This window comes from Oncorhynchus nerka, linkage group LG13 (genome assembly GCF_034236695.1).
Source record: "Oncorhynchus nerka isolate Pitt River linkage group LG13, Oner_Uvic_2.0, whole genome shotgun sequence".
NCBI lineage: Eukaryota > Metazoa > Chordata > Actinopteri > Salmoniformes > Salmonidae > Oncorhynchus > Oncorhynchus nerka.
In genome coordinates, this window is record NC_088408.1 from 53,763,415 (window position 1) to 53,907,593 (window position 144,179).

At 42.1% G+C, this 144,179-nt stretch overlaps 1 protein-coding gene and 1 long non-coding RNA gene across 7 annotated transcripts; one reads left to right on the top strand and one right to left on the bottom strand.

Annotated features, from left to right (window-relative positions):
* The first annotated feature begins 8,272 nt into the window (after positions 1–8,272).
* Positions 8,273–102,646, top strand: LOC115139696 (semaphorin-6A-like). 5 transcript variants are annotated; one of them, XM_029677366.2, is made up of 20 exons: positions 8,273–8,680; positions 42,663–42,806; positions 43,241–43,358; positions 53,939–53,999; positions 54,603–54,665; positions 55,130–55,231; positions 60,855–60,945; positions 74,619–74,738; positions 75,168–75,256; positions 76,740–76,957; positions 77,666–77,797; positions 78,578–78,733; positions 79,813–79,986; positions 80,862–81,002; positions 81,169–81,246; positions 83,004–83,062; positions 83,667–83,687; positions 83,861–83,902; positions 85,954–86,109; positions 99,152–102,646. In XM_029677366.2, exons 2-20 carry the CDS (start codon positions 42,707–42,709, stop codon positions 100,267–100,269), a joined length of 3,039 nt encoding a protein of 1,012 aa, XP_029533226.1. In that variant the 5' UTR covers positions 8,273–8,680; positions 42,663–42,706; the 3' UTR covers positions 100,270–102,646. The 5 variants fall into 5 exon arrangements, with proteins under 5 accessions (XP_029533226.1, XP_029533227.1, XP_029533229.1 ...); XM_029677367.2 differs by having other exon boundaries at positions 8,273–8,407; XM_029677369.2 differs by lacking the exon at positions 85,954–86,109.
* Positions 65,472–67,110, bottom strand: LOC135574715 (uncharacterized). Of its 2 annotated transcripts, XR_010465592.1 has the most exons (3): positions 66,802–67,110; positions 66,556–66,670; positions 65,472–65,864 (listed from the first exon to the last, which is right to left on the bottom strand). It is a non-coding gene; the product is annotated as an uncharacterized LOC135574715 (long non-coding RNA). The 2 variants fall into 2 exon arrangements; XR_010465591.1 differs by having other exon boundaries at positions 66,556–67,110.
* Positions 102,647–144,179: the final 41,533 nt, after the last annotated feature.

A 144,179-nucleotide genomic window follows, 5' to 3' on the forward strand; every position in this document is an offset into this window, starting at 1 on the left:
GACCTACCTTGCTGTCATCTGACACATCAATCATTAATCAGTTCAAAGTCAGGTCTGTCAAAAGCCTAATCGTGATGTTTAATCATGGGTGGATATCAGTTTCTGCAGACCTCTACTCTTGATTCCTTTAGTTAATTTAAAACATTGTTGCAGTTAATATACAGTAGAGGTCTGCAGATACAACATGGTGAATGTGCACTGATTTCAGAGCAGAAACCCATGCTTTCCACACGTAGCACCTTCACCTTAGTTTCAACCATGGGCAAAAAGCACAAAGCTGCAGATCATGGAACAAAAACAACAAGCTCCCTAGACCACTGAGAAATAATAAATTACTCCATAGACAGTTCCTATGATGATAAAATATGCAGTGGCTCTGTTGAATGGGTGGAACACACTAGCCTTACATGCACATTCACATCCACGTTCAGAGAGTGACTGAAATGAATTGGCTGAAAAATGTATGAGCACAATCGTGTGTTTGCACTGGCAGGATTATTTATTCAGCAAGGACTGAGCACTGTTGTCATTTAATCAGCTGGTTTACCCACAGCTAGCCTCCCATGTGGGGCTGAGACTGGAGATGAGGCTACTGGAGACTCCCTAACCCAGGGAGTCAAAGATGCACGTGACACACAGAACCAAGGCAGGGCGGGTCCTGGTCCAGTTACCCAGTAACCTGAAGCATATGCTTCTTTTCTGCACAAGGTCCATTTTGAGAGTCATGATGGCAGGCAGGTGCCACTGTAGTCCAAAACACTGGCCTCTTTAACTGTCACTCCTCATTATAGGGACTCGGAGCAGAAACACTGACTTATTCATGCTTCTGCCAGCCTTGGTGCATGCTCTAGCTCAGGCTCAAGGTGCAAGTTTCTGAGTGAATGTCTAACTCAGCTTTAAATCGTTTCACCATTATAGTTCACCAGCATTTAATTCATTTAATATGCTGAGGTAGATGTCTGCAGCTTTGAGTCAGAACTCAGAGTTCATCTCCGAAAGGGCTGTTTTGCAAACTGCAACATTCGTCTAAAATGATGATAGGTCAAAATATAGTGACCGGAATAGCTGTACATACAGTAAAACCATCGACAGTAGGCATAATTGGAAAAACTAATCCTGGATCATCATCGGCAAGATCCATATTGGCAGATGTGTAAAGTACTTAAGTAAAAATACTTTCAAATACTACTTAAGTCATTTTTGGGGGGTATCTGTACTTTACTTCACTATTTCTATTTTTTACAACTTTTACTATACTCTGCTACATTCCCAATGAACATAATGCACCTTTTACTCCCCACACATCCCTGACACCCAGAGGTACTCGTTACATTTGGACTGCTTAGCAGGACAGGAAAATGGTCCAATACACGTACTTATCAAGAGAACATCCCTGGTCATCCCTACTGCCTCTGATCTGTTGGACTCACTAAACGCAAATACTTAATTTGTAAAATATGTCTGAATGTTGGAGTGTGCCCATGGCTATCAGTTAATTACAAAAACAAGAAAATTGTTCTGCCTGGTTTGCTTAAGATAAGGAATTTGAAATTATCTATACTTTTACTTTTGATACTTAGGTATATTTTAGTAATTACATTTACTGTTGATACTTAAGTATATTTAAAACCAAATACTTTTAGACTTCTACTCAAGTAGTATTTTACTGGCTTTCACTTTTACTTGAATCATTTTAACTTTTACTCAAGTATGACAATTGGGTACTTTTTCCCACTGCATATTGGTAACATACTATTTATCACTTTCAACACATCACTTGCACACACAGCGGGTAGATGTTATGGCTTAGAGGAGAAAATTATCCTATTGGGATTTAGTAGAATATATAAAGATGGTAAATTATTATTACCTGTGCAGAATATAAATTGATTGATATCTTGATATCCTGTTACTGAGAGTATGGTGTCCTATGTGTTGATGAGAAAACGTTTTCACTGCAATTTTCTCCGAGACCAATTAAATGTTGTGAAGCTGAGAGGGTGTTAAATAATGCCATCGAATGAATATTTTTCCTGTCACAATGAGATGACTGCTCTGATCATCGTCAAGTGCCATTTATACGTGTCTGTCTGTCTGTCTGTCTGTCTGTCTGTCTGTCTGTCTGTCTGTCTGTCTGTCTGTCTGTCTGTCTGTCTGTCTGTCTGTCTGTCTGTCTGTCTGTCTGTCTGTCTGTCTGTCTGTCTGTCTGTCTGTCTATCTGTCTTTTCAGAAGATCCTCCACCTGTAATTCATAACTCCATTTCAACTTGTCATGCATGCTGTGCTCCAATGTTTGTTATACGCGTAAACTGGAAGCTGACACATCCCCTTGTGAAGTAACACAAGACTATTATTCTAACTATTCCACAGTAGGCAAAAATAAAATATCTAAAAGTCGTAATTGATGATCACACATCATTGTCTAGTTTGTTGAACCAATATGTGCTTACTCAGACAACAGTAAGATAATAATAACTGGCTCTTGGAGCATGGGTGAATGTTTTTCTTTTGTCTCTAATACTGCATCTGACAGGGCCCCATACAGTTCCTACATAAACTCAGCAAAAAAAGAAACGTCCCTGTCTTTCAAACATTATTCGTAAAAATCCAAATACTTCACAGATCTTCATTGTGAAGGGTATAAACACTGTTTCCCATGCTTGTTCAATGAACCATAAACAATTAATGAACATGCACCTGTGAAACGGTCGTTAAGACACTAACAGCTTACAGACGGTATGCAATTAAGGTCACAGTTATGAAAACTTAGGACACCAAAGAGGCCTTTCTACTGACTCTGAAAAACACCAAAAGAAAGATACCCAGGATCCCTGCTCATCTGCGTTAATGTGCCTTAGGCATGCTGCAAGGAGGCATGAAGACTGCAGATGTAGCCAGGGCAATAAATTGCAATGTCCGTACTGTGAGATGCCTAAGACAGTGCTACAAGGAGACAGAATGGACTGCTGAACGTCCTCGCAGTGGCAGACCACGTGTAACAACACCTGCACAGGATCAGTACATACGAACATCACACCTGCGGGATAGGTATAGGATGGCAACAACATCTACCCGAGTTACACCAGGAAAGCACAATCCCTCCATCAGTGTTCAGACTGTCCGCAATAGGCTGAGAGAGGCTGGACTGAGGGCTTGTAGGCCTGTTGTAAGGCAGGTCCTCACAAAACATCACCAGCAACAACGTCACCTATGGGCACAAATCCACCGTCGCTGGACCAGACAGGACTGCCAAAAAGTGCTCTTCACTGACGAGTTACGGTTTTGTTTCACCAGGGGTGATGGTCGAATTCGCGTTTATCGTCGAAGGATGAGCGTTACAACCAAGGCCTGTACTCTGGAGCGGGATCGATTTGGAGGTGGAGGGTCCGTCATGTTCTGGGGCGGTGTGTCACAGCATTGCAGGCAATCTCAACACTGTGCATTACAGGAAATAAATCCTCCTCCCTCATGTGGTACCCTTCCTGTAGGCTCATCCTAACATGACCCCTTAGCATGACAATGCCACCAGCTATACTGCTCGTTCTGTGAGTGATTTCCTGCAAGACAGGAATGTCAGTGTTCTGCCATGGCCAGCAAAGTGCCCGGATCTCAATTCCATTGAGCACACCTGGGACCTGTTGGATCGGAGGGTGAGGGCTAGGGCCATTCCCCCCAGAAATGTCTGGTAATTTGCAGGTGCCTGAGTGGGGTAACATCTCACAGCAAAAACTGGCAAATCTGGTGCAGTCCATGAGGAGGAGATGCACTGCAGTACTTAATGCAGCTGGTGGCCACACCAGATACTGACTGTTACATTTGAGTTTGACACCTCTTTGTTCAGGGACACATTATTCCATTTCTGTTAATCACATGTCTGTGGAACTTGTTCAGTTTATGTCTCAGTTGTTGAATCTTGTTATGTTCACACAAATATTTACACATGTTAAGTTTGCTGAACATAAACACAGTTGACAGTGAGAGGACATTTCTTTTTTTGCTGAGTTTAGCTGTCTCATTGCCACAGCAGCTAACAAAAAGGAAGTCCAGACTTAAATCTAACCAAAGCCTGAGCAACCTATTACCAGCCTCATGATTTAGATTAACAATGGCCAACTCCTGGGATCTAGCCTCTGTCAAGAAGCTGATGCATCAGTGGCTGTGTCTTCCCAGAGCGGCACTATATCTTCCATGCGTAAAACTCAGGATTACTGTAACTAGGATGGCTGTATCTTCACAGCAAGATAAGCTTTGATACTGTACTGTACATGGACATATTTTAAGAGTTCAAGCTAGCCCAAGTGTATAGCCTACTGTAAGTGTATTCATACCCACGCAAAACATGTGGACTGGGAAATGTTCCATGCAGCCTCAGAGAATAACATCGATTTATACGCTGATTTGGTGAGTGAGTTTAGAAGATGCATTGGAGATGTTGCACCAACTGTGACTATTAAAACCTACCCTAACCAGAAACCATGGATAGATAAAACTGAAAGCACCAACCACCGCATTTAACCATGTAAAGATGACTGGGAACATGGCTGAATATAAACAGTGTAGTTGTTCCCTCCCCAAGGCAATCAAACAAGAAAAGTGTCGGTATAGATACAAAGTGTAGTCACAATTCAACGGCTCTGACACGAGATGTATGTGGCACGGTCTACAGGCAATTACGGACTACAAAAAGAAAACCAGCCCCGTCACAGACACTGACATCTTGCTTCGAGACAAACTAAACACCTTCTTTGCCCGCTTTGAGGATAATACAGTGCCACCGACATGGCCCGCTACCAAGGACTGCGGCCCCCCCTCTTCTTCTCCGGGGCCAACATAAGTAAGATATTTAAACGCGTTTACCCTCGCAAGGCCGCTGGCCCAGACGGCATCCTTAGCCGCATCCTCAGAGTATGCGCAGACCAGCTGACTGGTGTGTTTATGGACATATTCAATCGCTCCCTAGCTTCAAGATGGTGACCATTGTTCCTGTACCCAAGAAGGGAAAGATAACTGAACAAAATTACTATTGCCCGGTAGCACTCACTTCTGTCATCATGAAGTGCTTTGAGAGACTAGTCAAGGATCATATCATCTTAACCTTACCTGCCACCCTAGACCCACTTCAGTTTGCATACCGCCCCAATAGGTCCACAGACGATGCAATCGCCACCCCACTGCACACCGGTGCCCTATCCCATATGGACAAGAAGAATGTAAGAATGCTGTTCATTGACTTAAGCTCAGCATTCAACCCCATAGTACCCTCCAAGCTCATCATTAAGCTTGAGACCCTGGGTCTCAACCCCAGGGGTGTCAGGAAAACAACCTCTCACTCAACGTCAACAAAACAAATCAGATGATCGTGGAATTCAGGAAACAGCAGAGGGTGCACCCCCATATCAACATCGATGGGACAGCAGTGGAGTAAGGTGGAAAGTTTTGGGTTCCTCGGGGTACACATTACGGACAAACTCAGGAGGCTGAAGAAATTTGGTTTGTCCCCTAAAACCCTGTGACAAACATTTACAGATGCACAATTGAGAGCATCCTGCCTGGTAGGGCAACTGCACCGCCATCAACCACAAGGCCCTCCACAGGGTGGTGAGGTCTGCACAACACATCACCGGGGGCAAACTACCTGCTCTCCAGGATACCTACAGCTCCCAATGTCACAAGAAGGCCAAAAATATAATCAAGGACAACAACCACCCGAGCCACTGCCTGTTCACCCCGTAGCATTGGATAGAAAACACTCTGAAGTTTCTAAAACGGATAAAATAATGTCTGTGAGTATAACAGAACTGATATGGCAGGCGAAGACCTGAGGTCACAGGCTATTTCAATGCTAGCCTATGGGAAAAAACAAATAGACAGGAACCATATTGCAGTTCCTATGGCTTCCACTAGTTGTCAACAGTCTCTAGAAAGGGTTTCAGGCTTGTTTTTTGAAAAATGAACAAGTAGTTGTAGTTTTTCCAAGGTGTCCCTCATTAGAAAAGGAGTCTTGTTGCGCGTGTGAATGAGGTGTGCGCTCTTCGTTATTTATCTTCCCTATTGAACATACTATTTTCCGTCTTAAATTATATTGTTTATTTAGATATTAGAGTACCTGAGGATTAATTTGAAACATTGTTTGACTTGTTTGGACAAACTTTACCTGTAACTTTTTTGATTCATTTGTATGCATGTTGAACGAATTGATTACTGAAATCAATAGCGCCAACTAAACAGACTTTTTGGGATATAAAGAGGGACTTTATCGAACACAATGACCTTTCATTGTGTAGCTGGGACCCCTACGATTGCAAACAGAGGAAGATCTTCAAAGGTAAGTGATTTATTTTATCGCTATTTGGGATTTTGTGATGCCTGTGCTGGTTTGAAAAGTATTTTGATGTGGGGTGCTGTCCTCAGATAGTCACATGCTATTCTTTTGCCGTAAAGCCTTTTTGAAATCTGACAATGCGGTTGGATTAACAAGAAGTGAAGCTTTTAAACGACGTAAGCCACTTATATTTTCATGAATGTTTAATATCACGATGTTTGTATTTTGAATTTCACGCTCTGCAATTTCACCAGATGTTGTTGTAGTGGCACGCTAGCGAAACTCCGATCCCAAAGAGGTTATAACAGCTGCACCAACGTATAGGTACTCACACGACCAACGGACATGGGAACAATAACTGACAAAGACAGAGGGAACAGAGGGCACATATGTAACATACTAATTAGGGGAAATGGGAACCAGGTGTGTGTAATCAGACAAGACAGTCCGGGGTTGGTAATAATGAATCCCGTTCAGTGAAGCCTAGAAAGCCAGTGACGTAGACCTCCGGATCTGGTGAACAGAATGAGCAGCAGTACCGGGCGGTTCCGTGACAGGTAGTTGTTGGGGAATTGTTAGATTACTTGTTAGATATTACTGCACTGTCGGAACTAGAGACACAAGCATTTCACTACACTCACATTAACATCTGCTAACCATGTGTATGTGACCAATACAATTTCATTTTATTTTATTTAGATTTGATTGGATATCTAAGGGTTTCAAGCTAGTATAAGCACATGTTTTGTTTTGTTTTATTTGTCCTGTTATTTCCATTTAGTGATGTCATCCGTATGGTTATGTCATGTTTGATTCTGTAATGGTGGCAGCCATGGTATAAATAATATTACCACACATAATTATAGGTGTGACATCATTCAGAATCTCGTTAATTTATGTCAAATGCACTTGACCTTTGCAGCATTATACCATTTCATCATTAAAATCATTTTTTATGTCGTCCACACTATCAAATAAATGTAGGCAGGGAACAATGGCACAACAACTTGAAAGAGACAACAGTCTGTAGGCCTACTCATTTATCTGGGATAATAGTTTATCATCTTTTGGCCATTGCCTCACACACAAGGATCCACCTGCACTGTAATTATGTAATAGTGAGTTACTCAAATTTCAGACTTGAATTTGCCATAATTCAAGAAGATAAAGGCGAAATGCTGTCATAAATCAGTTTACATTACTGGACTGGAACCATGAGGAAGGTGTACATTGTAAATTATATCAGCATGTCTAAATACAATTTGTTGCAGCAAGCATCTGGGCCAAGTGGCTATAGTTTAAGGGACATAACTAATGCAGCCACCCCCATTGGGCTGTTATTTCATAAAGCAAACACTCCCGATCTGAGCATGAGCCATTATGAATCCTTGGCCTTCTAGCGTGTAAGCACCTTGTAACAGATGATAAGCCTGCTTTCAGTGTGTCTTGCCTCAATCTAGAGTATGACATGTTTTTGTTTTTCGTGTAGTAGACATAAAAACAAAAGTAGCTGCAACTTCAGAGGGATTTTCTGTTATTCTGATAATTGTTTTTAGGTATTTGTATTTCACCTTTATTACGGGACTCTCAAAGAAATGGGGGTACAATGCGTAACTGTGGGCATCATCATTGTCACAACAATATTGTTTCTGACAGTTTCCGTGCAAGCCAGATAGGCTTGTGCTTCACGTTTCCATTGCCTATATAAATGTAATAGACCGTTTGTTGTTATTTCTCTTAAACGAACATCATTCTCTGTACATAATTATTCTATTTGGTCATTTAGGCTATAATGATTCGATTTTTGCATTTATGTCAATGTCTTTTCATGGAATACCAGTGTACATCTAAAAAATACAGTCGTCATAAGAGGCACCCATGAAACAAAAGATCCTATTCCACCAGCACGCTCCAGTCTAGGGTTTATAGCTCCTCCCTGTGTGTAGCGGGTGACAGCTGGGATCGCTGTGCACTAGTAAGAAGGCTTCATCTCCAAATAGGATGACCAGCAGCTTTTGTTAGGGGACTGAGTTCGGTTGCCACGAATGGTTCGGGAACGCTCCATTGTTAATTCTTGAACGCCAGGTTGGTCCTGCTCAGCTTTCTCAAATGAGTTTTTAAAACCGCTGGGTTTCAAGTGAATTTCCGATGGATATTCCGATTTGAAGAGGTGCGTAGTAAGCCTACAAGAGCGGCATGTAACAAAAAAGCCCAAGAGGTTTAGAAAAGTAGCGTTCGCATAGTTTTTTTTATCTCTCGAAATGAGCACTGTCTGAACTGCTTTTTGAGCATTCGTTTTAATGGATTAAAGGACGAGCAATACATTTACCCCAAGGCATATCCATTCATGAGCTGAAGGTAATTGTATTATGATTTTTAACCTTGGATGTGCATAATAGTAGCCTATTTCCATAGAGCCTATAAACTATAGCCTGTTTTCCAAATCACTGTAGGCTATTACAAGTGCACAACGCGTGTATAACAAGGTAGTCTAGGTCACTTCAGTAACTTTATGAAATATCTGTCTGTTGCAGTTAATCAATAACCATTCATTGGGAAAGTGTAGGATTATCTAGTAAAGATAATAGGTATTTTGGCAATTTAAATATAGAATGTTTGTGCGTAAATAAGCATTTACACGTAGCCTATTATCCAAGCTGTCACGGGTCCATTCAATATCATTTGGAAGAATTTCGACGTGCCTGTAAAGCTTCAGAAATTATAGATTATTATTGACAACTCTCTGACAATTTTCCCCAGGTGGTGAAATCGTCTATAATTACAACGCCTGTCAATTATGGAGACAAACTCTCCCTTGCTTTTACTGTGCTGTGAACTTAGGCTAGCAGGACTCAACATTATAGTCTACTTAAATCATCTGAGCTCTCCTTCGTTGTTGGGCTCTCCATGGCTGCGCAATGAGATACAATTGTCATGTGTGAGAAGACAGACGGGCATTTAGATTGTCAGTGTTGGCTAAACGAATATCACCTGTGTCTTTTCAAGTGGAAAATAAGGTATTTTATCGCAGCAGGTTATTTCAATGTATTGGCCTTTATCATTCTGCAACACATCATACATTATTTATTGATGTGGATTTAAATATACAGTAGCTATTTCATAAATGTATTTTCACTTTTATTTTACCACAATTGGGTCCAACTGATTTCTGACTGACATTTCTTTAACTGATGTACTGTAGATGGTTGTAGTTACACCACTTGTCTCTCTGTCTCTCTCTGTCTCTCTCTGTCTCTCTCTGCCTTTCTCTGCCTTTCTACTCTCTCTCTCTCTCTCTCTCTCTCTCTCTCTCACACACACACACACACACACACACACACACACACACACACACACACACACACACACACACACACACAGATAGAGATTAGGAGTGAAGCGTTGTCCACACAGGGTGTGTTTAGTGACTACAGGATTTAAGGGCCATTTCAGGGATGGTCATTGTTGTAATTCCTCCATTCGGCATCAAATATGTGTTACATGTATGTAATGTATTTCCTTTAGAAAGAGATAAAACTGGTGTGAGCAGCCATATATACTGAATGCTGAGTTTACCCATTATTTTTTACTGGGTGGGCAGGGAGGCCCCATGCAACATGCTAACACCTCAGCTCTCTCAGCCAGTGTTAATATGTCTGGGGTTGCTGTATTTACAATTGGAATCTAGTCAAGGATAAGGGATGTTTCTCAATATGTTGAAACCTCCCATTTCCTGTGTGTTTATAACAACACAATTAGGAATAGTGCTAAATGGCTGTGATATTTTGGGGGAATTATTTGTAAGATGGGATGGTCTTGTAAAAACATTGATAGGAAAAAGAATAGTCTATGATCCATTATTTCATGAAATCACTGGAAAAAATAATTGATGCATTCCCATTCTCGGCACTACCGCATGGATATATGGTGTAGCAGTAAAGTTGAGATGAGATACTGTAGAGGATATGTACTATGGGTATCTCTGTGAGATATACACTACAGTATTCTTACAGTGATGGGCAATAGTCCTGGAGCCATTTTGAAACACCTGCCATGATACATTGTTTACAAGACATACTCTGAAAGCAGATCATCCTGCCATTGATGTATGTGCCACTGTGTGACTGACTACATTTGGAGAAAGCATTGTTTTTTCTTCAAAGCAGACAAGAGGAGAAACCAAAACACCAGCATGCATTGTGGCGCCTATATTTGGAGCAATGCTCTGTGGGACATTTGATCTGCACTTCCCAACAATAGCAATGAGGTTGGCATTGTCTGTGACTGATGTGGATTTGTCACACTTGTGTGCTTGGATCCGCTGTGCAGGGGTGTAGGTTGGTATTTACATTTGTCAGTCAAGGATAGATAGACGTGCTTGGTCTTGAATAATTGATCAATGGCATGCCTATGTGTAATGAATTGAACTCAATTACTCAAAGCGAGGCCTTGTTAATCATTGTGTTCTAATTTAGTGACAATACTATAGGTCCAACAGAGTTGTCTATTTCTGCATCTTTTATGATTGTATGTTTTATTAATGTGCAGCCAGTGTATTTTTTGTTGTTTAAACAATTTGTATATGAGAGTATCATTAAAATCCTCACACTCGTCAACATGTGATTTATTTATGATTAACCCTTTATTTATTTATTATTTTTATTGCAGTTCTCTTTATACTTTAATCATTTTAAATGAGTCTTTCATCGCATTTTAGACGGGCTACCATAGTAGTCCACAGATAGCAAAATAATATACATTTTAATACCATAATCCTTTGGGGAAATTATATCCCATGTAGCCCATATTTAACTAGGCAAGTCAGTTAAGAACAAAATCTTATTTACAATGACGGCCTATCCCGGAAGACGCTGTGCAATAGGACAGCGCACAATGACAGCCGGAAGTGATTCAGTCTGGATTCAAACCAGGGACTGTAGTGACACCTCTTGCACTGAGATGCAGTGCCTTAGATCACTGTGCCACTCAGGGGTCCAGTGGCAGGATATAAGTTTCAATGTGACATGAACTGTCTTTCACTGTAGCAACTTTCACCTTCTTGCCAAATGGAAAATTATTATTTTTTGTGTGTCTGTGGGGATATTTTCCAATAACTCTATTTCCATGAGCAGCTCTTTGTGTGCCTCCTACTGATAGAAAATGTTAAACACCTTGCATCCTCCATCCACCCCCACAATAGAATGGTGTCAAGCTCAGATGAAATAAAGAGCATGCTGGTGTTCAGAAGCTGCATGACATTCAGAGAAAGTTTTTTTTCTCTCACACATTATTCCCCATATTGCAAATAACATTAACATGACATTGGCATCATATTTAGTGGTAAACCTCCACTCAAAGGTGAAATAGCAAAACCCATCCCATAGTATCAAACACTTGACCATTGCTCTGACAATAATATATTCAGTGCAATCCAACCCCCCTAGCATTAACCCCCCCCCCCCCCTAGAATATCTATGCACTATTTATTTTTCTTGAATTAATAGGCCTTGTAAAATTCCCTTCCCGTAGGCTTGTTAAATTAACATAATGGAGGTCCTTATTAGTGTCAGAATAGCCAAGGATGTACAGTATGGAGCTGATTTTTGACAGAACCTCTTAAGCCAATGGCTGAATTGGCAGAGTGCCTTTTGACATGCTCACTGTTGCTCTTAAGCAATACTTGGAAATGAACACAATTCAATTGTGATTGGCAATCCTAGGAGGAGAGTTGATGTAGCCGACCTGCCTGTGTTTCATAGAAGTTATCAGAGATGATCCACCTCTCTGGGATATGTGTTTGCAAACACAGTATAAACTGGCTGAGATAGACAAGTGTTGATAAGGCACCTAATCTGATGCCAGACAACACAGTTTATAGTATGTACAGTTGAAGTCGGAAGTTTACATACACCTTAACATTTAAACTCATTTTTTCATAATTCAAAAAAAGTACAATACCTTGACTTCAATATATCCACACATACTTTTCCTATATTTAAACTCATTTTTTCATAATTCCTGACATTTAATCCTTTTAAATATTCCCTGTCTTTGGTCAGTTAGGATCAACACTTTATTGTAGGAATGTGAAATGTCAGAATTATAGTAGAGAGAAAGATTTATTTCAGCTTGTATTTCTTTCATCACATTCCCAGTGGGTCAGAAGTTTACATACACTCAATTAGTATTTGGTAGCATTGCCTTTAAATTGTTTAACTTGGGTCAAACGTTTCGGGTAGCCTTCTACAATCTTCCCACAATAAGTTGGGTGAATTTTGGCCCATTCCTCTTCACAGAGCTGGTGTAACTGAGGCAGGTTTGTAGGCCTCCTTGCTCACACACGCTTTTTCAGTTCTGCTCACAAATGTTCAATGGGATTGAGGTCAGGGCTTTGTGATGGCCTCTCCAATACCTTGACTTTGTTGTTCTTAAGCCATTTTGACACAACTTTGGAAGTATGCTTGGGGTCATTGTCCATTTGGAAGACCCATTTGTGACCAAGCTTTAACTTCCTGACTGATGTCTTGAGATATTGCTTCAATATATCCACACATACTTTTCCTATATCATGATCCATCTATTTTGTGAAATGCACCAGTCCCTCCTGCAGCAAAGCACCCCCACAACATGATGCTACCACCCATGTGCTTCATGGTTGGGATGGTGTTCTTCGGCTTGCAAGCATCCCCCTTCTTCCTCCAAACATAATGATGGTCATTGTGGCCAAACAGTTATATTTTTGTTTCATCAGACCAGAGGACATTTCTCCAAAAAGTACGATCTTTGTCCCCATGTGCAGTTGCAAACTGTAGTCTGGCTTTTTTGTGGAGGTTTTGGAGCAGTGACTTCTTCCTTGCTGATCAGCCTTCGAGGTTATGTCGATATAGGACTCGTTTTACTGTGGATATAGATACTTTTGTACCTGTTTCCTCCAGCATCTTCATAACGTCCTTTGCTGTTGTTCTGGGATTGATTTGCACTTTTCCCACCCAAAGTACGTTCATCTCTAGGAGACAGAAAGCGTCTCCTTCCTGAGCGGTATGATGGCTGCGTGGTCCCATGGTGTTTACACTTGCGTACTATTGTTTGTACAGAATAACGTGGTACCTTCAGACGTTTGGAAACTGCTCCCAAGGATGAACCAGACTTGTGGCTGTCTACAATTTGTTTTCTGAGGTCTTGGCTGAGTTATTTTGATTTTCCCATGATGTCAAGCAAAGAGGCACTGAGTTTGAACGTAGGCCTTGAAATACATTCACAGGTACACCTCCAATTGACTCAGATGATGTCAATTAGCCTATCAGAAGCTTCTAAAGCCATTACATAATTTTCTGGAATTTTACAAGCTATTTAAAGGCACAGTCAACTTAGTGTATGTAAACTTCTGACCCACTGGAATTGTGATAGAGTGAATTATAAGTGAAATAATCTGTCTGTAAACAATTGTTGGAAAAATTACTCTTGTCATTGCACAAAGTAGATGTCCTAACTGACTTGCCAAAACTATAGATTGTTAACAAGACATTTGTGGAGTGGTTGAAAAACTACTTTTAATGACTCCAACCTAAGTGTATGTAAACTTCCGACTTCAACTGTACATAGTTAAATGTGTACTGTACTTATACAGGTGAGTGACCATGAGTCACAAACGGCACTCGCTGTGAACACTCATTATGAACAACGGTGGCTTCCGGTTGTGTTTAGCTCATTGGGTGCTCATGAGGTGTGCATCGATGCTTGCATAGGACTACATGGATGCTCTACAGCAGCTTGTCCTGGGAGAGTTCCATGACACTGTGTTGACGGGGCGCTTGTTGCGTGCTTTGCAGGCCCTACTTCCACCTTCTGTGCCTCGGTGTGTGGCAGTGTATCACAGAGAGGAGCGTGCATCTATCCCCCTCCCTAGGCCCATCTCGATTGGCACTGCATTTCTCATCTATTAATCATTGAGGCTGCTCTCTTATTCGGTTGCCATAGTTTCAGGGCCTGATACGGTGTTGGGGTGCCCAGAGAAGGCCAGGAGAGATTGCAGGGCAGCACTCGGATCAGCACTCTCCATGGGTGTCTGCTTGAAAAGGCTAAATGGTTTCCACTTTCATCTCACAGCGGTGCGCTCCCTCTATAGAAGGAGGAAGAAAATGTAAGGAGGCTTTCACAGTAGGCCTTATCCCTGGAATCATGTGTCTTTCACTGAAGAGGCTGATGCTACTGTATGTTTACTGGCGACAATATGGGTCTTATTGTCCTCCTGGGTTTGCAATGGGTGATCTCAGAGATAGAATTGGCCTCCATTATTACACAGAATGTGTTTGGAGAGATTCATTTTTTTGTCTAGTTTAAGAAAACAAACCGTAGAGAATTTGTACAAGATGGCATCACTCTCCACCAAGAAAGATATCAGTATGTTGAGGCTACCAGTGTGTTGAGCATTTGTTTTTCATTCCTCTAAGATGGTCTTTCTTGGCCGTGTTGTACCTCCCAAATGAGTCTGTAATCTCTGTTTACTCTTGTAATGGTTTAATGTGGCCATATTGTTGCTGTATCATATTAAACTTTGCCTATGGTATTTTCAGGGGAGCTAGTGGGCAAAGCCCTCTAATCATAGGACTTTCTTCTTGGCCTTTCATGTGGGCCACATTAAGAAGAAAGAACCTTGTCATTGTTAGTGCCATTGGGATGTAATCCAAGCCTGGGTGATTTAGACACTGCAATTCTCTCATCTGGGTGACCTTTCTGGAGGGAATCCTACCATGGGTTTATAATGGAGAATTGGCCTGTTTGCTCAATTTACCCATGCATACGTTTTATGGCTTTAAAGTGATATGATTGTAGACTCAGTGACATAATTATTTTAGGTGCAGGTGACTGGCGAGGGGGCAGGGCTTGTGGACTATTGTCAGTCTGTTATTTATGTGGAGAAATGCACTGTGTAAAGTGCTATGTGAGGGATGCTGCTCTGAGGCAAGGTCTATCTCGAAAGCTTTTATCAAAGTACACCCGTGGTTAGTAAGTGTTATTTAATAGAGCAAATGTCATTTGTAATGCCCTCCCAAGTCATGTAACCTTTCAGACGATGACAGATTATTTGCAATTTATTTGATTATTTGCAATTTCCACATTCCTTATTTTACCTATATGAAAGCAATCTCATCAATTGATGGCTTTTACACGTTAGTTTATTTAAAGATAAATCAAATTGACATATATTTTTCATTAGCTCTAAGTAAGGGATGTTACTACAGACATACAAGAAAGAAGGATCAGTCACAGTTGCTGGCTACAAATTTTAAAAAGCGAGAGTCTTTTTCCATTTCTGAATCCAATCAGGACAAGAAAGTGAACAATAATACCTCTGTGTGTACATTTATGACATACCTAATGAACAAATTGCAGTCAATGTTGCGTGGTCGTGTGGCTGGTAGACGCACACGACCACAGGGCCCCCAGTGTTTCAGCACTCCTGCCTATCCATCAGCTCAGGTGGACCGGTGGGCTGGGAACACTTATCATCACAATGTCCCCCTTGCTCACAATTCCCTCAACCCTGATTAAATGTATGGCAGCGGATGCTGCATTGTTCCATGCATAGTGATGTGTTCATTATCTAAATTCTCATCTTATTAGGCAAGCAGCACAAGGTTAGTGTGTGCAGGCGGAGGAATACGCTGTTATTATGAGGCATGTTGCTGTGATTGAGCTGTACATTTTATTGAGAAATGCACAAACAGTATTCACAACACTGTTGACGACTACCATACTTTTACTATGCATTTCAGATGAATGTGAATGCTCTGGCTGCACAAGCCATTTGATGTGTTTAAATGGTAGTATTTCGATCAACGTCACTTGTTTACATCCTGTGTACAACCATCAACTTGGCTCTTTATTGATTATGCTGCTAAGGTAATTGAACACTTGATTATTTAATTGCGTTTGGAGACCGTATTAAGATGCATGGCCCTGTTCTCAGGCGCAGCAGTCGCTGAGAATATGGTTTGACTTCACAAATGCAGGTTTTTCATGAATCTTGTTCTGGAGGCAGCTCTGCAGAACGGTCACTAGCTGGCACAGTCACAAAGTCATAAAATCTGATTTAAACCTAACCTTAACCCTAACCTTAACCGCACTGCTAACCCTGATGCCTAACCCTAACTTTAAATTAAGACCTAAAAGCACATTTTTATTGCCATGAATTTTTACAATTTAGGCAATTTTGACATTGCAGTTGGCCTAAGGATAAATCACTCAGTTCTGCCTCCAGGACAAGACTCGTGACAATAAATTGGCTAGAATTGGCTTCCTATTTCGCAACAAAGCATCCTTCACTCATGCTGCCAAACATACCCTTGTAAAATTGACCATCCTACCAATCCTCGACTTTGGCGATGTCATTTACAAAATAGCCTCCAATACCCTACTCAACAAATTGGATGCAGTCTATCACAGTGCAATCCGTTTTGTCACCAAAGCCCCATATACTACCCACCATTGCGACCTGTACGCTCTCGTTGGCTGGCCCTCGCTTCATACTCGTCGCCAAACCCACTGGCTCCATGTCATCTACAAGACCCTGCTAGGTAAAGTCCCCCCTTATCTCAGCTCGCTGGTCACCATAGCATCTCCCACCTGTAGCACACGCTCCAGCAGGTATATCTCTAGTCACCCCCAAAACCAATTCTTTCTTTGGCCGCCTCTCCTTCCAGTTCTCTGCTGCCAATGACTGGAACGAACTACAAAAATCTCTTAAATTGGAAACACTTATCTCCCTCACTAGCTTTAAGCACCAACTGTCAGAGCATCTTACAGATTACTGCACCTGTACATAGCCCACCTATAATTTAGCCCAAACAACTACCTCTTTCCCAACTGTATTTAATTAATTTATTTATTTTGCTCCTTTGCACCCCATTATTTTTATTTCTACTTTGCACATTCTTCCATTGCAAAACTACCATTCCAGTGTTTTACTTGCTATATTGTATTTACTTTGCCACCATGGCCTTTTTTGCCTTTACCTCCCTTCTCACCTAATTTGCTCACATTGTATATAGACTTGTTTTTTTTACTGTATTATTGACTGTATGTTTGTTTTACTCCATGTGTAACTCTGTGTCGTTGTATGTGTCGAACTGCTTTGCTTTATCTTGGCCAGGTCGCAATTGTAAATGAGAACTTGTTCTCAACTTGCTTACCTGGTTAAATAAAGGTGAAATAAAAAAATAAAATAAAAATAAGCATCAGCACGCTTCACAAACAGTCTGAGAATCTGTTAGAGCATCCTCCCATTTGTTTTCTTCCGCATGCCATTTTTTTTATGAGTTCAAACAGGTTCCTCAACGACTGTCCATTTTAAGTAGGTAGTTAATTATGAAAAATTACCATCAGCAATTCATTAGTCACCCCCTCTTAGGTTTCGGTTGGCTCCCCTGTCAGTCGGTTAGTGCACGTGAGCTAATGCAAGGTAACCAGAGAGGAAGGGAGGAGACAATCTACAGGCAGCGCAGCACAGCTCCTGTTCATCATCTGACCTACATAAGAGAAGGATCCTCTGGTACTGTTGTTTCTGGAACAGTATTTCTTTCTACCTGACTTTGATCTCCACTCCTCTCAGGGTGATGCTGTGTGGATTTATTTCCCTCTGTAGGCCCATTGAGGTGCAGCCTTACTGCCTGCGTCCATACTGGGCCTTATGTCCCAGTGCCAGCTAGCCAGCTAACTAAATTCCCCTGCATGGTGTATGTAGACACTATCTAAAGCAAACACTATTTAATGTGGCCTCGGTAGATAAGATGGGTCATTGCTGTTAAATGGTGGCGCCGTTGTGTAATCACTCAATTCTCACACTAACAGGTGAATGGCTTAATGTGGCCTTGTGTTATACAGGCTGGCTGCTCCTGACTGTGGTTGAGTCAGGAGCTGTAGAAAAGGTTATGTTGTTGAATCAGGGTTTCAGTTTCAATATATTGTTTGTGCAAGAATGACTATAGAAGTAATTAGCCAATGATTGGTGTAAGAGTCACTTCATGACATTCGATGAAAGCGGAGATCAATTGAGTTAGTGATTTCAACAATATTTTCAAAAAATCATCTGCTTAACAACTACCTCAAGAACTACCTCAGGAAAATCAGAACTCATGGTAGTGCCAACTACAGTATATCTTAAGGATGGCAGTGATTGTTCCAGAGTAACAGACAACCAGATTAAATACCCAAGGACCCCATATTTCTCAGCTCCACCATGAGTATAGTAATAAGGCGTGATTTTTCTATCCAAAGTGCTCATTGCTTTCCCTTAAGGCAATGTCGACAGTTATTACTGCATCACGGTAATTTCCATGGCTATAATGTTGGACTAATTGATAGAGTAAATACTACAGCTGCATCGCTCTAAAATATTTCCTGAATGGAAGTATGAATGGAGCGTGGCTCTATTCTTTCCCCACTGTACAATTCCCCACACAATTCTTCACGCCACCATATTGAAATTGAAGAGAGGTTGCGGTTGGAGGAATATTGATTTTAGCCAATCGAATGTTAGCAGAATCTTGGGTGCTTTTTATAGCCATTAGTAATGATTATTTATTCACGTGGACGCATTGTATTACATCTTGGAGGTTATTGAGCGGACACAGAGATACTAATCAATGAAAGCATTAATACTCCTGTTTGTCCTGTACTCTCAAACAACTGCCTCCTCCCTCCCCCAGAGTCAAAAGCTTTGACAAAGAACTCATGTTGTTCAAATGGGCCAATGTGTTTTGTCATCGTCATGTGGGTTGGTCATAAGAACGGCCTTGCCCTAGTTGCCAATAAGATTGGCAAGAAGAATTCGGCCCAAGAGGAGGTTATTATTCAGAAGGCATGAGTCGAGAAAAAAGGGCCTAACATAGAATAATTAAGGTGGAGTCACATTTTACTTGAAAATAATCGCAAACTATCCGGGGAATAGATATACTGTACGTGTGTCTTCGTATTGGATAACATGGATATAGAACTGAATCCTCAGTCTCTAGAGTTGGGCCCTGATGTTTGACTAGATACCAGAGAATACTAGTGATAACATAAGCCTTTTATGGCATTGTGACGGTTGAAACTCAAGATGGCAAACCCAGTTATAAAACAGTTGTTGTTGCTGTTTTGCTTAAGTGCCCTTTGGGTGGGTTATGGCATGGTCTGGGTATGTGAGCCACTCTGGTGTCTAATGGGCAGGGCATGGCGTATAAAGTATCGGTTGGACATGTACTGTAGGTCAGATATCCTAGTGGTCAGATGAGTGGCTGATCCTGTGGAAGACAGAGTGATTAGGTTTCCTTCGTGTTGTTGGGGTCCGATGTCTGCTAGAACTCCTCAATCGGTGCCATGTTTGACTATCACATGTATGCAGTATATGAAATGGTGTATCCTACATGTGATATGATGAACAATGGAACTACAACTTGATTAAAGTTCTCCATTTCAGGTTATGTTTCCACCCACCCCATAGGTGAGAATGTAAACTAGAAGTTGATCATAATTCACCAAACCCCCCCCCCCCCCAAAAAAAAACCCAGATCAAATGAATAGATAAGACAAATAGGCCCATGTTGTGTATAGGGTCAACAACATGATATTTCCTGTGTTCAGGATATGGATCCTGTTGGATGTGGTGGATTATTGTGTCAGAGGATTGATATGATAGAGAATCAGAACAAGGTGGTGGTATTGCATTCACCTTTACATTCTCAAGTGTGGATAAGGAATGGCATCGTTACGTAAAGAGATCTCCATGATTATGCCTGGCCTCTCAGTGCACAGTATGGTAGGTAGTTATTTGTGTGTGTGTGTGTGTGTGTGTGTGTGTGTGTGTGTGTGTGTGTGTGTGTGTGTGTGTGTGTGTGTGTGTGTGTGTGTGTGTGTCTGTGTGTGTCTGTGTGTGTGTGCCCCCTGTGAACCAACAGTGCTTGCATCCTGTGCATACAGCAGCAGGGCACACAAGCGCTCATTGTACACTTCAAATAGCAGTGCTTGAGTACAGACAGTTTTGTCCCAGTGGAGATCTGTCAAGGTTATACGTTATTCCACAGTTTTCATATGGTAATCATTTCTGGACTTTTCAAATGGAGTTGTTTTCATGAAAGTAGTCGTTCATTGTATGCTCCTTAATGGAATGTGACAACCTGTACTGTTTAGGTGGCTTAATTGGCCCTCCATAGAGATTGAAGGGTAGAAAGGTGAAAAGAAGAGGAGCCTTCCTTATAACACAGCCAACACGCTTCACTGGCATTTCTAGTTAGTATAAAACCCATTGTTTTATTGGCAAACACAGAACAATAGACGGATGCACTGAACTTCCCTCTTTTAATGAGGACATTGCCAAGAACTATCATCATTATAATGACATTTCTGTTGATTTCCTATTTACTGTATACAGTAGCCATTACAATGACGGGGTTGAGGAATATTTCTGAATTCGTTTTTTTTTGTTTCCAGTTACAAATGGTTGTCTGTGTGCTTCATCCAGTGAGACATCAGCTGTTTATGTGAGGTTTTCGAATCATTGTTATTAAGTCCTATTTTCCTGGAACCGAGAACACTGATTGACCTCGGTAGGTTTTTGTTTATGACACCAAGTCCTAAGTGGATGTGGTTATTGTCGTTGCATGTCTATGCCAGATTAAAGCTATCTTGGCTGCAGAGACCAAGTTAAAAGGCGAGGTGTAAGGCCACAGGAAGTGAGACCTTTCCAGACCTTGCTGAATAGAAAGGTTTTCCTTTATTTGACTTAGTGGCACCAAATCTCTGTAGCTATTTTAAAGTGATGCTCTGGAACTACATCATTCAATTGTGAACTATGTCATCCATTTCGTATGTTACCTCCTGCAAATGTACATTTTCTGGGCAATTTGATTAATATTATATGAATCCAATTCGTACAATACTGTATGTTACAAATTTGTTGTGCTTATGATCTCGGACTTCGTTTTTAAGGCACCCTGAACTTCCCATGCTGTGGGAACATTGAGTCATTGATCTATTGCAGCCTGCTCTGACTGTGGCGATCGACAAAGTGGTGGTTTCACCTTCATATTACAGGTCAATATGAAAGTACATCATGGGAAAAACTTTTAAATTACACCCTTAACCAGGAGTGAAAGTAGATTTAATTTCTTACCGGTACGGGATACCCAAGTTTGAGCACACATTTGTTTTTAATACTACATAACGTACACGGTAGCCTACTCTGCTGACACTGACAAACAGATCAATAAAAACGATGTTGTGCATATAATTGGTCTTCGAAAAGGGCACACCAAAAATAAAATACGACGTCTATCTAACCTGGAGGAGGAAATTATTATCCAAAAACAAACAAAAGTGACACTGACCCAATAATAAAGTCTGCATATTTTTTAATTTTACCTTTATTTAACTAGGCAAGTCAGTTAAAGAACAAACTCTTATTTTCAATGACGGCCTAGGAACAGTGGGTTAACTGCCTGTTCAGGGGCAGAACGACATATTTGTACCTTGTCAGCTCGGGGGTTTGAACTTGCAACCTTGCAGTTACTAGTCCAACGCTCTAACCACTAGGCTACGCCACTAGGTGCTGCCCCAAACGGCACTCATCGGAATATGGCCAATGTTCTCCGCTGGAAATCAAATCATGCTTTCTGATGTAGTGGCCTATTTTGAATAATTGTATTTATTTATGTATATACAGGAGTAAGCTAATTAGGATATCTCATTTTGGCAATTTAGTTCAAATTACTTTAGGGAAAGCTTAGCTTCCCCTAGCCTTATGGACACGCCACCTCCCCCTTTTAATGTGGCATAAACACAACCAGTCATGATGTTTTCATCTGATTGTCAAACAATCACTTAACAAAGGCGCTCCTGTAGGCTACCCGTCCACTCACAAAATCATTTCAGCATCCAAACCACAACAGTGCACTGTGCACCCGCATTTTGATTAAAGGAAAGAGACATCTGTTAACAAACACCAACGTGTATTGTAATTACATTATGTGATTGTCATTAGGCTTAGACTTGTAGCCTGAGTTGATGCATGCACTGTTGTCCACTCTTCTTGTCATCTCCGCCTTGTCCGTGAGCATCTCGGCAACTCATCTCTGCCTTGACAAAATGTAAGTGTTTTTCTCAAACCACAATGCAATTTTGAGAGTATACCACTCGGTTTCCAGTCAATTCGCAAATGTTTCATATGGCTGACATAGAAAAATATTAAATAATGGTCTAATAGCCTATAGTTTATTGGGCGTGTTGTATTAAATATGATAGGCTCACGTTTACTTGCGTACCCCCACTATTTATTTTGCCGGGACCGTACCACCTTACTTTCACCCCTGCCCTTAACTTCACACAGCCCTGTCAACCTTTTCACTCAAGAACTCGCTAATCTCCACATGAGAAGATCATGTTGAATTAGGCACTCTGAATCTGCATAACTCCTCTGGCTTATATTGTTGCAAAATTCAGGTCGGTATTTCTCTTGCGTGTTGACTAAAAGAAGGATAAAATTCTCACTGACTGACCAGTGGTGCATTAAATAGCCTGCCTGAGCACGGTTGAGTATGAATAACAAAACTGTATGTGTGTCACTCACCATGAAGATAATTGTTTTTCACCAAGTGTTTTTGCATCTCTGAGATTTAAAAGGGAGAGGAGAACGTTTTTGTAATGACTTTTGCCGATGTTTATTTTCCTCAGAGTGGTGCACACAGGTCTAGAGTGTGGTATAGTTTGGGATGATGTTACTGGTGTGAGTTAGTACCAGCGACAGTTCCACAGTGGGAAGCCAGCTCTGGTGGGGAGACCTCATGTCCAGATTTGGCCTACATTCCAGACACTCAGTGGTCCGTCTGAATTCTATGGCCTGAGGTGAAAGAACCGGGGGAAGGAATCGAGGTTAGTCCTGGGGTCAGTTTGTATGTGGCTGTGGGTGTGTGTGCATATGCCTGTGTAGAAGTAATTTATTCAAGATAGATGTACCAAAAATGAAAGGATAAGCCTCTGGTGCTGTCGGTATTGCTGTAGTGGATATCCAGGTGTATTGAAGCAATTCTCTGAAGTATGATGGAGAGCAGATTAGCTATTTTGGATGTTGTAGGAGGACTGTTTGGAAAATCTACAAATGAAGTTGCTGCATTGTAATTAAAGGATGTCTCAAATGTACAATACTATTAGGATGGATGTGGCACCACAGCAAATATGGTTGTAGGTTGAATTCAGAGTAATGACTACTAAGACCTTCTCTTTCTCTGAAAAGGTTTGAAGTCAAATGGCCATAAAAGCTGTCAACACATTTGATTCTATGGTTTGTCCATCTTGTCCATCTGCAGGTTACGTCACCAGCATGCTGCCTTGTTTATTTAGATAATGGATGTTAAGCACTGTTAGCATCACTTGGTGATTGATGGGGGGAAAATCCACCTCAACTGACCTGGAAAGCCAGCATGCACTGCTGTTTACCTTGTGAGACATACCGAGACAAACAAGGTATTGAATTTCATAACAACGTGTAATTGTGGTATCCAGACGTACAGTATACTGATTTCAAAAACTAGAAGCATTACACTGCACTGTTAAACGTTAAGGCTTCATAGGCATAACTGAGGTTATATGCATGGACTGTTTGGAGGTACCTCTATTCATTGGTCATGTCCCCCTCCATAGTGGTTGGCTAATTGGTCGTCCCGGCTAGCTACTTTTTGTCCTGGGCTCTCAAAAAGGTGTGTGGATGGAATGGGGGAAGAGGGAAGCAGAGTTCCTATACAAAGCTGTGCTGGGAAGAGCTGAGCCGAAGGGGGTCTCACCGGTTTGGGGGAACAGATCCTGCCAGTTGTTGGCCTCCACAAGTTAGCCTTGACCCACATAGCCACCCATGTGTGAGACGTTTCTTTATAGAGCTCCTCTCACTTGAAACATTGAAATATGGGTGTTCCTGAATCTCCCTGCTTGTTTTCTCCACTGGGACCGAGAGGAGGCCCCATGTGGGCTGACATTGTTCCCCCCGACCCAAGGACAATAAGCCAGTTGGCTCTGCCAAGCAGAAGAGTGCTTCATTCTGGGAGAGAGTATTGATTGTTCTATAGGCTGAATGTCTTCAGCTGCGCTAGGATACAGGGAGAGGTCGTTATTGCTCCTGAATCATGGAATCATAGACGTTAGTGGGTCTTTAACATACTCCATGTTGTTTACACTGGTAGAAGAATTATATGTTTTTTGAGGATAATGTATTCTGTGTAATTAGCACCTGGCCTCTAAAAGCACATTCAGAGACATTACACTGGCTGTGTAAGGGCTGCAAAGCTATGTGATTCAAGAAGGGATATGCTGAATGAGAAAATGGCTAATTTCTCTACTGTTGATTTTATTGTCTCTTAGGCTTTTTACCCATTTAGGAGTCAGTGCTTTATTTGTGTGAAGAAGCCAATGACCTAATCTTGATACTTTATCTTAAAGGCATAAAGACTATGAATCAGTGAATTGTGAGCGATGAGTAGGTCATGGATCATTATAACTTACCCCCTTTCCATTTGGCCATGATTATAATTGAAGTAAGTCAAGTGATTGTGATGATAACTTAGGCAACATATAACCCCTCACCCGTTTTACCACCAACAAAACACACACACACACACACACACACACACACACACACACACACACACACACACACACACACACACACACACACACACACACACATACAGAGGGTTGGGTAGGTTACTTTCTAAATGTAATCAGTTACAGTTAGTAGTTATCTTTTTGGATTACTCTGATTACTTTCAGTTACTTTGAAATTACTTTCCCCTTAAGATGCATTAGGAGAAGACAAAAAATGTATATTACCAATTGAACAACATCTATTGAAGGATAAATCAATGTTAGAGTTTACATAGCTGGCCATAAATGGATGTTGTATTTGACTTTATGGGTTATGTGGGATTCTTCTGACCCATTGCTTTCTACCTCAATACAGAATATAATAATAATAGTCTATATCTTTACATTAAAAACCAAAGTCTGTCAGATTTCCAGTGATATGGAAATATAAATTAGCCAAATAGTTTTACCTGAGCATAACCCAAAAACGAAGGATTTATTAGCCTACTCTGTTGTTTATGATTTTGTTTTCATGGAGGACTGATTGCTTCGTGTTGAAAAATAAATTCTGCTCTCATGGAATGGCATACTTTGAGCACTATGGGGAAAGTGCTATTTAGATGTGAAAAATGAATGCCATATGATCCATTTGCTATAGGCCTATTGTTTATGTATTTATTGGTGACACTTTGAAATCTCAACCATTTGCAGCCGTTTAAGTCTATCAAAAGTGTGTGAGTTTGCGCATGTGTCCATTGGATAATTTTAAAAAAAATCATCACAAATTAGAATGAGCAATAAAAGCCCCACTCAGGGGTCTTCTTAAATGAAACTTGTTTTTGACAGTATGGAGCACAATACCACAGAGTTTAGGAGGGAGGAACTGTTGCAAGAGCGAATTTTTCGCTTACTGCCCACCGGTCGCAAAAACAGTGATTGAAAGGCAGCTTTAACTTCCCCAATTCAACCATTATTGAGTTAAAATACACCTATACATTCATGAACAGCCATCCACAACAACCACAAATAGCTAAATGAGAGAGCAGTAGTGTGATTCACATCATTGGGCTCAATAATAAGTGATATCCGTATGGCCAGTAGGCCACACCACTGGTGTCATCCTAACCTCCAAGCGTTTATTCAAATTGGATGTATAATCTTTGTATGTCGACAGCAGTCGCACCATTGGAAGACATAGCTTGCTTGGACTGTAGCCTACAAAAGCCTATTCTTGCTCTTTTCCCGTGATCCATCAAAACACATTTGGTGTGTCATCATAGTAATCTCTGATTGTGGTCAGACTGCAGATTCTTGTCAGCTGCCATGTTTTTGGGGTGACTGTGAAGATCCAACCATTTTCAACGGAGAGTAAAGACAGTGGTAGGGTACTACTCTTACAGCATAGAAGCTTAGAAGGTCCTTCAAAAGCTTTTTGCTTTGAAGAATATGTTCCTCACATTGGTTTTCAGTTTTTTTTAAATAGGGGGGTATAAAAACAGGCTTGCAGCTAACACTTTTTTTTTTTTATCTAGCCCTAACCCTCTAGTTTTCTTTTCCCAAAACACACTCATATATAGCACACATATTCAAACACACGCGAGTTTGTACACACGCGAGCTTGCACACACACACACGCACACATGCACACGAACACGCACACACACACACACACACACACACACACACACACACACACACACACACACACACACACACACACACACACACACTAGCATGGAATCAAAAGCTTAGAATTAAGCTGTGTGTATGCTGCTTCCCCTTCACTGAAGCCCATTTTGGGGGAGGAAACCACATGAAACAGCCTGAGCCCTCCCACTCCCACTCAGCAGCCATTAAAAGATTAGACAACTTTACTGGATCTTATAATCAGTGATGAAATGCCCAACAAAATGCATTTTGATATCTCAACAAGAAGCCAGAGCCATATGCAGGTCATTACAGACTCTCAAAGCCAGCTGTTGTTTCTAGACCTGACTGAAACTCAAGCATAAATTTAAAGTAATTACCATGTCAGAGATCAAAACTGGTCTGACACCACTTTTTCAATTACTCAGAAAGGTTGTTAAAATGCAAATTCAACTAAATGGCTAAACCCCCTGAGAGGGATATAGTTTCTAACATTTCCTTATCTCGTCTTTAAGGGTGAGGGCTGCAGACTAGAGAAATTGACTGTGCTATTCCTCTTTACCTTGTATGAAAGCTGGCTGAGCTTCAGAATCTTGTAATTACAAGGCTGGTACTGGAAATGTCCTTCCCCACACAATTTAGTGAAGATTCCGGAGTCTGCCCTTTTTGTGGAGAAGGAGTCATCTGAGATGTATTGTATAAAATTATATAATGTTATTCTTAAAGATGAATGCTGTATTCTTATAATTTACCTCTTTATGGATAACCAGCACAGCTCTCTCTGTTTATTTAAAAGTTTGTTTTGAATGTTCTAGTATTTGATTTATATTGATTATGTCTTGTAATGTCTATGAATTATGCACCTTTCTCTATGTCTCTTGGCAAATTGATATTACGTAATGATGTTATTTTGCCTTGAGCACTTACTCAGACATGCTATACAAGTTAGTCAGTGCTATTTCTCCAGCCTTAACACCCAGGTGTTTGACTCCACAACAAGATGCCCTCAGATATTGCCACCACAGTGGCACCGCAGTGACAGTGACATCATCACTAGTGGACAGATCCTGGAAAGGTTCACTGGCAGGGCTAATCAGGGCTACTGTATATCCTGGCAGGAGAAAGCCAACTTGGAATCAAGCAGGGAGACGGGGGAGGTGGGAGAGGGAGGAACGCAACGCTGACTGGAGGTCTTGCCATAGGGGCCAATCCCGTGGGGCCCACCCTGAATCCAATGGCAGCTATCCTCACCACTCTGGGGGGAATGCCAGATAGCTGGGTCCTGGAGACTCCACAAGCCTTGCACAATGAATGGCTGTATATTAGCTCTTCCCTCTCTCCCTCTGTCTCACCAGTCACCACAGCCTCGAAGGGCATGACGGGGGTAGTATAACTCTCAGGGAGTTCTTGTGTCGTGTGGAAGAGTGTAGCAGGATGTAAGGAATCTGTCCCCTCAATAGGGAGTTTAGAAGGGTTTTATTTACAGTTTAGAAAGTAAAGGTTTGGTTAACACTTTCTATGAGCCTCCTGTGTATAATGCATTATGAATACGTTTATATTGTCTTCTATCACAGACACTATCCTCCTTTAATCTGAGTGAATGACAGCATATGCACAACGCTGCATGTCCTTGTGTTAATTGAACTCAGACTTTGCTGGCATTTATTTGCACTTCCAAGCTTCAATGTTTCAGTGTCTCTCCTTTGTGTTACGTTAAGTAAACATGAGTGTATATCCCATGTGTCCTGTCCCCCTTCTTCTCTCGTTCATTCATGCCATTGGAGCAGTATAATGAGTTGTAATCAGCAGCAGCCCTGCTGGCCGTATTTCATTACACTTTTGGCATGGTTGTGCGGGCGTTTTTATTGCAGCGCCGAGCTGCTCTCAATGAGCTTATGGCAGACCTTGATTAGATGGAGAGCTTGCCGAGCAGCGATGGACGTCACCTTTTTTTAAATAGTTAATCTGTTCCTAAAAGGACAATGACTCCTTTAACCCCCCTCCTCACCGCCCCCATCTTCCCCTGGCCTGGAGTAGCTCATGGCTGAGGCACGCCGTGGATTAAACTCTGTTATCCACTCCCCTTCTGCCTCATATCACACATAGGGAATACTGTTGCCATTTCTTTTGATAGAGCCATCTTATAGGGCCAAAAGCAATAACCATATGTTTCAAAGCAGTCCAAGACAGAAGTACTTCTCCCCCATAGTTACTTTCTCTGAGCCACCACACGATGCAATTAGAATGCACAATGTTCCACGGGACGATATTACAGCGGCATCATTTCAGAAGCCTGTAGGAATTAAATGTTTAAGATCACTGCCCTGAATGAATTCGTATATAAAACAGACAAATATCAACTAGAGAGTAGCAGAGTGTTAGTTCTAAATGGAAAATGTTAATTCATTCAGGCATTATGGAGGTGGCTTAATCTTGTACAGTTGAATAGAGAGGAGCTACTTTGATTTGTAGTGCTGGGGGGAGGGGGGTCTGTTCCCACCAGATAGAGCCGTATCTTGCAGCCTCTAGAGTAAAGCTTTCACTAATCCCCTCAATGAGCCACTCTAAGGAGGATTCACCTGAAATTCTCGATACTGAAATGTGGCCCTGCATTGTTTAACAATTTCATGCAGTAATATTGATTTTTTCCCCCCCAATTTCTCAATTTTTCCCTTATTTTTATTTGTCAGGCCCACTTTCTTTCAACAGTACTTTCTTGAATAGGAAAGTAATCCCTAGATTCTTTGTACTTACTCACAGAAAGAGAAGTGACTTATTGTTGTATACTGTCCTACAGTGAATAAAATGGCCTTAACGCAGTCATAATATTTGCATAGTACAGGAATAATGTGTTTCTAAAACTGACACCTTTTAATAAAATAAGTCATGTTGACGTATGTACCACTATGCAAATACCACACTATTATTGCTGTGTATTCAAAGCCCCAGGAAATAATATGTAGCCTGGTAACTTCAGAAGAGTACTCTAAGCCAGCGTGAGTAAAGGACTTGGACAAGGTATTAGGCACAAGAAATGTCTGGCAGGGTGGCTGCTTGTCCATTGTTTCCCCCCAAATTCGCATGTCTCCAGTATTAAATGCACAAACAGTTAAATGTTTTAAGGCAGAGGATGAGCAGGCTTATCTTCTTAAGTCTTAGGGCCTGACACTGCCAGTAAAGCAGACACAGATTTCATTGTTACTGCTAGCAGACAGTAATTGCTATCTGCCCTCCTGGATGCAAGGCTTGTCTTTGGATTAAGCATGTTGGTGGTATGGTGGGGGCGGTTGTTGCATAGGCCGGTTATTACCTCATTGTGGGGAAGAAAGAATGCCGTCTCTCCAAGGACCGTATGGCAGGAGATAGCAACGGATAGCAGAGGATAGCAGGGTAGAGCAGCAGAGGCACAGTTGCTGTTGCCATTAGTTGAGTGGATATTTTGAAACTAATCTGTCTCAAAGAGATAGTCGCTGTGTGTCTTCAATTCCATTAAGTTCATTTACATTATTTACCTTAGGCTTAGGCGGTACACTCTTGGAAAATTAGGTGATATCTAGAACCTTAAATAGTACTTCGGCTGACACTATAGAGGAACCCTTTGCAGAACCCTTTTTGTTTGCAGGTAGAACTGTTTTAGGGTTTCACAGAGGGTTCTACATGGAACTGAAAAGGGTTCTATCTGTAACCAAAAAGGGTTCTCCTATGGGGACAGCCAAAGAACCCTTTCGGAACCCTTTTTTCAAAGAGTTGATATTGTATATTGGGGTATTTTGAAGTACAGACGGTATGATTTCCAATACCGTCCCAACAAATAAAATAAATACATGATACTTTTTTAAAAATTGTATTGAACCAGTCACAGGGCATGTTTGTTTACGAAGAGCAAATGGCGAAATGATGATCCACTGTTGAGAACCACAAGATTGGTGATGAAGTTACACTTCAAATTCACTACTAATGTTTGCCAGCTAAATATTTTATAACTATAAATGAGCTATCTAAGATGTGCCAAATACATTTTCTCCAGCTCAGGGCTCCAGCTACAGTATGCATTTGGTTTGCTAACTTGCTAGCTATAACGTTAGGTGGCTAGTTTGCAATATCAAGCTTCTTGATTACAGCAGAGACAAGTGTGAGTAGCCTTTTGAGATATAACTTAATGCGCTGGGTTGTCTGTTCTTGCATTCAGTTTATGTTCACTTGCGCTTGTTAGCATTTAGCTAGCGAGACAGACAGACAGACAGACAGACAGACAGACAGACAGACAGACAGACAGACAGACAGACAGACAGACAGACAGACAGACAGATGGAAACTATTCTGTCAGAGTGCCTTAGACAAAATAGCCTTAGTTGGTGCAGTTCACTGAGATTGTGCTCATCCTTGTGGATATTGTGTCTGCATGAACAAACCCAGGCCAGTGTGTTTATCTCAAGGCCCAGACAGGGAAGCCAGCATCCAGCCAGCGATGATGAATCACATTGACAGAGGGAATCAGGATTAAATGTTAATGGAAGTCTACTTGTGAACGTAGCTCCCTATGGAATAAGATGAGGATGTATTCCACGGGGAAAACAATTTATGCAGAAATTGGAATTAATATTGTATTTGTTGGCTGTCGGTTCATGGCGAGGATTTATATTGGTTCATTATATGCAAGCTGTGAAGTTTATTTTGTATATATGTTGTCAAGGAAACAGCTATATGTTAACCCTTACACAAAAATATGTGATATTTACAGCATTATTGACATGATACTATACACAGCATTTCCGCATCTTTCTTACAAATGAGCTGAATGCTGGTGTGATGACCAACACATGCCTCATCTCATTCATGCACCGTTATGAACTGATACTGTGTTCCTGACATCTATTGAGGTAGTTTAACCACTGAGCTTTCCCCTATGTAGTGTACCTAAATGATTGATCAAACTCTTGAGAAAAGCGCTCGGCCACAGTGTCTATCTTCTAAATAAATACTTTTTACGTATTCGTCTGGTATACATAAGGGGATACTTTTTAAAGTTTCTCTCCCTCTTTTTCTCTCTGCGATATCAAAGTACAGTTTACAGAAGTTGGTTTAAGCTGCTCCTTGCCTGGTGTTTATTTGCTGGCAGGCTGGGTTTCTGGCTGAAAGGAGCGGTAATCCTGGCATTAGGCAAACATCACAGAGTGAGGCTGACAGGTTCAGTCTCCTCCGCGTCTCCAGACTTAGGGCTGGGAGCTGCAGGTAGAACGCTGACACTGATACTCCCCACATGCAGGAACGGTCTCTTTATCCAAGAAGGATCTCCGTCCTTCATCTTCACTCACTTAGACTGGTGTGAACCCACAGCACAGAACTTCTCTCTCTCGCTCTTTCTCTCTCTCTCTTTCTCGCTTCACTTTTATCTTCCATACAGTCTGGTCAGACAGGAACTCGTAAACGGGATGTCTTTAGATCTAACGCGAGAAGGAGGTAATGGAGAAGGTTAAAAGGTCAACATGAAAGCAACAGGAAGTTGTTGAATTCGGAGGTGGAGCTTGTAGGTTTACAAGGAGGATACCAACAGCTAAAATACGTTTTTTTGGGGGGGGAATAATAGTTTTTTTCAGTGAAAGTATCTGTGAATAGTGACGTTGTTCCTGTTAAATGATACCACGATCATTTTTGTTATGGTGTCATGAGGATGTCATTGCCAATTATGCATAGTGATTGTAAACTACAATCAATTGTTTTTCTGTCAGTTTACCGATCTTCCCCCCTGCATATTATTTCTTTACTGTTCCAGTTATGTACATGTTACTGCCTGCCTTGGGTGTTCCTTGAAAGCAAGGCTAAGGCAACACACCCTCCTCAGGCCCTCTAGGGAAATGTATGGCCATGATCTATTGCCCCGGTGACTGAATTAATGAAAGATTTCCATTAGAAAAATTTAATGACACGGCCGATATAAGAAGTTATCTATCAAAAATGTCCTGTGACACAGCAAGGAAAATTACTTATTGAAGAACCGTCAATCGTGCTTAGGTAACACCTGTGATGGGAGGGAGATAAAGTGTATCAGTTCATCCCACCGGGCCATCCGTGTGATTGAGATGCTGCAAGGGAAGCTTGTATACCCTGCAGTATTCACTGGTTCCAACTAGTAGGGGGCTCTTACTCTGGTGGGTTGCTGCTGTTTATTTTATGTGATAAAACTGTTCACATCACAAGATTTAAATTCTGGCCAGGGTCCATGGTCCGAGATGGGTTGCTGTAGTGTAACTTCAGTCAACAGCATGCATTATTAGTGTCACACACTGTTACATTTAGAATTAGCTGGTGCCGTTAGTAGTGGGATAAGCAGCCAAGCATGCAATTAGGCCATGTGCCCGTGGACTTGCACTTGCATTACATCAGTTTGTCTACAATCCTGTAGAATTTCTGAAGGATGTTCTTGTTTTTGAAAATGTCACTTTATCTGCTTTTCTCCTCTGACTTTTGTAGTGTAACACACAGTACATGTACGTTGGTGAAACTTCACAATCGGTTGCTCTTTGTGGACTTTTCACTCATTTAGAGGAAGCATACACCAGCATCAGTAATCTGCTTATTTCCCAAGAAAATACATGCCAAGCTGCTCCCAGTTCTTGTATTTTCCTCAACAACATGATGCAGGGTATATTATCGTATTGGGAATGACTGAAATCATACAGCTTAAACAAGTGTTGACTGTAACAATGAAATGGTCTTAACCAATATGAACCAATAATTTTAGCCCCATATACGTAAGCTTAAATGGTTTCACTGTATTGCTAATGGCTAATGGTACAGTACAATTGCATCTGCACATTTTGACATTCAGTGAGCTCTGTGCCCTGATTGGCTTGGCTTGGGCCTAATCAGTCAAGGTTTAGTTCAGTAGTAGAGACACTGGTCTCTAAAGCACAATATCCAATTAGGTGGAGCAAGGCTAAGTCACAGAGCAGGTGAGGGGGTTTGTCTCGTCAGTGCTCTCTCCCCTCCCACCTTAGCAGTCTCTTCACGTCCAGACGTACTACTACAATAGGCTAGGCTGCACCATTCCCACGGTACACTCTTAGAAAATAAGGTGCTATGTAGAACCTATCCCAATCCTTATTGGTAGAACCCTTTTGGGTTCCATGTAGACCCCGTTCTACATGGAGCCCAAAAGGGTTCTACCTGAAACAAAAAATAGTTCTATCTTGAACCAAAATGGCTTCTCCTATGGGGACAGTCAAAGAAACCTTTTGTAAACTTTTTTTTTTTTTTCTCAAATTCCATTAGGTTCTGTTGTCTTCATTGCAAAGATTGGATGTCCAGTTGTCCAGAGTGACTTCTAGCTGCCACGCTATCTCATTTCCCCTGGCCTGCCTATTAGCTTGAAGAGATTAGCATCGTACTTGTTCAGATCAGATTGCTCTGCTAGAGCAGCCAGCCATTTGCCAAGTCTGTGGGAGTGCTCATGTAGAAAGGGAATAATCCAGGGTTGAGAATCCTACACAAAAGTCAATATCACACCCATTATAACCACGAGGGAGTGGGCAAAATGTGTGGTCCCCGGTCTTCACACACACAGATGGATGCAACAACTGCTCGTTCGCACATCCCTCTTGAATACTGTGACAACCTGTTTGTTAGCAAGACAAGTGAATGGAACCATGTGAGAAACATGGCATTGAGCTTGTGGAAGTGTAGTTGTGCAGATGTGTTTGTAAACATGGACACATGGTTGCTTGAATCACTCGATGAGGTTTCTCTCCCCTTGCAGGAGTGTTGTAAATGTTGATGGAGCTGTTTTCAGGTTGGAAACGTTGCACACCACACCAGTATATTTCCTCTCTAACTCTATTACTTCGTGGTCAAGGGCTGAGAATGGGTGGCATAACATCACACCTTTCCACTCCACAAATCCCTCATGCATTTATACCAGTCAAATTGATAAATGTGATCTCGGAACTGTATTGATGTGAAGACTTTTCTCATTTAGGCTTTTGCCTCTGAGGGGAAAAGGCCTGTGAATATATCATTCCCACTGAAAATGAATGTCATTGTTTTATTGTTTTCTCATTTATCTACTGTGAGAGCTCCCTCCAGAACTGACCCATCCCTCAGACTCTTCTCCGTACTCAAACTCATTTTGGGATTCATACCTCGTAGAGTCAACACTTTCAATGAGACCCACAGCAGTGCTTATTTATTTTGCACTAAACCACACAGCATGTCTCAGTTACTCGATTGATTCCTTGTGCATGTTTACTCGCATAAAGCAGCCGTTCATGTGTTGTGGGGTTTTATTCATTACACAAATTCTGTTGCAAAACGTTTTGGAACAGAAACCGTACTCCAAACGGAAAATGTTTCGCAACGAAAACAAGAGTTTCTATTGGACATATTCAAGTAGGTCCGTCCCCGTTATTTTTTTATCTGTTTTCTTCTGAATGATTCTTAAACGGTAAACGATTTATGTTGCATTACGTAATGAATACACCCCTGCTTGATATTGTGAGGTGATGTCGTAGCCCTAGTTTGTTTCCGGCCCCTTTGTATTTTTTGGGGACATAGATTTGAGTGTGATGTGAAAAAATCTACTCTCAGTGCTCATGTTTAGTCACAGGCACACACAACAGTTAGCATCAAATGGTTTGCCAGCAAATTGGAATTATTCAACGTGACAATTCAGATCCCTATCACATTTACACAGTGCTAGGCTGTCATGGTGTCATCTTTTTAGGTAATTTGACATTTAGCTTTTGTGAATATTTTTGCCATTGTGCCGCGGCTCAGTAAGAGGCTATATTTTCACCCTGCCCTTCTGAGTGGTGCAAACAGAATATCAGAGAGGGCTGATGATCTTGGTTGTGCCGCCACATTTAGCTCACTCTCCAGATCCAGTTCCTTAAAAAGGAATGGAATGGAAATACATGGGTTAACAGCACGATTACAAGAATGGCATACATCAGAGAAGAAGACGGAGCTCTATCAGAGGAGGTAGATAATTGGATCAAAAGGGAAAAGTCGTCTGGTACCAAGCCACCTTATCTGTAATCATTTTCCCTTCTGCCCGCCGTCTCAGTATCAACCCGCTCCAGATTGATTAAGTTGTGTGGCCTGTATCATCTTGCGTGATTGGCAGCACTGGGAAAGGTTCTGATATTTAAATGTGTAACCTCATTCTTTTTGGGGCCAATCTTTAAAGCACCAGCCTTCATAAATGATTTTCCAGGCAGAGTGAAGAAGCATCTTGCACCGCGGACCGCTTTTTGCCGCTCCGCATCGGGAGATGAAGAGAGCAGGAGACATGAGAGTGGGTTATATGACACATGGTATTTAATACTGTTTGCTGTGCAGTGCAGTGCTGAAGCTCCCTGGACTGTAGCTGACCCTGTGTTGTCAGTGACCGTCTTGGTTATGTTTACTTTGGCGACGCTCCTGTGGAAAACGCCAAGCCTGCCCTGTTCGGTTCAGTACAAGACATCCACCTCAGGATGTGTTGAAAGGCCTCAGTGGTACAGTACTGTCAGATTAGGAAAAAAATCATTGTTTCAGTTTGCTAGAAATTCTCCTCATCTGTAATGTGCAGATCAGTGCTATTGGACTTGAAAGAGAGCCTACAAAGTGTTTACTCAGCCAAGGATCGCCTAATTGTTGTTTTCGATCATCTTTAGAATTAATTTACCCTTGTTGGACAACAGTGAGCAGCAGTGCCAGTCATTATAATGTGTCTTGATCAAGAGGTATACTGTACACTACAAACCAGGCTAATGAGAGGCGGAATGAATTGTCAAGAGGAAATGGCTGCAGTTTTACGGGCTCCTAACCAATTGTGCTATTTTGTGTGGTTTTTTTTTGTTGCGTTGTTTGTAACTTTATTTTGTACATAATGTTTCTGCCACTGTCTCTTAGCTTCTGGATATGAGAACAGCGATTAATCACCTCAAACTGGATGAAAATTGTTTCCTTAACGAGGCGGACATGAAGGATTTACTCCAGATACCGGATCAGACCCAAATCCCTGTCATTCACATGAAGAGAAGCTGTCGATTTTTCAGATTTTTCCGCTTCTGGTTTTTCCGTGCATTGGCAAGGCCGAACAGCTGCCTCCGGTAAGACAAGGGTTGGCACTCTGTGTCTATTTGTCAATAATAGCTGGTGCGCGAAATCAAATATTAAGGAAGTCTCAAGGTTTTGCTCACCTTAGGTAGAGTAACTCATGATGAGCTGTAGACCACACTATTTTTTCATCTATATTTTTCATAGCTGTCTATTTACCACCACAAACTGATGCAGGCACTAAGACCGTACTCAACCAGCTGTATAAAGCCATAAACAAACAATTAAATGCTCATCCAGAGGTGGCGCTCCTAGTGGCGGGGAACTTTAATGCAGGGAAACTTAAATATCTTTTACCTCATTTCTACCAGCTTGTTTCATGTGCAACAAGAGGAAAAAAACTCTGGACCACCTTTACTCCACACACAGAGACGCGTACAAAGCTCTCCCTCGCCCTCCATTTGGCAAATCTGACCATAATTCTATCCTCCTGATTCCTGGTTACAAGCAAAAACTAAAGGAGGAAGTACCAGTGACTCGCTCAATACGGAAGTGGTCAGATGATGCAGATTCTAAGCTGCAGGACTGTTTTGCTAGCACAGACAGGAATATGTTCCGGGACTCATTCGATGGCATTGAGGAGTATAACACATCAGTCACCGGCTTCAAGAATGACGAAATTTGGCTTGCCACCTAAAGCACACACAAACTTTTAGAGATGCACAATTGAAAGCATCCTGTCGGGCTGTATCACCGCCTGGTATGGCAACTGCACCACCCACAACCGTAGGGCTCTCCAGAGGGTGGTGGGTCTGCACAATGTATCACCGGGTGCAAACTATCTGCCCTCCAGGTCACCTACAGCTCCCGATGACACAGGAAGGCTAAACAGATCATCTAGGACAACAACCACCCGAGCTACTGCCTGTTCACACCGCTACCATCCAGAAGGCGAGGTCAGTACAGGTGCATCAAAGCTGGGACTGAGAGACTAAAAAATTGCGTATATCTCAAGGCTATCGGACTGTTAAACAGCCATCACTAACACAGAGAGACTGCTGCCTTCATACAGACTTGAAATTATTGGCCATTAACAAATGGATCACTAGTCACTTTATTAATGCCACTGTAATAATGATGTTTACATATCTTGCATTACTCATCCCATATGTATATACTGTATTTTATACCATCTATTGCATTTTGCCTATGCCGCTCGGTCATTGCTCATCCATATACTGTATTTATATGTACATATTCTTATTCCATCCCTTTACTTAGATTTGTGTGTATTAGGTAGTTGTTGTGGAATTGTTAGATTACTTATTGATATTGCTCCACTGTCTGAACTACAAGCACAAGCATTTTGCTACACTCGCAATAACATCTGCTAACCATGTGTATGTAACCAAGAAAATGTGATTTGTTTTAAGTGCATCGATGACGTTGTCTCCCAGTGACCGTACGTACATACCCCAACCAGAAACCATGGATTACAGGCAACATCTGCACTGAGCTAAAGGGTAGAGCTGAAGCTTATAAGAAATCCCATGCCCTCAGACTAACCATCAAACAGGCAAAACGTAAATACAGGACTAAGATTGAATCCTACTACATCCGCATCGACACTCGTCGGATGTGGCAGGGCTCAATGCTGTTCATTGACTACAGCTCAGCGTTCAACACCATAGTGCCCTCAAAGCTCATCACTAAGCTAAGGACCCTGGGACTAAACACCTCCCTCTGCAACTGGAGCCTGTACTTCCTGACAAGCAGCCCCAAGGTGGTAAGGGCAGGCAACAATACATCTGCCACGCTTGCGTGGCCAAGCACGACTCCAACACCATCATTAAGTTTTCCGATGGTACAACGGTGGTAGACCTGATCACCAACAACGATGAGACAGCCTATAGGGAGGAGGTGAGAGACCTGGAAGTGTCGTGCCAGGACAACCTTTCACTCAACGTGCTATTTAATTTTTTACTTTAGTTCATGTAGTAAATATTTGTCTTAACTCAATACCCCATAATGACAAAGCAAAAACTGTTTTTTTTTAAAACATTTTTGCAAATGTATTACAAATAAAAATGGAAATATCACATTTACATAGATATTCAGACCCGTTACTCAGTACTTTGAAGCACCTTTGGCAGCGATTACAGCATCGAGTCTTCTTGGGAATGATGCTACAAGCTTGGCATACCTGTACTTGGCAGGTTTCTCCCATTCTTCTCTGCAGATCCTCTCAAGCTCTGTCAAGTTGGATGCCGAGCGTTGCTGCATAGCTATTTTCAGGTGCTGCCACCACCATGTTTCATCGTAGGGATGGTGCCAGGTTTCCTCCAGACGTGATGCTTGTCATTCAGGCCACAGAGTTCAATCTTGGTTTCATTAAACCAGATAATCTTGTTTCTTGAGAGTCTTTTGGTACCTTTTGGCAAACTCCAAGTGTACGGTCATGTGCATTTTACTGAGGATCGGCTTCCGTCTGGCCACTACAATGAATACCTGATTGGTGGAGTGCTGCAGAGATGGTTGTCCTTCTGGAAGTCTCTCCAATCTCCACAGAGGAACTCTCTGTCAGAGTGACTATTGGGTTCTTGATCACCTCCCTGAAGGCCCTTCTCCCCCTGATTTCTCAGTTTGGCCAGGTGGCCAGCTCTAGGAAGAGTCTTGGTGGTTCCAAACTTCTTTCATTTAAGAAAATTGGAGGCCACTGTGTTCTTGGAGACCTTCAAAGCTGCAGACATTTTGGTACCCTTCCCCAGATCTGTGCCTCGACACAATCCTGTGTCGGAGCTCTACGGACAATTCATTCAAACTCATGGCTCGGTTTTTCCTCTGACGTGCACTGTCAACGGTTGGACCTTATATAGACAGGTTTGTGCCTTTCCAAATCATGTCCAATCAATTGAATTTAGCACAGGTGGACTCCAATCAAGTTGTAGAAACATCTCAAAGATGATCAATGGAGAGAGGATGCACTTGAGCTCAATGCCAATTCTCATAGCATAGAGTCTGAATACTTATTTAAATTAGGTATTTCTGTTGTTTTTTTATACATCTGCAAAAATTTCGAAGAACCTTTTTTCGCTTTGTCATTAATGGGGTATTGTGTTTAGATTGCTGTGGAATTGTTTTTATTAATCCATTTCAGAATAAGGCTGTAACGTGAAAAAAAAATGTGGACAAAGTCAAGGGGTCTGAATACTTTTCGAAGGCACTGTAGGGTTACCGTAGGGTGTATAGTAAGGTGTCAAATTATTATTCTGTTTATTATACTCTACTAATCAAGCATGGATTGACTGAATAAGCAGCAGTTTGTGGAAACTGGCTGATCATTAGCTTCTACTGCTTTGGCATCCACCCTGAGGTCTCCCTCCATAGGATATTGGAACACAACACTTTATTTGCCCCATCATCAGATAATAGATGCCATCAGTGGATCCTTCTCACCCTGGGTGGAGCTGTTCAGTCCAGAAGCCTCTCTCTCTCTTCACTACTTTACTCAGTGCTGGGTGTTGTTAGTGTGGTGTGTTCCTGTGTTCACACCGCTGTGTACAGTCCATGTCTGGTCTTGCCAGGCTGATGTCAGGGCTATTCCCACCCTGCGAGAGCTGCAGAGGCTGGTGTAAATTACCTAACTGTCAGTCAGTCACCACTGAACTGTTTATCTGTTGGACTCTCATTGGGGCTTCAACCACTACCACTGCTGCACATCTGCAGGTATTTCGTTAAATCCCAGCCTCCTCCTTGCCCATTAGACAACTCGATGGGTAGTGTAGGGTATGCTGAATATGAATGAGTAGGTGTTTAATGGTAGACATGCCACATCTCAGGACTCTGAACAAGATAAACACGCGCAGGAGCTGTATTTTCATGGGGCCCTCTCGTGAACGTTGTAGATTAAATACATGTCTGTTATTGTTCATGGTCGCCGCATGTCCCTTGCTAACATGTTGATGCAACAGCAAAGATAATATTGTTAGGCTGGTAATGTATTTATGGAGGAAGTTAAGGGTGTTTGGGACTATGGGCCTAAACCTGGATTGGGTGTGTTTTACTCACAGTGGAGCGGTAGTCATTCCTAGCTATGGCTAGAGCATGGCACAATTTCTTCACTCTGAGAGGGTTCTCTTGTTGTTTAGTATCTGCTGCTGGCTCTCTGCCAGTGTTGGTCTTGATTAGCCCGCCATTATGTTCCACAAAAACAAGAGACACGTTATAATTTAAAGTGTGTGTATAGGGTGTAAGCTTTCAGAATGTCCACATGTATTAGTACTTACAGTAAGAAAAATACCAGACACCTCTGTGCTTTGTTTGTGGTCATTTTCAGCAGGGATTTTGAGGGATTCTATACTTCAACCCCCCCATTTGGTTCGGAGGCAAAATAATAATTCACTCTGGAAGTTTGCACATGTGTAATCATTCGTCTCAGTCAGTAGTCAGAGGCGGAGAGATGTCATCAAAAGAGCATTTGACACCAAGACTGAACAGACTGAAACAATTTAGTTGCCACAGTGACTGCAATTCAGCAAAGACCACATTTCCCTGGGTTTAGTCGTGTGTGTCGGAAGGTAATGAAAGGGCTTTGAAGAGCACGCTGTAGTTAAATAATTTTGTGCTCAATTTCTTTTCGCTATTATATGATGCCCTGTTGGTTGGTTTTGATGTGACGAAGAGATTGGTTGTGAATTGAGCTCCTCTGTCCTGTGACATGATTTATGACGACTAAGATTAACTATCAAACATTAATTTGTCAGAAAGAACTGTCTGCAGTTAGAAGGCACAACAATGACGCATTGTGCCCTGTAGTGTCTAAATTAGAAATGATAAAGCTGTTTTCTGGAACATCATAATCGATTCAGCTCCCATGTATCATTTCATAGTATATTATTCAGTTAGCAATTCTGTGTTACTTTTGTATGTTTGTTGGCTCTGTCGACTCCATTTGTCATTTACAATAGACAGTTCCATAGGAACACTGGCATGTCTCCTGCCCCATCCTGCTTATCAATCAATTATTGCTCGACTTCCTGGTCAAGGTTCATGAAACAAAACAGCCCCCATAGTGGTATATGTACAGAATCTCATATTGGTTTGAAAAAGAAAAATGCACAGGGCTAACAGAGATTCCAATGGCTTATACCCAGGCCTTCTGTCTATTGTTGTGCCAGCATGTCTATAAAGTAGGTGAGGTGAGGGAAAAAATAGCCTTAGCGAGAAGGAAATTCAACAACCAAGGTCGTTCCCTTGGTTTTATTTGTATTCTCCTCGCTGTTAAAGTGAATCTCCCAGTGAATAATGTTTTCACTCTCTTTCTGAATGAGAGCCACAGGAGCATGGAGAGACCCCCCCCATCCCTCCCTCTTATCTCCCCCCCCCCTCTCTCTCTCTCTTTCCCTCTTTTTCTCCTCCAACGAACAATACAGAGCCAGTGAACAAATGTGCTGGGGATAAACAACTTTTATCATACAACCCCCCCAAAAAACATCTACCATTTGGCTCAGGATAAAAGGTCTCTGAATTAAATGCTTATACTCGATTAGATTAACGCTGCAGTAATTGTCAGGGTTGATTTATTGAGGTAATTTGTTGCCACAACACACAAGAAACATCAGCATGGTCATGGGCTGATGTAAATACAGTTAGCAATCAGGGGCCAACTCTTAGATGCTGATAATTATGTACAAAAAATGGTGCTGCCCTATTAAGTCTGCCCCGACACCAGGATCCAATCATAGAAGCTCTCCTATTAATTCAGCATATTGGCCAGGATGCAGTCCAGTAGAACTACCACTCCTGATGCTGCTCAGTTAATCACAACAGGTCTACTTCAATAAGACCCAGCCTGCCATCGTTCTATGAAGCATATTACCCTGCTAATCCAATTGTTGTTTGATTACTTGCAATGCAGCTCTCTTGATGTATATATATATATATATATATATATATATATATATATATCTCTGACAGATTGCATCGGCTATGAAAATCAGATGCTTTAATTGTTTCATAATCTTTTTTCTTCTCTGTCTTCTCTTTGCAGGCTAAAGTGAAGAAGTTATCGAGGAAGGAACCAGCAGTGCTACAATGAGGTCTGAGGCCTTGTTGCTGTATTTCACGCTACTGAAGATTGCAAGGGCTGGCTTCCCAGAAGACTCTGAGCCAATCAGTATTTCACATGGCAACTGTGAGTACCCCGAGCTGTTTCCAACTCCCCCCAAACACCCTGCTATCCAACCACCACCACCCTCTATCCCCCCTCCCCTTTCACTCTGAGTGCTTTTGGAAGGTAGAATGTAGTTTGGTGCCCAGGGAATAAAAAAAAATAGGAGTTAAAGCAGAATCTGAAACGGAGCCCACCCTACATCAAAGGATAATCCTGTATTTTCCTGTTGGGGCTTTCATGCAGTGTGTGATAGTGTAAATACCATATGAGGCTAAGATAGGTTTATTGAGCTTTCTCTCTGTTTGGGTAGACTCTATATTCCTCCCAGCCATGCATCCTCCAGCAACCTCCAGCAACCTTTCTTCCTATCAGGAATTTTAAAAACATATTGCCTTGTGTGGGAGGGGCGGGGGGTTGCTTCTGATATTTATTGTTTTTGTTCCTCCTTCTCACAGATACAAAGCAGTATCCGGCTTTCTTTGGACACAAACCAGGAAGAAACAATACACAACGACACAAACTGGATATCCAGCTCATCGTAATAATGAACCGAACGTTGTATATCGCCGCCAGGTCAGTTCCTGCCCTTTTTCTCGCAGGCCACTAGCTCTCATATCGGTTCGAGTTTTTGATATTCCCCACAAAGTCATATCAGATGAGATTACAATGAATTGGGAATATGTGATGCTATTTTAATCCAATAATGTGAGGCCGTTCCTTGTGTAATGTCAGGTAATTTCATTGTACTCTATGTGAATGTTATTTTGATTTCATTATTGAAATGTATTTGGGGGAGGCAGGGTGAAGTAGCATATTAATAATCATTTTGTACATCCCATTTCTGTTTAAGTGGATACGCACACAAAGAAATGGTATAAACTGTAAAACCAAAACAAGGTATCCCAGTTCAATTAAATTAAAATCAACTAGATTCAAATCCACTGAATACAATTCCATTGATTTAATGTAAATCAATAAATTATTTTTAAAAATGTGTGTGTCGAAGAGGCTTAAAAAAAGACACTGACTTAGCCAGACTGGTATCTTTCAGCAGACAGAGGAGCACAGCGGATAAACTATATTCTCTTTTAAGTATGATACTGTTTGTGGCTATTTCTCTTTGCATTATTATTGTATCTTATTATTATTAGTCCATCAGTATTGCTGTAAAAGTTCTTCCAAGCACCTCAAAGAACTTTCTTGCAACCTTGTGGCCCCACTGAACACAGGCTATAAATAAAGGGTCTAGGGCTGAAACTGAGGTTGTCTGACGGAGATGGCAGAGTCTGCATCAATAGTTTTCTCCATGGGGAAAGGATATTGATTTAATTTCATTGTGTATCATTCTTTTTCTGAAACTCAAATGTACTAATCAAATCAAATCAAAGTGATTTATATAGCCCTTTGTACATCAGCTGATATCTCAAAGTGCTGTACAGAAACCCAGCCTAAAACCCCAAACAGCAAGCAATGCAGGTGTAGAAGCACTAGCTTGCTTGGACATGGGAAAAATATAATAATGGACCTTACATGTTACAATGTGAACAAAGCCACAGCATTCTCCACTGCATTGGAGGATACAGATGATACGGATCTGTGTCTTTTTTTGTATTGGCCCAATTACATAGTAGATTGATTGGATGCTTTTGAAAGCAACAATGGGTTGCGTTGTTTTCTGAAAGCGCGACAAAATAAGTGGCCATTGAAGCCTGGTTTCTAAGTAGCAGACTGTTTAACACATCTGTGGTCATTAAGGAGGTGTTGGGCGCTTTGGAGTCCTAGCCTTTGGTCTGACTGCTGCCTCCCACCTGCTCCATACCAGGCCTGGGAGAAATGAGAAAGGGAGGGTTTTATTAGTGGGGGTGGCTTGAGGATAACAAGGTGTGTCTCTCAGTAGCGTATTTAAAGGAGACATGAATTCCGACAGACACATGGCGAGGGGGGAATGTGACACAGGGATAGTTGGAATTGCTGTCGTTGAGAAGAGTAGATTGATTATAACCGGGAGAAATGTTTGAATCGATAGAATTATGTCACCGAAGCAAAGTGGACACCGAGATTGCTGAGCACAAACGGATATTAACAACTAGATGACCAACAGTATAAAGCAAATAGTTGGATGGTCATTGCAAGAACAGAATTCAAGGTAAGTCAACAGGCCAACCGTACAAATCAGTTGACCTAATCAGATCTCAGTTGAGGCCCATAAACTGCCTTTACACAGGCAGACCAATTCAGATTATTTTTCCACTAATTGTGACTCACCACCTTCGGTCTTATGTAGCAAAATTGTTAATGTTTTTTTGTTTTTTTACATTGGACAAAAGTAGAGACTCAGAGCTACAAAATGATATATCATACATAGCATTTTTGAAGGGCAAAGGGAAAGCATTTCTACTTTGAAAGTTGATACACTTGTAAACTCACTTTTGAGAAAAGGGCCTTTGAATGTTTTGGTACCTACTAGAGAGCTCTCCTTTGTCTACACCCATTCAGCATTGTCTACACCCATTCAGCATTGTTCACGCGCTCTTAAGCCAGCCCCACCCATCTCTTTAAGGATTCACATGAGGTCATGTGCTAAACAGTGAGTAGTGTAGTAAAGATCAAGATTAAAAGTGGCATTAGGCTCCAAAAATGAAAAATGAAAGAAAAATTATTACATGACGCTTACCCAGACACACTTGTCTAAATTGATGTGAATGAAATGCTTTAACCACCAGACGCATCCAGTGGTGAAAAAGTACTAAATTGTCATACTTGAGTAAAAGTACAAAATTTCATATTCCTTATATTAAATCAGATGGCACAATTGTATTTTTATTAATTTTTTTATTGACGGAAAGCCAGGGGCACAATGTCCTTCAGTATCAAAAGTAAAAATATAAACCATTTCAAATTGATTACATTAAGCATACCAGACGGCACAACTTTATTATTTTTAGTTGATGGAGAGCCAGGAGCACGCAATTGTGTTTATTGAGTCTGCCAGATCAGAGGCAGTAGGGATGATCAGGGATGTTCTCTTGATACGTGTGAATTGGACAATTTTCCTGTCAAAATGTTACAAGTACTTTTGGGTGTCAAGTGTATGGAGTAAAACGTGCAGAATTTTCTTTACGAATGTAGTGAAGTAAAAGTTGCCAAAATTATTAATAGTAACGGAATGTACTAAGTCAACAAAAAAATACTTAAGTAGTACTTTAAAGTATTTACTTAAGTGCCTTCATACCAGTACATTAGCATACTTTATATACTGTTACACATGCACTTATCACATATTATAAGGCCATGCAAACTGAATTGAAACCTGAGTGAGGTGCACATGTACAGTATATAAACAGGGGCGTGCGCCACATATGTATGTGCTGGACACTTGATACGATCACATGATATTGTTGTGGTATGTCACAAAATCATGTTATGACCACACATATCAATATTCATTTTATATATCAATATTTTGCTGTCTGTCTATGTGGATTGTCTCTACAGAAGGTGTAAACGGTACAGCCAAATGGTTACTTGCATAGTAGCAATATCAGAAATAGATAGTGTCAACACAAATAAAATATACAGTATGTACAAGAACAATATCAATAACGATATCAGTGATAGACGAGGTAGTTATGTGCATACAATCAGGGATAAAGTGGCTGAGAAGCAGGATAAACAAAACAAAATAGTAGCAGCAGTGTATGGCGTGTGTGGTAGGAGAGTGTCATGTGAATAGAGGCATTGCAGATAGTGCCGATGACTGGTCCGTCCAAACCACACATGAAGGGAATCTATATTCGGAGAGCCTGTTTCTGTCCTGTCCTTGACTTTGGTGCAGGGCATGTGATGTCCATAGCCTCTTCGTTGCAAAACTCCCTGATCTTCTCAAAATGATAGTTTGTCTAGCTGTGTCCAGTCCAGGTGGTGATTTTACAGGCAGACCATCTATGAGAGGAAGGATGTCAGCATTGCACAGCAGCTGAAACCTGGTCCCGACAGTCCAAACGCTCCTTGGGGAAAACTCCAGGCTCCAGAGTCTGTAAAACAGGGAATAACAAAAATAATCTGAAGATATTACAACCCTGCACAACATCAATTCACCTCCCAAGCTTAGATAAGAATAACCTCATACAATGAAAATTATTTTTTACCTGAAGTACTGGTACTGCTTGATCTGTGGCAGCGGCCTGATGTACGGAGTCAGGTTTTGTTGCCAGCCATAGCTTTCCACCAGCACCGTACCATCCTCCAGTTCAACCAGCTGTGGGATGTTGACCCCTGCCACAGTGCCGTCCTTCACAACACCAGCAATCTCAGACAAAGTGTTCACACTGGTCTTTCTGAAGCGCTGCTTGATGAGGCCGAAGCACCAGTTGGGGGCAAACCACTGCCGTTATCACAATTCAGGTCCACACGTGTTTTCCCAACTCCGTAGTTGGTGAAGAAATGGTGCATGTAATTGATGACTGCGCTGGTGCCTTTGGTTGTGCCAGCTCTCTTATTGTGGACTGTATGACTGGTGGATTCGAGTCAGGCGTGTTCTACTGATTGATGCTGAAAGACAAATTCCAGATACAAATATATTAGTATTATTATACACTGCTCAAAAAAATAAAGGGAACACTAAAATAACACATCCTAGATCTAAATGAATGAAATATTCTTATTATTATTATTTCTTTACAGAGTTGAATGTGCTGACAACAAAATCACACAAAAATGATCCATGGAAATCAAATTTATCAACCCTGTATTTGGAGTCACACTCAAAATTAAAGTGGAAAACCACACTACATGCTGATCCAACTTTGATGTAATGTCCTTAAAACAAGTCAAAATGAGGCTCAGTAGTGTGTGTGGCCTCCACGTGCCTGTATGACCTCCCTACAACGCCTGGGCATGCTCCTGATGAGGTGGCGGGTGGTCTCCTGAGGGATATCCTCCCAGACCTGGACTAAAGCATCCGCCAACTCCTGGACAGTCTGTGGATGGAGTGAGACATGATGTCCCAGATGTACTCAATTGGATTCAGGTCTGGGGAACGGGCGGGCCAGTCCATAGCATCAATGCCTTCCTCTTGCAGGAACTGCTGACACACTCCAGCCACATGAGGTCTAGCATTGTCTTGCATTAGGAGGAACCCAGGGCCAACCACACCAGCATATGGTCTCACAAGGAGTCTGAGGATCTCATCTCGGTACCTAATGGCAGTCAGGCTACCTCTGGCGAGCACATGGAGGGCTGTGCGGCCCCCCAAAGAAATGCCACCCCACACCATGACTGACCCACCGCCAAACCGGTCATGCTGGAGGATGTTGCAGGCAGCAGAATGTTCTCCATGGCGTCTCCAGACTCTGTCACGTCTGCCACATGTGCTCAGTGTGAACCTGCTTTCATCTGTGAAGAGCACAGGGCCTGGTAAATGAAAAACGTCCTGCACGGTGTTGGGCTGTAAGCACAACCCCCACCTGTGGATGTCGGGCCCTCATACCACCCTCATGGAGTCTGTTTCTGAACGTTTGAGCAGACACATGCACATTTGTGGACTGCTGGAGGTCATTTTGCAGGGCTCTGGCAGTGCTCCTCCTGCTCCTCCTTGCACAAAGGCGGAGGTAGCGGTCCTGCTGCTGGGTTGTTGCCCCCCCTACGGCCTCCTCCACGTCTCCTGATGTACTGGCCTGTCTCCTGGTAGCGCCTCCATGCTCTGGACACTACGCTGACAGACACAGCAAACCTTCTTGCCACAGCTCGCATTGATGTTCCATCCTGGATGAGCTGCACTACCTGAGACACTTGTGTGGGTTGTAGACTCAGTCTCATGCTACCACTAGAGTGAAAGCACCGCCAGCATTCAAAAGTGACCAAAACATCAGCCAGGAAGCATAGGAACTGAGAAGTGGTCTGTGGTCACCACCTGCAGAACCACTCCTTTATTGGGGGTGTCTTGCTAATTGCCTATAATTTCCACCTGTTGTCTATTCCATTTGCACAACAGCATGTGAAATGTATTGTCAATCAGTGTTACTTCCTAAGTGGACAGTTTGATTTCACAGAAGTGTGATTGACTTGGAGTTACATTGGCTAAAAATTGTATTGTCACGCCCTGGTCGAAGTATTTTGTGTTTATCTTTATTTATTTGGTCAGGCCAGGGTGTGGCATGGGTTTTTGTATGTGGTGTGTAATTATGGGGGATTGTAGCTAGTGGGGTGTTCTAGATAAGTCTATGGCTGTCTGAAGTGGTTCTCAATCAGAGGCAGGTGTTTATATCGTTGTCTCTGATTGGGAACCATATTTAGGCAGCCATATTCTTTGGTTGTATTGTGGGTGATTGTCCTTAGTGTCCTTGTAACTATCTACTGTTAGTTTGCACCAGTTTAGGCTGTTTCGGTTTTCGTTACGTTTATTGTTTTTTGTATTGATTCGTGTTTACGTGTGTTTTTTCATTAAACATGGATCGCAATCTACACGCTGCGTTTTGGTCCGACTCTCCTTCACCATTAGAAAACGTGACATGTATTCATATTTACAAATGACATACAAGTTTGATATTAAGGCACATGAAAGTTCACATGTTCGAGAAGGCATTTTTGCCAAAAAAACTAACACATTTTTTACATTTTTTAAAAATACGTTCAAAAGTCGTGACGTGAGACGTACGCCTAGTTTCCTGAATCGGGTCACAATTGGTCTTTTGACCAATCAGATCAGCTCTTTTGCCAGAATTGGGCTGCCGGTGTATAGTTATGATTAGTCATAACCCAGTGAAAAGTGTCTGTTGTGGGCCAGTGTTGAGGGCCCAGTGTTGAGGGCCCAGTTTTGTGGGGACAGTGTTGAGGGCCCAATGCTGTGGGTCCAGTGTTATGGCCATTATGCCATGCCTGAAGACCAGAAATCTCAGTGTGCAGCCTGCAGATGGTCAGTGGAAACCATGTCCAAAACCAAACTCTGTTTCAGGCCATTTTGTGAATGGTATAAATCCTTTTGGTTCTTGTTTTACGCTAGCAATAACACCACAAGCTCTTTTAGCAGCAGGACATGCAAACATATCCACTGCCAAAATTGTAAATAGACGAACGTGTCTTAATCTGGAGAAAAAACGTAATCTTTGGCAATGCTGGAGCTCCAACATATGCTGTAATTGACATTATTTGGTCTTTTTGGGAGTCGTTTTAAACAGTTATCTTGATTAGGTCATTCTCTTTAGTCATTTGTGGCTATATGTTAATATGTTAATTCTTCCATAGTTATGCATTCAGTTCATGTCTGTTGTGGATTGGTTTAATATTCTGTATAATTTTCTCAATTCCTTTTTATTAAAGACATAATCCACATGCCAGGATATTACACGTTTATCTCCTTTGAATCAGTCATGTTCTTTGACTAGCTGTTAGTCTAATATCTTAATGGGAAGAAAACCAAATCGTTTACTTTTGAGTAATATATTTTTAGTCTATTTTATTTTGATTTATGTAACCTTTATTTAACTAGGCAAGTCAGTTAAGAACAATTTGTGTCATAGGCCTATCTAGTAATTCTCATGGTGATGAGCAATGACATTATGAGATAGCTGTAATATTTGTCTGCTTTAATTTACCATATTTCTAAGCTAAAGTATGCATACATCAATGTTGTCATGAATTCTAATAAAACTGGGAATTAATGTCACCACCCAGTGAGCACAAGATGTTGAAAATACATATTTCCACGTCTTTTCAACCAAAAAGATGTATGTTCAACGTCTTGTGTTCATAGGGCAGTCTGGCTCCTTCTGTGCACTGCCCATACACAGCCTGGCATTGGTTGTCAGAGGCCTACTCCCTGCTGTATGTTGAGTGTGTTCTTGTGGTGCTGCTGTATGGGTGTGTGTTTGTTAGCCCTGTCCAGGGCCGACTCTGTGATCAGATGAAGAGCAGACACTGAGGCTTAGCCCAGACTTAAGCCCTGTCCTGGTGTCTGCCCGCAGAGACGATCAACCGGCCACTGCTAGCCTGCCAATAACAGCCAGCAGGTACCCCAAGACCCAGGTCATGCCGCATGCTGGGCATAGTCACCATTCCCTGCCCTCAACTCCCGCTAACCATGGCAACGGCACCCACCCTCTGTTTACGCCCCTCAATAAGGGTGGGAATGGTAAAGTCTGCCTGCGTGCATGTGAAAGCATGTCCCCGGTCCTCATGAAAACCCTGGGTATCTTTAGGCTGCCCCACTGGAGGCGCATGGGTCTCAATTATTCTAGTCGCCATCAAATCCTGTTAAAGCCTGTTAATGATGCGGATTACACTTCCTCTGCCTCTCAGAACCAGGCCGTAATTTTTTCCACTGCAGTGTTCTGCCTGTACAAAATGTAAATAAGACTCGGCCAAAAGGACAGCCAGAAAATACTCAATGAGGCTCCTCTTTAAGCCACTCCTGAGTGTAATCGTGCCCATTTTTCTCTCTACCCTCCCATACACTTGTGTTGGGATGTGAGCGAAACAATGTACAATGCCCCCCTACCACACATAATCTAGTTATGAAGAGGGTGGAATATGGGGAGGGGGGTGTTCCATTTGGAGGCGATAGGTGTGGGATGCATACTAATCAGGGCCCCCTTTCTGCCGTCCGAGCGCGAGATTGTTTCACAAAGGGTCACCAGATGGACCGCACTGGCCTGCAGTTCCCCCCAGAAGAAATGGGGTGTTATGAAAACGACATTCCCTAGCACAAAGCCCCTCTGTTCTCATGGTTGGATGTCCAAGTCCTCCTCTTTCCCCCTAGACACACCAAAGCATTACTTTCAACTTTCAATGTTTAGAGCCGTGCAGATATTTACATACCTTCCATCAAACTCACATTCTTACGCCCCTATTTTCGGGAAGTACAGAGCCCACTCCGCAGTGATTAATATCACATAAAAAAAACAGGTTGTGCAAGCCCTGAATGCTGATTGGCTGAAAGCCGTGTTACTGTATATCACACCGTATACCATGGGTATGACAAACAATGGCTATTTAGCAATAAGGCACCTTGGGTGTTTGTGATATATGGCCAATATACCACAGCTAATAAACTGTACCATGGAAATTTAGAAGATGTATTTTAAAAGTACTACCACATAGAGCGCAGTGGAGATGAGAGGCGATCTGGCCTGCTGTATATTTAAGAGCTCAACAATATATTTAGTGGAGGAAATGAATGGGGACTTGATCTGACATGAGCCCAGGTGCAGACAGTGTTTGACTGCTGGTGTTGACACAGAGACAGCTCCAGCATTGTCCTGCCAGGATGTTTGCATGACGCTTGGCTTGGCTCTGTCTTATCTCTGCTGGAGCTCTGCTCTGATTCGACTGCTAGAATCACTAGGCTCTGAAACACTGGCCACATCACCAGGAGGGAGCAAATTATTGTAAATATGGACTTTTTGGAACAATGTCTCCAATTTGGATCAATTAGGCAAAGCATGTGGTGGAGAGAGATTCCAGAGAATCTTAATGAAGAACATTTTGAGGAGGATGTCTGTGGCCTGAGCTTGAATCTGATTTTTGTCGCAGCTGTGCACTGCAATTATTTGCCAGTGCAGATAAGAGTGAACTTTCTCCCAGAAAGAAGATACTTTTGTATATATAGTGTATGTGGACGCCCCTTCATATTAGTAGATTTGTCTATTTCTGCCACACCCGCTGACAGGTGTTAAACCATATAGTGTTCAGCGAATTTACAACACAATGTCAAATATAGATAGCCTAGTCAAATAATTAACATCCAATCACATTAACCTAGTTTCTCACACGACTGACCTATCTGGGTGTTTTTCTCACCTGAATGATCTGAGTTTACGATTACAGGGACTCTCCGCAACTATATTCAATGTGCGGGACAAAATTGAGTCTATGATTAAGAAGTTGGAGCTCCACTCTGTCTGCATTAACAAGGACAACACACAGGTCTTTCCATCATTGTATGATTTTTTTTGTGTGCAAATTAACTCAAGCTTACAGACAATGTCAAATGTGAGAAACCGAAGCACCTGAGTGAGTTGGGTGCGCAATTACACAGGTACTTTCCCAAAACAAATGGCACAAACAACTGGATTCGTTATCCCTTTCATGCCCTGTATCCAGTCCACTTACCGATATCTGAACAAGAGAGCTTCATCGAAATTGCAACAAGCGGTTCTGTGAACATTTTATCAGAAGCCACTGCCAGATTTCTGGATTGGGCTGCGCTCAGAGTATCCTACCTTGGCAAATCGCGCTGTTAAGACTCACACTCAATCTTATGTTTAATAAATGTATCGTATAGTGTGTGTGTGTGTGTGTGTGTGTGTGTGTGTGTGTGTGTGTGTGTGTGTGTGTGTGTGTGTGTGGAAGGCTTACAATGATGGCAAAAAACAACATTTGAGAGTGCGCTGACCCTGGTGCTAGAGGTGGTACGTGGCTGGAGGTTGAACATTTGAAGCAGTATAAAAAATTTGGGAACCACTGCTCTAGGAGATGCCGGAGTCTCAGGAAACTCATTGAAGTGGATTCATTTCACAATTGCTGTTCCTCCAGACTCCAGCAAACTTCTGTGCAGGTTGAGAGTCATAATCAATGCCCAAGTCAGACAGCATCTGTTACAGACTTTGATTAAAACTACATTCACACAGTCGTCTCAAAAAAATGAATCTCAAAAGTGGTTGCAGCGTTGAGCACGGTCACCTTTCCCTCCGCAAACAAGCCTGTCAATCACTCTCAGAGCCTTTCTTCACGGTCAGTAAATACAGTCTGGCAGAAAGGTACTTAACTCTTGAGTTTATGTGTTCCATATGCGGGTAGGAAAGTCTGGATTACCAGTGAAATGCATAGGTCTTGTCTGCGCTTTAATGAGTGTTAGTATAGATTTCCTATGGCTGAACATAATGCTTAATTGACCTGAACAGCATCGAGTGACTTGGCAAACCCCCCCACCCCCCACAAACCTTTCCCATGAACAAAGAGGCTTTTGTCTGGGCGGCAGCAGCACTGTAAACTTTTGTTGACTGCTTCTGTCTGACAGAGTAAATAGCCCCTTTGTATATTGTTATTTTTTGCCAGTTTGAACAAAGTTTAGACAAATATGAACCGTTTAAGATTTACTGGTGTAGAAATGGTTGAATTGTTGTTGTTGAGTGTCTCTCTTATTTCCTCTCTTTCAGGGATCACATATACACGCTGGATACAGACACCGCCAACTCCGAGGAGATCTTTTTCAACAAGGTACGTTTTTTTGGGGGGGAGACCGAACACTCACCTAATTACCTGGCGGACCGTCCTGTCCAGTCCCTCTCCAGCGGCTTGTCTGGCGTGAGACACGGCAACGCCGTGACCCCACTAAGCACGTTATCCTATCAGGCACCAACCCACATGCGTCACTGCGGGTCAGCAGGACGGGGCCAATGAGAGAAACGTGAGATGTATGGACATATGTAACAACCTCCAACCTCAGTGTCTCCTCAGTGTCTGTGTGATCCACCTAGTTGGGGCAAATAATAAGAGCAAGCCGGAATCTCTCTGTCTCAAAGAGACTGAGACAGAGAGATTGATCACTGAGAGCCTGTTTAGCAGTAGTCTTTAATCAGTGGCCAGGCTCCAAACACTAACACTGTACTGTAGCTGTAGTAGAGGCTACTCTGCTGTGGAATGGCAGCTCACTGGCTTCAGAGCAGCCTTAAGAGGACCCACAGGGCACAAGCAGAGTGCAGCCAATCGTGCGAGGTGATAACTGGTGCCCCGGGCCGGGCTCTGGCTCTCTTGAGGAATGATGACCACGGTAACTAAGCAGAGATCTCAATTGATTCCCCATCAATTTACTCTCCACAGAAACTGACATGGAAGTCCAGACAGGCAGATGTGGACACCTGCCGAATGAAGGGGAAGCACAAGGTACAGACTACTGATCTACTTATTCTCCCTCTCCTCAATGTACTGAAGGTCACAGAATACATAATAATAACTAGGGCCAGGAGGATTTCTTGACCATGGGACCTTACCAGGAAAATGCATGTGCATATTCATTTAATCCTACTTATGCCATCTCAGAATGCCTTGCTGTCTCAAATGCTTCTATATGAATACTCTATCGTGAAATGAATATTTACCTGTTGTTTTTTTATTATGGCATGGACAAATCCACCCATTTCCTTTCTTGTGTAATTCATGTTTTGTTTTCCGTGCATTTGACATTCCCATCAATTAATATACTGTACAGTTAATAGCATTCCAGGAACGTAAACTAGTCAGTCGCCATCATTCATTCCTTTGAACGTAGCTGTGAATGTCGTTTCGCTCTCGTTTCTATTCAGCACAAGAATGAGACAATAAAAAAAAAATTCCCCTTTCTCCCCAAGGATGAATGTCACAATTTCATCAAGGTCCTCCTGCAGCAAAACGATGACACCTTGTTTGTGTGCGGAACAAATGCTTTCAACCCCTCCTGTCGAACTTACAAGGTACAGCTCCCAATGCTCCCTACTACCCATGCTCTGACTTCACCTGTTAAGAATATGCCACCAACACAGTGCTGTATTTCACCAATATGGGTACGACGTAAAGGAGAAGATGTGTGGAGAGATGGACATTGATGGATTACTTTCAAAAGCCCATGGTCAGATCTGTCCCTTTTTCTACGTGTAGTTTGTCATGTTTGATTTAAAATCAGGTAAACCTATGTTGACATGTAGGCATAGCAGTTATATTGAAATAAGATGCTCTAATCAAGACAGGCGGCCACCTCAGTTGTCAAGGCATTTTTGGAATAGTTTCAAGATTTGGCTTTGGCTTTGGCTTTGGCAGAATTATTAAGCCTGTCTTCTTTAGAGAGGAGCACCATCTGATTAAGGCAGCCCCCCGCAACTCTCTGAATCAGAGGGGTTGGGTTAAATGCGGAAGACACATTCAGTTGAATGCATTCAGTTGACTAGGTATCCTCCTTTCCCCTTATATGTCATCCTTAGGAAAGATATCTCTAGAAGGCAGTTGTTGTTGGCATGTTGGGAAATAAACTGGTGCCACAGTAGACTTGATTTGAAGGTGTTGTTGAGAGACATCAGGGATTTGTTGTTTACCGCTGAACAAGACTCTTTGCTTCATTGGGTTTTTGGTTTCAACGAAGCACAGAAAAGGCTTGTGTTCTCACTTGAGCATTCTTTAGAGAATGCAGAATTTATGCCCAAATGTTATAGGCATGGTTAGTTTTACAGTTCCTCTGCTCCCATTTCAGACCCTTTTAATTGTTATTACTGGTATATTGTCTGCGGAAAGCTGACATCCTCACTGACATACCGTAACACTTAACGAGTGGCACTGTAAAATGTGTAAACGTTATGAGGAAGAGGTGAAATGAACAGGCTGTGCCTGTCGGCAGTGGGCCGTTGGCAGGCTCTCCCAGCTGACCGATTCCAGGCTTTTGAGGTGCATCCACTCCTCAATGCTCAGCCTGGTTTTGATTTAGGGGAGAGAGTATGTGCGCGCATGCATCCACCTTGGCTACAGTTTGCCTCACCATCTCGATGACCTGACAGGCCTGAAAAGAGCTTCTGTTTCGGGGCCAACCTCATCCCACATTAATCAGAGCCACGGGGAGGGGGGAGGGCTATACAAATGTTGCTGTCAACGGCAGCTACATCCCATGCCCCCCCCCCCATCCCCCACACACACTCCTGAGGGCCGCTCAGACAGACACCTTGGCAGCCATGGGCCGCTCCCCTGAGCTAAGGCCCAGCTCGCTTTGTGCAATAAAGCCTCCCTCCCTAGCTGCCTGATATTCTATGGGTGTCCATTACGTCACATGTTGCCGGGCGGAGCAGGGGAACAGTCCTGAGAGGGCCCAGGTGATATGGATCAGCCATGGTGTAAAGCCTCAGCCCTAGCCCAACAGGCAGCAGAGAAATGGAGTGTGACTGTCTCAGTGAGAGAGTCATTGCACTGAAATTGTGCACACTATGATTTCCCATAGCAGTGATAAACCCTATAGGATAGCAACATAGACATTCAAGGCCCCTTTCCACCGCGGTGTAAGGGTTTTCCTGTGGTGAAGTAGAGGAGGACCAAAACGCAGCGTGGTTATATTGATTCATGTTTAATAAAAACAGATAAACATGAACACTACAAAACAATAAATGTGGTAAACCAAAAACAGCCCTATCTGGTGCAAAACACAGAGACAGGAACAATCACCCACAAACACACAGTGAAACCCAGGCTACCTAAGTATGATTCTCAATCAGAGACAACTAATGACACCTGCCTCTGATGGAGAACCATACTAGGCCGAAACATAGAAATACCCCAAAACATAGAAAAACAAACATAGACTGCCCACCCAACTCACGCCCTGACCATACTAAATAATGACAAAACAATGGAAATAAAGGTCAGAACATGACAGTACCCCCCCCCAAAGGTGCGGACTCCGGCCGCAAAACCTTAACCTATAGGGGAGGGTCTGGGTGGGCGTCTGTCCGAGGTGGCGGCTCTGGCGCGGGACGCGGACCCCACTTCACCATTGTCTTAGTCCGCTTTATTGTCCGCCAGGATCTGCCAGTCGGCCAGGATCTGCCAGAACTACCAGTCAGCCAGGATCCGCCAGTCTGCCAGGATCCGCCAGTCAGCCAGGATCCGCCAGTACTGCCAGTCGGCCAGGATCTGCCAGTCAGCCAGGATCTGCCAGTCAGCCAGGATCCGCCAGTCGGCCAGGATCTGCCAGTCAGCCAGGATCCGCCAGAACTGCCAGTCAGCCAGGATCCGCCAGTCTGCCAGGATCCGCCAGTCAGCCAGGATCTGCCAGAACTGCCAGTCGGCCAGGATCTGCCAGTCGGTCAGGATCTGCCAGTCAGCCAGGATCCGCCAGGCTGCCAGGATCAGTTAGATCCGCCATTCAGCCAGGATCCGCCAGTGTGCCAGGATCCGCCAGTCAGCCAGGATCCGCCAGTCAGCCAGGATCCGCCAGTCTGCCAGGATCCACCAGTCTGCCAGGATCCGCCAGTCAGCCAGGATCTGCCAGAACTACCAGTCAGCCAGGATCCGCCAGAACTGCCAGTCAGCCAGGATCCGCCAGTCAGCCAGGATCCGCCAGTCTGCCGCCAGTCTGCCAGGATCCGCCAGTCAGCCAGGATCCGCCAGAACTGCCAGTCGGCCAGGATCTGCCAGTCAGCCAGGATCTGCCAGTCAGCCAGGATCCGCCAGTCGGCCAGGATCTGCCAGTCAGCCAGGATCCGCCAGAACTGCCAGTCAGCCAGGGTCTGCCAGGATCCGCCAGTCAGCCAGGATCTGCCAGAACTGCCAGTTGGCCAGGATCTGCCAGTCGGCCAGGATCTGCCAGTCAGCCAGGATCCGCCAGGCTGCCAGGATCAGTTAGATCCGCCATTCAGCCAGGATCCGCCAGTGTGCCAGGATCCGCCAGTCAGCCAGGATCCGCCAGTCAGCCAGGATCCGCCAGTCTGCCAGGATCCACCATTCTGCCAGGATCCGCCAGTCAGCCAGGATCTGCCAGAACTACCAGTCAGCCAGGATCCGCCAGAACTGCCAGTCAGCCAGGATCCGCCAGTCAGCCAGGATCCGCCAGTCTGCCGCCAGTCTGCCAGGATCCGCCAGTCAGCCAGGATCCGCCAGAACTGCCAGTCGGCCAGTATCTGCCAGTCGGCCAGTATCTGCCAGTCAGCCAGGATCCGCCAGTCGGCCAGGATCCGCCAGAACTGCCAGTCGGCCAGGATCTGCCAGTCGGCCAGGATCTGCCAGTCGGCCAGGATCTGTCAGTCAGCCAGGATCTGCCAGTCAGCCAGGATCCGCCAGTCTGCCAGGATCAGTTAGATCCGCCATTCAGCCAGGATCCGCCAGTCTGCCAGGATCCACCAGTCAGCCAGGATCCGCCAGAAGTGCCAGTCAGCCAGGATCTGCCAGTCGGCCAGGATCCGCCAGTCTGCCAGGATCCGCCAGTCAGCCAGGATCCGCCAGAACTGCCAGTCAGCCAAGATCTGCCAGTCAGCCAGGATCTGCCAATCAGCCAGGATCCGCCAGTCAGCCAGGATCTGCCAGATCCGCTAGTCAGCCAGGATCCGCCAGTCAGCCAGGATCTGCCAGTCAGCCAGGATCTGCCGGAACCACCAGCCAGCCAGGATCTGGTAGATCCATCAACCTGCCTGAGCTTCCTCTCACTCCTGAGCTTCCTCTCACTCCCGAGCTTCCTCTCACTCCCGAGCTTCCTCTCACTCCCGAGCTTCCCCTCACTCCGAGCTTCCCCTCAGTCCCGAGCTTCCCCTCAGTCCCAAGCTTCCCCTCAGTCCCGAGCTTCCCCTCAGTCCCGAGCTACCTCAGTCCAGTGGGGCCCGTTGTTAGGTTTCCTAGGCCAAGGTTAGCGGCGAGGGTCGCCACTCAAGGGACGCTAAGGAGGTGGACTAAGACAATTATGGAGTGGGGTCCACGTCCAGCGCCAGAGCCGCCACCGCGGACAGATGCCCACCCAGACCCTCCCCTATAGGTTTAGGTTGTGCGTTCGGAGTCCGCACCTTGGGGGGGGGGGGGGGGGTTCTGTCACGTTCTGTCCATCGTTCGTATGTGTTTTCCTTGTTTTAGTGTTGGTCAGGACGTGAGCTGGGTGGCCATTCTATGTTGTGTGTCTGGTTTGTCTATTTCTATGTTTGGCCTGATATGGTTCTCAATCAGAGGCAGGTGTTAGTCATTGTCTCTGATTGGGAACCATATTTAGGTAGCCTGTTTTGTGTTGGGTTTTGTGGGTGATTGTTCCTGTCTCTGCGTTTGCACCAGATAGGACTGTTTAGGTTTTCACTTTTCTTGTTTTGTTTAGTCTGTTCATGTATAGTCGTCTTTATTAAAAACATGAATAACCACCACGCTGCATTTTGGTCCGCCTCTCTTTCACCAGAAGAAAACCGTTACATGCAGAAGCAACCACCTGAAGGCCATGCTAGAGATGTCTTTATTTTCTATTTGTATTAATAATTTTAATTATTGAGTTAATTCATTAATTAACATCCTCAAGGTTAGGTATAGCTTTCCATGTTTCTAATTGTTTATGGAAAAATAAAAGAATGTCTTCAGGAGCAAGAACATCATTGTGTATCCATTTTCTCCTTGCTGTTTGATAGTGGATTGACCTCATATGTCTCCCAATTGCCTTGGAGTCTCTTCCTCCTATTCAAATGGCAGGAATATATCACTGACAGAGAGCCAAGCCCACAGTAGACAGAGGTCATTGCCACTGTGAAATTAAACAGGCAGAAGGGGGGCCTCCCTCCCTCCACCAATGCTGCAGCAGAACCCAGTCCAAGTAACAGACAGTCCAAGAGACTCAGGCATAGTGCCTCAACAGCCACAGTGACAGTATAGTGCATCAACACCCACAGTGATACAGTTGAAATGAGTGCCCTCAGACTAGCTACGCCATATCTTTAATAGAAAATAAATGTAATTGGAATTTCCTGTCTCAAAAAATGTGTATCCTTTAAAGGGTCTCTGTTTATACAATTATTCATATCTTGATAGCCGAGAGAAAAATCCACTGCTGGTGTTAGTTGTCTTAATAAAAGGTCATGAGTAATTTTCACTGCCAAAACAGCTTCATCTATTTTTCTGGCAGGGTTTTCTGCACTTAGTGAGAGTGTGTGTGACCTTTTTAGTGGCCAGATGATAGCTGTTTCCACCGAGACAGGAATAGAAAATAAAATGACCTGTTTCGAGACCAAAAAGGGCAGTGTAAGCACTTCGCCTTTCTTGGCAAGCTGCAGTCTTTGTCAAGAGTATGCTAACTTTGTTAGCTTTGTTAGCATACAGCGATCTTGACCTCAGCCTATGAAAGACTCATGCCTACTGGGGATGACACGGGTACCCATGGGGGAGGTAACTGACCTTTCACCCGGATATGATACTCAGCCACTGCCACTACTGCTGTAATGTTGTGTGAAATATGGTGCCATATTTAACACAATAACATCATTTTCCAATGAGGATAGGGTTGGGTTGGGGTTTGGATGGGTTGGGTTGGGTTGGGTTGGGATGGGGTGACTGGTAGCTTTTGGGTGGATTTTCCTCTGACCTTCTTCCCTTCCCCCACTGTAGATGGACACCATGGAACATCTAGGGGAGGAGATCAGTGGGATGGCACGGTGCCCATATGATGCCAAGCACTCTAACATCGCCCTGTTTGCGGGTGAGAGACCATAACTAATTTGTTACTGGAATGTGGATGTGGCCTGGGAAAATATAGGGTACACTTTCGCCTCATGACGTAGCCTTTTAAAGCTTGTATTAACACATCAATATGAGTGCAGTATATATATTATGTTGAGTGTGTAATGTACTGTGTTTATTTTGTATACAGCAGTACCATTGGCGATCAGTGCCGTTTAATATGAGGGAGAACGATTGTTTTTTCATGAGCATGGCCTTATTTCTATTACAGCATATCAGATTACTTTCATTCATATTCCATTCACCCAGTTCAATGTAACAGCGATAGGTTTAGGCTACTACATGATACTCAAATTTTCTCTATACCCATTATGAGGTTTCTACAACCTAGCCTATAAATGAAAGTTTACAACGTAGATGCACACAGGTCGAGAGACAAATTTGAGTTCACAGACAGTGACACATGGACAGACATTGACTTTCAATACCACCTTGCACACTCTTGCCTGCATCTAGCTGATATAGAGTGTAATCATTAGTCCAAGAGTTGCACACAAGAGTTTCTATTGGACAAATTCAGGTATGTTTATCCCCATTTTGTTCCATTTGCTTCCATTTAAGAAACGTTTTTCAACAGAATCGGTGGAATGAATACACCTCTGATCACGCGTTAACATAGTTCACTTTGATAGCAGCCACTTTGTATTCCTTGCCTCATCTATGCGCTATACTCCGCTCACCTCTTCCCTTGCCATGCTTGTGTGACAAGGCGAAAAAAAACTTTACAAGCCAAATCGCTACACACCGCCTACATCGTTGTCGCCATATTATCTAAAGTAACGTCATAGTCAGCATAGCTAATAGAGCTAATGCGTTAGTAATCATGCAGTAACTTTACAATGTACAGTCAGTAAGCAGTTACACTGGCGGGCCCGGTGGCAATAAATTAGTAAAACCAAAAGCTTACCTTGACTTGGAAGAGTTCCAGTGTTGTGTTGGAAAGTCATAGCCAGCTAGCTAACATAGTATCACTCTGTTTGAGCAGGGTGTTTCAGTAGGCTAAACTAACTAGCTGCATTTTCTAGCTAAGTAAGTGAAAGTGAAAAAATGACAATCTCTCTATTTCTCTCTTGCTTCACCTTCATTTTGGAAGATATGAATTTGTTAAAAACTGTTCAACTATTGTCTTTCTCTCTTTGAGTCAACTACTCACCACATTTTATACACTGCAGTGCTAGCTAGCTGTAGCTTATGCTTTCAGTACTAGATTAATTCTCTGATCCTTTGATTGGGTGGACAACATGTCAGTTCATACTGAAATAGCTCTGGTAGGTTGGAGGACGTCCTCTGGAAGTTGTCATAATTACTGTGTAAATCTATGGAAGGGAGTGAGAACCATGAGCCTCTTAGGTTTTGTATTGAAGTCAATGTACCCAGAAGAGGATGGAAGCTAGCTGTCCTCCGGCTACACAAGACTTTGCAAATAAATTATTTGGTGACGTGACAGGTCGAGAGAGGTTTAGTATAGGATTAGATAAAAATGAGAACTCTTTAAATGTTTAGCCATTTAAACAATGTATGAAATTCACTGAGGAGGATGGTCCTCCCCTTCCTCCTCTGAGGAGCCTCCACTGAGCAGTACTGTGTGTCTAAGACAACTTTCCTCTCGGGGACATTAAAGTTCTTCATATTCTATCCAATACTAAGAGAAATTAAACCACTTGTATGAATGCTATGTCAATAATGTGTATTTGTTTACAATGTATCAATATGGCTCACAGTAATTACTTAAATGTATTATGCAAATGTCCCTTTCCTCTTAGTCGTTAAACATTAGCTAGATAGGAGAATCTTTCTCTATTTTAATGCAAGGTTGCATTAGGTATAGCATTTAATACTTTGTGGCCCATTTTGATATCAATATAACAGTACAGTATGTCAGGAATAAGTGGCAGTCTGTTACATGCTGTTGAACAAATTGTTGCACTCTGGGAAGAATCTTTTTCTTGGCAGATGTAGATTGTGGGCAGCTTGTAAACACAATAAGTGGTTTTGCACCCCCACAAAATTGAATCTTCTCCCGAATGTGGGGATTAAAAATTAATCAAAAAGACGAAACCCCAAATGAGTCAGATTTCCGTTGGTGGGTTTCAGCTCCTCCAACCGAGGAGCTGTTAGTGATTCATTCCCATTGATATTCACTGTGAACCGATTTATGAGGTTTTTGTTCAATTCAACCTGGTCTCAGGGCATTTCACATTATTCTGTATGTAAATCCAAGACCCTCCATTTAGTATGATATGTTATGTTTTGTATGGTATGTATTAATTTGTGGATGTCCATCACTCATTTTGATATGTTACGAATTACAAGTCGTATGAAACATTGTATATAAATTCAGCAAAAAAAGAAACGTCCTCTCACTGTTAACCTCTTGCTTCTACTCGGGACGCTTGCGTCCCAACTAGAGCTCTGGAAATGCAAATGCGCTACGCTAAATGCTAATAGTATTAGTTAAAACTCAAACGTTCATTAAAATACACATGCAGGGTATCGAATTAAAGCTACACTCGTTGTGAATCGAGGCAACAAGTCAGATTTTTAAAATGCTTTTCGGCGAAAGCATGAGAAGCTATTATCTGATAGCATGTAACACCCCAAAAGACCCGCAGGGGACGTAAACAAAATAATTAGCATTTCGGCGTTACACAAACTGCACAATAAAATAGAAAACATTCATTACCTTTCACCATCTTCTTTGTTGGCACTCCTAGATGTCCCATAAACACTATTTGGGTCTTTATTTCGATTAAATCGGTCCATATAAAGCCTAGATATCGTTATATGTAGACTGTGTGATAAACGAAAAAAACATCGTTTCAAAACGTAACGTCATTTTTTAAAATTCAAAAAGTCGACGATAAACTTTCACAAAACACTTCGAAATACGTTTGTAATGCAACTTTAGGTATTAGTAAACGTTAATAAGCGATAAAATTCATCAGGAGGCGATGTAAAGATCATTAGCTGTCCGTCTGGAAAAATGTCCGGCTAGAAACTCAACGAAAATATCCGGTCCTAGACCTGAGGAAATACGGTGTCCTGCATGTGTTTGACCAAGAAAAAACTCGAAGGGAAATGACAAGACTCTAGACACCGTGTGGAAGCTGTAGGTACTGCAACCTCAGTCAATTAATTGTGGTTCACCTTTATCAATGGGTTCAAGTAGCGCATGGATATATTTTCCCATTTTCAGTGATCAGTTTTTCCTGTGCTTTTCGATGTAAATGCCGTTCTGGTAAAGCCACAGCAGTGATTTAACCAGTTTTATAAACGTCTGAGTGTTTTCTATCCACACAGACTAAGCAAATGCATATACTATATTCCTGGCATGAGTAGCAGGGCGCTGAAATGTTGCGCGATTTTTAACAGAATGTTCAAAAAAGTAGAGGGTCGACTTAAGAGGTTAACTTGACATGTGTAAATATTTGTAGGAACATAACAAGATTCAACAGCTGAGACATAAACTGAACAAGTTCCACAGACATGTGACTAACAGAAATGAAATCATGTGTCCCTGAACAAAGGGGGGAGGGGGGTATCTGGTGTAGCCACCAGCTGCATTAACCCTTTCACACGTACCATCACACGGGTGTGATCGTTCTACAGTGGTCCCTGAAGCGTACGATCACACCCGTGTGTTTAGAACACTCATTTAGAATGCTCGTTTAGAACGGCAGTTTCGAATGACGCAACAATCAGCGTTTGAGCTGGCCACACTTTTTTAAGAAACTATTTACACAAACACAGTCCTTACAAAGTTATGTCCAGAATGTCAGCAGTTTATTTTTGGATGGATTGTTCAGATATTCACAGAAGATATAGCATAACACAATCATCCTAACCGGAAAAATGTAGGCTACATTTGTCCTAGCGCTGAGGAAAGATTGACCCAACACAAGCAGTCATATTTTCTAACTCTCGGCTGACGTAAACTACAATATGAATTAGCTAATAGCAATTACTGTATATAATTAATCACATCACGGGTGAGTGAGCTCACCATTGATCGAAATAACTAGGTAAAACACTTTATAGAAATCGAAAGTAATCCGACATTAGTTTCAGCGCGCAGCCATGCATTTTTTCCTCACAGAAACCGAAGATAATAAGAGAAGACGAGATGAGTTTGGTCTGTTTGTAGTATGCATGTTGAAGGGGTGTGTCATCTACCGTCGTTCACATCCCACCATGAATTTCCGGAAGTCCTCAAAAAATTAGTGAACTCTCACTCACCTCATTTTGTTATAACATCTTTGGTCAAACAGACGTGAATCCCAGAATGCATTGTATGTCAACAAACATGGATACACAGCTGGAATTAGCTTAGCTCATCATAATCAGTACAACCTTCAAAAAGGTATTTTACACACATAATATGTACCCATTACAATCTGTGCAAGAATCGGAATGCATGATTTGTCACCTAGAATTGAAAACATGTGAATAAAATCGTAAATACACAAATAATTACCACACAAAACATTTTCTGATAGTGATTTATTGATACAAGTAGCGTGTGCCGGCAGTCAACCACGTAACCTCCCACTCTGCGCCATTCAGTGTTGTTGCAGCCATGATACTATGCCTTAGAGATGGGGGTGGAAATGCAGTTGTTGTTCAGTCACTGCATGGATATTAAATATGGGTTATGCATATTCAGTTTTTTGTCCTCTAGTAAAACAAGTTGTTGAACCAACTACCAGTACTGCAATAAAATAGATTAATATTACATATTGGCATATGTGTTTTCTTGCTGTGTTTTCATCCAGTACAACTGTTAAGGAGTGTACGTTAGCATACAAAAGCTGTCCTCATTCTTCAGCTCCAAAGATGTCCAGCTCCAGTTATGATATTGACAAATAATGTTTCTGGTTTCTGAAAGTACAGAATAAAGAGGAATTATTCATTAGAATACAATATAAGGATATAGCAATAAAACAATACTACAAAGAAGTAACATAATAAACACTGCTATAAAAAAAATAGTTTATTGCATTGACAAAATCACAGATTTGAGTTATAACAGTAAGAAATTAACTTTTGAGCTCCACAAGGGGGCAAGGCAGGGCAGAACAGAGCTATGCTGAATAGACCAAATAAACAAACCATGGTCATATCTTTTATTTATTTAACTAGGCAAGTAATTTAAGAACAAATTAGTATTTACAATGATGGCCTACACCGGCCAAACTCGGACAACGCTGGGCCAATTGTGCGCTGCAATATGGGACGCCCAATCACAGCCAGTTGTGATACAGCCTGGATTTGAACCAGGGTGTCTGTAGTGCCATAGACCGCTGCGCCACTTGGAAGTCATAAGGCCAGGGTAGCTTCAAAATACAACACAAGCTAATAGTTTTCTGACGCAACTAGCATCGTTTTACAGAGCTAATAGAATAATGTAGCTAGGTAAGCATGATTGACAATAACACCATAAAGGTTATAACATGTGTAACGTTACCTCACGTGTCCGCAGTTATAAGGAATATATTATGATCTACAGCTACAGCAGAAACGGCATACGGAAACTATTATTATAACTATTATAACGTAATAAGGCACTTACTTTGATGGAAACGCAGCCTGGATTTGAACCAGGGAGTCTGTAGTGACGCCTCTAGTACTGATGTGCTGTGCCTTTGACCGCTGCACCACTTGAGAGTCATAAGGCCATGGGGTAGCTTCAAAATGCAACACAAGATAATACTTCTCTGACGCATTTAGCATTGTTTTACAGAGGTAATAGAAGAATGTGGCTACGTAAGCACGATTGACTATAACACCATAAAGGTTATAAAATGAGTAACGTTACCTCACGTGTCCGCGGTGATAAAGAATATACACAAATATATTATGCTCCATACATACAGTACGCTACAATAGAAATGTGGAATAGAAAATGTGAACACGTGTGCAGATCCTGTTCTGACGGGAGATGAGCAAATGTCTGCAGACGTGAACTGCACAAACAATTGGGTAGTGCTTGGGGAATTTTGTCCGTGTCAGAAATGTCCCAAAAATGTAATTATCCGCAAAAGTAAAAATGACTATTTTTATGTGAATGAATGAGGAGGCGTAACACACCTAAATTCAAACTGTTTTTAGAAAATAAAAACTTGTTTGAAAATAATTTGAAATTGAAGTTAAAACAACCTATAAATATAAACAGGCTGCGTGCTTTAGTTTGAGGGCAGCGCGGATAAAATTTACTGTTACGTATCAATCACATTCTGGAATGGAGAGAACATTCTAACATCACGTGCATAAAAAAACTCACGCTGGGGCGACCGTTAGAGATATTTGGAACTCACGCATGAAAGGGTTAAGTACTGCAGTGCATCTCCTCCTCATGGACTACACCAGATTTGCCAGTTCTTGATGTGAGTTGTTACCCCACTCTTGGCATTGTCCCTAGCACTCACCCTCCTATCCAACAGGTCCCAGACGTGCTCAATGGGATTGAGATCCGGGCTCTTCGCTGGCCATGTCAGAACACTGACATTCCTGTATTGCAGGAAATCACTCACAGAACGAGCAGTATGGCTGGTGGCATTGTCATGCTGGAGGGTCAAGTCAGGATGGGCCTGCAGGAAGGGTACCACATGAGGGAGGAGGATGTCTTCCCTGTAACACACAGAGTCGAGATTGCCTGCAATGACATTCGACGATAAGCGCGAATCCGACCATCACCCCTGGTGAGACAAAACCGCGACTCGTCAGTGAAGAGCACTTTTTGCCAGTACTGTCTGGTCCAGCGACAGTGGGTTTGTTTCCATAAGTGACGTTGTTGCCGGTGATGTCTAGTGAGAATCCGCCTTACAACAGGCCTACAAGCCCTCCGTCCAGCCTCTCTCAGCCTATTGCGGACAGTCTGAGCACTGATGGAGGGACTGAGTCCTGGTGTAACTCGGGCAGTTGTTGTTGCCATCCTGTACCTATCCCGCAGGTGTGATGTTTGGATGTACCAATCCTGTGCAGGTGTTGTTACACATGGTCTGCCACTGTGAGGATGATCAGCTGTCCATCCTGTCTCCCTGTAGCGCTGTCTTAGGCGTCTCACAGTACGGACATTGCATTTTTTTGCCCTGGCCACATCTGCAGTCCTCATGCCTCCTTGCATCATGCCTAAGGCACGTTCACGCAGCGGAACAGGGACCCTGGGCATCTTTCTTTTGGTGTTTTTCAGAGTCAGTAGAAAGGCCTCTTTAGTGTCCTAAGTTTTCATAACTGTGACCTTAGTTGTCTACCGTCTGTAAGCTGTTAGTGTCTTAACGACCATTCCACAGGTGCATGTTCATGAATTATTTATGATTCATTGAACAAGCATGGGAAACCATGTTTAATGTTGGGGCTCGGCGTTCCAAATTGGGAACACCCCCGTTCAGCTGGAATGTGGCGCATGAAACGCAAAAAATATTCCTAAAAATATTTGACCTCCACACATTAACAAGTCCAATAGCTCAAATGAAAGATAAACAAGTTGTTTATCTACCCAGCAAGTCAGATTTCTAAAATGTTTTACGGCGAAAACATAGCACATATTTATGTCAAACCACCACCGCAGACATAGCTCATTTGCATAGCCAAGTTGGAAACAATATGCAATCAACAAACGCAGGACTAAAAGAAAAATCATTTCACTAACCTTTTGAAATCTTCATCAGATGACAGTAATATAACATGTTACACAGTACATTTATGTTTTTTTCAATAATATGCTATATATATCGATAAATCTCTGTTTACAATGACGCATCGTTCAAAAAATGCTACCTAAATGTCCGGAGAAATGACGATAGCTCCGGCAGATAACGTCAGCTAACAAGGAATACACATCATAAACTTTGACTAAATATGCATGTTCTACATATGTATAGGAAGATACACTTCTTCTAAATGCAATCGCTGTGTTACATTTATTTTTAACGTTACAGGTTGCGTTCACTAGGCTATACTATGAGTCGGCGCTCAAAAAGTAGCATTATGGCTCCTCTATCTTGGAGTCCACAGAAACCCAAATTTACCACATAAATATTCCCTTACCTTTGCTGTTCTTCCATCAGAAGACCTGGAAGGGATTATACTTACCAAAACAGCGTTTAGTTTTCAAGTCTGTGTCTTTCCGTTCTCAAACACGACACATTTCGGTCGAAATGTAGCCAAAAGTCAAGTGGATGCGCACCAAAACGTCGAAATTACATATTATATGTCGAGTAAACTTGTCAAACTATGTTGATAATTAAGCTTTAACATGTTATAAAGGTGCACAGAAATCGTGAGGACGAACAGAAACACACTCATCGTTTAATCGATCCTGGGAAAAAGACTTCACCCGAGCAGAGCGCGTAATAGTAACCTTTTTTTTCGCGTGACCGAGAGGTTTCGCCCCGCTAAAACTCTCGTGAGCGCGCGATTCTCACAATGAGAAGCCCCATTGAAAGCAGGCATCGCGCTGAACACATAGGGACTGTTCCCAGACCTGTAAGTGCTTGGTAAGGGGGGGAGCGATGACGTCAAAGTTGGGCCAACTTTTCTCATGACAAGAGAGAGTTTGGGAGAATGACTGCCCTGAGAGTTCTGCTTTACATAGAGACATAATTTAAACGGTTTTAGAAGCTTTAGAGTGTTTTCTATTCAATAATATTTTTTATATGCATATATTAGCAACTTTTGACAAAAATTTATCCTGTTTAATATGGGCACCCAATTCCTCCAAAGGGGGCAGTAAACGGCGCTATCCCTAACACTATGCAATGAAGCTCTGTAAAGTTATTTAAATTTGTACGAATATTGTTTGAAAAACAGGGTCCTGAAAAAGGGACATGAGTTTACAAAAGTATGTGGAAACCCCTTGAAATGAGTGGATTTGGCTATTTCAGCCACACTCGTTGCTGACAGGTGTATAAAATCGAGCACTCAGCCATGCAATCTCCATAGACAAACATTGCCAGAAGAAGGGCCTCACGGAAGAGTGATGGCACCGTCATATGCTGCCACCTTTCCAACAAGTCAGTTCGTCAAATGTATGCCCTGCTAGAGCTGCCCCGGTCAACTGTAAGTGCTGCTATTGTGAGGTGGAAACGTCAAGGAGTCGCGAAGTGGTAAGCCACACAAAGTCACAGAATGTATCGCCTGTCCTCGGTTGCAACACTCATTACAGAGTTCCAAACTGCCTCTGGAAGCAACGTCAGCACAATAACTTTTTGTTGGGAGCTTCATGAAATGGGTTTCCACACACAAGCCTAAGATCACCATGCGCAATGACAAGCGTCGTCTGGAGTGGTGTAAAGCTCGCCGCCATTGGACTCTGGAGCAGTGGAAACGTGCTCTCTGGAGTGATGAATCTCGCTTCACCATCTGTTAGTCCGACGGACAAATCTGGGTTTGGCGGATGCCAGGATAATGCTACCTTCCTCAATGCATATTGCCAACTGTAAAGTTTGGTTGAGGAGGAATAATGGTCTGGGGCTGTGTTTCATGGTTCGGGCTAGGCCACTTAGTTCCAGTGAAGGGAATCTTAACACTACAGCATACAGTGACATTCTAGACAATTGTGTGCTTCCTACTTTGGGGCAACAGTTTGGGGAAGGCCCTTTCCTGTTTCAACATGACAATGCCCCCGTGCACAAAGCGAGGTCCATACAGAAATGGTTTGTCGAGATCGGTGTGGAAGAACTTGACTGGCCTACACAGAGCCCTGACCTTACCCCCATTGAACACCTTTGGGACGAATTGGAATGCCAACTGCGAGCCAGGCCTAATCACCCAAGATCAGTGCCCGACCTCACTAATGCCCTTGTGGCTGAATGGATCCAGGTGCCCGCAGCAATGTTCCAACATCTAGTGGAAACCATTCCCAGAAGAGTGGAGGTTGTTATAGTAGCAACGGCGGATCAACTCCATATTAATGCCCATTATTTTTCCTCTGACACTGACTGGTATTAAGGTCCTGGATGGCAGGAAGCTTGGCCCCAGGGATGTACTGGGCCGTTCGCACTACCCTCTGTAGTGCCTTGCGGTCGGAGGCCGAGCAGCTGCCATAACAGGCAGTGATGCAACCAGAATGTAATCCATGCTCTCGATGGTGCAGCTGTAGAACCTTTTGAGGATCTGAGGACCCATGCCAAATCTTTTCAGTCTCCTGAGGGGGAATAGGTTTTGTCGTGCCCTCTTCACGACTGTCTTGGTGTGCTTGGACCATGTTAGTTTGTTGGTGATGTGGACACCAAGGAACTTGAAGCTCTCGTCCTGCTCCACTACAGCCCCATTGATGAGAATGGGGGCGTGCTCGGTCCTCTTTTTCCTGTAGTCCACAATCATCTCTTTTGTTTTGATCACTTTGAGAGAGAGGTTGTTGTCCTGGCACCACACGGCCAGGTCTCTGACCTTCTCCCTGTAGGCTGTTTCATCGTTGTCGGTGATCAGGCCTACCACTGTTGTGTCATTGGCAACTTAATAATGGTGTTGGAGTTGTGCCTGGCCGTGCAGTGATGAGTGAACAGGGAGTACAGGAGGGGACCTGAGCACGAACCCCTGAGGGACCCCTGCGTTGAGGATCAGCGTGCCGGATGTGTTGTTACCTACCCTTCCCACCTGAGGGCGGCCCGTCAGGGAGTCCAGGATCCAGTTGCAGAGGGAGGTGTTTAGTCTCAGGGTCTGTAGCTTATTGATGAGCTTTGACGGCACTATGGTATTGAACGCTGAGATGTAGTCATTGAATAGCATTTTCACATAGGTGTTCCTTTTGTCCAGGTGGGAAAGGGCAGTGTGGAGTGCAATTGAGATTGCATCGTCTGTGGATCTGTTGGGGGGACATGCAAATAGGAGTGGGTCTAGGGTTTCAAATCAAATCAAATTACATTTGTCACATACACATGGTTAGCAGATATTAATGCGAGTGTAGCGAAATGCTTGTGCTTCTAGTTCCGACAATGCAGTAGTATCTAACAATTTCACAACAACTACCTTATACGCACAAGTGTAAAGGGATGAAGAATGTGTACATAAAGATATATCAATGAGTGATGGTACAGAACGGCATAGGCAAGATGCAGTAGATTCGTATCGAGTACAGTATATACATATGAGATGAGTAATGTAGGGTATGTAAAACATAAAAGTGGCATTGTTTAAAGTGACTAGGGATACATGTATTACATAAAAATGGCAAGATGCAGTAGATGGCATAGAGTACAGTATATACATATGAGATGAGTAATGTAGGGTATGTAAACATTATATTTAAGTGGCATTGTTTAAAGTGGCTAGTGATACACGTTTCTGGTATAATGGTATTGATATGTGAGCTATGACTAGCCTTTCAAGGAACTTCATGGCTACAGACGTGAGTGCTACGGGTTGGTAGTCATTTAGGCTGGTTACCTTAGTGTTCTTGGGCACAGGGACTATGGTGGTCTGCTTAAACATGTTGGTATTACAGACTCAGATAGGGAGAGGTTGGAAATGTCAGTGAAGACACTTTCCAGTTGGTCAGCGCATGGTCGCAGTACACGCCTTGGTAATCAGTCTGCGGCCTTGTGAATGTTGACATGTTTAAAGGTCTTACTTACATTGGCTGCGCAGAGCGTGATCACACAGTCTTCCGGAACAGCTGGTGCTCTCATGCATGTTTCAGTGTTATTTGCCTCGACGCGAGCATAGAAGTAGTTTAGCTCATCTGGCAGCTCTCGGCTGTGCTTCCCTTTGTAGCCTGTAATGGTTTGCAAACCCTGCCCCATCCGACGAGCGTTAGACCCGTTGTAGCATGATTCGATCTTAGTCCTGTATTGACGCTTTGCCTGTTTGATGGTTCGTAGGAGAGTATAGCAGGATTTCTTATAAGCGTCCGGGTTAGAGTCCCGCTCCTTGAAAGCGGCAGCTGTAGCCGTTAGCTCAGTGAGATGTTGCCTGTAATCCATGGCTTCTGGTTGGGGTATGTACATCATGGGGACAACATCATCAATACACTTATTGATGAAGCCAATGACAGATGTGGTGTACTCCTCAATGCCATTGGAGGAATCCCGGAACATATTCCAGTCTGTTCTTGCAAAACAGTCCTGTAGCTTAGCATCTGCTTCATCTGACCACTTTTTTATTGTCACTGGTGCTTCCTGCTTTAATGTTTGCTTGTAAGCAGGAATCAGGAGGATAGAATTATGGTCAGATTTGCCAAATGGAGGGCGAGGGAGAGCTTTGTATGCATCTCTGTGTGTGGAGTAAAGGTGGTCCAGAGTTTTTTCCCCTCTGGTTGCACATTTAACATGCTGATAGAAATTTGGTAAAACGGATTTAAGTGTCCCTGCATTAAAGTCCCCTGCTACTAGGAGCACCACCTCTGGGTGAGCGTGTTCTTGTTTGCTTATGGCGGAATACAACTCATTCAATGCGGTCTTAGTGCCAGCCTTAGTCTGTGGTGGTATGTAAAACAGCTATGAAAAATACCTCAGGCGAGCAATAGCTCAAGACTTCCTTAGATATCATGCACCAGCTGTTATTTACAAAAATACATAGTTCGTCGCCCCTTATCTTAACCAGACGCCCCTGTTCTATCCTGCTGGTACAGCGTATAATGATAGTGTTTACAGTTTTGAATGTCCGGTTGGTAGTTTAATCTTCCGCGTAGGTCATCTATTTTATTTTCCAAAGATTGCACGTTTACTAGCAGAATGGAAGGAAGTGGGGGTTTATTCGATCACCTACAAATTCTCAGAAGGCTTCACGCAAATCACGGGGATCTGGGCCTGTTCCCAGGAGAGCAGGATATCATTCTCATCGTGCTCGTCAGACTCGTCAAAGGAAAAAAAGGTTTCTGAGTAATCGCAGTCCTTGAAGTCCAGAAGTTATTTTCGGTCATAAGAGACGGTAGCGGCAACATTATGTACAAAATAAGTAAAAAAATAAGTATTAACAATGTAAAGAAACGAACAATAAACAATTGGTTGGGGACACGTAAAAAGTCACCCTTCTTCTCCGGCGCCATCTTAATATGCCATCTATACACAAATGCATCTTTTGTAAATCATGTCTGAGTGTTGGAGTGTGCCCCTGACTATCCATACATTTTTAAAACAAGAAAATGATGCCCCCTGCTTTGCATAATAGAAGGAATTTGAAATTACTTATACCTTTATGTTTGATACTTAAGTATATTTTAGCAATTACATTTACTTTTGATACTTAAGTATATTTAGAACCCAATACTTTGACTTTTACTCGAGTAATATTTTACTGGGTGACTTTTACTTTTACTTGAGTAACTTTCTATTAAGGTATCTATACTTTTACTTAGTATAGGAATTTGGTACTTTTTCCACCACTGCTCTGAGACCATGTTTTTCAATTATGTAGTTAAAGTTTCCAATGCAGCCATCCATTTGAACCTGAGGAGCTGAGTTCATCCTCGCTGCGGATACTGTTCGCATCGAGGAGCATGTGTGTGTGTTTGTTTGTTTTCTGTCAATGAGCCTGAGGTTTCTGTGTGTATCCATTTCTCTCGTCTTGGTTTCTCTACATGTTTGTGCATCCAGTGATCAACATCAGCATCTTTGAGTGTTTGTTTGTGTGTTTGGCCCATGACTGGTATGGCGGTTGACTTCTTATCCCTCTCCCTCTCTCTTCTCCCTCCAGATGGAAAGCTCTACTCCGCAACAGTAACAGATTTCCTAGCGATTGATGCTGTCATTTATCGTAGCCTTGGAGATAGCCCAACTTTGCGCACTGTCAAACATGACTCCAAGTGTCTCAAAGGTGAGGAGAGCCATCGGATATATAGACCTGAGGGTTGAGAGAGGTGATAACATGGACAATGAATGACGGGTTGGAAAACAAATCAGAGTTAGAGTGAAAGGGGGGTGATTTGAGGGATGATTTGCTATTGCAACACACTTTATTTGATGCTGTCACTCTCACAACCAGTCCCATAGCAGTTATGTACTCAGGAAATTGGCTGCCCCTTGGGAACGAAAAGAACATGACCAGGTTGTCAAAACTGAATGGGGAGAACCCTCATTCCCCCCAACATGTAAATAGCCCCCTAATAGGGATGATGGATTGAGCTACTCCCTGTGCTTTACCTGGGCTGTGCCTCACTGCACACTGTGATTGATACTTTAGGTATTGGGTGTAAAATGGGGTGTCTGATCTGTTTTGTGATGATATGCCTTCTTTTTTTTCCAGAGCCGTATTTTGTACAGGCAGTTAACTACGGTGACTTCATCTACTTCTTCTATCGAGAAATTGCCATGGAGTACAACACAATGGGAAAGGTAAGCTGATTGGGGTTGTCTGTCCCTTTTCTTCTGCTCGAATCGGGGCTACTTCCTGCTGAACAGGAGAGAAAGGAAGCGCTTTGGGAAGTAAACAGGAAGTGGGTGTATCAAGTATCTGGAAGGGCGTTCAGCAAGACCAAAATGGTCAACCTTTTTCGATACAGAAAAACATTTGCAGGATGTAGGCCTAAAAATAGTTGAAAAACAAAACCGTCTGGAAAGTCATTTTGAAGTCTAAATATATTCTCTGACTTGCATGTCCGTGCTACTGTTTGACCTGTTGCTCACTCGTGCTGTTTCCTCAAAGCGTTTCGAAGTTTTTCTCGAAAATGAGACAGACAGGAAAAGAGAGGAAAGGAAAATTACTTTGTTCTTCATTCAAGGTTTTAAACCAGAGGGATATGAAAGATGTTTGGATTATTTCTTTCATTTCAGTTTGCATGGAGAAGGTTTAATTGGGTACCTACAAGGAAATTATAGAATTATATAAACATTATGTATTTTTGATTAAATGGGGGGGTGTATTCACCCAATTTCGACTGACATATTGTACTGCACATGAATACCAAGTGAAACTCTCTGGTTATTTTGAAAGGGATATCAATATAACGAAGCATGTGGAGTAGAGCGCAAAGTGGTTTGGTTGATAATTTGTGGTAGAGGAATGGTACTTTTTGATTGATTAACTGGAGTTTCTTTTGACAATCTGAAATGTAAGAAGTTCCACAGTCATTAATAATGTGTGCTATTGTATATTTATGCATGATTCATATTTACAAGACCATGGCTCTGGTCTAAGAGATTTGCCTAGTTATGGAGACCGAATAGTAATAAGCTGTACCTTCTGTGAGTGAGCTGGTTGGGGAATAAAGGAGAACAGCCAGACAACAGGTGTGTGGTGTAAATGTCAGCAAAACATAGGAGTTAATTATTGACTTCAGGAACCAGAGGAAGAAACATGTCCCGATCCACATCAACGGGACTGCAGTGGAGTGAGTCAGCAGTTTTAAGGTCCTCGGTGTCCACATCACCCAGGACTTGTCATGGACCACTCTGGTCAAGAGGGTGCAACAGCATCTCTACTTCCTAAGGCGGCTGAAGAAATTGAGCTTGCCACTTGAACTGGACTGACCACCTGCTCTGATTCTCCATTCCATAGCACATGTGCACTCACTGCACAATTTCAAACCCCAATCCCCCCTTCCCCAAAACACTTGTAAAAGTTGGACTATAAATTGTCCCTTCCTGTATTATGCTTATGCTAAAATGTTTATTCTATTCTACTGAGCCATTTACTTTATGTTCATTTTCTTACCTTTTATTATTTCTTGATGATGTCGCATTGTTGACAGGAAACTGCAAGTAGGGCGTTTTGTTGGACGGTGTATGCCATGTGTATCCCGTGCATAAGACTACTAAAACTTAAAACTTGAAACTGGGTGTATCTGAAATATCCACTGAGTGTGTGTGCATTGTGCAGGTGGTGTTCCCCCGTGTGGCCAGGGTGTGTAAGAACGACCGGGGCGGCTCCCAGAGAGTTCTGGAGAAACAGTGGACGTCCTTCCTCAAGACCCGTCTCAACTGCTCCATCCCAGGAGACTCCCACTTCTACTTCAACATTCTGCAGGCCGTCACCGACGTCATCCACATCAACGGACGCGACGTTGTCATGGCAACCTTCTCCACACCTTACAACAGGTACGAGGGCCGGCAGACACACAGACGGAAATCAATTTCCCAGGCCACCCCAGCGCGTAATTCACTGTCACAATAGTTGTGTGCCCTTTGGTCAGGTGTGTAATGTCATTCCTGCGTTATTCATATTGAGAACGTAGAATCATTTAAGTGTGGGTTTTTATCTAAATTGAAATTACAAATGAGCAGTAGAGCTGCTACATATTGTAATTCCCATTTTATGGTGATTTTTAGGCAATAAGACAATTGCTTGTGACAATGCAATTGAGCATGGTTTAATGGGCATTAAAAGTCAATGAAGCGGCTTGGAATTTCTATAAGCGAATTTGATCCGGGCATGAATCGCAGTTAGCGAGCGAAATGAGAGGGAACAGATTTTGACTAGAGGTAGCATTCAGGATTTATTAGCCATTAATTTAACCAAGTTCCTTGGCAGCATGGCTTGCCTCTCGCTCTGTACATAGCCAATGCTGGCTGATTACTAAGATGTACAGCCTTGGCCACGAGGTTAACAGAATAACAGCTCTGTAACCGTCACAATCCTGTCCTTGTACATGCTGTCTCTTAATGCCAAGGCAGCTGAAATGCCCATAAGAAATGACTGGGAAATAGTGATTCAGAGCTATGCTATGCACAGTTTGCACAGAGTGGTCCTAACAATCGGACTGAGGATTTTTTTTGTTTGTTTGGGGGGGTGGGATGTTTATACAGCATTCCTGGGTCGGCCGTCTGCGCCTATGACATGGCTGAGGTGGCCAATGCGTTCATGGGACGTTTCAAAGAGCAAAAGTCCCCTGATTCCACCTGGACACCTGTTCCTGAGGATAAAGTTCCAAAACCAAGGTATGCCCCCCATCTCCCACACACAAACAAAGCCACACCCCCAGCATGAAAGACGCTCGATATCAGCAAACAAAGCATGAGATCATATTCCAGATGGCTGCCTACTTCTACAAATGCACCAGCTTGATAAATCTCCATCTCTGCGTTCCTAATTACCCAGCAAAGAGCAGCTCTTTTCCTCTAAAAACCGAGATCTGTGGAGGGGGATCGTAAGTGGTGTATATCCCCATATGGCTGATGATGTGGAGAGCAACGGGATACCACCCCTGGTGAATAGCATAAAATGATGTGTTTGTGTAAAACAAGGTCAGGTGTTAATGAGATCGGAAATCCACGTCTCGTTTATTCAATTTCATTTCTGTCAACGTTATCAGCAGACAAACAGAAGGGAGTTTTCACAATGTTGCCCAGTTTTTTTTCAACTGTCTCCTCTGCAGCAGCAGACATGCCATGTGTCATCGTCTCCCCGACTGATCTGCCTCTGGTGCTCTCTTTATGTACTGTAGACCTTATTGCATTCTGCAGCGTCTACCATGGAAAAGAGATTGAATTCAGCGTGTATAACCTGGTGGAATCTTTGGCCTGGGTGTCGCGTAGTACAGTAAAACCCTTTTTTTTATGGCTGTCGAGAGGTGAGATGTCTTTGAGCGGATCTCCTATCAAAGGCAGCTTCAATTTTACAGGGCCCCTGTCCTCTGCTCCTCTGCCCTTATAAAGAGATCAAATGGCCGCTCTCGGACTCTCACCTGTTTGATTCCCTGCTGCTTTCATCCACTTCAGGCCCGGGTGCTGTGCTGGCACGCCGTCCTTAGAGAAGTACAAGGTGTCCAACGAGTTCCCTGACGACACCCTGAACTTCATCAAGCAGCACCCTCTCATGGATGAAGCTGTGCCCTCTATCGCTAACAGGCCCTGGTTTCTCAAGACCATGGTGCGGTGAGTATAGCATCACTAGCTAGGATGGTATGCTAGCTAGCTTGCTAGGTAGGTCTGGGTTGTGGGTGGAGTTCATCAACGTCATGCGTGCATTATGCATTACTATTTGTAATAACCGGTGGAATCTTTACATAAATACATCGCCGTAACATTTGTGATTTAAACGGCAGGGCACATAGCAAAGTGTTATGTTACATGCAATGTCAGCAGTTAAAAGCATTATACAAGCCTAAAGCAGTCACTTTTATGAGGGCATATGGTGGAGAGGCGGTTTTAGTATCAATGTCACAGCCTCTGTGTGTAGTATGACTCTGACACAGGAAGTCAACTGCAAACTGACTCTGTAATAGGACTTCATCTCATCTATTCCCCAAAGGGACATCTATGAATTCAAGCTTTTGTTACAAATTGGAGTGGACTATCAAATCCTATCAACTATGAAAACCTATTCCGTTCCCTGATGTACAGTAGGTTCCAGCACCTAGCCAGTCACAATCTGTAGATTGTCCCTCTTAAGATTTCCCATTATGGGACAAAATCATGGGCATAGTTCTTGAGGTTGTTGTTATTCTTAATAGGACAGAACCATATAATAATTGATGTTATTGTTTATGGTACAAAAGCATGGGCATAGTGAACACAGACATTCAATGTCATTTCAAACCAAACAGTCTGAGTGGGAGAGAAGGCCTCTTCTCATTCATTTGATTGTGATGTACGCATTTACTCCGGTAAATGTAAAATCATCTTGTGCTCTCATTCCAGCGTTCAGGCATTGTTTTCTATCTTGTGACCCTTTGTAAAGAAGAGATGTCTTTAAACAGCCAGATGGAGGGGATGTGGAGTCCTTAAATTACTGAATAATGCCTTTAATCATTTCCATCTCACTGAATGAATAGCTATGAAAATGTATTTGCATATGGATCTGCAAATTATACATCCTTGTGATAACACTAGGAGCTCCATGGTCGAAATGTAATTGGATATTTTTCTAGATAACACTCAGTGGAGTTCAGCCCCAAAAATTAAATCAGGAAATCCATAAATGTGTTATTCACGGTACTTCATATCCCTTCCAGATACCGGCTCACCCGGATCTCTGTGGACAACGCTGCGGGACCCTATCGGAATCACACTGTCGTTTTCCTGGGCTCGGAGAAGGGGATCATTCTGAAATTCCTGGCCAAGATGAACAGTGGTTTGCTGAATGACAGTCTCTTTCTGGAGGAGCTCAACGTGTATAACCCGGATAAGTGTGTATTCCATTAGCCAGCCATGCTAACTAAACCAGCAGCACTACCCTAGCCCACCACATGGCTACTCTATCATTTAAAGCGTTTCATCAGGTTACACTGCACTGACCACAGCTCTTAAATTAAAGAGCTGGCCCAGGAGCTTCAGTAACGGGGGGCTCAGACCGCAAGGCTTTACTCTTACAAATGCAGGATGATTAAAGAAAACAGAGAGGGACTGTGTTAGTCTTTAAAGCCAGACTGAGATCTCTCCTTAATATATTATGAAGGGGCTTTTGAAATATTTGGAATGGAAGTAAATGAGGGAAAAATATGCCTGGGCCTTGCCAATGCAAATATTTACTTGACAGGCCTGATGATGGGGTAGAGTTAGAGAGCGGGGATGAAGGCAGGGCTTTCAAGGTGACGGGCGTTTGTTATCCAACATCATAGCGTCACGTGACATGGGTGGGTCTGGAATAAAGTACGAGCCCCCTCTTTCCCTCTCACCCTGTCTTCGTAGCATGGGCAGAGCAGTCTCTGGCCCGCAACCATCTGGTCTGAGTGGATAGCGCTGACTTGCTGGGTTGGATCAGGATCTGGGTTTGCCCACCGCTCATTACATAGTGTAGATGGACTATAAAGCTCTAATTGAGGGCTCTAATGCAGGGCTGGAGGTAAATCCCTCCTCTGGGGTAGATGGATGCTCTGCACAGGGGGATTAGCGTGGGGCTCTCTTATACCCCGCAGACAAAGAGGCTTGGGTGGGGCTTTGAGCTCCTATCAACAAAGACTGGAGCTGTTTTAAGTGCTCTGTTAGTGTTGACAACTCATGCCATTCATCTGTCTGTCTGTCTGTCTCTCTGCCTTGTCGCTAACTCTAACTCCTCATCCAGGTGCAGCATCGATGGTGTGGACGACAAACGTATCGTCAGCATGCAGATCGACAACCAGGGCCACTCTCTGTTTGTGGCCTTCACCTCCTGTGTGGTCAAGGTGCCGCTCTCTCGCTGTGAGAGGCATGGCAAATGCAAGAAGTAGGTTCAGAAATAAAACCCTGCATCCATCCATCCTCTTAGATTCAGGGCTTTTGTAATGCATTTGTAATGTCATAACTAATCAGTCATCAGGAAAGTAAAAGAAAGGCTGTGAAGATACACACTGTGATGACAGCTGTATGTGTCTGTGGTATGTTTCCTCCAGATCATGTATTGCCTCCAGGGATCCCTACTGCGGCTGGGTGTCCGAAGGAGCATGCAGACAGGTGGTGCTCGACCCAAAGTATGTTCCTGCTCATTCCACTATCATATACAGTAGTCATAATACGATCTGTGCCATGTGTTGACTGGTGACCTCAATGACTTCACTCTATCTATACAGTTGCAGTTTCTATGATTAGTCACATTTTTTGTGGTGCTCTATATTTTCTTCTAGCTGAAATGGCCATTGGAAAGGCTGATGTAAGGAAAGGGATATTTGCTCTGGCGCTGAGGCTGGGACTGGGACTGGATCATGGGTTTGCGAGGAGGGGGTTGATGGTCACCATAATTTGTAGCTATGTTTATGACACAGAACGAGATGCATTTTGAACAAACAGCATGTGAGGTTTCTGTGGGTGGAAACCAATTTTACAGATGAAGTCATAATAAAGGAACAGCTTTTGATGTTAAATGAATTTAATCCCAGCCAAATGATTGGTCTCGCATGCTACATTACGATATCCTATTATAATTTCTAAAGCCCGGGCCTCTCGACTGTTCTGATTGAGTTTCCACTTTGGAAATTGCGTAGACAGAGGCATTAGGAGGTTAGATGACCTCACTTTTTACTGTACAATATTTCGAAGTTAGTAAGTGGGGATTCGAGAGCTATTATCTGTTGGTTTTGTGGCGAGCTATTGATAGCATTTGGACGGACACGTCCCAGTGTTTAACAAAAGGCCTTAATACAAACAGGCCCTGGAGAGACTCAGTTTCTCTCTCTCTCTCTCTCTCTCTCTCTCTCTCTCTCTCTCTCTCTCTCTCTCTCTCTCTCTCTCTTACCCCCCCTCTCTTACCACCCTCTCTCTTACCCCCCTCTCTTACCCCCCTCTCACAACTCCCTGTCACGCGCTTACTCTCTCTCTTTCCCCCTCTCTCTCCCCTCTCTCTCTCCCCCTCTCTCTCTCTCTATCTTTCTCCCTCTCCACAACCATCTGGACTTGGGGGATGATTTTCCAGCTCTTTCATGTCAAGATGCCTCTTTTAATGTCTGAAAACAGATTGGTCCCTCGTCACCTGCATATTCCCCCTGACCAGCTTGCATATGATGTGGTTCTGCTGTTGACTATTCCTCCCCATGCTAACACCTGTACTATAGTATAATAACAGGTTCCCACTTGCACCTCCCTCTTGCGTATTCCCTGAGAAAGCCAATGCTAGATAAATCGAGATCAGATTTAAAAACTATGCAGAATGTGTGTGGAAAGGTTTTAAGGTTTTGTTCATGCAACTGTGCGTCTGGTTCGTGACTATGTGTCTATGATAGGCAAATCAGATTAGCAGATTAGGAGATACCAAGAGATGGATTTTGTTGTGCATTTCAAAATTATTTGATTAAGATCCTTCTTCTGGTTTGAAGCCTTGTAGACTGGCCTGTGTCGAGCATGATCCACGTTCTGATTGTGAGCAGTGATTTACGGAGTGTGGGCTGTCATCCGTGACTGTAATCTCTCTGACAGTTGGCTGCTCTGTTTCACTGCATGGTTGGTGGTCCTTCAGGAAAGTCGGCTCTGAGCTGAGCATGGCTGGGAGAAAATGGCATCTCTTTCACTAGAGCTTCCGCTGCCCTAGTGTCCACCTTCCTTCCTCCTCATTGGCCTGGCCGCTGGTCCCGATGTGTGTGATTAGATGATTGGACCGTAAAACCTATATCGATAGTGATGGTATACAGTAGGGTTGTCCTCCTGGCTGATTGTGCCTGTGCTCATCCTGTGTGAGTCCAGATCTGTCCAGGCCTGTGCTCAGTATTTCACCATGATGTCTCTGTTAATTATGCAGATCGGCCTTCGAGCAGGACGTGGAGCATGGCAACACAGATGGACTGGGAGACTGCCAAAGTAAGCAGGCCTCTTCCCTGTTGATCTGGGCTCAATGTGCCTCTGTCCTACAGGATAGGGACAGGTCTTTCACCCCACCACAAACAGCAGAAAATACACACATCACACACACACACACGCGCACACACACACACACACACACACACACACACACACACACACACACACACACACACACACACACACACACACACACACACACACACACACACACACACACACACACACACACACACACACACACACACACACACAGCTCCATGCCTAGTTAAATAAAGGTTAAATAAAATAAAAATACATCACTAAAGAGGCTTACACAACAATTGTTTGTATAGACTAGAGTAGAGCACATAGCTCTGTGTTAGTTTCTGGTTAATAGCAATTAATTACAAGAAAACAAGAAAACAAGCACTTCACAATCCTTTAACCAGAGAAGCACTATAGATTACAATGGATAATAATGCCTATCTTCAGTTACGATCGTCAATTACTTTAAAGAGACGAATGAAAAGCTATTGAATGATCATGCCAATGTATCATTCATCTTGCAGGTTTAGCTTTTGCTCTTTGAAAACATTGACACATCTTTCCTTTGACTTTTTAGATACGTTTGTGGCCCTCAACGGTAAGTAACCACACTAAATTAACAAGATGATACCTACCCTCAACCTTATTTATTTTCAGCTCTTCACTTCTATCAATTCTTTGCTCTCACCCCGAAATTAAGCCCTGCCCACTATTTCACAGGTGACTAAACAAACTGAGCTTTAATTGAATTCATTCCTTTTCTTTCTGTAGATGTTCAGTCCAGTCCTCATGGTCATGAAAGGGCTCGCCATGGTCAGTTTACTTTTGTTTTCCCCCAGTCTGTTTTAACGTGTAGTACTGTAGCTTCTAGCGCCCTCCCTAAATCCACTCCCTAGTGTTCAGAGTCCAGACCTTCTCTCCCCTCCACCCTCCTCCTGCCCTGGCCTGCTCTACTGTGAAAGATCCCTAGACTGCAATGCAATAGTATTGATTTGTCCTGACCTTTTTTCCCTAATTGGATGGATCTTGTTGTTAATAGAAAAGGCCTCCGAGGTTCACTGTGGTTGACTAGACTCATCAGGGCACATGAAAAAGATGGAGGGTTGTTGACAAAGGCTAACATAAGAAGCGGCAACATTTTTCATACAAACCCACAGCCGTGCTGCACAATACCACTAGTTTAGGCTACAGCATGAATACACACGCAGACAGACTGCATAATTAAATTCCACACTTACATGATCGAGTGTGTTTATGCTTGATTCTTGGTGCTGGTTGATTGAAACCATTTACCCCCCAGGCTTATGAAGAAAAATGATAAACAGTCTTGGTTAGCTTGCAGTGATGTCACAGTCTTCCATTGCACCTCACACATCACACTTGAGCTGTACAAGATTCACACTTCCATAAGGAATGACAAGAATAGCAATTTTTTTTAAGTCATTCCAGAAATACCCCTCCACACTCCTTCTTTTCAACCCCATGTGTTTCTCCCCCATTTCCCCCATTTCTTCCTGTCAGATTTCGGGTCAAATACAAATGGTTTGCTATTTCAATGCAGCTCAACAGTAGTGTGTTTATTCACCCCAAGGTCTGACTGTGTTTTTGACGCAGTCAAACCCAAGCATTTCAGGTTCCGACACAGACTGTTGATATAATATTTAAATGTAACTGCAAATGCCCCCCAGACAAGCCACTGCCTCTAATTAATTTATAAAAAAGGTATCTGCACAAGTTGGCAGTTTAGGATTTTCTTTTCCAAGGAGCTGATCCTCCGACTCCGTATGTGTGTCATCTGCCTGAATTGCACTTCCCCTGGCCGTGGAAAATGAATGATAAAATAGTCCTGTCACGCTAATCTCTTAGCCCACGGTGCATTGTTAAATAAATCATTTTAATGATTGCCACGCGGAGGCTGCGGGGCTGTTGTGCATGGAAGACCAACAGCAACAATCCCGGCCCCCTACCACTGCTCCCCCTCCCCCACTAGCCTCTCTATCCGCAACCACCACTCGTGAGAAAGCGTGTTAAAATGGTTTACTGTGAGCTGGCCTGATTAACATACGAGCTGTTGATTACAGTATGGCCGCTCACCGCCTGGGAGTAGCCTCAAATTATTGCTCTAAACAGGAGCGACGTGGGGATGGTAATGTGATAATGTGATTTATATGGTTTTATTGTCAGAGGCGCCACCAAAATATACAGACTGGAACTTAAGGCGGAGGTGGAACGAATATTGATGTTGATACAACATAGAAAAATAACGGAGTATGGTAGGGTCTAATTTTAGTCCTGTTTAAACTGTGGCCAGTGATAGGCCAGCAGTGCAGGGTTTCATTAAGGAGTGTAATCCGAAGGGTAATTTAGGTTAGAGGACATTAATATCTTACCCCTCGTAATTAATTTGGTCTTGAAGTTGGGCTTTTTACAAAGCGCTCTACTAAATATAGCTGATAGATTGACATTGAAACGTAACGGGTAGAGGAGAGCCTGGGACGTGAAGAGAAGGGAGGATTGTTAGGGAGGGATAGGGCTTTTTCTTGCTCTTCATATCAAAGGTATGCTTCCCTGAGGTGATTGTGTGAGAGGTGGTTGAGTTCTTGCCAGCGGCAGCATGACATGTGAGTGAGGAAAGGTTCTCCTCTCCTCAGAGACTCTCTATCTCTCCCTTCCTGCAAGGCCACAGCTCCCTGGAGATACAGAGTCCAGTAATCAGTTGTCCAGGGTCACCTCACTAGGCAGGCACACTGTCTTGTAGCTTCGCACAGCCCATCTGCTCCTCGAGTGTGTGTGGGTGTGTGTGCGTATGCACATCTGTGTGAGAGAGAGTGTGAGGAGAGTTTAACATGTGTTGTGCCCGGCAGACCATCCCACCCTCCCATTCCCCACCACGGCCCATCCCCCTGCAGGAGGACCACTGGGTCGGGGCGGCATGGTGGAGCAGGCGGACACCCCCATGCCCTCAGATAACAGGGACCCCTATATGGCAGTACCCTCTCAGACCCAGCAGGATGCCAATGGTAAGCCTTGGAATAGAAAAGTCCATTTCTCCTGTGGCAGGGATGAGATTTACTGTGTCTGCTTCCAGCTGACTAGCCCAGAACTGAAACACTGTCAGGAGAGAACAAATTGCCACACCCCGGAGAGAGAGATTTATTAAACAAAGACTCTAATGTCCCTGAGGAGATGTAATATACAGACCATTACGCTTCAGGACAAAAAGGAAGATTTCACTGTATTTATTTCCACAAGAAGATGGCCCCAGTTTTATCTTGTGCAGGGACATGACATTGAATGCCCTTTTTTTGCTGTCTTAACATCCCAGCTGGCTCAAGGTCACTTTAAACCCAGACACATAAAGATGCCTGGAGAAAACACAGCCATGATTACACTGGCATGATCAATGTCATGTACCGTAATAGAGCAGGAAAACCATTAGAAGTTCCATTACCTGAGTCGTCTTATTAGATGAGTGGTTACCATGAGTAGATATTGATAATCAATAAGGATGATTAGAGGTGACCGGTGGTCTCATAGATATCCACAAAACACACACACACACCAATGAGGAGTACAGCTAGAGGACTGTGTGTGTTAGGGCGAGGTCATCAGGGAGGAGGAGTCTATCTCTCTCTCTCTTTGGTACGTGGCAGTGTGTGAGGTCTCTGGGGTTGTACTGTAGGGATGGGTCACAATTCTCCACCCTTCTCCTGAAGTGAGCACTTCCCATCACAAATTTGAAAGCATTGGTGAAAATATTGACTGGAGGGAGTTTCCTCCATTATCATTGTCACCATCCATGATGGAAATTGTGAGAAAAGACTGGAAGGGTGGAGAATGGTGATGCAGTCTAGATGAAGCTCAGTGAGCTAGCTGTCTCTCTCCTGTCGCTTTCCTCTCTGGAAGCTGGAAGCAGACACCTGTATAGGCAGACCAGACAGACACAATGGTGGCAGAGAATACGGCATGCTTAAACAGCATCACCGTGGTGTTGCTACCCGCGTTGCTGTTACCTGGGTCCTGGCTGGCCCCGTCCATCATGGCAACCGAGTTAACAGCAACAAGGGCTCACATTCAAACTCAAGCTTCTCACAGTATTTTTCTCTATTTTCTTTTCAACGTCACTTTTTGCAGCTTGTCTCTCTGTATTATGAGTTCAGTTTCAGCTCTAGCTGCTTTTTTTTTTTGCTATGAAAGTGAGCTCTGATGATATTGTCTGTTTTGGTTCTGTGACTGTTTTCATGGCTTGGTTTTTAAACTCTGGCTTGACTATTTATGTTCTTGCTAGGATTACTTTGATGTATTAAGCTCCATTTTGCCTTCATGCAGCTTAAACCATCGCTGCATGGCAATTGAGCACCCCTTTCAACAGTACTCATCTCCTTATGTCCTTATCCCTCTTTCCCATGTGCAGGTGCACTTCTCTTCTCATTCCTAGCTCCAGGTGCCAAATGTACTGTGAAAACATAGTGCTGAGTGCCAATCTAACACATTAAGGTTATAGGGTATGACAGCCACTGTCTCAAAGCATAACCATAGAGTCATTAAACCTCCATCTTAGCCAAATGAACATGAATACTGTACATACAGTACAGGGAAATCTGAATTCTTCATCACCAGATGTTTTGATCAAATGTAGTTGCATTGACATTAATTAAACAAATTAAACTATAAATATTGCAGATGTATAACTCCCCAAATTCTGAGCCCCCAGATTAATCCTTGCTTGCAATTAAAATGATATAAAATTCCAACTTTCTATTTTGAAGCTCACTCATTTGTGGGAGCTGTTAATGAATATTACAGTACCAATATGTATTCGGGCAACACATTGGAATGATTAGAATGGTAAAATAATGAGTATCCGCACTGTGGATATTTAATAGTTCACCCTCTGCCAGAAAAGAGCACCAATGTTGCTTGGTTTGCTGTCCCAGTACATTTGAGCACCGTTGTGTCTGGGCTCATCTATCCGTGTGATATCCCACCTCTCTCTCCTGCGACCCTCCCTCCCCCTCTACCTCCCCCCGCACCACCATCTGCTACCATTGTGAACAGTCTCCCTTCCACAGGACCTTTCATCTGTCGAGATGGAATGTTCCAAGGCTGTACCTTATGTAGTGCAAATGTATTACTAACCACATTTATAGAGCATCCTACCCTCTACCAACTGAAGTCATATCGATCTATCTATCTATCTATCTATCTATCTATCTATCTATCTATCTATCTATCTATCTATCTATCTATCTATCTATCTATCTATCTATCTATCTATCTATCTATCTATCTATCTATCTATCTATCTATCTATCCCCTGCCCTGCCCTGCCCTGCCCTGCCCTGCCCTGCCCTGCCCTGCCCTGCCCTGCCCTGCCCTGCCCTGCCCTGTCTGAGGCAATGAGTCCCGTCCTCCCCCTCTCTCCCTCTGCCCCACCGACCTGTGGCCATTTCTGTGTGTCTCTCCAATTTATGGGTTCATTACAAAAGCTATCCAGACAGGGCGAGGGGGAAGGGGAAGGTGGGAAGCGGAGGGAGGGAGGGAGGGAGGGGGAATTCTCTCCAGTCGCTCTGTGGCCTTGGTCGTCTGTTGCACAGTCACTGTTCTAATCCTTCCATGGATACATATTTTGTGTTGCATTGTTTAACCCCATGAAGTTACACAGGAACATCATTGGATATGTTTAGACAGGCAGCCCAATTCTGATGTTTCTTCACTACCTTCAGTGTTGGCAATTTACACTTGGAATAGACAGACAGTTAGCAAGTTGCATCTAGATCGGTTATTTTCAGTTTCAGTTGACTGGCACCTGTGTACTAAGGAGAGTGGCATGATAGGGGCACAACCTTGGATTGGTGCCAATTACTGTGCAAAATTGTAATTTCAGTTTGAACACTCACCATTATCAGGCTGGCAAGTCTACTAGGAATTTCTGAATAAAGGGAATAATAGAAATTAGGTCCTCACTGCTCAGCGATCTAATTTACTGTATTGTAATGTCTAAATAACAGAATTACTCAGGAAGCCTCTGATTGTATATACTGCAATGTAATATTTAGGTGAACTGGGAGAAACAATGGTATGCCGTCTCCTATTGAGTCTATATACAGTACGAGTCTGGACACACCTACTTATTCAAGGGTTTTTCTATATTTTACTATTTTCTACATGTTAGAATAATAGTGAAGATATCAAACTATGAAATAACATACTGAATCATGTAGTAACCAAAAAAGCGTTAAATAAATCAAAATATATTTTATATTTGAGATTTTTCAAAGTAACCACCCTTTGCCTTGATGACAGCTTTGCAAAGTCTTGGCATTCTCTCAACCAGCTTCATCATCACCTGGAATGCATTTCAATTAGCAGGTGTGCCCTGTTAAAAGTTCATTTGTGGGTCTCCCGGGTGGCGCAGTGGTCTAGGGCACTGCATCGCAGCACAGGCTCTGTCGCAGCCGCCCGCGACCGGGAGGTCCGTGGGGCGACGCACAATTGGCCTAGCGTCATCTGGGTTAGGGAGGGTTGGAGGAGGAGGTGTGATGGTGTGGGGGTGCTTTTCTGGTGATGCAGTCTGTGATTTATTTAGAATTCAAGGCACACTTAACCAGCATGGCTACCACAGCATTCAGCAGTGATACACCATCCCATCTGATTTGCGCTTAGTGGGACTCTCATTTGTTTTTCATCAGGACAATGATCCAACACACTGCCAGGCTGTGTAAGGGCTATTTGATCAATAAGGAGAGTGATGGAGTGCTGCATCAGATGACCTGGCCCCCACAATCACATGACAACCCAATTGAGATGGTTTGGGATGAGTTTGACTGCAGAATGAAGGAAAGCAGCCAACAAGTGCTCAGCATATGTGGGAACTCCTTCAAGACTGTTGGAAATGCATTCCAGGTGAAGCTGTTTGAGAGAAGAGTGTGCAAAGATTTCATCAAGGCAAAGGGTGTCTACTTTGAATAATCTAAAATCTAAAATATATTTTGATTTGTTTAACACATTTTTGGTTACTACATGATTCCATATGTGTTATTACATGGTTTTGATGTTTTCACTATTATTCCACAATGTAGAAAATAATACAAATCAAGAAAATGCCTTGAATGTCGTAATGATGAGACCAAGGTGCAGCGTGAATAGAGTTCCACATATTTTGAATGAACTGAAACTCACCAAAACAAAACAAACAAACGACCGACCGACCGAAACGTGACGCTACTAGTGTGCACACAGGCACCTAACTGGAGACAATATCCCACACCAGAAAGTGGGAAAAAGGGCTGCCTAAATATGATGCCCAATCAGAGACAATGATTGGGAACTATATCAGGCCAACATAGACATACAAAAACCCTAGACAAACAAAAACCCAGATTATCCACCCTAGTCACACCCTGACCTAACCAAAATATATAGAAAACAGAGATATCTAAGGTCAGGGGCGTGACAGAATGAGTTGGTGTGTCCAAACTTTTGACTGGTACTATATCTTTCATTTGTTTAGACTTCTCACAAATATTGGTTGCAGAAGTCTGAAAAAATAATATGACCTGTTACTTTTACATTTGCGCACTTCCGCCTTTTATGTCAAGCTTCAAGCCACGGGTTTCCTTTCTCCCAATTAGCTTGCATTATGTTGCCCCACTAGGTTGTCCTTTTCCTTTGCGTCAGAGACCACACACAGTACAGTGCCTCTGCAGCCTCTTTGTCTTTTTATAATGTGGTCTTACATTTAAACCCAAGTCTCTCTCTTTAAATTATTCACTGTAAATTGCACTGCAATTAAATTAATGAATAATTTCCGCAGCATAAGTTTGATCTGAATAGATCTTCACATGCTTAGCTTGAGCACAATGTTCTTGATCATAAATCGGTGGTCTTTCAGTTGTAATTGTTTGACAAATTTAGTCGTTATAGGTGCATATGTGCATGTAGCCATGACTCCAAGGCTGATGTGAAAAGATCTGATGTGATTGGTCAAAAGACCAATTAGTTGGAAAAAATATAAAAATTGGGCTGCCTATGTAAACGCAGCCAACAGAGAAGGATATATGCCCATTCAACTAGAGCACGTGTCAAACTCAAGGCCCATTCAACGCGGCCCGCGAGAGGTTAAAAAAATTATAATTGGGACAAAAAACAAATGGAAACTGAAGAAATTTGATTGGCCTTACATCTCTTCACTCTTTCCAGGTTGCTAAGAATCCCGAAACAAAACCTGGATTGTCAGGGAGCATCGATTATCTTTTTTTTATATAGATTACTATTGTTTTGCTAATTTTGACAGCAAAGAAATGTAAAGAATTTTCAGTGCGGCCCTCCGGACCTCTGTGAAGACCAAATACTGCTCACGGGCAAATGAGTTTGACACCCCTGAACTAGAGAGATAGCCTTTCCGAGCCTCCGACTAAAGAGTTACATATACATATATTGTGTAGCTTAGCAGAGAGAATATATAAATACAGTCATATTTGATTGTGTATGAATTCAGTGAAGTATCAAATATGCCCATAACAACTCCTATCATGAATCGGTTTATGGTCAAGTGTTCCCTCTTACATTGGCTCTTGGTGGACAAAGCATGTCTTCAGGGTATGCTTGGATGTCGAAAGGGTTGGTATACCAGAAGGCCAGCATCCTGGAGTCGCCTCTTCACTGTTGACGTTGTGACTGGTGTTTTGCTGGGACTATTTAATGAAGCTGCCAGTTGAGGACTTGTGAGGTGTCTGTTTCTCAAACTAGTACTTGTCCTCTTGCTCAGTTGTGCACCGGGACCTTCCACTCCTCTTTTTATTCTGGTTAGGGCCAGTTTGTGCTGTTCTGTGAAGGGAGTAGTACATAGCGTTGTACAAGATCTTCAGTTTCTTAGCAATTTCTCACATGGAATAGCCTTCATTTCTCTGAACAAGAATAGACTTATACGAGTTTCAGAAGAAAGTTATTTGTTTCTGGACATTTTGAGCATGTAATCGAACCCACAAATGCTGATGCTCCAGATACTCAACGAGTCTAAAGAAGGCCAGTTTTATTGCTTCTTTAATCAGAACAACAGTATTCAGCTGTGCTAACATAATTGCAAAAGGGGTTTTTAATGATCAATTTAGCCTTTTAAAATGATAAACTAGGATTAGCTAACACAACGTGCCATTGGAACACAGGAGTGATGGTTGTTGATAATGGGCCTTTGTACGCCTATGTAGATATTCCATTAAAAATCAGTCGTTTCCAGCTACAATAATCATTTACACCATTAACAATGACCACACTGCGTTTCTGATCAATTTGATGTTATTTTAATGGACCAAAAATGTGCTTCTCTTTCAAAAACAAGGACATTTCTATGTGACCCCAAACTTTTGAATGGTAGTGTATCTGCATAGAGGAAAAGGTCACATGTACAGGCAGATTTCATGTTGTCAAGGCCAATTCCTTTGGAATGGTCAAGTTCTTTCAGCTTCTTTAGCACAGTTGACTCAGACACTTTTTCGATTAAAACTCGAAACTGCTAGAATTGACGCTCCCCATCCAGGCTGTACCACATCCTGCCGTGATTGGAAGTCCCATAGGGCGGCGCACTGTTGGCCCAGCGGTGCCCGTGTTTGGCCGGGGTAGGCCATCATTGTAAATAAGAATTTGTTCTTAGTTAAATAAAGGTTAAATATATATATATTTTAAATAACAACCTGATTGACAAGGTAACTTAGCTATAGTTGTTAGGTAGCTTTTCAGACTGTCTGCAACCATGGTCTTGTCTGATGTAACCTTTCCTCCAACGTCCAGGCTAAGATTTCAAACTTTGTTCTTTAATCTGTTAGTGTAACCTAACAGCTTCAGACACATCCATATTTTACTCAGATTGCTCCTGTTCTCACCTATGTTGTCATTAAAACGATCTTTCTTGGCCTTCTCTATCATCCTGTTAGCCTCATTTCATAATTTCTTATAGTCTATAAAAATGTAATCTGCCTTGGATTTCCTGAACTCCAGAAAGAGTTCATTTCTTAGCTTAATTGTCTTTAAAATATTGTTGTTTAGCCATGGTTCTGTTCTTTGCTTAATTCAAAAAATGTTTATCTGGAGCCAGCTTGTCAACAGCATCTAAAAACAATTATTTAAAATTTCCCCAGGCATTTTCCACCTCATTGCATTTTCAATACAGTAAACCAGTCCAATTTGCTCAAACAATTAACAAAAGCATCTGCACTATAGTTCTTCATAGACCACATTTTTATTGAGTTATGACAATTAAAAAACTGTTTTCTGAACCTTCCTACTACAAAAAAGGATGGGATGATCACTGAGCCCATATTTTACATCCCCACTGTTTGACATCCTTGATCTATCCGACACCAACACAAGTTCAATGATGGTTTGGGTAGAAGGGCAGACCCTGTTGGGCTCATTAATCAGCTGGTGTAAGGCAAACAGATTCAAACCATTCTTAAAAGCTTTAAAAGTAACATTGTCCTTTTTAAGCATGTCTGTATTAAAATCACCAGTAACAATAACCTCTGATTTACCAAAATCTGTACAGTTGGAGCAAGTCTCCTCCAACAGTTCATAAACTGGTCTTGTAGTCTGTAATAGGTTCTGACTATAATGGGTTTGCATTTTGGTAATAGAATGTCCAGCAACACAGCTTCAGTCTCATCATGGCTTAAATCTAAATCTGTATTTGAACCCAATCTCTGATCTTACATAAGTACAAACTCCCCTGCCTTTGCGATTGCGGTCTATTCTAATTACTATATCATTTTTATCTTCAATCTCAGCGTTTTTTATCGAACCATCTAGCCATGTTTCAGTAAAGCAAAGCACTCCCACCTTACAGTTACTGGAGAGTAGGCGAATTTCCTTGATCTTGGGAGGTTAATACATTGGTGGTGCCTGAGTTGGGTGGTGAGATAATAGCATTAACTCGTTTTTGCTGATTCATCCATATAATACTAGCAGATGCGGAATAGATCCAAATGGTGTGAACATAGTTAGCTGGATGTGATGGTCTGCCTCTTCCTCCAAGTTGAAAAGACAACCATGACCACAACCGTAATCTTTGAACACAGAAATGGGTTCTCTCCAAGGCATGGTAGATGTACTGTAACCTCAAAGCATTTCCTTTCATCCTCCCTTCCAGTCAATGGGGTATGTACTGTGTTTTGTGTTTGCACCGTTTAGTCTTTCAGCGAGTGGCAGTTACACATCAATGAACAAATTTCAGTGAGATTGAGATTTTATCGTTTTCAGACAATGCCTGTGTATGTAGAGGTTACAGCTCTGGACAACCATGCTATGTAGTACAAGTGGCTTTGAAGTCTGCCCAGACAAAGCACGCAGTATAAGCAACAACTGGGTTCCACTAGCTACACAGATTAAAAGACTGTCTATGAGAATGTTCACACATCTCTGTCAGACTAGATAACAATGTTTCTCATTTTACAAGGAAGTGCTGGGTTGTTTTGACACGTAGGAATGCGTATTAAATATCTGTGTCAAGGCTTTTGGAGGTATGAAATTCAAATTAGATTGTTGGACAGGAAATGTATTCTCCTGGTGGCTATTCACACTGCAATCTGACACTGAGAGTCAAAACTAGATGATATTAGTCACCTTGGATAAGAACACATTTATAGGCAATGAATAATTAAAATTGCTTTACAGAGCCTTCAGAAAGTTTTCACACCCCTTGACTTTTTCCACATTTTGTTGTGTCACAGCCTGAATTTAAAATGTATTAAATAGAGATTTTATGTCACTGGCCTACACACAATACCCCATAATGTCAAAGTGGATTATATATTTTTTAATATTTACAAATGAATGAAAACTGAAAAGCTAAATAAGTTTTAAACCCCTGTGTTATGGCAAGCCTAAATATGTTCAGGAGTAAAAATGGGCTTAACAAGTTACATAATAAGTTGCATGGATATAAAGGAAACCACTCAGGGATTTCACCACGAGGCCAACGGTGACTTTAAAATGGTTACAGAGTTTAATGGCTATGATAGAAGAAAATTGAGAATGGATTAACAACGTTGTAGTTACTCCGTTTCTAACCTAAATGACAGTGTTGGAAGAAGGAAGCCTGTACAGAAAACAAATATTTCAAAACATGCATCCTGTTAGCAAAAATATACGGAAGTAAAACTGCAAAGAATGTGGCAAAGAACTTAACTTTATGTCCTGAATACGGAGTGTTATGTTTGGGGCAAACACAACACATCACCGAGTACCACTCATCATATTTCCAAGCATGGTGATGGCTGCATCATGATATGGGTATGCTTGTCATCTGCAAGGACTAGGGAGTTTTTTAGGATAAAAAGAAACAGAATAGAGCTAAGCACAGGCAAAATTCTAGAGGAAACCCTGGTTCACAATGCTTTCCAACAGACACTGGGAGACAAATTCACTTTTCAGCAGGACAATAACCTAAAACACAAGGCCAAATGTACACTGGAGTTGTACATTTTAATGTTCCTGAGTGTTGCTGAGTGGTCTGGTTAAAGTTTTGACTTAAATTTGCTTGAAAATCTATGGCTAGACTTGAAAATGACTAGCAATGATCAACAACCAACTTGACAGAACTTGAAGAATTTTTAAAACAACAATGTGAAAATGTTGTACAATCCAGGTGTGCTGTAATCACTGCCAAAGGTGACTCAGCTGTTTTTATGTTAGATTTTTTTCTCCCACTTTGACATTAAATAGTGTTTTGTGTAGATCGTTGTCAAAAAAAAGACAATTAAATCCCCTTTAATCCCACTTTGTAACACATCAAAATGTGGAAAAAGTCGAGGGTTTTGAAGTTACTGTAAATGTCAAGCCTCAACACTGTCCTTGATACTCTGGGGCTCAAGGTCATCCAAGAACATTCTAGTAGTAAAAAGTTGATCGTCAGTTTCCTTGATGAATGAGCCCTTCAAATGAATAAAGCCACCTTGATTTAAAAGACTGCCATCTTCTGATTTGTCTGAGGCCTAATGTCCTTTCTGGTTGCGCCCTCTTTGTAGTTAAGATGAGAAACAATTGACTTCATACATGAAAGATATAAATCTTCAAAGGTCTCGGGAGGCCTTGGGGTTGTTTTTAAATCCCCCCTAGTTGCTCTAGGCAGGGGAGCTATGTTTGATGGAGACCAAGTCACTGCTGGTTGAGAAATGCCTTAACCCTCTTCCTACACTGTGAGAAGACAAACTGCCAGCTCCATAGCACTCCTCTCTCATCAATGGATGCTTAGGTCTGACATTCTCAGCCCTCTGACTGTGTTGTTCTCAAGTCAAATCCAACTCTTTGAACTGCACAATTGTGGACGATTAATATGCTTCAATTCAATGTAACTAAAGTTTTCTAACAAAGTTTTCCATGTCCTTCCAAAAGTAAGCAAGTGAGGCAGAGACATATGTATTTATGTGTTAGAAGGATTATAATGGAATGAGCCAGTACTGCCAGAAAACGGCACACACATTTTTTGGGACAAAATATTTATCTATAAGTCAAAAGTTTCAGTCAAACACTTCTCAAATATAACAACATCTCCAGATGTAATTTCAGTCACAAGACAATAATTTAGAGACCAACAGGCCTAAATTGGAGTGGATTTTTTAAAACAAATTAATAAAAAATGAAAAACTGAAATGTCTTGAGTCAATAAGTATACAGCCCCTTTGTTATGGCAAGCCTAAATAAGTTCAGGAGTAAAAATGTGCTTAACAAGTCTCATAAGTTGCATGGACTCACTCAATGTGCAATGTGTTTGAAATTATTTTTGAATGACTATCTCATCTCCGTACCCCACACATACAATTATCTGTAAGGTCCCTCAGTCGAGCGGTTAATTTCAAATACAGTTTCAACCACAAAGATCAGGGAGGTTATCCAATGCCTCGCAAAGAAGGGCTCCCATTGGTAGAAAGGTACAAATAAAAAAGCAGACATTGAATATCTCTTTGAGCATGGTTATTATTTACACTTTGGATGGTGTATCAATACACCCAGTCACTACAAAGATACAGGTGTCTTTCTTAACTCAGTTGCCGGAGAGGAAGGAAACCGCTCAGTGATTTCACCATGATGCCAATGGTGACTTTAAACAGTTACAGAGTTTAATGGCTGTGATAGGACTGAGAATGGCTCAACAACAACATTGTAGTTACTCCACAATACTAACCTAATTGACAGAGTGAAAAGAAGGAAGCCTGTACAGAATAAAAACATGTGGCAAAGCAATTCACTTTTTGTCTTGAATACAAATTGTTATGTTTGAGGCAAATCCAATACAAAACATTATTGAGTACTACTCTCCATATTTTAAAACATTGTGGTGACTGTATCATGTTATGGGTATGCTTGTAATCGTTAAGGACTGAGGAGTTTTTTATTTTATTTTATTTATTATTATTTTTATTTTTTTAGGTAAGCACAGGCAAAATCCTAGAGGATTCAGTCTTCTTTCCACCAGACACTGGGAGATGAATTCACCTTTCAGCAGGACAATAACCTAAAACACAAGGCCAAATCTACACTGGAGCTAAGCACAGGCAAAATCCTAGAAGAAACCTGGTTCAGTCTGCCTTCCACCAGACACTGGGAGAACAATTCACATTTCACTAGGACAATAACCTAAAACACAAGGACAAATCTACAGTGGAGTTGCTTACCAAGAAGACAGTGAAAGTTCTTGAGTTGCTGAGTTACAGTTTTGGCGTAAATCTACTTGAAAATATTTGGCAAGTCCTGAAAATGGTCGTCTAGCAATGATCAACAAACAATTTGACAGAGCTTGAAGCATTTTTTTTGAATAATGGGAAAATGTTGCACAATCCAGGTGTGAAAAGCTTACCCAGAAAGACTCTCAGCTGTAATCATGCCAAAAGTGCTTGTACAAAGTATTGACTCGGGGGTGTGAATACTTATGTAAATGAGATATTTCATTTTCAATAAATCTGTTTTCACTTTGTCATTATGGGGTATTGTGTGTAGATGGGTGAAAAAAATCCATCCAAAAATGTATTTTGAATTCAGGCTGTAACACAACAAAATGTGGAATAAGTCAAGTCAAATCCATTTTTATTGGTCACATACACATGGTTAGCAGATGTTAATGCCAATGTAGCGAAACGCTTGTGCTTCTAGTTCCAACAGTGCAGTCATATCTAACAAGTAGTCTAACAATTTCCCAACAACTACCTTATACACACAGATCTAAAGGGTTGAATGAGAATATGTGCATATAAATATATGGATGATTGATGGCCGAGCGGCATAGGCAAGGTGTAATAGGTTTAAAATACAGTATATACATATGATGTGAGTCATTCTGGTAGTGGTAGTTCTGAAGGCTCTGTAACATGGATGGGCATTGGGTAACACTTTCATCAAGGAGTTGGAGGTTATCATTTCGCTCTCCATGTTTATAGTGAAGAGGACTTCTAATGGAGCTGGCCCATTTGTATTAAAAACAACCCACTGCCGTTTCACTTGATGCAGTATCTTCTCCCTCCCTTTCTTTGCCAAGATGCTTGTCATCTCTTCTGCTGCACTTTTATTGAATCATCACTTTAGTAGCCCATAACCGCCTGTCTTTTTTTCTCTCCTCTTTTTAAAAAAATGGATTGTCCTGGAAAGTGACCTCTAAGAAATTTATGACACAGCTCCTTTGATTTGGAGGTCTAATCATAAATGCTATATATTCTCTGATATATGAGATTGTATCATAGCCATATAAAACGAGTTCCATTTGCATCAAAGAAAATAAGCTTTCCCTTTGAACGTTCATTTATCTAATATATTTTTTTCATTTCAGCTGCCGATGTTTAATCTTTTAATTATTTGTAGAAGCCATAACATCATTTTTGCCAAGTGTAAGACTGGATTTAAGTGGATAACATTTTCTCAAAAACAAGAGTCTACAGTCCTGCTGGAAATAGGACAAATGCTTCGTTATTATTTGTGCTTTATTCGTCAATTAATTTAACCATTTGATTTTCACCTATATCATTGATCATTAATTAATTTGCTGATATATTTGAAATAATTTCATCCTTGTCTTTGCAGGAGTTATCCGCGAGAGTTACCAGAAGGGGCGTGACCAGCTGGTCCCTGTCACACTGCTGGCCATCGCTGTCATCATGGCCTTCGCCATGGGTGCCATCTTCTCTGGTATCCTCGTCTACTGTGTGTGTGACCACCGGCGACGAGACATTGAGCTGTCTGGGCGTAAGGACAAAGACCACGACAGGAGGGGCTCCATGAACAGCGTGACCAAGTTGACAGGCCTGTTTGAGACCGGGGCCAAGGACAGTCGCCCTGAGGCCATCCTCACCCCGCTCATGCACAACGGCCGCCTCACCAATGGTAAGATTCTGATCAAAGCCGACCAGCACCACCTGGACCTGGCTGGCATGCCCACCCCAGAGTCCACCCCCATGCAGCCCCGACGCAAGCCCAGCCGGGGAAGCCGCGAGTGGGAGAGGAACCAGAATCTGATCAATGCCTGCACCAAGGACCTGCAAACCATGGGCTCCCCAGTCATCCCCACTGACCTGCCCCTGAGGGCCTCTCCAGGCCACATCCCCAGTGTGGTAGTGCTTCCCCTGCCACAGCACCAGCATCAGCAGCCCTACCAGCATGAGTATGTAGAGCAGCCCCACCGCAGCGACCTCAGCCAGATGAGCCTGGGTGACCAGGGTGCCACACTAGAGTACAAGTCCCTAAAGAGCCCCTGCCACAGCCTCAACCTGGTGGAGAGCGACGGACTGCCGCCCCGAGTGCCCCAAAGGGAGGCCTCCCTCACCATCCCCCCTGCCGTGCCCCAGATGGGCAAGCGGCTCGAGGTGCACTCCTCCGTCTATGGCCATGAGTACAAGCGGGGCTACCCGATGAGTGCCCAGAAAGGCTCTGCCCTCAAAAAGCACAACACCAACTCGTCCAACTCCTCTCACCTGTCCAGACACCAAAGTTTTAACCACGTGGAGTCGCCGCCCCCCGCCCCACAGAGGGTGGACTCCATGCACATGAATTCCCAGGGGATGTCCCACTCCCGACAGCCCAGCATGAGCTCTTATGGTTCATTGCCCCGGACCGGGGTCAAACACGTCAAGCCTGACGTACCGCCCAAACCCTCTTTAGTGTCCCTCTCAACGAAAGTAAATTCCAATGACTCCTGCACATAATCAGCACGCTCAGAATACAGAACAGGAAACACAATTGCATCTCCTTTTGTCCTTGTACAGCAAGGACAAAAGTGTACAGAAAACACAACACTGCAAACACAACACACTTTTTAAAAGTTTTTTGTTTCTTTTATATATGTGTAAATATTCCACAAATGGTTGATGTTGAGCTCAGGCTGTTGACTCCCAGTTCCTCAGAAACACGGAACACTTGCTACTGAGAAGAAAATTACTTTCATGAATATTTAATTGACAAGCAACATGTCACCCCTGTAGCATACAAGACGGTGGCTGTGTTGGACTTTTGAACACTATGACTTGACTGATGTTTTGTTTTCTTAACTGACTGCTAAACGCACATAGACAGTGAGAGTAAAGGGGAGCAATTATATAGTGAGGACTGGGGTGTTCTCCCAGCAAGCACTTGGGCACAGCGAGCTCTGACTGGAATGACAGCTTCAGTTTACGTGGAAAACTGTGAAATGCCTCTCAGTGTTACAGCTACTGGACACAGCAATCAAGTTCTGCGTTGGTTGAAAAAAGCCTTGGTCTGAGAATCTTCTACTGCATTGGTTACTGAATAACACATGACTGTTAATAGTAATAGCTTGTTGTATTTATTTTTAATAAGTGCTTTTGAAGAAAATACTTACATTTTAGGCTCACAGAGAAGAGTTATTTAAATATGAATTAATCAAGAATGAAATTATTTAAAGTCAATCAACTGGAGCCAGTACAACTTTCTTGACACAAAAGGTCCACTAGGTCTTCTAGCGCCTTGGGTTTTTGAAGCTTGGGATATATGTGACCTCTGAATGGAGGGTATATTTATTTAACTGTGCCAGATGAGACCTACATGATGAAGCAGAACCTCCCATGTTAAAGAAGTCAGAAAAACTCCTGAAACTCACTCCCTCCATGGGCATATACATACGTTTGGCACTGTGGTTTTGCAGTCAGTCTCTCTCTCCCGGTTGGCTTCGGGCTCACTGTGTATTAACAAGGTTCACTCTTGCATATAAAAGTGCAAAGGGAATAAAACGTGGAATTCCACACATGAAAAAAAGAAGCGTGAGGATGTTGGGCGCTCTGCCTGGTGTGGAGAGCGGCCATTTTGGCAGGTACTGAAATGTCTTGTTTTCTCTTGGCGGGTCACGCAGTCCTCTGATTGAATTACATCTGTTGATAGCCTGTTTCTCTTCCACATGTAAAGTTGTGCCTTACACCCTGAGTAGTGACATTTTCTTTAGCTGGTAACTATGTCTCCTCTTTGTATTTTCTTATGTCGTCTTTCACTGGTTTGATAAAGGCAAATAAAGAATGTGATCTTGTTGTAATTCTGTTCCCTAGAAATATACAGACATATTCTTCTTTGTGGTTAATTTCAGATAGTGCCAATGATGCGCTTAAAGCAACCCTTTTTGTTGTGCTGGCAGTGTCGATGATGTTGTTGTGTGTTGAATTTTTTACTTTGCTGTTTGATTGGAGGGATTCATGTTTGTTCTTGAAATGGCCTCTTAGGGTCTTGCTGGTGCACAGCAATAATCAAACACTAACATATGAAAAACACACCAGTATACTGTACAGACATGGCACCAGGTTCCTAGTGTACATGATAACAATTCAGTTTCTAGGCAGTGAAAAGCAGGCTGGTTCCTGTGATAGAAAAGAGTAAAAAAAATAGTAGGAGATGTTTTTTAAAAACACGTTCCAGAACTATTAGAGTAATTTAATTTGTACTAACTCTCTTTATCAAGGTCTTATGAATGACAGTTTCATTGACCAATCTGATCACATTTTTATTGATCACATTTCCCCAAATCAACAGAGCACTCCTTTAGTATTGTGTGTAGATAGGTGAGTTTCTTGATCTCAAGCAGATTTCCATTTACAATGGAGGAAAGCCAACTATTTCTCATCCACAGCCAATGCAAGAAGAACGAGTAGGATATTTCCACTTTTGAGGCATATACAGTATGTGTTAATTGAACTAACGTGTACATAGATGCTTATAGGGTCCGATTGCAGCAACTGCGACATGCATCATGATCAGATTAGGTTTAGTAAAGGGAAGGTCATTTGAACTTTCCACCCCAATAGTGCAGATTGCATCTCTAGCCACGGTCTACATGGCTACTGTGGACAGTGTGTCTCTTTGGTGTGTGTGCCTTTGTCTTTCACCCTTGCTATACACTGCTAGATGCAACTGAGACAGACTCAACTCGTTTTGAACTTTGTAAGCTTGTAAGATATTGTGATGTCACAAGGTTTTTTGCCCTACTCCATTTAACATCTGATTCACAGCTTAATGTATGTTGTAAAAAACATTCTCTTTAATAAATGCAAAATGTAATAAAAAAATATATATTGTCATGAAGATGGTTGTATTTCCATGATTTGAGAGCAAAACATGCTATAAATAAGATGCTTGCTCTGATAGTACAACAGAACAGATAAAAGATAAATGCTTTTAACTTATGGGAAAATACAGCTACCTTCCGTGATATGGTTCTTATTTATGCTTAGAGTACAAGAGGTAGCACTTTAAAACCTACGTTATGTTGATCCAAGATATTTTGGAGAATTATTGGCAGTATTTCAGTGTGAATAAACAGGCTGATAAGAATCAGTCTGGAGCCATTAACTGGTTTACAGGTTGGAGTCATTCATTCAACAACACCTTTATGATATGAAGGTGAGTCACTAATGCGTAGAGATTAGGTTACAAGGATGTGAGGGTCCTTGTTCTCTCACAATCTCGTATTGTTCATTCACCTTTTTATTACCTTTGAGTCACATTTTCACCACTAATGTAGCAATACAGTCAGTGGTAGAGAGCACAATAAGTACACAAACAGCTCTTTTCCGTAGTAAGTTTTTTAAAAAGGACACTGGAACAGCTCCATAAATCATCACAAATTCAAAGCAAACATTATGTTATGCATCTACCATATGTCTTTGTGTTTGTTAAACCAGTTAAACAGATAGGTTCAGGAAAAAATACATAGAGAGAGATCAGGGGCCTGCTAATAAACAGACAAAGTGCTCACAGGCCATTGCTGGAAATAAAATGACAATGTATCCAAACGTAATGTAAGATCATGTATATGTACACTACATGACCAAAATTATGTGGACACCTGCTCGTTGAACATCTCATTCCAAAATCATGGGCATTAATATGGAGTTGGTCCCCACTTTGCTGCTATAACAGCCTCCACTCTTCTGGGACGGCTTTCCACTAGATGTTGGAACATTGCTGCAGGGACTTGCTTCCATTCAGCCACAAGAACATTAGTGAGATCAGGCACTGATGTTGGGCAATTAGACCTGGCTCGCAGTCGACATTCCAATTCATCCCAAAGGTGTTCGATGGGGTTGAGGTCAGGTATCTGTGCAGGCCAGTCAAGTTCTTCCACACCAATCTAGACAAACCATTTCTGTATGGACTTCGCTTTGTGCACGGGGGCATTGTCATGCTGAAACAGGAAAGGGGCTTCCCCAAACTGTTCACGCAAAGTTGGAAACACAGAATCGTCTAGAATGTCATTGTATGCTGTAGCATTAACATTTCCCTTCACTAGAACTAAGGGGCCTAGACCGAACCATGAAAAACAGCCCCAGAACATTATTCCTCCTCCACCAAACATTTGTCACTATGTATTCGGGCAGGTAGCGAAACCCAGATCCATTCATCGGACTGCCAGATGGTGAAGCGAGATTCATCACTCCAGCGAACAGGTTTCCACTGCTCCACAGTCCAATGGCGACGAGCTTTACGTCACTCCAGCCGACGCTTGGCATTGTGCATGGTGATCTTAGGCTAGTGTGCGGCTGTTTGGCTATGGAAACCCATTTCATGAAGCTCCTGATGAACAGTTATTGTGCTGACGTTGCTTCCAGAGGCAGTATGGAACTCGGTAGTGAGTGTTGCAACCGAGGACAGACGATTTTTACTCCCTACGAGATCCAGCACTCGGCGGTCCCATTCTGTGAGCTGGTGTGGCCTACCACTTCGCGGCTCAGCCGTTGTTGCTCCTAGACATTTCCACTTCACAATAACAGCACTTATAGTTGACCGGGGCAGCTCTAGCAGGTCAGAAATTTGACAAACTGACTTGTTGGAAAGGTTGCATCCTATGACGGTGTCAAGTTGAAAGTCACTGAGCTCTTCAGTAAGGCCATGCTTCTGCCAATGTTTGTCTATGGAGATTGCATGGGTGTGTGGTCAATTGTATGTTATGCCTGTCAGCAAAGTGGATTCATTTGAGGGGTGTCCACATACGTTTCTATATATAGTGCATCTGATAATGGACAGAGAAAAAGGCATGTAATAACATTTGCTACATGTTATAAATACTCTCCTGGAAGAAAAAAAATCTATGGGAATTCTGTTTGGATCGGTGGGACTACTCGATAGCTTCAGTGTTTGCCAGTAAACGCACAAGCGCAGACATAACACCCCACCTTCCACCACCACGTCTCCAATTCCTGCTGGCAAGGCTCTGTGCTCATTTTGACCACAATCTGTGGTCACAACAAGCTTAGTGGAGTAATCCTTGACCTCTCATCCAGCTATCAGTTCCCCCTTCTGATACATCTCTTAATGCCCTACATCCTCTTAGTATGTGTGACATTCCCTGCCACTGGTCCACTGTTTCAGCCAAAAGAGTAACCATCACAGAGACTATACAGTACAACAACGTCCCTCTCAATTTCCCTTTGAATTAATACAGTTCAACAAGTCATTAACCACCAATGACCCCTTTAATGATAATTATCACTGGTTTGTTGTGGTTTATTTCTCATAATGGTATTGTGTGTCTATTTTACAGTGTATGATTGTGAAGCACGCTCCCTAAGTCCTCTACCCTATTCTATCTCCTGCTAGCCCAAACCACAGGAGGAAAACCTAACACAAAGCAAACCTGAGAATGGAATGTAAAACAAGAATCTATGATGTTGGTGGCTGGCACATAATGATTGTTTATATGAATTCCTATGTCATGCGTACTCAAGACGCAACGTCCCTGAGAAATCTCTATCAGAATCACACAAAAGAAGAAGAGCATGCCCCTTGACAATGAGGTACTACTACTGTGGCATTGAGATTTTAGAACACAAATAAAAAGAGGGAAGGTTGATGTGACATGTGCAGGACAGGGCTGTTCCATGGTTTAATTTGAGGGCTTCATGGTGGTGGTGGGAAGAGTGGAATGAACTATGGGAATGAGGAGAGAAGAGGCATTCAGCGCAAATCTTGAGCACACATGTGGCTTAGCATAATGGTTGGCAGGGGGATCAAAACAATGCCCACGGGTGACGTGAGGGAGTAGAGCAGAGCAGAGCAGGGGGACTTGGACATGGTCCCTCCCCCTCACTCAGAAGCCACTGCCTAGGACTGGGAGTGACTGACTGGCTCTATCTAACAGGAGCAGGGGGTAATCCTCGGAATAGGTTTATACGCTGAAACCTGACTAGGAGCAGCACAATGTCCTCATAACACTGTCATGATTAAATGAAGACCCTATTCTATTGAATATAAAAGGGGCCCAGAGTACTTCCTGGTAAGGTTGCATGGTCAGGAAGAACTCAGACCTCAAATCATGACAGTGTTTTCTGGGTATTCTGATGGACACTCCAAGGGTCTTTCACATGACAGTCCATTTTGTAGCATGATCAGGAACACGCACCTGGTTTGAGAAGTGTGAAATAATAGATCTTAATGATTGTTTCATGCCTCATGATTATGGGTAATAGTCAGATATCTGGTTTGACTGGGATTATTGTCGGTCATCCCAATGGCAGTTTGCTGATAAATTGATCAATTGTGACTGAATGTTGTTAAGGGTATGTATAGCTGGAAAGTGCAGACTGACCACTGTTCCCCTTCCTGTTGTAATTAAGAGTGGTAGAGTGGGAGGTCAAAGGAGTGATGTGGAGAAACTTTCACCTCACTCAACTGACACAAAACTAAAAGAAACATAGAAATGTGAAAGTTATCACGTAACTGAAAATTGGTTGTGAAAATTACATTTCCTACACTGGTTTTATCACATTGTTTCCTTTTCTCTGATTTCAAGATGTATGTTGTTCTATGGCTTTGTCGTTCCATGATTTATTTATAGGATCATTTCATATTTATTTGGTATAATTTTTTGCCCTACACTTTTCAGAGAACTGCGTCAGCTAGAGCAGTAAAGTACACTGACAAACAGTCACAGAAATTATTAATGAGCATGTCACCAGCACGGTGGCTGTGCGTGCCTTCAAGGCTATGGTGAAATGGATGGCAATGACAAAGGACTATGAACACATTATCCGGCATGGCATATTAAAGTCAAGAAGAACTGGCACCAGAATCATTCATCCACCTGTCTTGTCCGAAAGTCTACCAACATGGCCGTTCATCGAAGGATGCCAAATACCATTTGAGATACAGACACATAGTTGGAGCTGGTATGATTGTTAGGACACAAACACATGCAGGGAAACATCTCACCTAACTTCAGATAGGGCCACAAAAAAATACTCACGACTGCCTAGGGCAAAACTTTTGTCTGCAAACAAAATTGACACAAAGAACTCCACAATGGTCAGACACATGTGGTTTGCACTTCCATGCCATTATCTCAAACTAACAAAATGATACACAACCAGACACTTGAACAACCAATTACAGAGTCCTGAATGAACAGAGCTAATCCACCAACATTCCACTAATAGGAATCACTTACTGCACACATATTTTTTTAAACCTTTATTTAACTAGGCAAGTCAGTTAAGATCAAATTCTTATTTTCATTGATAGCCTTGGAACAGTGGGTTAACTGCCTTGTTCAGGGGTAGAACAACAGCTTTTACCTTGTCAGCTGAGGAATTTGATCTTGCAACCTTTCGGTTACTAGTCCAACGCTCTAACCACTAGGCTACCTGCCGCCACAGTGACATCCCCTCTGATATCAGGCCTTGTCTGATGTCGCTGTACCCAGACTTGCTGTGTGTGTGTGTGTGTGTGTGTGTGTGTGTGTGTGTGTGTGTGTGTGTGTGTGTGTGTGTGTGTGTGTGTGTGTGTGTGTGTGTGTGTGTGTGTGTGTGTGTGTGTGTGTGTGTGTGTGTGTGTGTGTGTGTGTGTGTGTGTGTGTGTGTGTTTATCTCCCAGGTGTATAGTGGAAAGATGTCATTGACCTTGGATACAATCACCTTGTGTTGATTTCTCTTCAATTCTCAGACTAAGAAAGTGAGATGAAACGTGTGGTGTGAAGAGGTCTAACAACACCAACTTGCAAAAACCCTAGCTACTTGTCAAGATGTATTGTTCTTCAATGTTGTGAAATGATTTTCAACTTGGCATCTGTTCCAAAGCTGAGATTACCCTCGCTAGCTACACCATGTACCTGCCTTACCTTGCCCCGTGCCGCTGCCTGCCATGCTGCTATGATGCTCTGCTATATTTACTACACATTACAACTCATTGTTAATAATCATTCCAAGGATTACCTGGAAGTAGTCACATGATGTGTGACGAGCAAAAACGAAACTATCTGGCCAGGCCTGCACCCTGTTGGAATACAGCCCCACTGGACACGCAGACAGACATGGTGAATAATGGCCCCTCGTGCATCACCCCTCCCCCTTCCTTCTCTGCCTGCCACCACCCCTGTCACCTGATCCTGGCGGTATGGGGAACGGCTGTCATGTCTGTCCCCTCCCCGCACACACCCATCCACACAGATACAGACAGACTCTCTCTCTCTCTCTCTCTCTCTCTCTCTCTCTCTCTCTCTCTCTCTCTCTCTCTCTCTCTCTCTCTCTCTCTCTCTCTATGTCTCTATGGCTCTGCTATAATCAGTGGGGTACAGCTGTGGCCAGGGTCACCCAGGGCTGAGGAGATCACTCGTGGAGAATGGCTGAGGAGCTGAAGGTCACCAGTGTCGTAATTATACGCCAGAGGTGGCCCGGCATGGAGCACTCCCATTGATTTTTATGTCACACAGGATGGAAATTCATGGATGAGATTTATTTCCGGAACCGATGAAAGATTTCAAAGTTGCCTGGTACAAGGTTAGGTATCATCGTTATGATTTTGGCACGAATATGTTTTTATGTATGGAAATTAATTAATTCAGAGATTTTGATAGACTGTCAAGTGTGTTTGGGAGGATTTCGATTCCCAAATATGGAGACATGACTGAAGTTCAAGTCATCACAGCCCCAAATTCAAGAGCTTACAATCAAAATCACTGAATATGAAATAATTTACTGTAGCACATGCATGACTAAAGGATTTAATGAATAAATCAACTCTTTAGTCTAATTTGTGATTATCTGACCGCAAACCAATTGTCTTATAATAAAGAGCTTATACCACACTAAGTCCTTATTGTAATTTCTGTGTCAAACCTATTTCATGTCATTACAAGGGAGTTCAAAGGGCCAGACAGATTCTAGGTAGATCATCAGTCACTTTTGACATTTAATATTGAGCCCTATGTGCATGGGTCAAAAATAGTGCTTTACATAGGGAATAGTGTGCTATTTGGGACACAACCCTGGTCTGAGGCACATTAGGGAGCGCAGAGTGAGTGCCTGAGACAACTCATCCTCATGACAATATGATCGGAACAAAACCCATTGGAGACGTTTATCCCATCACTTATTGCTATTTTTTCTTGTAATTATTATGGAGATTACTGTTAAGGGTTGTTCATTGTTTGCTCACAACCATTAAAGTGACAGATCATTGATAGATACAGGGGAGAATGATTTATTACCGCAATTCCATTGATTTAATACACAATGTATTGTTGAAAATGTTTGTATGCAATCATGCTATATAATAATATGACGAGTTCCTATCTAACTCTGAAATATCAATGTGAGCAAAAATGAACAGAAATTAGCTCATATTTCTTACACATTGATGTTGCATATCTACATTAATTCTGCACAATTTTTTCCAGAATTGATTTACTATTTTTTCCAAATATGTCACACGTCTCCCTCTCCATGCACTAATGCAGGTCCATGTGAATCATAATGTGTGAGTTCTCAGATGTGTTGCTGTGCTGATGATGTGTGATGTGTGAGATAGTAGGGCTGAATACCATGACCAGGGAATGCGTTGTTGGTTCCCAGCTGTGAGCTAGCTAGGGTTCTGTTTCGTCCTCCGTTCCCATCTCTTCTTCATCCATAATAGATGAGTGGGTTAAACCTCCCAGGGGTCTGTCCTCTCCCTCCCCATCTCCCCAGCTGTTCTCAGCCAGGGCTCCATTTGCATGCATGCTTGTCCACTTGCATTCATTATGCTGACAATGCAGCTGATCCACTACGGCAAAGCACACATCACAGCCGCTCTCACCAGGCTTCTATGGTACATATAGGCTAGTAGCACAAGGCCTGAACTGACTCCCTTCAGGAAGTGAACCTGCACCTGGCGACCTTGGTTAGTGCGCACTGCGCCCAGCCCGCCAGGATATCCCTACCGGCCAAACCCTCCCTAACCCGGACGACGCTAGAACAATTGTGCGTCGCCCCACAGACCTCCTAGTCGCGGCAGCTGCGACAGAGCCTGGGCGCGAACCCAGAGTCTCTGGTGGCACAGCTAGCGCTGCGATGCAGTGCCCTAGACCACTGCGCCACCTGCGAGGCCCAGAGGGGTGCTTTTTAATGGGGCTGGCTAGTGAGCTTTACAGCCGTGCATAAGGAAGTAACAAATACAGCTAGGATTATAGTGCATCCAGGGATACCGTTGTCTCGGCTGGTGGATTGGATATAGAGACCCTTGTGTCTTCATCTAGACTGATCTAGAGTGGCCATGGATGATGTCTGGTGGGGGGCCTCGGAGGCAGCCCTTCAGCCCAGACTGAGTCAATGTTCCCTGGGGTCAATCTGCCCTCCTCCCCCCTGCGGTGGAGTCCTGGAGCTTTTCCCTGAAAACAACTAAATAAATGAAAACTTCCCTAAATAGTCTGAATTAATAAAAAATGTGACTCTTGGTTGACTCCGTGTTAATGTGCATCAGAAAACATGTCTCCATTCATAAAGTTAACCTCCCTAAGCAGTGTGAGAATATCTATGGTATTTCTGTAGTGCCTCCTCTTTTTTTATATATATATAATGCTTGTCTATTAACTGTTACTCCTACCCCCTACTTTTTCGAACATTCTGTTAAAAATCGCGCAACATTTCAGCGCCCTGCTACTCATGCCAGGAATATAGTATATGCATATAATTAGTATGTGTGGATAGAAAACACTCAGACGTTTATAAAACTGGTTAAATCATGGCTGTGACTATAACAGAACGTGCGTTTCATCGAAAAGCGTAGGAAAATCTGATCACTGAAAATGGGAAAATATATCCATGCGCCACTAGAACCCATTGTTGAATGTGAACCACATTAAATGGGGCCGAGGTTGCAATACCTACAGCTTCCACACGATGTCAACAGTCTTGTCATTTGCCTACGATTTGTTTCTTGGTCAAACGGACACGAGGCAGCGCATTTCTTCCGGTCTCCGACCGGATATTCTGGTTGAGATTTACCCAAGACGTACAGCTATAGAATATACATCGCCTCGTGATCAATTTGATCGATTATTAACGTTTACTAATACCTAAAGTTGCATTACAAAAGTATTTTGAAGTGTTTTGTGAAAGTTTATCGTCGACTTTTTTAATTTTAAAAAATGACGTCGCGTTATAAAACGATGTTTTTTTCCTTGATTACAGTCTTCATAGATCGATATCTAGGCTATATATGGACCGATTTAAACGAAAAAAAGACCCAATAGTGATGTTTATGGGACATCTAGGAGTGCCAACAAAGAAGATTGTCAAAGATAATGAATGTTTTATATTTTATTTGTGCGTTTTGTGTAGCGCCGACTATGCTAATTATTTTGTTTACGTCCCCTGCGGGTCTTTTGGGGTGTTACATGCTATCAGATAATAGCTTCTCATGCTTTCGCCGAAAAGCATTTAAAAAATCTGACTTGTTGGCTGGATTCACAACGAGTGTAGCTTTAATTCAGTACCCTGCATGTGTATTTTAATGAACGTTTTAGTTTTAACGAGTGCTATTAGCATTTAGCGTAGCGCATTTGCATTTCCAGATGTCTAGATGGGACGCCTGCGTGTCGGGTAGGAGCAAGAGGTTAATATATTTTTTCCCAGTACAGTGAATTACTGGTGTCATAAACTTCTTATCATAATCAATACATGTTTTGCCCTCAGAACAGCCTCAATTCGTAAGGGAATGGACTCTACAAGGTGTCGAAAGCGTTCCACAGGGACGCTGGCCCATGTTGACTCCAATGCTTCCTACAGTTGTGTCAAGTTTGCTGGATGTCCTTTGGGTGGTGAACCATTCTTGACACACATGGGAAACTGTTGAGCATGAAAAACCCAGCAGCGTTGCAGTTCTTGACGAACTCAAACCAGTGCGCCTGGCACCTACTACCTACCATACACAATACATGTCTCAATTGTCTCAAGGCTTAAAAAACCTTCTGTAACCGGTCTCCTCGTCTTCATCTTTTTATTTAACCTTTATTTAACTGGGCAAGTCAGTTAACCTGTTGTGACGAGCCATCCCGGATCCGGGATTGTGAATACAGCCTCAAGCTCATTACCATAACGCAACGTTAACTATTCATGAAAATCGCAAATGAAATGAAATCAATATGCTAGCTCTCAAGCTTAGATTTTTGTTAACAACACTGTCATCTCAGATTTTCAAAATGTGCTTCTCAACCATAGCAAAACAAGCATTTGTGTAACAGTATTGATAGCTAGCGTAGCATTTAGCGTAGCATTTAGCGTTAGCATTCAGCAGGCAACATATTCACAAATACCAGAAAAACATTCAAATAAAATAATTTACCTTTGAAGAACTTCAGATGTTTTCAATGAGACTCTCAGTTAGATAGCAAATGTTCAGTTTTTACGAAAATATTATTTGTTTAGGACAAATCGCTCCGTTTTCTGCGTCACGTTTAGCTACGAAAGAAACCTGTATCCAGGATTGTGTAAATCTATCCGCAAGCTCATTAGCATAACGCAACGTTAACTATTCATGAAAATCGCAAATGAAATGAAATAAATCTATTTGCTCTCAAGCTTAGCCTTTTGTTAACAACACTGTCATCTCAGATTTTCAAAAATATGCTTCTCAACCATTGCAAAACAAGCATTTGTGTAACACTATTGATAGCCTAGCATAGTATTATGCCTGACATTCAGCATGCAACATTTTCACAAAAACCAGAAAACATTCAAATAAAATCATTTACCTTTGAAGAACTTCAGATGTTTTCAATGAGGAGACTCTCAGTTAGATTGCAAATGTTCAGTTTTTACAAAAATATTATTTGTGTTGACAAATCGCTCCGTTTTCTCCATCACGTTTGGGTAAGAAAAAAAACGAAAATTAAGTCATTAAAACGCAAACTTTTTTCCAAATTAACTCCATAATATCGACAGAAACATGGCAAACCGATGTTTAGAATCAATCCTCAAGGTGTTTTTCACATATCTATCGACGATAAATCCATCGTGGCAGTTGACTTTCTCTTCTGAAGAAATGGAACGCACATGGACCTAGAGATTACGCAATAATTTCGCCACAGGACACCGGGCGGACCCCTAGTAAATGTAGTCTCTTATGGTCAATCTTCCAATGATATGCCTACAAATACGTCACAATGCTGCAGACATCTTGAACGAACGGCAGAGAGCTCAGGTTCATTCATGGCACATTCACAGCCATATAAGGAGACGATGTGAAACAGAGCCTCAAAAATTCTGCTCATTTCCTGTTTGAGGTTTCATCTTGGTTTCGCCTGTAGCATGAGTTCTGTGGCACGCACAGATAATAGCTTTGCAGTTTTGAAAACGTCAGAGTGTTTTCTTTCCAAAGCTGCCAATTATATGCATAGTCGAGCATCTTTTCGTGACAAAATATTGCGCTTAAAACGGGCACGTTTTTTATCCAATAATGACATAGCGCCCCCATAGGTTGAAGAGGTTAAGAACAAATTCTTTGTACGCTCAGTGTATATTGCAATCTAGTTCTCTGTATCTCTATTTCAATACTTCAAACTGCTTCTCTGGATCTCTATTTCAATTATACATTTCAGAATACAAATCTGTACTAAGCAGATGAAATCATCCCAGTGGTTTTTTCACACGATTGGAAAAAACATGTGGTCTTTAACACGAGGGGCACGCTGAAGAATGTACCCTTGCTAGGGATAGGGGAAAAGTACGACACCAATCAGGCCCCCGAGGACTGGAATTGCCCAGGCCAGTTCTAGACGATTCTGTGCTTCCAACTTTGCGGCAACCGTTTTGGGGTAGGCCCCTTTACCTGTTTCAGCATAGCAATGCCTCCGGGCACAAAGTCGAGGTTCATACACTTTGACATGTTGAGTTGATATTTTTGTTTGGTGTAGATTCACAGTTGCCATCGAAGTCATTGCAAAGGGTAGGTTTACCAGAGCAAATTAAAGTTAACCATACTCTATAAGCCATATATCCTAATTATAATATTTAGCCCTACATAGCATTTGCAAATGTTAATACGATATCCGAATGAGAGTGAATAACAAAATCAATGAGGGCCCCCAGGAAGTCTGGGCCCCTGGGCACGTGCCCCGCATGTCCGGTCGGTAATTCGGCCATGATTACTACAAGTTTATATAGCTGGCTAGACTAATAACACTAATTTGCCAATCTTAAAACTGCCTTGGGCTCATTAAGTGACTGTCAGTGAGTGACATATAAGAGGTAAACTGCTGATGCACAACCAAGTTTTGAAATTGCACCTTACGTATTCTAATATTCTAACTCTCAAAGGTAAGTTTGAGTCCCTACATTTTATTTGTATTATTGTTATTTGGTGTCCTCATACTCTATGTAGCTAGGGCCCTGCTTGCACTACGTACCTTTGATGTAATCTCAGCTGCATTCCAGGTCATTTGGTTGTTACTAGATGAAGCACAGTGAGAACACTAAGTTATTGTGCAGATACAACATATCTGACATTCTATTCCCATTTGAACTTTGTTGCACAGTGATAACACATTCAGATGACAACTAAACCAAAAATCAGACATAGTTTTTTCCACTGGAATTTTTGATGATTTTAGATGGTTGAAAGTATAGTGATAACACATTGGGGAATTCAACAAACTTCTGGCCATCGCAACCAAATATTACCCACATTTCCATGTCGAAATTAAGTGGTGTTCCCAGTGGAATGGTAATTCACATTGGCTGAATGGGTAGTAATCATGCTCGCTGGAAAGCGTTCTCCATCATGCACGTTAAGTTACTCACACCTCACGCAGCTGCCGACCCTGCAGTGCCTCAGCCAAGCACATTATGGCATTATGTAGAGTAGACTGTAAGCACTGCAGAGTTTATGTGTTGTCAGACTTACTCGTTTAGCAGAGAACTGTGGCTCTTGTCTCGCACACATGCTTCAAACCTGTTAATATTGTGACATGTCCATGAGGCGATCATAGCACAGTAGCATCACAGAAATAGGAATGAACTCTGCTGCAGTAAATAGATGATCCTTTTACTGGTGCACAGTAATATTTAACCATAATCGCCACTGCAGCATTGAGAGCACGCTAAGCTATAACTTGCTTTAGCTTGACAGCAACAAAGCTCTTTTATCCACTGCGTCAACATGTTACCGGAAAATGTTCATCAGACAATATAGCCTACTTTAGTAGCTATTTATTTACCATAATTCAGTCTTTTATTAGTAGTGTAGGCAAAACGTGCAATTTGTATGATCTTATTGTGACGACCCTCCCACTCTGTCTGCCGTATTCTTTCTCGCTGCTCTTGTTTTCCTTATTAGGATGTCAGTAGGCGGAGCTGGAAGGGTTGTCAGCGAAATGGGTGTGTCCCGGGGATAAATATACCTTTCCCCCATACATCGAGGAGACTCTCCACACAGACACACATTTTTGTTGTGGCATTTTAGGGCTCCTTTGTGTTCATTTGTTTTGGCACCTCGTAACACCCCTCATTATCATCATCTATGCACTCATCCACTCACTTACACTACTGACTACACACACCATTGTCACTTGTATATAGCTTATATATATTGCTTAATAAATATATTTTTGTTATTTCTTCATCTCCGCTTTGTCTCACTCATTATTACGGGCTACGAGCTGGTTCGTAACATTATGCAACTTATTAACTCAAAGTCCATGAGTTGTGTCACATCTATAACATCAGTGAAATACTGTAAAAGACCATGACCGTAACAGTTAAAGATCATGACCATTAGAGACCATGCCAAAAACAGTCATCAAATTCTAGGACTACTAATTTAAAGACTAATCATTTATTTGCATGATCTAACATTCAATGAGATGAATACAGTTCTAATTGCCTGTTTCTGAGAAGTCCCAGTAAAATAAGGTTATAAGGGGGATGAGAGTAGGGGTTAGTGAGGGGGAGGGCTTGGCTGAGCTGTGCTGAGGGAGGTAGTGTGTCATGTGTGTGAGCACAGCAAGCGGCATGGCTCCTAACCAGCATTGTCAATCTCATTAGCACACTCATGCACATGCACACTTCCCTGCCTAGAAGCAATGACACACCTCCTTAATCTGCTCTTCATCCCACAATATCCTCCTACATACGCACAAACACGCAAACACAAACAAGGAAGCATGCAATCGCATGAGAGCTACAGTACAGGCAAGCAAATACGCAAGCACAAACAGGGACACAGGCAGAAAGAATGACTGGCGCACAGGCACAATTACAGGCACACACGCACGCACGTACGCACACTACTTAATAAATTGCGTTTGGCACAGCAGTCCTGTAACAGCTGTCCTTCCACTTTGGGTGAAGATGGCATCATCTGGCTATTGAAAGATTTGTTAATTTCCAAATTAGGAGACACACTCATATTACACAGGACAGAATAAAGACCCATAAATACTTAATTCCTGCATAAATAAATGAACAGAATAATAAATAAACAAGCAAGTTAGTTACAGCAAACAGCATAACACAGAGACTCAAGCAAAGACTATGTATGTGGGTGTGCAAGGCAGGCACTGAACAGCAGGCCAAAATAACAAGTAGTAAAGTTGGACAACATTTTCATTTAACCTTCATTTAACTAGGCAAGTCCGTTAAGAACAAATTCTTATTTACAATGACAGCCTACCGCGGCCAAACCCGGACGACGGGACTCCCAATCACAGCCGGTTGTGATACAGTCTGGGATTAAACCAGGGTCTGTAGTGATGCCTCTAGCACTGAGATGCAGTACCTTAGACCGCAGCGCCACTCGGGAGACCATGGTATGGGGTAGATTTCAGTATTAGGAAGCTGCAGAAAGACAACGATTCTGGAGTGAATGATTCTTTTATGGTAAACAGGTGGAAAAATTTGAGGATTTGGCAATAGGATTTTCTCTCTGGAACTTGGATTTGTGAAACAGGATTAGCTGGTGTGTAATAATATGGATGCTGTGGGGGTAGACTAAACTCTGGTGTGTGTGGATGAGAGTGAGAGTGAGAGAGAGAGAGAGAGAGAGAGAGAGAGAGAGAGAGAGAGAGAGAGAGAGAGAGAGAGAGAGAGAGTTGAGGATGTTGTTTCAACGTAATGTGGCGACAATGTGATTTGGAATCTTGGTGGAAAATACATTGGATTTGGAGAAAAAATGATCTACATAAACTGTTGTTTTGAGGGTGAAATTTCTACCACAGGATTATGTCATCATGGTAACTAGTACGTCGAACTGGCCTCACAACCACAGACCACGTGTATGGCGTTGTGTGGGCAAGCGGTTGGCCGATGTTAACATTGTGCCCTATGGTGACGGTGGGGTTATGGTATGGACAGGCGTAAGCTACGGGCAACAAACTATTTGAATATACAGAGATACCGCGGCAAGGAGATATAAGAAAGCTCTGGAAATATTGTCGTTTTTTGGACACATATTTAACCCCTTTTTTTGTTTGAACAAAATAAAACATACTTCCATTATTTATTTATTTACCTGTACCGGGTTACCGAGTCCCGTGACACTATTGTGTTCATGACAGTCTAACCTTTCCATATAGTCTTCACATTAGTTAGCATAGGCTTTGCGGATGCTACAGCCGTTTTCATGAGAAGACCCATTTTTGGGATGTCTCCTGGTCTGACAAACAGCAGTGTAGCTCTGCCACTTCCACCACTGATGCGAAATACTGATATAGGCAATTGTGGTGGATTGAGATGCAGCCCATGCAAAAAAACAAATATCTCTAGCTTAAATTGATGGATTTTGATGTGGATTTTTTTATTACCTTAATTCAATTGACGCAGGGGTGGGTAAATAACCTCTTACAGGAAAAATCCACCCAAAACCATAATTCCTTTAATTTACAGTGTTAAATAACAATAACATGTGTGAACAATATTTTTTGTGAACACATTTTTATTTTGTTCTTATAATAAAGTTGGATAGCAACATGGAAAATCATTGTGGACATTTTTGCAGCTCAAGTTGACTACAACATCCACAGTGTAATGCTCTCTATAATGGCTGGCTGGTTTTCTAGGTAGCAAATGTAGCTACACACAATAATACAAAAGACAATATCAGCATGTAACGTAGCTAGTTAGCTGTAAAAACAAAATGCACTATCAATTTAGGAGTCTACAATCTCACCATGTTCAACCTGCAGATCGCTGTGGCTCACATAATGAAGTCTAACATTTGTATTGGCAGATCTACTTTTGAGGAGATGGGAAACATTGCCCTTGCTACATCAAGCTCCGAGAGCTCTCCTTCAAGGAGTGAATGGGAGTCTATTGGGCGCTAGCTCAAAAACACAACATTAGAACAAATTTCATCAACAAGAAGTACAACATTACACATCTTTTCAAAGATATGAGATAACTAACTTATCTGTAGTATCGTAATAGCATTGGAATCGTGACATTACATACTTTGAAGGGTTTGCTGTGACGATAAGCTTAGCAACCGCGTGTCACAGCATGACAACATGAACGCCATTGGTCACCAGTCTGCTGGGTGGGGCGTTACACGTTCCTTCATTAATGGTATTCCTATTTCCTTTCTATAATATCTGTGGCAACTGCACCGTGCAATGTACCCTGGAGTAAAGGAAAAATGTGCTAGACCCTCCATTAAATTACATATTTCTCGAGGCAGGAAAATCTCCAAAATATTATCAATGGCTCATTCGAAGGAATACATCCTGACATCGGCAAGTATTGAAATCTTACATGTATGATAGACATTTTCACTATCTAAAAATCGTATTCTTATTAACTTCCAGTGTAGTGAGAGCGACATAATCACAGCGCTACGTAATACCGGCGGGATTTCTGCCTGCTTCAACGCCAATAACTCAGATACACATGAAAACATGGAATGACCCAGGGAACCGATAGAACATCACTCAGAAATGCATAAAATCAATATAGCATTAAAAATGGGTGAACTGTATTTAAAGTGCTTTGCATGTTTGTCCAGTGTGGCTCAGTTGGTAGAGCATGGCACTTGCAATGCCAGGGTTGTGGATTCAATTCCAACAGGCAACCAATACTAAAAAGTAAAAAAAAAAGTAATATATTTTTTCTTTATTATTCCCCGCAAACCCTACCACCGCTCCCCTAATTGGAGTAAACTATTAAACAACAACACTTAGGCTTCTACTTTCAGCTTATACATACTATATACAGTTGAAGTCAGAAGTTAACATACACCTTACCAAATACATTTATACTCAGTTTTTCACAATTCCTGACATTTAATCATAGTAAAAATACCCTGTCTTAGGTCAGTTAGGATCACCACTTTATTTTAAGAATGTGAAATGTCAGAATAATAGCAGAGAGAATTATTTCTTTCAGCTTTAATTTTGTTCATCACATTCCCAGTGGGTCAGAAGCTTACATACACTCAATTAGTATTTAGTAGCATTGCCTTTAAATTGTTTAACCTGGGTCAAACGTTTCGGGTAGCCTTCCACAAGCTTCCCACAATAAGTTGGGTGAATTTTGGCCCATTCCTCCTGACAGAGCTGGTGTAACTGAGTCAGGTTTGTAGGCCTCCTTGCTCGCACACACTTTTCCAGTTCTGCCCACAAATGTCTATAGGATTGAGGTCAGGGGTTTGTGATGGCCACTCCAATACCATGACTGTGTTGTCCTTAAGCCATTTTACTACAACTTTGGAAGTCTGCTTGGGGTCATTGTCCATTTGGAAGACCCATTTGCGACCAAGCTTTAACTTCCTGACTTATGTCTTGAGATGTTGCTTCAATATATCCACATAATTATCCTGCCTCGTGAAGCCATCTATTTTGTGAAGTGCACAAGACCCTCCTGCAGCAAAAGCACCCCCACAACATGATGCTGCCACCCCCATGCTTCACTGTTGGGATGGTGCTATTCGGCTTGCAAGCATCCCCCTTTTTCCTCCAAACATAACGATGGTCATTATGACCAAACAGTTCTATTTCTGTTTCATCAGACCAGAGGACATTTCTCCAAAAAGTACGATCTTTGTCCCCATGTGCAGTTGCAAACCGTAGTCTGGCTTTTTTAGGGCGGTTTTGGAGCAGTGGCTTCTTCTTTGCTGAGCGGCCTTTCAGGTTATGTCGATATAGGACTCGTTTTACTGTGGATATAGACACTTTTGTACCTGTTTCCTCCAGCATCTTCTCAAGGTCCTTTGCTGTTGTTCTGGGATTGATTTGCACTTTTCACACCAAAGTACATTGATCTCTAAGAGACAGAACGCGTCTCCTTCCTGAGCAGTATGACAGCTGCGTGGTCCCATGGTGTTTATACTTGCGTACTATTGTTTGTACAGATGAACGTGGTACCTTCAGGCTTTTGGAAATTGCTCCCAAGGATGAACCAGACTTGTGGCTGTCTACAACTTTTTTCTGAAGTCTTGGCTGATTTCTTAGATTTTCCTATGATGTCAAGCAAAGACGCACTGCGTTTGAAGGTAGGCCTTGAAATACATCCACAGGTACACCTCCAATTGACTGAAGCTGTTTAAAGGCACAGTCAACTTAGTGCATGTAAACCTCTGACCCACTGGAATTGTGATACAGTGAATTATAAGTGAAATAATCTGTCTGTAAACAATTGTTGGAAAAATTACTTGTGTCATGCACAAAGTAGATGTCCTAACCGACTTGGCAAAACTATAGTTTGTTAACAAGAAATTTGTGGAGTGGTTGAAAAACAAGTTTTAATGACTCCAACCTAAGTGTATGTAAACATTCGACTTCAACTGTACATTTTACGGACACAACATATTTTTCAATAGTTATATTTTGTTTGTTTTTGGTCCTTGCCTTCTTCTATGTTTCATTTCTATTTGCCATGTATTTGTAACTGTGCTATTTCACAAAATTTCTGAACCAAAATACATTTAGCAGACCCCGTATGTTATACATTTGTTATCTTGTGGATTTTGTTCCTACCCTTCAGCTCCATTCAACCCCTTCCATCTATCTCTTAACACCATCCATATTGGATCTCTATTTGCCATTCAACTGTGCTGTGATGCTTCACAAAAGTTCTGAACCTTTCTATTGTCATAGTTTCTGCAGATTGTAAATTAAAGATAATAAAAAAATTATAATTACATTATTGATCTTTTGCCTATGACTTTTCAAATCACCCAGTATTGCTATCTGCAGCGTTAGTTCAAGGTAAAAGTTGCAGTTCTTCAGCCATGGACCTGTGACCAAAAATGAGCTACATATGGACAGTACCAAAATAAATGTAGCAAAATCCTTGTAGCAAAATCTGCAGAGCTGGGAAGGTTGTATCCCACATAACATTACATTGGTTGCAAAGAATTTTGTATAATAATTTAAATTGAAAAATTTGAGGTTTTGAATCCGGCATCGTTTTGCATGTCAATTCATAAACCATGTGCCATGGAATCGGTACATTGAACATCTCTTCCCATCTATTTTGCAAATTATATGTCACATCTGTCCATTTTTTGTCCTTAAAAACTGGTATATATTTTTTATTCATCACAATTTTCTTTAACCAATTTTGGTCTTTAATACAGGGCCGGCAGATAAGTTCCTTACCTTTTCTCCCTTCCACTTGCATCTTCCATTTTTGGGGTAATGCCGCAATTAGTTGGTTGTAATTTTGGGTAGAGCAGACATTTCCATATATCTGTGTTAGCTGCGTGTGTGACATAACTCCACCAATCCTATTTATGATATAATTTACAAAGATTATACCTTTTCATAATAAAATTTAAAAAATGTATCAATTAGTATATTTGAGTTTAACCACAATATTTGTTGTATTATTTGTGCGGTCTTTTCAGGTGGATTAAACCGAAATTGCAACCAACTTTCTATGGCTTGTTTAAAAAATAACAATATTTTGGAGATTATTTTGTTTTCAAATAACCGACAAGTTAACAAATGATGTGTTGGAGTAACGCCTCCCATCTCAACCAAAAATGTAATTTAAAAAAAATTAATTAAAAAAATACAGGAATAAGCCAGTGGTTTAGATGGAATTATCCAAGCAGTGGATACATCTCCTTTACATTTTTATAGTTATGTATTTATATTTATTTGTATTTAACTAGGCAAGTCAGTTAAGAACAAATTCTTATTTACAATGACCACCTACCAAAAGGCAAAAGGCCTCCTGCGGGGACGAGGGCTGGGATTAAAAATTCAAAATAAAATTAAATATAGAGCAACACACACATCACGACAAGAGAGACACCACAACACTACATAAAGAGAGACCTAAGACAATAATATAGCATGGCAGCAACACATGAAAACATGGTAGCAGCACATAACATAGTACAAATATGATTGGACACAGACAACATCACTATGGGCAAGAAGGTAGAGGCAACAATACATCACACGTAGAAGCCACAACTGTCAGTAAGTGTCTATGATTGAGTCTTTGAACGAAAAGGGGGAGATAAAACTGTCCAGTTTGAGTGTTTTTTGGAGCATGTTCCAGTCCCTAGCTGCAGCAAACTGAAAAAAGAAATGACCCAGTGCTTTGGGGACCTTTAACAGAATGTGACAGGAAGAAAGGGTGTGGAAGATGAGGGCTGCAGTAGGTATCTTAGATTGGGAGGGAGGCCTAAGAGGGTTTTATAAATAAGCATAAACCAGTGGGTCTTGCGATGGGTATACAGAGATGACCAGTTTACAGAGGAGTATAGAGTGCAGTTATGTGTCCTATAAAGATCATTGGTGGCAAATCCGATGACCGAATGGTGAAGAACATCTAGCCGCTCGAGAGCACCCTTACATGCCGATCTATAAATTATGTCTCCGTAATCTAGCATGGGTAGGATGGTCATCTGAATCAGGGTTAGTTTGGCAGCTGGGGTGAAAAAAGAGTGATTATGATAGAGGAAACCACGTCTAGATTTCACCTTAGCCTGCAGCTTTGATATGTGCTGAGAGAAGGCTGCGTTGTCAACCAAACACAATTCAATACTACTTTTGCAAGACAGTAAATAAATAGCCTTGTTAAGGCTATCTTACAAACTAATATAACAGTATTTATTCAACCTTAAAATGACCAACACATCCATGGCCACATTCTTTGTTTGTCTTCTTGTGTAATCATAGAAAGCGTCCATGCTCAGGGTCGCAGGGCTGCTGAAATCGTCACAATTCCTATCTATTGTATCTCAAACGGCATTGATCACTTGCACCATGTACTCTACTTGAATGTAATCTCAACTAACTGCAATCCAGGTCATTTGTTTGTGCTATTAGCTCAAGCACAGTGATAACAAATTAAGTTGTATAAATAAACAAAATATCTGCCAAAATATCTGTTATCCCATTTGAACTTTGGTGTGCTTTTAAGTGGTTGAAATCGCAGTGATAACACATTTAGGTGGCAACATTACCAAAAATCAGACAGTGATTTTCCATTGGAATTTGGTTGTGCTTTTATGGTTGAAAGCATACTGGTAACACATAGAGAACTCAACAAACTCATGGCTGTCTTTTTGAGTTGGTGAAAATAGGTTGGAAACTCGTTGATCAACGTATCTACCAAGTATTACCCAATTCTCCATGCTGAAATGGCATGGTGTGCCCAGTGGGTGGTAAAGATTAGAAGATCTCAAGGATTAAATGGGTTTTAAGAATTTATTTGACTCTCCTAATTTTAGGACTTTGGCTGTTGTAAAATATGAATGAGCAGGTTATTTTTGTAGGGCCCTCTCACACAGCATTGACACTGTACTGAAAAGCAAGAAAAACTATGTCCCCAGACAACGACAGCTACAAATTACACAGGAAGATCATGGCAGGAGGTCATCCCTCTCTCATGTCACTCCTCTATTACTGAGGAAATGGCAGCTTTGCTCGTAACTCCACAAGTGCTATCTAGACAAACATTATTTTGCAATGATATCAACAGTCTTGTTTTTCGGCACACGGACACAGCCTGGTCCCATTTACAAGCTATCTTTTAAATGTGTTAGCTTTCAATACATGGCTCACAGCATGATCACAAACACAAATTAATATGAAAATAAATAAATTAGAAAATGAAAATAAAGTGAGGACTGGTTGTTTGATGGAGTGCCTGCGGGCTGAGCAGTATGTTTGCACTGACGGCCACCACTCATTGTGTTAGCAGAGGGCGGAGAGGGCTCTTCTCTCCCTGAACCTGCCATGTGTACCACCACCGCCTCCCATCTGTGCCTCAAACTATTTACCCCAATGTACTGCAACAAAACGGAGCGCCACCACACTTTATGCAACACAAAAACAAGGACATCTGCAGCAAATCAAGAGAGAGAGAGAGAGCGAGAGAAAGCAAACGACTTAAAGCAATGATCTAACAGAGTGGAAGAGAAAAGACAACGGTTGAAGAAACAGGTGAGGAGAAAGAAGAAGCTACTATGTAGTGACACTACTGTCATGGAGCGGCGCTGCCAAGAAGACTGGAGACGTCTTCAGCAGACACTGGCCTCCACTCAGACAGCAGCAGTGCAGCTGCAACAATGGCACTTGTTTTCCAGACCCTTGGGATGATTCGGCCCCTTCTGCTGATTTCAGGCATGAGCGTGTGTGATAAGGGAGCACTGGGTCTGATATGAGGAGGCATTGTTGGCGAGGCTCAGGGCTCGGGCTGAGGCTGAGAAGACTCTGTGGGCCCTACAGTACAGTAAGTGGGCTGATGAGTCTGGGCTTCATTGGAGGGGTGGATGGCGCGGTTATGGGGCTGTGTGCATCCTCGGGGCTGGTGATGCCCCCGGTCCCAGCTGGCTGTGGATCCACAGCACCCCACCCCATCCTGGCCCGCCGTACCATTACATCACATCATCCATCACAGTGGAGACACCATATAGATAGAACACTTGTTGTATTGTCTATGGGAAACAACTGTCTCTCAGCACGCACTAGCTCACTGTTAGCCATGCAACTCACACAGACTAGGCCTAATACGGATTGCATAACTCCATACAGAGATCTGTATAAAAAATCTATAAAAAATAGCAAATTGTGTCCTATTATCTGCCACTAAAAGCAAGATTTGACTTCAATATAGTTGCAATGATTGTTCTGTGAAGCATTAGCCTGGCGCCCCAAATACTTTTCCATCAAATCTGCAGTTCCTTCGACACACTACAGATGTTTCCCTATTCTGTTTTCCATGTTATTGTCCATCTTTATGGTTGATGTGGTAATCGTGTACAGACCATTGAGGGGTTTTTTCATTGTCAGTTTGTGATTGGGTTCAATTGTCTGTCTGCGTCTTCTTGGTCCATTCGTACCAGAGCTGCCATTATCTCTGCCTATTATTTCAGGGCCAGCATTCTTTGCACAGTAGTCAACCAGTCTTATCCAGGATTAGTGCATTATCCACTTATTTGAGTTAGTTGGTTCAGGCCACCCCTGACACTTGCCCATAAAAACCTGAATGCTTCGTGTTTACAATAAGGTTAAATAAAAATACAAATAAAATAAATACTGTTCAACAGGCCTCCGCGGTGTCACAACACGCACATGCACAGACACTCGAGAAGGACTCTCTGTTCTCTGTTTTGCTTTCTCTCAGTTGGAGACTTTTAGCACCAATACTTTTTTCCATGGCAGGCTGCGATATGCCATCTGTTCCTCGTGCTGTGGAACACACAGCTCCCTCAGGCAGTGACTTTGGTGTTTTTTTCACATGGTGGCAAAACTGTAAATTGGGTAAAATAACAGCCATTACAGAACACTAGAGAGGTTTTCTAAAGAGAGGTGACTGCCCAGGTAGCAACAAATGTTACCAAAACTTTAGAGAACGTTTCCTTAGGTGTCTCATTAGGTCATTAACGTTTTCATAGGAATGTTCCCATGATGTGCAAGGAGACCATTCCCTTAATGCAAGACCATTCCAAGAGACCATTCCCTTAATGCAAGGATGGGCAACTCTAGTCCTCGAGAAACCATGTTCTATGTATGTTTGATGTGACGTTGATGGAATATTCTCCCAACCCTCAGAAAACTGGACACATGAATGTTCTTGCAATGTCCCATTAAATGTGTCTAGAACATGAATGATATATATTTTGAAAACATTGTAACCATGTTCTCGATGAGTTCTTCTTCACATTAATTAAGGTAATGTTCTCCTTAGTTTAACACCAAAACATGCTAAACATCTACTCAGAAGAATTTTGCTAACATAGTTCCGGTAAGTAACAGAAAACTGGTCACTCAAACATTAGGGGAACATTTCGGGTAACATCACAAAAATGTTCTCTCTCCCAAGAATTGTTAACTAGGTGGAGCCTTTTTTGCATTTCAACATTGGGTTCAGAGTGTTTACCGCCTGGCATCTTCACTTCAGAGTTCATTCAAAGAGGACCAATGTACGCAAGAGTTTTAAAAAAAATCTCCAACATGTCCTGCCTGTGGCAGAAGAAGCATGGATCAGCTGTCAGAACCTACTCTTCAGTGAGTGACTAACTCATCCATTTTACAACAGCTATAGATCCCATTTCTACATGCTTATTATCCCATTAACACAAATGCTGCCTGCTAAGTTTGATACAAAAACAACAATCAACAACCAAAGGCTACATATTTCTTAAGTAGGAAAGAGCTAATTGAAATGGTAACTTCTCTCAATAAAAATCTACTTCATAAATGTGAAACGAGGCCATAAAGTGTTTTATTGGATCTCTAAAGACGGTGGGGAATAGAGTTTCACTCGTCTTTTGTTCGGAGTGCTGTCAACTTGACAGGAGAGTAATTTGAGACTTTGGGAGGAGAACCTGTAGCTATCTGTTATGGTGAAACCTTGACCATTGGACAATTCAGAGCATTGAATGGCACATTTGATACTGCTCCATTTTGTAACGCTTATTGAAAAGAATATAATGTATCTGGGAACCTCTCTTCTGCAAACAGTGGAGACGAGGATTTGTATAGTGCCTCTGTATCCCTATCTGGTGAACCCAAAGGTGGGGTAGGATGAGAAATAATGAGGAAACGTCTTTTTAGATTACAAAATGGTTGTATTCATCTACTGCTAAAGATTACATATACCTAATTTCTTGACACGTTTGTACATTAGTAACATTTCATACAGAAATATTCCAAAGTACACATTACCTGCATTCCACAATTAAAAAACATTCTTGTTGCTAATCAAAAGACACAGGTAGAAAAAGACAACTCAATTGAACGATAAAGTGAAGTTGGATGACAGTCTTATATGCACATCCTTCCCACTCTAAAAACAGGGGAAAAAAAGAGATATCTCCCATTATACCAGCACATTATCAGGACAGGGGTCTTGTCAGTGGGAATGTTAACGACGACACGTCTTCTTGCAAAGCCGTCATCACACAAACATGTCAAAATAGAATGGGACCCGCATCAAAAGTGAGGGAGTCCAACTGTTGCCATCTCTAGCTGCAGGGAGACAGAGAATGTTTGTTTGACAATTAGGAGAAAGGCAACATGGCTGAGGGTGTTAGGCAGTCAGTCATGTGGAACTTGCAGCACTGACCTTGTTGTAGATCTCAAGCAGTTCCTGGTGGCTAAATTCCAAAAACACGATCTCCACACTCTGGAAGACAAGAGGAGAAAGGCTCACCGTGAGTCAAGGGACGTCACGGCTGACAACACTCCCTCAGCTTTCTATAAAAAACATCACTCTCATCAATTATTTGTGCACTTCTGTCCAGTGAAAGTAAGTACACAGTCATATAGATGGTACATGTACTGTCTAGTACATGTCCCCCCACCATTCTCTCTGAAATGATTTTCACCCAAAACCTAATAGCCATGCTCCAACTATCATGATTCACAAAAACGTAAAACCACAATTTCAGTATCAGAGGGTTGGTTGGTATTCACATTTTCAATTAAATGAAGACACTTCTTTAGCTCATAAAAGGGCACTTACAGTATAAGACAAGACATATCTTGTGATTGGAAATAAACATACATTAGAATGAATAATAATATACCGTTAAGGATTAAGAGAAAAGCAAGACATTGCTGTGAAAGTTATCCCAGTGTTGGTCTGTGCACCAACCAACACAACGGTGCTGTGGGGCTGAAGGCACAATGAAGGAGGGAATGTGTCAGCGCACATTAATGACAGGGATATTAATTAGAGCCAACATTATCATCCATAATTAAGAGGAAAATGGGAAATCTTATCTCTTGCCAAAGCCCACTTGGCATGTGCTAACATGAAATCTAGGGCACACACACCCATCCACCCACACTTGAATTGAGATTTGACAAGGTAACAGCTTTGTGCAACCATATTTGCACATTACAAATATAATAAGACACAGATCAAATATGATAAAGTGGCAAATTAATAATTGGAATGAATCAGAAAGATAAACATCCATGTGAATCGTAAAAGATGACAAAATGCCAGAGCGTATTGACTTCATAATTGCCCATTCAATCTTAATCTGTTAAAGGGATAATTTGCGATTTTGTCAAAGAAGCCCTTTATCTACACTGAACAAAAGTATAAACGCAATTTTAAAAAATCCTTTGCCAAGATAATCCAGCCACCTGACAGGTGGGGCATATCAAGAAGCTGATTAAAAAGCAGGATCATTCCACAGGTGCACCTTGTGCTGGGGACAATAAAAGGTCACTCTAAAATGTGTCACACAACACAATAACACAGATGTCTCAAGTTTTCATTGAGAGTGCAATTGGCATGCTGACTGCAGGAATGTCCACCAGAGCTGTTGCCAGAGAATGTAATGGTAATTTATCTACCATAAGCTACCTCCAACGTGATTTGAGAGAATTTGGCAGTACGTCCAACTGGCCTCACAACCGCAGACCACATGCATGGCGTCATGTTGGGGAGCGGTTTGCTGATATCAACATTGTGAACAGAGTGCCCAATGGGGGCGGTGAGGTTATGGTATGGGCAGGGCAGGGCAGTACACAATTACATTTTATCCATGGCAATTTGAATGCACAGAGATACCGTGACGAGATCCTGAGGCCCATTGTCATGCTATTCATCTGGCACCATCATCTCATGTTTCAGCATGATAATGCACAGCCCCATGTCGCAAGGATTTGTACACAGTTCCTAGAAGCTGTAAATGTCCAAGTTCTTCCATGGCCTGCATACTCACCAGACATGTCACCCATTGGCATGTTTAGGATGCTCTGGATTGGAGTGAACGACAGCACGTCCAGTTCCCGCCAATATCCAACAAGTTCGTACAGCCATTGAAGAGGAGCGGGACAACATTACACACGCCACAATCAACAATATGATCAACTCTATGCGAAGGAGATGTGTTGCCCTGCATGAGGCAAATGGTGGTCATGCCAGATACTAACTGGTTTTATGATCCACACCCCTACCATTTTAAGTTATATGTGACCAACAATTTAATTCAATTGACTGATTTCCTTATATAAACTGTAACTCTTTGAAATTGTTGCATGCTGCGTTTATGTTTTTGTTCAGTATACTTCCCCAGAGTCAGATGAACTGATGGCTACCATGTTTTGCAAATTATCCCATGTTTAATGAGAGTTCACTGTCAAAGTGGCAAAGTGCCTATCCAAGATTGCACCCATGTCACCTGACAGCTCACCTGACGAGTCAGGTGATCACCAAATGTCTGATACACATTCACCACACCAAACAATTCATTGTCTGGCAGTCATCATCCCATGATACTCCAGTATAGTGAGTTCTCTACTTGAATATCTGATGTATTTTGTTACTATGTACTGTGGTGGAAATTCAAAACCAGGGACACCTGAAGTCAATATTAACCTAGCGGGTAGCATTCGGAATTTTGGATGAAAAGTGTGCCCAATTTCAACTTCCTGCTACTCATCCCCAGAATATAAATCTGGATAGTATTCGTATATTTGGATAGAAAACACTGTTAAGTTTCTAAAACTGTTTGAATCATGTCTGTGAGTATAACAGAACTTAAGTAGCAGGCAAAACCCCGAGGACTAACCATTCAGATTTTTTTTTTGAGGTCACTGTCTATTCAATGAGTTTTCATTGGGCAACTAGATTTCTATGGGACTTGTTTGCAGTTCCAACCGCTTCCACTGGATGTCACCAGTCTTTAGAAATTGGTTGAGGTTATTCCTTTGTGTAATGAAGAAGTAAGGCCATCTTGAATCTGTGTCACGTTATGTGTACTGTTTGAGAGTTGCGCAAGACCAGAAAAGTAGCGTTAGTTTGTTGTCGTCCTGTATTGAAAACAATTTGATCGATTATTAACGTTTAAAAATACCTAAAGTTGTATTACAAAAGTAGTTTGAAATGTTTTGGCAAAGTTTACAGGTAACTTTTGAGATATTTTGTAGTGACGTTGGGCAAATTGGAAGCTGTTTCTTTCTGGATCAAACGTGCCAAATAAATGGACATTTTGGATATATATCGACGTAATTAATCTAACAAAAGGACATTTTCTGATGTTTATGGGACATATTGGAGTGCCAACAAAAGAAGCTCGTCAAAGGTAGGGCATGATTTATATTTTATTTCTGCGTTTTGTGTTGCGCCTGCAGGGTTGAAATATGCTACTCTCTCTTTGTTTACTGTTGTGCTATCAGCAGATAATAGCATCTTATGCTTTCGCCGAAAAGCCTTTTTGAAATCTGACATGTTGACTGGATTCACAACGAGTGTAGCTTTAATTTGGTATCTTACATGTGTGATTTAATGAAAGTTTGATTTTTATATAATTTTATTTGAATTTGGCACTCTGCATTTTCCCTGGCTATTGGCCAAGTGGGACGCGACTGTCCCGCCTATCCCAGAGAGGTTTTAAACAGCTTGGAAAATTCCAGAAAATGATGTCATGGATTTAGAAGCTTCTGATTGGAGGTGGATTGGAGGTGTACTTGTGAGGTGTACTTGTGGATGTATTTCAAGGCCTACCTTCAAACTCATTGCCTCTTTGATTGACATTAATGGCAATGCTACCAAATACTAATTGAGCGTATGTAAACTTCTGACCCACTGGGAATGTGATGGAAGAAATAAAAGCTGAAATAAATCATTCTATCTACTATTATTCTGACATTTCACATTCTTAAAATAAAGTAGTGATCCTAACTGACCTAAGACATTGTTACTAGGATTAAATGTCAGGAATTGTGAAAAACTGAGTTTAAATGTATTTGGCTAAGGTGTATGTAAACGTCTGACTTCAACCGTACCTGCGTTTTCTGTTGTCAGTTTGTCTCGTCAAGTCCTACCAGCATGTTCCTGTGTTTCCTGTGCTCTAGTTTTAGTTTTTCTTAGTCTTCCCATTTCTGATCTTTCTGCCTGTTCTGACCCTCATCCTGCCCGCTGTCCTGTACCGGCCTGACTCTGATTTGGATTACAACCCTTTGCCTGTCTTGTCCTACCATTTGCCTGCCGTCTTGTACATGCCTGATTCTGATTTGGATTACGACCCTTTGCCTGCCTTAACTTTTGCCTTCCCTTTGAACTATATTAAACTCTGGGACTCGTACTATCTGCCTCCTGTGTCTGCGTCTGTTTCTTAGCCTGAGCCGGGGATATGTTTTAGAGGGAGAGAAACCAAAAGCCAACTGTCCCTATTTTTCGATAGTGTGTTATTGTATTACCTAAGTTCTCTCTCAATTCCAGGACCACCCGCCAGCAATATATATTTTTTGCCTGATGCAGGACTCTAGTGCCAGAGAAGAGAGAGACTCAGACTGAAACATTCACAACTTCATTAATTTATGAAAATATAGTCAATTTGTGCCACAGTTTAGACTACCAATAGCTCAGTGTTCTAACTCCCCATTGTGAAAGTGTGGTGCACTGCTCCATCATCCGGAATGGCATAAATCTTGAGATTAATTTCTCAAGAGCACCGGAACCACCTTCAGGAGAACCCAACCAACTTGGTTGAGATGAGTGAGGAACACTCTGCCATTAGAGACTTTGATTGGGGAAGCAGATGGTTCCTGCTGGGCCACCTGATGAAACACCTGTAAATGTGACAGAAAGGAAAACAGAAAGGAAAACAAAGTAGTAATCAGAGACCTGGATGGGGTTGCAGTGAGATTAGTAGGTGAACAGCCTTTAGTAAAGATGAGGTCAAGTGTATTGCCTGCCTTGTGAGTTGGAGGGGATTGGGAAAGGGTGAGCTCAAAAAAGGCAAGGAGGGGAAAGTGATTTGGAAAGAAATGAATCGAAAGCAGATGTCGGGAGGTTGAAGTCGCCAAGTACGTAGAGTGGTGAGCCATTGTCAGGTAATGAGCTTATCAAGGTGTCAAGCTCATTGAGGAACTCTCCAAAGGCCCCTGGGGGGCGATAGTTGACAATGTTAAGCTTGAGTGGACAAGTGACCTATGGAATTCAAATGAGAAGATGGACAGGTGAGAGAGGTAAAAAAGAGAATCTCCTGTAAGGAGAAATTAGTAAGAAATTGTTGAGTTTGAATGGACTGTATAGCTGGTTTGAGTGAGAATGGTGATGGCCACCAAAGGGCTCCTGTGAGAGAGACTCAGGGCTTCACTTTGATTGGTTTTATTTTGGCAGTTCAATCATCAGAGGACAATAGTTGTATTTATGGTTATGAAAACAAAAGGAAGCAGTTGGCATATTCAATAAAATCCACAAGAAACATTAAAAGCAGAATTCCATTACCCTGGCATTACACAGTTAAACAATACCCGTCTTTTTACGCATTTATGTTGAAGAATAGCCGTAAGGGACCACATTGAGTAAGTGGTCACATGACAGCTCCCGCAGAAAAGTACAGAAGTAGCCATTTTTCCAATCGCTTCTTCTGAGAAACCAATTGTCCCGGTGGATATGTTATCGAATAGATATGTGAAAAACACCTTGAGGATTGATTCTAAACAACGTTTGCCATGTTTCTGTCGATATTATGGAGCTAATTTGGAAAAAAGTTTGGTGTTGTAGTGACCGCATTTTCCGGTCGATTTCTCAGCCAAACGTGAAGAACAAACGGAGCTATTTCGCCTACAAAAATAATCTTTTTGGAAAAAAGGAACATTTTCTATCTAACTGGAAGTCTCCTGAGTGAAAACATCCAAATTTCTTCAAAGGTAAATGATTTAATTTGATTGCTTTTCTTATTTTCGTGAAAATGTTGCCTGCTGCTAGCAGGGCATAATGCTATGCTAGGCTATGATAAACTTACACAAATGATTGTCTAGCGTTGGTTGTAAAGCATATTTTGAAAATCTGAGATGACAGTGTGATTAACAAAAGGCTAAGCTGTGTCTCAATATATTTAATTTGTGATTTTCCGCTGCGTTATGCTAATTAGTTTGAGGCGATGATTATGATCCCGGATCCGGGTTTGAGATTCGCAAGAAGTTAAGAATCTTTCGTAGAATATATTTTGTTTGTAAACTGTAACAGATACAGAAGGAGAAAATGTATGAGAAAAAGTCACTATATACATTGATACAACTGGATACAAATAAAGAACAGCATCTCTATCACGAGTTAGCAACAAGAAACGAGCCTAGCTAGCCAACATAACCATGCAGGGATGATGACAATTTACATCACAGGGGCCTCCCGGGTGGCGCAGTGGTTAAGGGCGCTGTACTGCAGCGCCAGCTGTGCCATCAGAGTCCCTGGGTTCGCGTCCAGGCTCTGTCGTAACCGGCCTAGCGTCGTCCGGGTTAGGGAGGGCTTGGTCGGGTTAGGGAGGGCCTTGTCTCATCGCGCACCAGCGACTCCTGTGGGGGGCCGGGCGCAGTGCGCGCTAGCCAAGGTTGCCAGGTGCACGTTGTACCCTCCGACACATTGGTGCGGCTGGCTTCCGGGTTGGATGCGTGCTGTGTTAAGAAGCAGTACGGCTAATTGGGTTGTGTATCGGAGGACGCATGACTTTCAACCTTCGTCTCTCCCGAGCCCGTACGGGAGTTGTAGCGATGAGACAAGATAGTAGCTACTACAACAATTGGATACCACGAAATTAGGGAGAAAAAGGGGTAAAATTCAAAAAAATAAAAATAAATTACATCACAGGAAAGGTGCCACAAAACATATACACACAGTCTAAGTGTCCATATAGCTTAACTATGCGTTTAGCTCTGTCACAAGCGATATCTGAACACAGCTAGATACATCCAAAACCAAAAGAAGCTATATTCCGTCATAAAACAATAGCTAGCATTCTGACACACAGTGTTAAGTGAATGGGTGACAGTTAGCACAATTAGCTTAGCATCATCAAAACAAAAAACAAAAAAATATTCTGCAAACACAATTTGAATTAGCAAAAGCATGTTCTAATATATGGAAAGTACTTACAGACTTATCTTTAACCAAGATGGAAAAATAGAGCTTGTCTGTTGTCGCTCAGATTGTTCTGACAGGAAATAGCTCTGAACCAAAAGATAGCTAATTTAAAAGCTACAGTACCCAAATTTGGCACTATATGACAACATAGGACAATATAATAATTTGTACAGAAGTACAGCTATCAGAACAATGAGACATACATCTACAACACAAAGGTAATTAGCAGTACTGGGATGGCAGTATTCTAAATGCTAAAGGCAAAGTAGCAATATGGCAGTAATGCATCAAAAGTAATGTTCAAACACATCTGATAAGTAAGAAACTATGGCACTAATTAAAGTACTGTAAGGGAAATTTATGCATAGGAGGTAATGACAAGAGAGTAGTTGAAAATGCTTAAGGAGTAATAAGGGAGACTACTGAGTGTGTTTGGGAATAGTACAATGTGAATGTGAGTATTGTGTGACTGACTAATTGACTGACCAGGGGTTTTGCCCCGGTGTGAGAGTTGTGCGAGAGTGGGATGATGTGTTATGCTGGAAGTTTTTTTGAATGAGTTCAACAAAGGGTTTTAGTATGGCAAAGGGAAATAGTAAGAGTAGGATGGAGGATCCGTGCTGTGAACCAAAAGGTATGTGTAGTGCAATGTTTGTTATTATTCAAAGAATTTGGTAAGGGGTACAGGACTAAACAGAAGACTGGACAGATGGAGATTTCCCTGCTGATGGGAAACTGATTGGGTGGCCTGGGAAGGAGAGGGAAAGTGGTCAGCTTCAACAGCAACTTGCTATTGCCCATACTTGGCTACTAGAAAATAACCAATTCCCATTGAAGCCATGCCTGTGGTTTTACAAGATAATTCACACATTGATTGGCTAAAAGATATACCTAAGGAACTGTGGGCTAAATCAAAGGCCGACATTGGGTGCATGAACAGAACTGCACCTGTTGTGGTCGTTCCAAAAAGCACCCACAGACCTTACAAAGCTCAATACCCTCTTAGTAAAGAAGCCGAAAATTGTATAATTCCCATTCATAGTGCGTTAGTTGAAAGAGCTGCTTTGATTCCCTGCTCTGTAGTAACACATCAATTTGATCTGTTAGGAAACAATCTGGTGATTATCGTTTTGTGCAAGACCTTAGAATAGTACATTATGCTGTATATGCTAGAGGACCCCTTGTGCTTAACACTGTTACCATTTTATCCCAGGTGCCTCCAGGTAGTTGTTGTTTTTCAGTAGTTCATTTAGCTTATGCTTTCTTTAGCATCCCTATGGCTGAAGAGTCCCGGGAGTGGTCCTGGTTTATGTTTCTTGGTCAAAAGAATTGATGTGGACGTGATGCCTCAAGGCTACATTGAATCACCGGCCATCTTTGCCCATGAAATGTCTTGAAACCTAGAGGGTTTTGTTGCTCCTTGAGGGAATATTTTGGTTCAGTATGTTGACGATTATTGTTATTTTTTTATTGAACTAGGCCAGTCAGTTAACCAGTTGCGATGAGCAAACCCGTATCCGGGAGTGTAATCATAGCCTCAAACGCATTAGCATAACGCAATGGACATAAATACCCCTAGAAACTTTTCCTATTCATGAAAATCGCAAATGAAATTAAATAAATATATTCAAACACAAGCTTAGCCTTTTGTTAACAACACTGTCATCTCAGATTTTCAAAATATGCGTTACAGCCAACGCTAGACAAGCATTTGTGTAAGTTTATCATGGCATAATGCTATGCTAGGCTCTGCTGGCAGCAGGCAACATTTTCAAGAAAATAAGAAAAGCAACCAAATTAAATCATTTACCTTTGAAGAACTTCAGATGCTTTCACTCAGGAGACTCCCAGCTACAGTGCCTTGCGAAAGTATTAGGCCCCCTTGAACTTTGCGACCTTTTGCCACATTTCAGGCTTCAAACATAAAGATATAAAACTGTATTTTTTTTGTGAAGAATCAACAACAAGTGGGACACAATCATGAAGTGGAACGACATTTATTGGATATTTCAAACTTTTTTAACAAATCAAAAACGGAAAAATTGGGCGTGCAAAATTATTCAGCCCCTTTACTTTCAGTGCAGCAAACTCTCTCCAGAAGTTCAGTGAGGATCTCTGAATGATCCAATGTTGACTAATGATGATAAATACAATCCACCCGTGTGTAATCAAGTCTCCGTATAAATGCACCTGCACTGTGATAGTCTCAGAGGTCCGTTAAAAGCGCAGAGAGCATCATGAAGAACAAGGAACACACCAGGCAGGTCCGAGATACTGTTGTGAAGAAGTTTAAAGCCGGATTTGGATACAAAAAGATTTCCCAAGCTTTAAACATCCCAAGGAGCACTGTGCAAGCGATAATATTGAAATGGAAGGAGTATCAGACCACTGCAAATCTACCAAGACCTGGCCGTCCCTCTAAACTTTCAGCTCATACAAGGAGAAGACTGATCAGAGATGCAGCCAAGAGGCCCATGATCACTCTGGATGAACTGCAGAGATCTACAGCTGAGGTGGGAGACTCTGTCCATAGGACAACAATCAGTCGTATATTGCACAAATCTGGCCTTTATGGAAGAGTGGCAAGAAGAAAGCCATTTCTTAAAGATATCCATAAAAAGTGTTGTTTAATGTTTGCCACAAGCCACCTGGGAGACACACCAAACATGTGGAAGAAGGTGCTCTGGTCAGATGAAACCAAAATTGAACTTTTTGGCAACAATGCAAAACGTTATGTTTGGCGTAAAAGCAACACAGCGCATCACCCTGAACACACCATCCCCACTGTCAAACATGGTGGTGGCAGCATCATGGTTTGGGCCTGCTTTTCTTCAGCAGGGACAGGGAAGATGGTTCAAATTGATGGGAAGATGGATGGAGCCAAATACAGGACCATTCTGGAAGAAAACCTGATGGAGTCTGCAAAAGACCTGAGACTGGGACGGAGATTTGTCTTCCAACAAGACAATGATCCAAAACATAAAGCAAAATCTACAATGGAATGGTTCAAAAATAAACATATCCAGGTGATAGAATGGCCAAGTCAAAGTCCAGACCTGAATCCAATCGAGAATCTGTGGAAAGAACTGAAAACTGCTGTTCACAAATGCTCTCCATCCAACCTCACTGAACTCGAGCTGTTTTGCAAGGAGGAATGGGAAAAAATTTCAGTCTCTCGATGTGCAAAACTGATAGACATACCCCAAGCGACTTACAGCTGTAATCGCAGCAAAAGGTGGCGCTACAAAGTATTAACTTAAGGGGGCTGAATAATTTTGCACGCCCAATTTTTCCGTTTTTGATTTGTTAAAAAAGTTTGAAATATCCAATAAATGTCGTTCCACTTCATGATTGTGTCCCACTTGTTGGTGATTCTTCACAAAAAAATACAGTTTTATATCTATATGTTTGAAACCTGAAATGTGGCAAAAGGTCGCAAAGTTCAAGGGGGCCGAATACTTTCGCAAGGCACTGTAGATAGCAAATGTTCCTTTTTTTCCCAAAATATTATTTTTGTAGGCGAAAAAGCTCCCGTTTCTTCAACCATGCTTGGCTGAGAAATCGACCGAAAAATGCTACAACTATAACGGCAAACTTTTTTCAAAATTAGCTACATAATATCGACAGAAACACGGCTAACGTTGTTTAGGATCCATCCTCAAGGTGTTTTTAACAAATATATTCGATAATATATCCGTCGAGGCAGTTGGTTTCTCATGAGAAGTGATTGGAAAAATGGCTACCTCAGTATTTTACGCAAGGTTTTCTGCGGGAGACACCATGTGACCACATGCCATATATGGTCCCTTACAGCCATTCTTCAAGGGAAATGCCTACAAAGACGCCACAATGCTGTAGACACCTTGGGGAAAACGTGGAAAACGTAAGCTCATTCGTAGCTCATTTACAGCCATATAAGGAGTCGGTTTCAAAAAATGCGGCACTTCCTGGTTGGATTTTTATCTGGGTTTCGCCTGTAACATCAGTTCTGTGGCACTCACAGACAATATCTTTGCAGTTTTGGAAACGTCAGAGTGTCTTCTTTCCAAAGCTGTCAATTATATGCATAGTCGAGCATCCTTTCGTGACAAAATATCTTGTTTAAAACGGGAACGTTTTTCATCCAAAAATTAAAATAGCGCCCCCTAAATCCAACTGGTTAAGAACAAATTATTATTTACAATGACAGCCTACCGGGGAACAGTGGGTTAATTGCCTTGTTCAGGGGCAGAATGAGAGATTTTTACCTTGTCAGCTCAGGGATTCAATCCAGAAACCTTTCGGTTACTGGCCCAACGCTCTAACCACTAGGCTACCTGCCGCCCCATAAGATTTGTTGGTTTGCTCACGATCAGAGGAGATATGTCATGTGGACATTCGGCATTGTTGATTTTTTTGGCCAGAAAATGGTCATAAAGCTTCCCCCAGTAAAATGCAATTAAATATTTGGGTTGTGACATTAATTCTGAGGGTCGCGCCCTCTCCAATGATATGTTTGCCTAAAGCTGTTACCAAGCAGTGCATGATGTCTTTGTTGGGTGTGGCTGCTTACTGTCGTCTGTGGTTGAAAGACTATTCAGAGATTAACAGATTGTATTTATGGGAGAAAGATGGAGGCGAGTGAAGTTGTGGTCTGGACTAATGAGGCTTAGGTGGCATCTGTAAAATTGAAACAAACATTAATATCTACCCCTTGCTTGGTTTGCCAAACAATGCTAGCAGTTTTGACACAGTATCATTGGGTGTGATATAGACCTGTTTGTTATTATTCTAAAAGACTGGATATTGTCATCAGGGGAATGGTTTCCTGTTTGAGATCAGTAGCAGCTGTTTTGGCATGTTCTCCTCTTACCGCACATGTGCCCCATGATATGCATGCAATTATTACACCAGAAAGAATGCCTGCGAGATTGCTAGACTATCAGAGAATTCTGTTGACAATGTCCCATGTTACTCTGAAACAATGTACAATTCTTGACCCTTCAACTCTTCTCCCTACTGCAGATGTCGGTGAAGATCATGACTGTGACTTAGCTATTGAAGTTGACTGTAGCCTTAGGTTGGACTTGAGAGACACCCCATTAGACAATCCGGACCTTGAGTTTTTTGTAGATGGGTTTGCTCAGAGAAATGAAAAAGGGGAACCATTGGTTAGTTATGCTGTTGTGACTATTTTGGTAACTGTGGAGATTCGAAGGTTTTTGACCTTGTCTGGAAAACAAATTGCACACAGTAATCTTGTTGTGTCAATGTTACAGTCTGCCCAACTGCCCTCCTCTATCTCTGTAACCAAGTGTCAGGCACATACTTCCTCTAAAGATAACATTTCTCTCGGGAACGCAAAGGCTGACTGTGCAGCTAAATTGGCTGCTTCATCTTCTGATTCCCCCCTCTAACAGATGGCAGCAGTTCCTGCTTCTACTAACCCTTTCTCTGTTAATGACATTGTTGCTCTGCAGGCAAAGGCTAATGCATCAGAGAAACGCACATGGTCTGGATGCTCTAATAAGGACACCTTGGGTGTATGGCTGGATGAGTGGAGCAGACCAGCCATGCCCCGTTATACTTTCCAATTCCTTGCCAAATTGTCACATGGTCAAGACCATGTGTCAAGACCATGTGTCAAGACCATGTGTCAAGACCATGTGTCAAAAGGAGGGATGGTGGATCTTGTAAATAAAAATTGGTGTACAGTAGGTTTTACTGTGTTTGCAGAAACTTTCTGCAATAAATGTTTGATTTGCATGACTAACAATGAAGGACATTTTGAGCACTTAATGATGGACTTCATTGAGTTGACCCCTTGTGAGGGGAACAAGTATTGTTTGGTGATCATTGACATGTTTTCTAAATGGATTGATACTTTCCCTTGCAGGAGAGCCACAGTGACTGTTGTGATGAAAGCACTGAGAGCGATCATATCCAGGTCGGGTCTGCCATAAAAAATCTCTTCTGACAATGGTCTAAAATTTGTGAATGAGATTGTTCAATCCCTGTCAGAGGCTTTGTAGATTGATTTAAGAACCCATTGTGCCTACCGTCCTCAATCTGGGAGTGCAGTAGAATGGGGGAACCAAACTCAGAAACAAAAATTATTAAACTAATTGGTGAAACAAGCCTGACAATGGGTAAAGGTGCTTCTATTAGCACTGATGAGTATGTGAGGCAGAACCCACACATTCACTGGACTCTCTACACACGAGGTGCTGACTGGCTGTGCCATCAGGATGACTAATATACCTTTTCCCCAGAACAGGTTGACCCTGCAAGGACTGGAGGAAGACATGGTTGAGTATTGTGTCACCCTTAACAGTGTTCTGAAAGGCACAGTCAACTTAGTGTATGTAAACGTCTGACCTACTGGAATTGTGATACAGTGAATTATAAGTGAAATAATCTGTCTGTAAACAATTGTTGGAAAAATTACTTGTGTCATGTACAAAGTAGATATCCTAACCAACTTGCCAAAACTATAGTTTGTTAACCAGGGGGTGGAGGATTAAGGATTGCGGAGAAGGTGGAAAATAATTTCCTAGGGTAGGAGGCAGAAGCTTGACATTTAATGACTCTAACCTAAGTGTATGTAAACTTCTGACTTCAACTGTATAAAAACACAGGGGATAATGAGGGGAGATGGTGGGGGGTGGAGACAAGCACAAATACAGGTGAAACAGATCATGGTGTGACAAGAACAGAAATAAATCATTCTAAATAACAAACTGGCTTTATTTACCACAGTGTGAAAGATTGAATATTAAAGTGAGTTTCTGAAACATCGAGTCCTTCTTTGCTGATGTGAAGAAGAAACTGAATGAAAGCGAGTTCAGTGAGGATAGGGAGGGGACAAATTTTGCCCATACTTTCAAGACCTGAGCTACTTCATTTATTTATGAAATGTACTATTTTATTTAGGCAATTTAATATATTTGCCTATTTAGTAGGCGAGTTCGCAGCATAAAGCTGTGACTCACTCTATCGTGTCTTTGGATCAAAAATAAATGAGTACCAACATTCTTTCTGATTGTCTTTAATCAATAAATATTTTAAACAAGTTAATCTGCTCATGTTGTGTGTGTTCAAATATTTGTGACATTGTGGTTACAATGAAGAATGTAAATTAATATACATCCTATTCATAATGAATAATCAGGTGCGTGTTGCAAGCTTGTAATTTTTGCTGATAATTTTGTTTTTAAAGATTTGATTTTATATTTTTAGACAATACAAATTGATGCACATACAAACGACAACTACATAACCCCTGCCCAGACCCACCTGCTCTCACCCCCCTCTCCAGCACCCGCATCACTCTCCACCACATGGCCTCAAACTGCACCATTTTGTTTCTCTCGCCCACACACACTTTCAACATTTAGATAATAAAGCATTTAAAGGCTGACATTAGTTGATTTTAATACTTCTGACAGCCAAATTTCCAACTCCACCTATAACTTTTAGACTTTATAATGTTCCCAGAAGGTATGGATTATTATAACCCAATGAAAAATGTATCTAGTAATCTAATTTGATTTACTGCAGGCCTAAAACCTATTGGTTTAACCTTCTGAATGTATGATTTTATTGAAGATAGAAGCTGCCTCTTAATGAGTTCTGAGAGCCGATCAGTTACCCAACAAATTAATATCAATTTATTTAGCCTAATTGTTTTTATGACTAAAGACAGTAGGCTATTATTCCTCTTTTCCTCCCTGCATTAATTAAATTGTCTGCATGTCTATTCAACATTTGGCTAAAAAGAAACCACCCCATGAATAAAAGACAGATATATATTTATTTCACAATGCAATGCGGCAAATTGACAACTCAAAGCGCTTTAAAGATCCTTCTAATATTAGACAACAAATGAATAACGTCAAAAACAGTCCATTCATCACTGGATTTCTTCAAATTGATGTGCAGTAAGAGGATGTCATTCACCGTGCCTGGTCGCAGGCATGCAGTTGGATTCTCTCTAAATCCACACATCCATCTGAAGGTGATGCTTTATCCTTTGGAACCTCCAAATTACCAGGTGGACAGTAGACCTCTTGAAGCGATAGAGTAAAGTAATTCTTTCACAATAGCTGGCAGCTGATTTTTAATGCAGGACTCTAGTGCGATAGGAGAGTGACTGACTGAAACGTTCCCACCATTAATTTACAAAAGGATAGTCTAATTGCTCAGCTACGTATGAAAAATCCCCCAATTTGTGTCACAGTTTAGACTACCGATACATAGTTTTACATTTCCAACTCAATATCACAGACCAGATTTGCCCTACGAAAAATGCATCAACTCCTACAAACATATTAATTTATTATAATTCAAATAATAATTCAAACAAAATTAGCTGTAGCGAGAATAGAGACTGCATCGCTGTGGAGGAATTTTGGCCCACTCTTCTTTGCAGATTTGTTTTAATTCAGCTACATTGGAGGTTTTGAGCATGAACCACCTTTTTAAGGTCACTCCACAGCATCTCAATCAGAATCAAGTCTGGACTTTGACTAGGCCACTGCAAAACCTTCATTTAGTTTTTTTAAGCCGTTCAGAGGTGGACTTGCTTGTGTGTTTTGGATCATTGTTCTGCTGCAGAACCCAAGTGCGCTTCAGCTTGAGGTCACGAACAGATAGCCGGACATCCAGACATTCTCCTTCAGTATTTTTTGGTAGAGAGCAGAATTCATGGTTCCATCAATCACAGCAAGACGTTCAGGTCCTGAAGCAGCAAAGCAGCCCCAGACCATCACACAACCACCACCATATTTGACTGTTGGTATGATGTTCTTTTTTCTGAAATGCTGTGTTACTTTTACGCCAGATGTAATGGGACGCACACCTTCCAAAAAGTTCAACTTTTGTCTCATCAGTCCACAGAATATTTTCCCAAAAGTCTAGTGCATCATCAAGATGTTTCTTGCAAAAAGTGAGACAAACCTTTGTTCTTTTTGGTCAGCAATAGTTTTCGCCTTGGAACTCTGCCATGGATGCCATTTTTGCCCAGTCTCTTTCTTATGGTTGAGTCATGAACACTGACCTTAACTGAGGCAAGTGAGGCCTGCAGTTCTTTAGATGTTGTTGTGGGTTCTTTTGTGACCTCTTGGTCGCTGTGCTCTTTGGGTAATTTTGGTAGGCCGGCCACTCCTGGGAAGGTTCACCACTGTTCCAAATTTTCTCCAGTTGTGGATAATGGCTCTCACCGTGGTTCGTTGGAGTCCCAAAGCTTTAGAAATGTCCTTTGCAAACTGATAGATATCAATTACATGGTTTCTCATCTCTTCCTGAATTTCTTAGGATCACGGCATGATGCCTTGCTTTTTGAGATCTTTTGGCCTACTTCACTTTGTCAGACAGGTTCTATTTAAGTGATTTCTTGATTCAACAGGTCTGGCAGTAATCAGGCCTGGGTGTGGCTAGTGAAATTAAACTCTGCTTTCCTAAAAATGTGATTAACCACAGTAAATTCATGATTTAATAAAGGGGAGCAATTTCTTTTTCACATAGAGGTTCGGATAGCTTTTTTCCCTTAAATAAAATTATCACTGAAAAAATGCATTTTGTGTTTACTTGGGTTGTCTTTGTGTAATATTACAATTTGTTTGGTGATCTGAAACGTTTAAGTGTGACAAATGTGCAAAAAAAGTAAGAAATCAGGAACGGGGCAAATACTTTTTCACAGCACTGTAATATAACTTATTTTGAATGAAAGCCAGGAATGAGTGAGTCACTCAGGCCTATGCTTTTCCTGCTTCTGTTGCCTATTTGAGTGTTTGTTTAATATCCTACTTATTCGGTGATCACCAATCCTGCAACCGCAAAATGTCGGATAAAGCAATTTCACACAAAAAAACAAACTTTTTTCTTCATCTACTTTTTAAGAAGATGCCGTAACGGGACCACACATACAGATGCATATACAGTATTTGTTCATTAATATCTTAAATGCTTTTTTTAATGAAATAATGATTTTAAAAAGTATTTCAAAATGCAGATGTTTATTTCAACTACATCTCAACCACAATATTTTATGTAACCTTTTGCTTTGTAAATAGCTAAATGTACCATCAAAAATCAAATATGGGCCT

What these genes read in the sequence shown, in the direction of transcription:
- LOC115139696 (XM_029677366.2), top strand. Translation starts at nt 42,707, where the DNA reads ATGAGGTCTGAGGCCTTGTTGCTGTATTTCACGCTACTGAAGATTGCA. An exon ending in TGACTCCAAGTGTCTCAAAG is followed by an intron (nt 74,739 to 75,167) that starts GTGAGGAGAGCC and finishes TTTTTTTTCCAG; the next exon opens with AGCCGTATTTTGTACAGGCA. An exon ending in GACCCAGCAGGATGCCAATG is followed by an intron (nt 86,110 to 99,151) that starts GTAAGCCTTGGA and finishes TTGTCTTTGCAG; the next exon opens with GAGTTATCCGCGAGAGTTAC.